The following is a 144,179-nucleotide window of genomic DNA, read 5'->3' as shown; positions in this document are numbered from 1 at the left end:
GTCGTCGGTGTCCTCCTAAACTCTACAACTTAAGAGAATCTGTCTCACCATTCAGACGCTGCCAAAATCCTCGGAATTCTTTTCGGGGATGTATCCTTATTGAATTGACTAACACTAAGAGATGTCAAAGTAGTCTAAGCCTTTGACTATTCCGTTCTCGAAGTTTCAACTTTGGAGTCGGAACAACTCGGTGTAGATGACGTGATACCTTAACTGGGGCAGCGTCAGCAGCACTGTGCCTGAGCCCGAGCGGTGTAGGTGATTAGCACTTAACCTAGGTGGTGTAAATATCATGGGATTCTCTCTGTTGTTCCTAGTTTTCTGTTTGAAACCTCGATCAGGCTTTAGACAAGGACTTAGAAAGTATTGATTTCCCAAAGTCTTGTTGATCCAAGGACTTTGAAATTTTGATAACGTGCACCATCGAGATGCACGACTCATCATCGGGCCATGACAGTGTCCTAATAAGCATAAGACAAACTCAACAAGAAACAACCTAGAGGTCGCCCTATCATGCTCCTACGCAAAATAGTATATATGTATAGTACATGCGATAAGGTAAATGGTAACACATAGACAGTATATGGGGATTAGATGCAAATAATCTTACCCTGCGGGTACCTGTCTTAGTTTGGAGAGTTCTAGAGCTTTGTACATGAAGTGGCCGGTTTTGGTTTGAGGGGGTTCCCTAGACTAGAGCCAAGATATACCTCTCGCTGCCCGCGTATTGCAGTGCAACGGTTGAATAGTAGTATGACTCATCATCGTCCAAGGTTGTTGGGCGTTTGAGGACCCCAAGCTCTAGTAAACTGTGTCGGTTACCCAAAACACCTCAACGGGGCTAGCCAACATCGATGCACATGAAGAACGCTAAAAATTGATTAATGGGAGAGAATCGCAACATTTGCAAAATGCCTTTTAAAATGTGGCTCACTTTATTAACCAATACTTGGGAAAAACTACTCAAGTGAACAATCGGAGAAGTCCCAGTTCGGATTGGTCGGATGCGGAGATCCTGTTAAGTCACCATTCCATTTTTCAGCAGCGCGGAATATATTGTTTTGACTGACTTTTACAGGATTGTTCTCAAGAGTATTAATTTTCAAGTATAGGTTAATGCAATAAGTTCCCAGTAGAGTCGCCACTATGGGCACACGCCCCTAAAAATCTTGGTATAAAATCGGGTGCGCCCTTTTTGGAAAGCGCAACGAAACTCTTCGATTCAGAGTCGCAACTCGGGTTTTGCAGTAAACCACCCAAGGAACCGAACTTGAAACGTTTGCTATGTTTTGATTGGAAAAGGTTTTGTAGACCGGTCCGTTGTCACCTTTTGAGATCTGAGGTGCGGGAGCCAGGTTACGAGAGGAGAAGGATTTTAAGGCACCCCTCTCGCCCAATCCGAAGATCGGTCTCTACTCGAACATTTTCAAAATGTTTGATTCTCTTATTTTATCAATTTTTAGCCAATTAGGGTGGAGGAACAGTTAAAGGGGATTAAAACTATAACATGTTTGGCAGGATGTGATAAATGGCATGCTCACATTATTGAAACAATTAGTATAGGATAAAAACAGACTCTTGTGAAAGTTTAAACAGACTCGAAAACACTATTCTCAACGGCAAGTCTAAACGGCGTGTGCCATGGTGACCATTTAGATGCAAATTGTTTACGTTGGGGATGCAATAGACACATTTTGTACAATGGGGACTACATTGAAAAAACGAAAATACTTTGGGAACCATCCATACAAAAAAAGCCGATGGAAAATGTAGAGAAAACGATTCGAAGATAGATAGACATTGACATAAAGAGGATAAATTCTCTATTTGGTAGTTTGGTTTCCCTGTCATTTTTCTTTCCTTTGTTAAAACCCCTCTGATAACCGGTCAGCTGAAAACAGCCATAATAAATAACTTCACTGAAATAATCAATCTGCGTTTTTTCATATTCATTCAAAGCATACAATGGTTACAGGAATAGTAATACAAAGATTTCTTCTAGTACCACCAATATAACTTCTTTTCTCCTGGTGAATGAGTGAGCACATAACGCAAAATTAGAGAAGGATATATACAAGTATACAGCTGACATGCCCCACTACGTACAATGACAGCCGGCCATCAAACGCTACCACCATTACGTCTGGCCTCTGGCCAAGAAGTGTTTCCACTAGGTAGTAAGGATTGGAAGGAGGTACTCAGATTTGGAGCCGAGGACCTTCGCTTTGGTGTCAGGAAAAAACTGAAAACCAGGCAATGTACTGATGTCTCCATTTTCTGAGATCGCAATCGGGTAACTCAGGAGGTGTCCTGGAAGGTCTTCGTCAAATGTGTCACTCGAATAGAGTTTCCAGTTTCTATCAGCCATTAAATTTACTTCTTGGACGCATTTGAGGGTTTCCGGATCAAGAAACAAGGAGTCTGGTTCACCGAGGTGCTCATACCACAATCCCATTCGGAAGCGAAAGATCTCCCCCCTGGCCCTGGGTGTCTGCAGTTGGCTTGTTGATGCCAAATGGTGTGGCTGACAGGCCCCCATTGCAATCTCAGTGTCCCTCCCACCATCCATCGATCTCTGATTTACGTTCGCAGACCCAACAATTATGTACTCATCATCAACTGAAAAGGAACGTGTACAGAGGAAGATTATGAGGTTAGAAAAGTACATTTTTTCAGTTTGACACAAAAAGCATAATCCCTGCCTTATTAGCAAGGTTGAATTTGGATCATAGATATGTGGAAGGAGATGAAAGAAATGACAAGAAGAGAAGCCAAATCTCATCACTACAACAAACATGCCAACGATTTCGTTGCCAAAAGTATTAGAGACGAAGTACTTCATCGCTAAAAGTATTAGAGACGAAGTACTTCATCGCTAAAAGTATTAGCGACAAAATATTTCCTCACCACGTTTCATCACCTATAGGTTGTCGCAAAAAGTGTACGACAGTTTTTTGCGACGAAGAAATAAAATTTCGTCGCCAAATGTACCATTTTGCTGACAAAATTATCATCCAACACAGTTTAAAAGAATTTGGCTTTGATCATCTAGCATATTGGTTGTCATAGAATTGAAACTTTACATATTTTGTACTAGAAACTATGAAGGTGTCAATGTTTATCATGAAAGGTTAGAGAAATTGAATCCTACAAGGGGACAAGGAGGGCCTGTACAAGATGATGAAAGAAGTATTTGGAAGAGAGGTGGATTAATGCAAAACCAGTTCAGACAAAAATGCGAAAGTCTAAAAACCAATGGATCTTGTGATTTCTTCCGTGCCTGAATGAGGATTGAGCTGCGTCTTGGAATAGGATTTCAAGAAGAAACTCGTAATTTCAACCAAAACTTCTATGGTGCTCCCTAGTGGTATGGGAGCACCATACTCCCAATAAACTTATCACAGAAACAGGAGTTATATATTATTGACAAAGGCAACACTTACTATCTTATAAGGCTAAACTTACTATAGAGTATGACAACACTTACTATCTTCAACAGGTAAATCACAGCCCTTGGATCAAAGCCATCAACAAAAAGTAAAGTGGTTTTGTTAAAAATGAAATGGTTTTTTGAACTTTTAACAAAAAAAATGTAGGATTACTTACTACAGAAACAGGAGTTATATATCATTGACTAAAGCAACACTTACTATCTTATAAGGCTAAACTTACCACAGAGTACGAAACCAATCAGATCCAACAGTTCAGGAACAAAGGGAGTATGGTGCTCCCAAACCGCTTGGGAGCACCACAGCCATTGCCAATTTCAACGTCTATGTGAAATTGTGAATAAAACACCATTATTTTCGTGGAAAACATTGAAAGAAATAAACCCTGCGGAAACTACCAGCTACCGAATATAAAATGTTTAGAAACAGTTTTTACCAAAATGACCGGTAATCATGTTGGTGTGACCCGTTGTTCTTAACGGCGAGGTTTGGGTCGTGGGTTCGGTTATGCCTAAGGGCGTGGGAAATTCGCGACTGGCGCATTGGCGAGGCCGTGAACCTGGGCTATTTGGTGCTCTACTTTATTGGAGAGGCTCCGTAGCTGTGGCGTTTGGGCTCGGTTTTGCTGGTTTCCAGGCCGTTTAGGAGGATCAAAGTGGCGGTGCTTGGTGGTCATTGACGGGATCCGGTTTGTGGGGCTCTTGGTGCTGTGGGTCTTCGTTTCTAGAGTCTGGTGGTATTAGGTTCTGGTCCAAATAGGTTGTGGTGGTTTGTTTTGCCGGAAGGTTGGTTGTCGGCGGCCTTTCAGGGCGGCGGAGTGGGTTGATCTGTGTAGATGGTAAGGGTTGGCTGTGGTGTTGGGCTGGGTTTGGCTCATTTTCGGACTGAGCTTGGCCCGTTTTAGCTTTTTGTCGTAGATCTGGGTTTGAGACCCATAGACTTTCTGGGCTTGGCCCAATGGGTGATATGAGCTGAATATAAAATATGGGTTTTTGAGACCCGTAGGGGTGATGGGTTTCGGCCTTTTTAGGTGGGCTTCGTCCCAAAGGGTGTCCTTGATTGGCTTCTTTCTAATTCTAGGTTTGGGTCTCGAATTAGGCAAAGGATTGCTCTTTGAGCATGATGCTGTTTTTTTACTCCTATTAGTCTTGTAACAATCGCAAGATTAATGAATTTTTATTTTTATTTTTTTGCCGTTCAAAATAAACATCAAGAAATACCAACATATAAGTAAAATTACAAGGAAAGAAAAGCAGTCAGTTTACCTATCATCATTTTCGCATGAACGTAGATCATGAAGCGTCGATTCAGCTGAGCTCTCATGTAATCAGTGTCAGCATCTGGCTTCTGAGGAGGAACATACTCTCCAGGTTTCATAGTCTCCCGATTCCCAAGGCAGAAAAATGTCAAATACTCTCTAAGGTTGGCTTTCAGCCCTTTAGCTCTTAGCGCATCGCCAATGTCTTTATACATCATCTCCATAGTCCTCCCTTGCCAATCCAGTATAGCCTGAACCGAACCGCTCTCGGGTACACCTTCTGGCCACATGGGAATCACTACATACACAGAAAACCTCTCTCCTGCTTCAATCTTACTGACAATCTTCAATGAGAGCTCCTTTGGAATTAGATGTAACGCACCAATATCTTCCACCTTGACATCCTTGTATTTCCATCCATACGAGCTTCCGAGGAAATACTGATTCTCAATGTAAATGAAATTCTTAGCTCGACGAATGGCATTGATATAGGCATCCTGAATGCTTCTCTCAATAATGTTGTCTTTTCCAGTGACAAGGCCTAATTCAGCTGTATCCTTGGGTAAAATGGGGAATCCAGAAGCAGCTCCACCGTCCATCGATCTGAATATTTGGACATTCCACGTGTTTGAGTCTTCTAGTGATGTAACTTGTGATGGACGAGTAATGATTCTGTTGAGCTCGTCAAATGTAAACAAAAAATCATCTCCAACTTGTTTTTTCCACCTCTGCTCAAAGTTGTACAGGACATCCCAAGCAACAGGCCCTTCGAGTTTACAATGAATGTCATGCCAGGGCTCCCTTGGACCACCTTTTGCTATTGAAGAGCCCATAAAATTGGGCTGATGGAAATCATCCTTGTGGATTGAGTTCAAAGTACTAAATAAAGAATGATACGGAGTGTCATACCGCCCGCCACAAAGATCAATTCCACCGACAAAACAAACAATCCTCCTTTTTTGTGAACTTTCCCCGGGTACTTCACTATCCACCACCACTGTCTTCTGATGATGAGTAAACATGTTAGAAGTCTCAAACCCCTGAATAATGCTCCTCCCAGCGTCAGGGTTACGTGGGCATAAAATGCACCGTACGCTTGTGGTGCGGAAGTAGTCTGCGGTTTCTTGATCGTGGGTCGCCATCAAACCATCCTTTTTCAATGGTTCGACAGAGGTCCTATCATCCCAAACCAGCATAAGCACTCTTATGCCTTCATTGGCCTTTTTTACAAGCAACTTGCCTAGATTCATGTCTCCTCCGGGCTTTGGCCTTCTCGGATCTCTTATCAAAGTGATTTTAGTATATACAGACCAGCCCGTAATGTAAATGAGGTGTTTTGCATTGGTGATCACATCAAAGATATCCTCCCAGCATCGATGAGGCTCGTAGGTTTCACCTCCAGAGCGATAAGAATCGGGGATAGTCATATCCGAGACATGGGCATCTTGGTACAATGAAACTCTACAGCCCTTCCTCTGCATAAAGAAGGTGCGAGGGACTTCTCCGAACAGATTCTTGATTCCCTGAGACCAATTACTATCTCGAGTGACATTAAGAAATTGGAGCCTCACATGGATTCTAGAACCTCCATGGACTGGAACACGGTTTTCATCTAGTATCTGAATCCATCTGTCCACAGCATATCCGCTGATGACGTCCGTCACAGGCAAATAAGCTCTTCCGATCAATGTTGCACCGATAGGATTATCGTCCTTGACTGTGAATACAACTTCAGAGACAGTATGAGCGCAGTTTATTAGAAAGGATTCGTTCCAACGTGGGTTCGAGGGCTCGTTTTCTCTCAGTCTAGTCCTCCCAACCCTGGCCTTGTCTAGATCAACAGTTGCATAGAGCTTGGTGGCCTGTCAATTTGTATAACATTAAGAGATGTGTTACATGGACTCTTCTGAATGTATAAAGTGTAACGGGATCAAACACTCAACACTTGGATACGATTAAAAAAAAAAAATCAACACCTGGAAATGATAAAAACAAATAATTGAGCACTTGGATAAAATGTAGGCTTAATTTCATGAACACCCCCTCAACTATCACGTTTTGTCAACATCACCCCCCAAACAAAAAAACCGATCATCACCCACTCGACTATCAAAGCAAATCAACATCACCCCCTCCGTCCAAATCTATTAACATTTTTGACGGAAAAATGGATTTTTTAGACTGGGAATGAATTCTAACCCCAAAATAACCTTACCTTTGGCGGGAAAATTAGGCTTGGGGTTTTCTTTTTTTTTTTTTGAGCAGCAAAGAAAATTTTTATTAATCAAAGTAAAATTACAATGATTAAAAGAAGAGAAAGAACAAGGCATCATAACAAACGAAACACATCCCAGTTGACCCAATCCACCTGCTAATCACACGCCGCTAACTACCCTAAGAGCCAACCACAACAACAAAACAACCTACACAAACCACAAGGAAGTGACAACAATCCAAGAAAACCATCTAAAACAACCCCATCCGCCACACAACTCAACCCCGCCGTGCCCAAAGCCACCGCTGCCGCCCACCCCACCATCGCCATACAACGCCACCCACAAAAAACCTTCGCACCAACAAAACTTGCAAAAGAACCCTCCAGAAGGTTTAGGTTGAATCACGAATCCAACAACGGTAGCAAAGAACCGACCAAGACGTCGAAGGGATGAGACGAATAAACCCGGAGACCCACCAACAAATGTGCGACTCCAAATTGCCGTTAAGCCGAATCTGGATACACCCAACAGTGTAAAAACCGGCGGGAGCCACACCTAGATTGTCAATGCTGTTAAGCCCAAAACCGAAAGCACCTAGTAGTGCTATGGGCAACAATCCAGGAGTTGGTAAAGGAGAAATCCCACCGGAACCAACCCGCTACCACCGAAACACCCCAACCCCTCCCACCAAAGCCACCCAAAACACCTTCAACGCCCAACCCACCTAAATCGCATCCAAGCCCCCAACCACCTCCGCCAGATCCACCAATACCGCAGCAGCCTTGGGGACACCCTAGTTTTGTTTGTCTGCTTCTTTTTTCTTTTTAGGGAGAGAAACTAAAGAGACGGGAGAGAGCATCTCCACCAGCCTCAAGCAAATTCTAGGCAAAATGCTTAGAAAAAGTGCAAATTTCTACTTTGACTAGTCATCAAATAAATAGAGTACCGCCTAAGCATTTAATCTATCTATAAACATTTAAAAAAAAAAAAACACAGGTGAGGCAGAAGAGGAAACAGCAGAGCCACAACACCGGAGCCAGATCATAGAAGAAGAAGAGAAGAGAGAAAGGGTAGATTTCATTGAAGAAACCCAGATGAATTTACAAACATTCGTTTTATTCAAAATTGCAAAGATTACAAATCGATACAAATTTACAAATCACTCATGAGAGGAATTTACCCAATGACACAGTAAAAGGAATTTACAATTTTCATATCCTACCAATAGATAATACCAACGAAGAAACCCAGACACCAGAGCAAACGACGGCAATGGTTGTAGATTTCAGATGAAGAATTTACCCAATGACGGCGACGACAACCACCACCAGAACGACGATTGGAGCTGAAATACTGGTGCTGATTACTCGTCGGACGAAGGGACCGAGGAATACATGCGAGCGAGAGAGAGAGAGAGAGAGAGAGAGAGAGAGGGGAGGGGCTGCCGAGGTGCTACAATTGGATTTTAGGGTCTGGGACTTATGGAAAGGAAAACAAAAGAAAGAAAAATAAAAGAGAAGAAAAATGAGAGGAAAATAGAAGAAAATATTTACTGTTTACAACACTTAAAATTTTTATTTTATTCTCTCTTTTTCTACGACCGAACAATAGAAGAGAAAATTTTTTAATTTTCCTTCATTCTCCTTTCTCTTTCCTAAGTTTCAAACAAAGCCTTTCATTTGGGTTTTCCTCTATATCGGCTATGGCGTGGGAGAGGGGGAGAGAGGAGAACGATGAAAAAAAAATTCCTTGGGTACAAAAACCTACTTTAACTTAACAGGGTTAGGGCTGTAAATGAACTGAGCCGTTCGCGAACAGTTCGAGGCTCGGCTCGGTAAAAGCTCATTTGCGACTCGTCTATTAAACGAACTGAACTTGAACCTCAATTTTAGGCTTGTTCCATAAATGAGCCGAACTTAAGCCTAATAGTATTCGGCTCGGTTAGGCTCGCGAACTTGAGGTCAAAATATAATTAATAATACTTTAGGGGTTTATCTATAAATATTATATATTTTAAGGGTGTATGTATAATTTAATTTTTACTTTTACAGTACTCATACGGTCATACCTTCGTTCCGTCAATATTTAGCCGGTTATATATATTAATTTTTACTTTTTTTACTCATCGATACAAACAATGAGTCCTGTTTAAAAATATTAGGGTTTCTTATCCACCCACTGCTCTCACCGCCGCTCTTTTACATCACCTGCCTCTGCCTGCTCCACAGGACCACAGCCTCTTCCCGCCTCCTCAACATTGTTTCTCTTTCTCTTTCTCGTACCAGGTATTCTTTTTGATCGATTTTTTTAAGGAGAATTTGAGAAGGGTTTGTATTTGTGTTTTTAGGGTGTCTTGATTTCTGTTCATGGATGGTTATTTGATTCTGTATGTACATTTTTGTACCTGTATTGGACAACTGCTAAAACTAATTCATGATATTGTATGGTATCTCGATGCTTATGTCCGAAACAGGGTCTATTGTACTGAAGGGGATCGGGAGCTATTTGTTCTCTCATTGATCACTCTACTGTGGTTAGTAATGTCCTCCTCCTCTCTTCATCTCATGTCTATTATTTTTTCCTTGCTCGTTTTGGTTATTACTGTACTTTTAATTTTTTTTTTCCTTTAGCTATGTCAAATGGACAAATTTATCCTACTTCACTAGAAGGAGATTCTGGTGTGGCATTTAGTTCGTTTGAAGAATCATCTACTAGTCCAGTCATGGAGAATCTTAATGAAGATGCAGATAATGCAAACAATGTGATTCCCGTGGAGGGTAATCCTCCAGATGAGGGTATTCTAAATCTGTGATGTAGTCTTTTGTGGGATGGTTTTGTTAGAGACTAGCTGAATTTTGGTTGTATTCTTGTGGTAGTTTTTCTTTCTTTAAGTTTGGTTATTTTATTGATAATATATTGTCATGATTTTATTGTTTTTTTCCCATTTTTTTTCATATATGCGTGAATTGTGATTTGAAAATGGGAAAAAAAAATCTCACGAGCCTGAATTCGAGCCTGAACTGTATTAGAAAAAAGAGCTGTATTCGAGCTTGGATTCGGCTCGGTTCGGCTCGTTTAAGCCTACCGAGCCCTAACGAGCCGAATCCGAGCTTTGAAAAATTCCAACGAGCCGAACTCGAACTCTTTTATTCAGGTTCGATTCGAGCCCGAGCCGAATTTGAGCCTTACTTGCACCTTAACGAACTGATCCCGAATATCACCAGGTTCGGCTCGGTTCGGCTCGTTTACAGCCCTAAACAGGGGTATCTGCGGATCGAAAAAAAACATAATAAGGGTATCTTAGTCTTTTCTCTGTTTCCATCCAAAGTTTTAACAGATTTGTACTGAGGGGGTGATGTTTATTGGTTTTGATAGTTGAGGGGGTGATGTTGATCAAATTTTTAGTTTAGGGGGTGATGTTGAAAACGTGATAGTTAAAGAGGTGTTTTTGAAATTAAGCCTAAAATATATGAGATACATAATTGACATTTAGGCCCCGTTCCGGAAACGGAAATAAGTACTTATTTTTTAAGAAGGCAATTTTAAGCTCAAAAATCATGTGTTTACGTAAATAATTTTTCTATCAATATGAATCTTGTTTGATAGATCTCATTGAGATCTTTTATACGGTGAAAAAAAAATTGAAAAATAATTTTTCATTTATATTATTTTTGAGTTTGAAAATATGAAATAAGTACTTATTTTTAAAAAAAAGTGTTCTGGAACGGAGCCTTAAGATAGAAATCTACCTGGCAAGCATATTTAGTAATTGAGATTAAATTCCTTCCGTCGGCAGCAAAATTAATGAGTTTATCACTACTGTCATTTTGGGCTTCACAGTGCATTAACTGTCAATCTAAATTGTTCATCTTGTAGGGCCTACACATCTGTAGTATTCTTATCCAAAAAATTAATTCCACCGGGCATCGATAGGTGTATCAAAATTTAAATTTTAGTTAGTAATTACAGAGTACGATAGAACTATGCATGAAACTCTCATTGCACATAGAATGCTCGATCACACTAGAAATCACCATTACTCCATACGGCAAATTAAATGAGCTAATAAATCTAAAAAAGAAAACAACAAGATCCATGTATCTTTCACCTGGGATTTAGATGAATTTGATAATAAGATAACAAACCACACGCGGCACTGGGGCCTGAATCTATGTAATATGGATCCAAAAGTGTATCTAGAGAGATAATATTGTGAAGCTAACAATTGAAGAAGGAGCCGACATTATATATATAGCACAATGAATATTACCTCGCGCCGGCGGAGCACTAATCTCTTGAGTTGGTATATAAATCTTCTGCCCATATCTTTCGGAGCAACGGTCTCCATATTCCCAGAGTAAGTACAACAAAGATTATAGATGCAAAGTTAATAATTATCAAAAGAAATACTAACAGTGCAAATCTGGGTACATGCTTGTTTACCATGGCTAAGTATATGAACATGTATTTTCAAGCTGATAAAGAGTGCCTATGGCAACAAGACTTTACTTGAAAAAAATATGAGGAATGCTAGGTATACAGATGCAGCTGGAACAGTTCGATGCACGTGAATTTGATAGTTTCGGATAGTAGGAAGGGTGGTTTACTATGAAGTAAGAATTTGAATAACAACTTTGTTCCCCCCAAAAATATTAGAACAAAACATGCCAACACTATTATTCTTTTAGACATTGCAATATCGATCAACTAGTATGCACATTTCACCTTATTGCGAACCGGCATGGGTTTTATTCCTAAAATACTAGTAGGTGACGATGAGAACTTGAATACAATTCATAGGATAGAAACTACGTGGGCATATCAAGGAGCTAAAAAAAACTAGAAGTAGACATATATAGAGCATTGCATGGTAATAATAATTGGTATTTGATGGAATAAATAGCTAGAGAGTATAGCACATAAATTACAACCAATAGAAATAGGAGCAAAAATTTAAGTTTCAGTGAATTAAATGGTAGCAGTGGAACCAGAATTCAAAATGGCGGGTTCAATAACAATTAGAATACAGACAGTTACAGGTCTTCTAAATTAACCACCAAATTACATGGAAAACTACCACTCCTCATCTTTCTAGAGTAATTATTCCATGCACCTCAGGCACTATGTGGCAGTGCCAAAAACTCTTCTCTACCACACATTTATATGGGCACCACACACTTTGTAATGAAAACCACTCAAATATGTGATAGAGAAAGAGTTTGAGATATCACGTGACAGTGCCTTATAAGGACTCTGGAGGAGCATTGAGGATTTTATTGAAACTGACTAACGAAGCACTTAAACGTCAGAAAGCTAGGGCATCCAAAGTTCTTGGGTGAGTTTTGTCATATTAAGGACCACATTTGTAAGTGACTGTAGTAACGATCCGAATTTTTGGCCAAATTTTTTTTCGAATAAAATTAAACATTCTATTGAATTAATTTTTTTTAAATTAAATTGTTTTGTTAATTATTAAACCTAACCTAGACTTTCTAACCTAAAATCCCTAACATTAGCTATTGAACCCAAATCCCTTGAATTGAGGAGAACCAAAAATCCTAGAGATGAGAGTGAGGTGTGTGCCGTGTGTGTGAGAGGATGAAGGAAAGGAAACTTCCTCTTGTACAACTCTACCTAGGGCCATTTAAAACCAAATCTAGTTCTAGATTTTAGTGTACAAAATTAGATATGAGCTGCATACGCCTATATCCTAATTATAATAAAACCTAGAGATTTACTAGGATTGTTCTTGAATAAAACTCCTAGATTTGGTGATACTATTTGATTCTTGCATTTACAACCCAAGACTAAGAAAAAAATAAACCTAAATACTAATATCAAATCCTAGATTTTAATTTCTTGAACCAATTAATTTTTTCATTTAGAAACCAAAACGTGTGTGTGTGACCGTACGCTGAATCTTGTGAAGAAAAAAGAAGATTTGATTTAGCTCCAAGTCTTGTACCAAATATTTACTTGTACCAAGTTGGTTGTTCATCTCTCTCCTCTAGTGGTGACCAAGGTTCAAGTCCCACGGGGGCGAAGCTTTGGGGGCCAGAGTTATGGATAGCCTCTGAACCCTCTATGCTAACTCTAACACCCCCCACTAACCCCCGTTGATGTATACAATGTTGACCCCAAAAAAAAATCTATTAAAAGCCCTAATAGATTTACCCTAAAAACCTAAGATTTCTACATAGATTTTTCTTGATTCTTAGTACCTAAAATCCCATGTTTTAAGGAATAGGGTAGATTTCCTCTTGATTCTCATGTTCAAATAATTAAAGCACATGCACCACCCTCACTCTAAAACTACTTAAAGCCTAGGATTTGCTAGGATTTGCCATGGATATGTAGAACATGTAATCCAGAGAGAGGGAGGGAGGGGCCGTGTGTAAGAGAGATGGGAAAGGTGTGAGTTGTAAGTTGTAAGTTTGTACTTCCTAGATTAATTTAGTCCTTGAACTCTAGGATTTTTCATGGATTCTTAATAGATTGTTCTCATAAAATGTTGTACTTTCCAAATCTTTTGGATTAGAAAAATAAATAAATGAAAGAGAGAAGAAGGAGCCGAGAGAGATGGGATAGGAATAGATTATATTCTACAAATCTTGTACTTCAAAGATTGTATACCTACAACCCTAATTAATACAAGTCATCCAAGACTTTAGTTTATTTAGCCATGCAACCTAAAGATTTTTGGTACTTCAAATCCATTAAAAGAGGAGAGATTAATGAGGGAGAGAGAGAAGAGTGTAGGGCCGCGAGAGAGGGAGAGATGCAGAGAGATTTATTTTGTAAATTTTTAGACCCAAAAATCTTGTACTACTTGTCCTTCTTGATTTTCCTAGCCCTAAAACCCTAATTGTTTGCCATAAAACCTAAGAGTTTTATGTACTTTGGATCCTTAAATCAAGGAAATCAATGGGAGAGAGAGGGAGAGAACCGGTTCCATGGCCTATAAATACCACCCTCCTCTCCACCATTTCTCACATCTTCAATTCATACTTCATTTGTGTTCCATTGATAGAGTTTGGGAGAGAGAGAAAGAGAGGGAGAGTTCGGCCTTGGGAGAGAGAGGAGGAGGAAATGTTAGTTTTCAAGTACCACCACTGAATCACAACCACATCTCCACCTCAAAACCACCATTTGATGATCCTAGTTCTCAAATTTCTTGGAGGTATTTGTGTTTCTGAAAATAGAAAGCTACTTTCTTTTTTTTATCTTGTTTGGACAGACGCAACACTACTCCACCCCATTTTTCCATCTAACGTATCCGTAGTTGTTCTACTCCAAGAAGCACGATAGAAACCTCCTATCTACTCACCTAAGTATAATGTTGATGTGTCATACGTTTAACTATTGATTTATAATTTTTATGATATCGCATGATTAAAACGTTTAAGTTGAAAAGTTGATATTATCGTTGTAATGTTTAATTAATTGCATGATTAGAAATGTTATGTTGTTTGATAAGTTGTGATGTTATAATTTTTATAGTTGTTGAAAGTAGAAATGCATGAAATTAGGAATTTACTATTATTGCATGATTTTAGTAAGCTTTGAAATATTTATGTGAACACGAGAAAATGATGCATGATTACGAGACACGAGAAATGAGAAGTGGAATACAAAAAGTAAAAAAAAAATGTGGAAAGATTAATAATTGTGTGAGTATGAGAACCCGATGGAATCTAAAACAATCATTAGCGGAATCATGGCTCAAATGCGCGCGTGTGAGCATGAGAGTCCGATGGAATCTAAAAGATGGTTAGCGAAAACATGGCTCGGGTGTGCGTGTGTGAGCATGAGAGTCCGATGGAATCTGAAAGATGGTTAGCGGAAATATGGCTCGGGTGTGCATTTGACCTAGGAGCCCAATGGAATCTAAAAGAATGGTTAGCGGAACTAGTGTCGTGTGAAAATGGTGAAAGAACCAATGAAATGAATAAGAATGAGAGTCCGATGGAATCTGAAAAATGATTAGCAGAATCAGTACTTTTGGGTGTAACAAATTAGCCTGGGAGCCCAATGGAATTTGAAAGATGGTTAGCGAAATCAATGCTCGAGGAAAGTTAATGGAAAGTGAAAATTGATACTTGATAAATGATGACATAAATTACGATACGTTGCTTTGACTGTGAAATAAATGCTATACATATGTTGAACTGTTAAATCTCTGGGTTTTACTTTGCAAAGTTATATATTATTTTTGCTAAAGTATGAAATATGGGGGTATGACTTAGCTATTATGCTTAATTGCTCATAGTGCTACTTTTTGTGGCCTTGACATATTATGTCAAAGTTTAGAGATGTACAGGTGAGTACTATCCATCAGAAGAGTACGGTGCTGATCAGAGGCTTGTTGAGGATGAAGAACGATGCAAGAAGAAGATTCACTTTAGTGCCCTCTCCTATTTAATCTCTCTTCATCCCCTTTTTAAAGTCCAGTATTTCATTTTGGGCTGTTTCTTAATAAGTGTCCATTTTGTAAAGTTAATGGATAAAAGTTGGTACATTTTCCATTTTGCCCCTAAAAGTAGATTCCATTTTGAAAAGTTAATGAGTAAAAGTGTAATGATGATGTTTTCTTAATAAGTTGAAGTTACGAAACGAGACACTTAAAAAGGGACAGAGGGAGTATATAATTGTAACTTGAGTTTAAAGAAAAATTAGTTTGTAATGACTTTATATTTAATAAATGTTAAAAATCTATTAAATTAATGTTCTCAAAAATCGGGGCATTACAACATCTACAAGATTTATGTAGAAAAAAAGGGACAATCCGGAGTCCTTTCTTTCTTTGTTTCTATCATAGAATGGGTTTATTTATTGTATTGGTTAAATTGTTGGACTTGGTTGTCTTGTTTACTCTCACAATTGATGTAGTATCTCGGGCTTGTATTTTGTACTTCATATCTGATGTAAAAATGATCTCTTCTATCGATTGAAAAAAAAAAAATGTGTTTAGGTGAAAATTACCGTTTTAATCTCTTTTCGTGGTGCCTCAATTTTTGTGAACTTCATTATATATATTAATAATAAAAACTTGTGAGATTCTTTGTTTTCATTTTTTTTTTGGATTATTTTGGCCGGCCTTAAAATGAAAAATTTATGCAGTGCTTCAGAAGTAAAGTTCATTCCCTCACATAAATATGTGAGCCATATCCTTAGGTGTGTAAAAAATTCTCGCATTTATTGGAGGGCAGGAGCATTGCTATTGGAGCAGCGACATAATCTCTCCTTTAGGTACTGTTCAATTGCACGAAAATGATAGGAAAATCAATTTTTCTATAACTTTCTGTATGTTCAGTTACCAGAAAAATTATAAGTCTCACAACTTCAATTTTTCCATTGGAAATCACTTTCTTGCAAAATAAGTACCTCACATAAATATGTGAGCCATATCCTTAGGTGTGTAAAAAATTCTCGCATTTATTGGAGGGCAGGAGCATTGCTATTGGAGCAGCGACATAATCTCTCCTTTAGGTACTGTTCAATTGCACGAAAATGATAGGAAAATCAATTTTTCTACTCCCTCCGTCCCTTTTTTTGTGTTCAGTATTCCATTTTGGGCTGTCCCTTAATAAGTGTCCATTTTGTAAAGTTAGGGGGGTAAAAGTTGGTGTATTGTCTATTTTGTCCCTAAAAGTAGATTTTATTTTTAAAAGTTAGTGAGTAAAAGTGTAATGATGATAGGTAAATAGGAAAAGTGGAGGAAAAAGTTGATGTAATGATGATGTCTTTTTAATAAGTTGGAGTTACGAAGCAGGACACTTAAAAAGGGACGGAGGGAGTATAACTTTCTGTATGTTCAGTTACCAGAAAAATTATAGGTCTCACAACTTCAATTTTTCCATTGGAAATCACTTTCTTGCAAAATAAGTATTGTCAAAAGGAAAGAATTCTTGTTTTCCTGCAAAAGGAAAGAATTCTTGTTTTCCTGCAAGATTTTTTGTCAAGAGAACACATACAGAAAAAAAAATTTATATTTTACGTACTTTAATTTGCTTCACTTCACTTTTTCTACAAACTAATTGCTCAAAAAATTCTTGAAAACTGAATGGAGCCTTAATTGATGGGCTATGTACAGTATAGTAGTACTACCGAATGGCTATGAATTTCAATTTGAGATTAAGGCTCTGTTTGTTCCGATGTAAAATATTTTTTCAAACAAATTTCAAACTTTTATTTTTCAGTGTTTGGTCGGCACATGAAAATATTTTCAGAGAGAGAGAGAGGATAAGATGGTGGAATTCGATTCCAGAGAGAGAGAGAGAGAGATGAGAATAAGGGAATTAAAAGTGGATCAGGATTGACGATCGAGGAAACTCATCAGTGAGAATTGCAGTAGAAGGTAGTGGGTTTATTTTGGAAAATAATTTACGAAAGATTTAAGGGTAAGTCATTTTTATCCAATTAATGAAAAATATTTTACTTTCTTATTTTGTATACAACTAAACACTGATAAATAGGTAAAACATTTTACCGGAAAACAATTTACGCCCAAACAAACAGAGCCTAAGTACATTATTAGCAAACAGCAATCGCAATAAATTTTTACTCCGTAAAGGAGTAACTAAACTTGGGCATCTCTAGTGAAAAATGTTAAGGGCCTAGTTTGCTTAGAATTAGCTGACTTTGGTCAGCTAGTAAACATTTTACAGATTTTTCCACTTTAATGGTATATACACATTTTTCCACTGTAATGGTATTGTTAAATGCTGAGTTGGCACTAGCCAACATTAACTGCTGCACTAACTGTAGCTGTGTCCTTAACCAACAAAAAGAGGAGAGAGAGAGAGAGAAAAGAAGAGAGAGAAGGAGCAAAAGTGCTCTGTCATACGAGGAGAGAGAGAGAGGAGAAGGGACGGACGAGGAAAGAGAGAAAGGGGAAGGGATGGGTCCACATGAATATATATATATATATATATATATATATATATATATATATTACACCTCTTAATTCATACTATCGCACATCTTAACTACAACATATATTCATTTCTTAAAGTTATACACTCTCAACAAACAAAATTTGGAACCCATTTTAAATATTTTATGTCATATAACACACAATTTTTAACACCACCACCAGAAATGCTCTTACCTTGGCACATAAATTAAAGCCAAATTTGCTGAGCCTAGCCTCATAAAAGGTAACTTGAAGCGTCCCATGGAGTAAGTGTTGTTCCATTCCTTACCCGAACAACTACCAAAATAGGTCAATCAGAACCACAAAAAAAAAGAAGGGTAAAAGCTAAAAAAAACAAAGAAAACAAAAAAAGAGCAAAGGAAAAAAAGAATGTAGTGTCTTAAGTTGCAAGCCTTAAAGCATTAGGCATTGTGAATGGTAACCCCAACGGGTTGGTATAGTGGTCAAGCCCTAAGACTTTGGAATTTACTTATTTCTAAAGTCTTATGTTCGAAATTTCGCAAGTGCCATCAACTTTTTTGGGGCCAGCCCATGCGAAGCATTTTGCTTCGGCTTTAAGTGGAGATTCCGCTAATGGACAATGGATTTATGATCTCAAGATTAGTCAAGGTGCGGGTAAGCTAGCCTGAACACCTGGTCATTAAAAAAACATTGAGAATGACCTTTTTACCCAGATAACATATTCCTCTGAGACACACTCTCTGATAAGATTTGAGGTTCAAATCCCCATTCCAATGACTATGTTTGAAATTAATTTTGGCACTCCACTTTTAACAATTGACACTCCACTTTTTATCTTTTTCCTATTTAAAATTATAACAGTACCCTTTAAAGTAGATGAACACCAACAAAATAAAGGATAATTTAGTCATTTCACATAGGAAAAAGACAAAAAGTATGGTGTCAATGGCTAAATGTAGAGTGCGAAAATCATTTTCCTTAATTTTACGGCTTTATTTTTGACTTACAAGTGTAAAATTTATTTCGGTATTTTTTATTTTTTGTAACTTTTTATTTAGTTTTTCGTTGTAATTTTTGAGACTAATCATTCGTCTCGAAAAGACAAATCGAAAAAGTATAAAAATATGGACCAGTGTTAAAAAAATTCATATAAGATGATTTACCCAAAAAAATTCAAATAAGATGGTATTTTAGTCAAATAAGACAACTTTTTGATACTTATTCCGTCTTCAGTGAACTTATTTTTTTACTTTCAGTCTTTGTACTTTTTAGATTATATATATAGCCCTTCTAATGAGGGTGCCCTTATTTTTGTTATTTGCGGGCTTCTGTTGTCAGTCGTTGGATCGTGATTTCAATGGTCTGGATCTGCTGATGGTGATAAACCATTTATGACGGGTCATAAATGAATGGTTTATCACCATCAGCAAATCCGGATCATTAAAATCACAATCCAACGGCTACCAGCGACGTCTACATTTAACAAAATCTCTGGGGGAGCTAGTGCGGCCACATGCACCAGCTTACTTCTCTGGAAAATTAGTTTATAGCTTTTGTCAAGATTTTAACCTATTACTCGAGAAATCTTATACTCCCTCTATTCTTAAATGAGAGCCCATCTTAGGAATTTCAACTTTTTTAGAGAACATGTAATCATTATACTACCTCCGTCCCAATTTAATTGTCACTTTTGAGAGTTCATGCCACTTTTCAATTGATTATATATTGTAATTTATAATGTTTTAGGTGATTTTGAAAACATTGTATTATAGAACAAATCGAGATCTATCAAACAAGATCCATATTGGATATAAAATTTATTACCAATTTAAAGATATAACTAGTTTTTTTATCTAGTTAGAATAGAGCTGAGACAAGTAAATTGTGACGGAAGGAGTACCTACTTTCTATCATTACCCCTATATTAGTATATTCTACTTATTTTACCCCATTTGCATTCACATATGAGGGACACTTTTGGAATTTTATCAAATTTTTCTACTTCTATATTTGGAAAGGAACAATCATTTTAGAATTAGAACATCCTAAAATGGAATAAGGGACTCTCAATTAGCTAGGAAAGGAGGGAGGATTACGCATGTCCTGCTCGTCCCCTATATTTATTTATTTCCAAAATTTCTCTACAAAATGGGAGCATTATGCATTCATTTTTTTGACATGATTAGTCAAAGTAACAAAAATCACCTTTCTATATATGAAGTTAAGGCATTTCAGAAAAACATTAAGAAGTACGAATTGAACGGCATTTCTATAGTTTCACCACGTGCAATGCATTTGCAGAAAAGTGAAGTGCCAACAACTTAAAGCAAAATGTTTGATGCAGGATACCAATATATATATCACAGCTATGTATTTATAAAAGGTTTCGCATGTTTGGGAAAATGAACGAACCTTATGGTGTGCTGTCCTTAAGGAAGAATTGCAATATGTAGAGAAACAGGACAGGGTTTTTGGAAAGGTGCTTTGCCTTTGTGGGAGAAGGCTAGGGTACTGTCCCTGCCCATATAAAGAGGAAGAGAATCTAAAAATCTTTGCTTCCAAGAAAGTGATGTCTCATGTTTAAGTTTCATGATAAACTTTATGAGATTCCCTTAGAAACATTCAACTTTCAGTCAGGGCAAATCCTAATATTTTGGAAGCCTAAAACAAATTTAAAAAATGAGGCCGTATGTTTTTGAAAAAAAATTCAATATAGGTGGCTAATATAAGATTAAAAAAATTAAATATGGTATTTTAATTTCGTACTTTAACCAAAATACGATTTTAAGATATATTTTATATCATTAGAAAAAAAATTTGAGTCAAACGAAACGTCATTTTCTCTGACTAATCATGTAATAATTTTAATTATAAGAATTCTATTTTTAGCAATAAGAGAATTATTTTATTTTAAACCTTCTTTTTATTATCAAAGTTTGGTTGAGTGAAAATAAATTACTTTGATTTTGTATAGTTAAAAGTGTTCTCTTTGTAAATTTGGTATTAAAAGTTAAAAATAGAATTAAAATAGATGTAAGAAATAAATGAATTTGCCAAAAGGATCTCGTGGGAGTTAAGCCTGGAAACCTTTTGTTTCCACACAAAGCCAAAACCACTGGCGCCATACTCCACATTTGCTAAAACAAGGAACATAATTATATATATTATATTAATGTCTTCTACGGAAAATGAGACCCCGATTTTTCTTAAATTTTAGAGGCATAAAGTCGCCACACCTCCGGCTTCACCTCAAGGCCGGAGCTGTTTTCAACATATATGTTTATCAACTCTAGTTGTTGGTCTGGTAGTCAAGATTTGAAACTTACGAGTTTAATATTTTATCTTACATCTAATTTCATAACTTTTTAATTGTTACGAACTCTTAAAGGATCAGCCTATATGAGACTTTGTCCCGACTTTAAATAGGTTCCTAGTAGTATGGACACTATATTTGGTCCCTTGTGGGATTGAGATCTTTCGTCCAAGGAATCAGTATTATTGAGCATGCTCCCATAGATTTTGAAACAAGGGGACTTTGGTACACCAAATGCCCAATGAGACAGGTAAAAAAATATACTTATATATGTCGAGTTTTCGAGAAAAAGTAAGAGCATCTTTGCCAGTACACATGCTAAGGTGTTCGGACAAATAAGCCAAAGTGACTTATTTTTTGTCCTTATTCAAATTTTTTTCGTATCATTTGGCTTATTGTCAATTTTTTGGGAATTATTGCATCCTCATGACAAGAGGAATCTAAAAAGTAAAAATTTTTGACCGAAATCCAATTTTTTTTGAATAAAGACGAAAATAAATCAATAAGCTAATTTTTTCGTCTTTATTCAAAAAAAATTGGATTTCGGTCAAAATTTTTTACTTTTTAGATTTCTCTTGTCGTGAGGATGCAATAATCCCAAAAAAAATGACAATAAGCCAAGTGATACGAAAAAAATTTGAATAAGGACAAAAAATAAGCCACTTTGGCTTATTTGTCCGAACATACAGGCATGCGGAAATCAAATAAGACTCCATCCAATCTTTCCTAAAATTTCGAAGACTTCTAATTCTTCTCTTTAACAATTTACAATTATGCTCCTAGTGAAATGCTTACCCAAATATATTCTCACATTTGAGTTTGCAATTGGAGTGAATGATATATATATATATATATCATACCAAAGGAATCTTTTGCTAAAATTTGAATGAACGGAGATGACCTAATAGGACATTTTTGTGAGTCGTACCACCAAGTTTACAATCATGATTTCTGCAAGTACAATTCACAAGAAGGCCGGACATGAGGCTGTATGCACCTAAAATAGTTCTCTTAAGTAAATTGTTGAAACAATAGTTTTGGGAAACATAACGTAAGCTAATGGTTTAAAGTAAAATTGAGTTATCAGTCGAGGAAACAAGTTGGGAGGAATTAATGCTGCACACAAAAATAAAAGAAAGAAACCCCGTATAAAACTACCACAGACATATCCTTCTGATACAATTCATCCATTAATATCTTGACATAAGAAATACTATAAAACAAATCTTGAAAGGAGCATCGACATTATCCAACTTATGTTGTAGTATAGAAATAGATCGAATACGTGCATATGGGTAACATACTAACATCCATACAGAGAGCTTCCTACCTTTGTGTAGAAATTTTGCAAGAAATCTGGAAATGAATGAGAGACAAAGAAAGGGATAAGCAAGTTCCATGGGACGGGTTATGTGCCTAGGGGGACTATCTTTGCCGGGGCATATGGGATCCAGATTCTTTTCGGGAATTTTAATGAAATCCTCGATTAATAGGATACTCAATTTCGTTATGGCAGCGAAGCGAACAACAAAATTCATAAAAAAATGAATTTTTATGAATTGATTTTTCCCTTGATGGCAATCACCGAGGGAGGGATTAGATTCCACCTTCTTCAATTTGTCCGACGAGTTCTCCGGACCCTTTCTTTTACCTCCTCCCAGCTTACAGTAAACTCCTACCAAATCATTACAAGCGTCATTGAGCTGAGGAGGCAGTTCAACCTAACCTTTGGCGTTGAGGAGCTCTTCGGAGTATACCTCTTAGGAGTCAACCGGGAGAGCAACCGATACTATCTCTCGTGCAGGACGGGATACGACACGTTCCTCGCCGATCGTCTCCCTGACTCCGAGGAGTGGGCCAATATTTACATCTCGATGACCGGCAATTTTATGTTCGGGCCTGGTGAAAATGCTGATACCACTACTAGGGTGCAATTTGGGACCGGGGCTCCTGGTCGGTAGAAATTTCTCTTCGGTAAAATACTTTGCTTTTGTTTTGCCCTGCGTACTTTGCATTGATCCCTTGTTTTAATTGTCTTGCAGCCGAGGGAATCGTTCAACAGCTTCGGGAGAAGGCTGACCGGGCCCGAATTACAGCGGCCTACGCCATCCCAATCACCAGTCGGTACGCTCCAAAGTTGCTCGGGTACGTCCCAACCTATACGAGCTTTCTGAAGAAGAAGCCAAGGCAACAGGGGGTGCTGCGGGCAGGACGAGGACGAGGCCGAGGAGGGAAAACCGGAAGAGGCGCAGGAAGGGGGGAAGGGAGGGCAGGAGAGAACGAAGCCGAGGGTAGCACATCCGCGCCTCGGGGAGTTATCCGAGAAGAAGTCGACCGGGAGACGCCATAAAGGACCGGCTTGAGCGCGGAGATGACGGGTCCTGGAACTCGGGAGGTGCTGAACCTCAGGCGCCGAAGACCTGCTGGTCGGGGCAGGGGAACAGTCCCCGGTACTCCTGGTGCCGGGACTTCAAGGGCGACCCCAGTCTCACCGTAGGAGCCCCCGGAGAAGAGGACTCGGCGGGAGGGAGGAGACGGAGAGGGAGGAAGTCAGGAGACAATCCTGATCGAGGAGGAACAGGGAGAGCCCCAGGGGGGGACCGAAGGAGCGGAGGAAGGCTCTTGGTTGAATCCGAGGGAACTCCCCTGGGCTCCGGAGTTCCTCCACTTTGCTGGCCGTCCGATCCACCACACTGACAGTGTGAAGAACCTCGGCGTGGCCTTCGGGATGCTCCAAGGAAGCATTCTTCCGAGGGACGCCCGGGCTGTAACCGACCTGACCGAGGACATCACGGCCGAGATAGCTCAGGCCCTTTTCAGTGTAAGTTAATGGTTTTCGTCCCCCTTTCTTCAATCTGAGTGTTTGCACTTCGTTGAATTTCTCGTATCTTTTATTTGCAGGCTGGAGCTCGGGCATTGGCTATCAATGACCGATGCAAAAAGCGGGAAGAGAAGACTGACAAGCTTGCTCGGGAGCTGGCTCGGAAGGAGGAAACCTCAAATTGGCTCGGGAGACTTGCGAGCTCTACCTGGCGGACTTTCGAAGGTGCGACAGGGAGAGGGTGGAGGCAGAGACCAGAGCCGCCAAGGCCGAGGAGGATGCCAACACACTGCGAGTCACCCGGACCACAGAGGTTGACTTCGCGAGGAAGAGGGGCTACGATGAAGGTTGGGATGCAGCCGGAGTAGAGTACAAAAAGCAGGTTCGGGAGATTGAGGCGGAGCTGCATCGGGACCGTTTCTTGGACGGCCTTCGGTATGGCCATGAAGCCTTGGTGAAGAGGCTCAACCTCCCTGAAGACTCTGATCTCCGAACCCTCCCCAAGGCGCCTCCCGAGGAGCTTGTCCTTCCAGAGGAAGAGGAGGAGGTGGTGGAGCCGGCGTCCGAGGACCAAGGTCCTGGGAACCAAGCCGATCCAAATGCCCCAGCGTCCGAGGACCAGCTCGACCACCCAGCTCGCTCTTAGGATAGTGTCTTCTTTTACTTTTGTCTTTGAATTCTGTAACTTTTGACTGAACGGCTCCGAACATTGGGAATTTGCTGTTCCAGAGTTTGTAAATATTTGATATTGAAGTAGTAACTTTTTGTTCATGGATTGTTGCTGAAACTTTATAATGCTTTGTTTTCTTGAATGTTAATCTTTGAAATGCTTGTATGATTGGTTTGCTCCTTGGGTTATGATGCCCCTGCTTCGGTGAGACTTGAAAAGTTTGTAGAAACAAGTATAAACCAAAGCATTAACCGAATCGCTTTGCCAAGCATAAAAAAAGATGTTTAATCAAGAAAAAGTGATTTGATCCGAAGCCCCTGCTAGTAGGAGGGTCGGTAGGGATCGAATCAGAAGCAACTGTTTAATGAATTTTGACTTGCACGCCCCTGCTTATTAATAGAAATGAGCCTATCGGGCAGACGCGAGATGGTATTACTGCTAGGGGACGTAGGTCGGGGTCACGAAGGGGTATGGCTTCTGCCATAGGTTCGTGACGCAGCGAGTCCGAGTAGTGGGAAACTTCTGGTGGGTCGGTATAAGGGGCTCGGAGAGAGGCCGAGTATCCTTAGAGCGAGTGACCAGAAATCCAGACGATCGAAGAGGCCTGGGCGACTTGGTGGGAATTTTGTCCGAGGGTATCACCTATGGGAGAACAATATCCTTGAAGTCGGTATAAAATGGTCCGGGCAAGAAAGGACCAAGTATAAGTAATTTAAACAATCAGTGTACGAATAGTGCCAAAGAGATAATTCTCATTAAAACTCGGTGGAGTGTTGTCAATACATAAGCAGATTGCCTTCAAAACTTTCTTAAAAGAAAATGCAACGTAATAAAGACCAAACGGGCTTCGGTAACCGAGCACTATCCATAGAACTTCTTCAAGTTGTTTGCATTCCATGACTTAGCAATGGGGGAACCATCCAGCTTCTCCAATTTGTAGTTACCCGATCCGAGGTGCTTGAGAACTCGGTAGGGACCCTCCCAATTGGGCATTAGCTTTCGCTTTTTGGACTTCTCCATAACCTTTTTCCAAACGAGATCGTCAGGCTTGAACGACCTAAGGCGCACGCTTCGGTTGTAACCCTTTGCAACCTCCTATTTGTATGAAGCGAGCTTGATTCTTGCGTTGTCCCGTTCTTCTTCGGCTAAATCGAGGTCCGAAGCAATGGTGTTGTTGTTGACCGACTCATCAAAATTTTCTGTTCTCATTGTTGGGAGTCCGACTTGGAGTGGGATGACCGCTTCCATTTCGAATGCCAAGGAGAAAGGAGTGCGACCGGTGGATCGCCGAGGCGTCGTACGGTAGCCCCAGAGTACCCTGGGTAGCTCTTCGGCCCACTTTCCTCGTCGTGACTCGAGTCATCGCTTAAGTCCAGATGAAATTGCCTTGTTTGCAGCCTCGGCCTGTCCATTGCCCTGGGGGTAAGCCGGAGTGGACGTGTCCCATTTGATACCGTATTCGTCAAGCAGGGCCCGGTACTTCTGCCCTGTAAACTGCCTTCCATTGTCAGTAATTATGGCAAACAGCACACCGAAGCGAGAGATGATGTTTCGCCATACGAAGCGGATGACGTCTGTTTCTTCAATGGTAACCAGGGGCTCGGCCTCGACCCATTTTGAGAAATAATCGGTTGCGGTTAGAAGGAACTTGAATCCACCCGGAGCGACTGGGAGCTTTCCAACGATATCCATACCCCATTGGGAGAAAGGCCAGGGGCTGGTGAGAGGGCTAAGGTCCCGGGCCGGCTGGTGGATAATGGGAGCAAACATCTGACACTTTTTGCAACGCTTGACGAACTCTTCAGAATCCTTCTTCATTGTCGGCCACCAATACCCCTGAGTGATGGCTCGGTGGGCGAGTGACCGTCCACCGGAGTGACAACCGCTGTCACCGGCATGAAGCTCCTCGATGATGCCCGGGACTTGGTGTGGGTGTGCAACCAGGAGATATGGACCGGTAAATGATCTTCGGTAGAGCTTCCCATTTGGATTGAGCCAAAAGAGAGCGGCCCTATTTCGGAGTCGGTGAGCTTCCTTTTTGTCGGTGGGAAGGGTGTCATCTCGCAAGTAGAGGATGATTTCATCCATCCAACTCGGGCCAAGCTCTATGTTGAGTACTTCCTTTTGTAGATCTTCGAGTTCAAAATTGGGCTTGTCGATAGAATTGAAGGAAATGGAACGGTGTCCAGTACATGAAAATGCCGAAGCGAGCCCTGCAAGGGCGTCGGCGTCGGCGTTTTGTTCCCTTGAGATATGCTCGACTCTGATTGCTTTAAAGCGTTGGATGAGCTAGACTGCGGCGCTGAGATAGGTACGCATGCGATCATCCCGAGCTTCATATTCTTCAGAGAGTTGGTTAACCACCAATTGGGAGTCGCTGTAAACGACGAGCTCTTCGATGCCAATGGCTTCGGCAGTCTTGAGTCCCGAGATAAGTGCTTCATATTCGGCCTCGTTGTTAGAGGCTGGGAAGTTGATGGAGAATGAGCTTTCGTGCAAAACACCGGAGGGTGAGAGAAGAACGACGCCTGCACCTGCGCCTCGGCTGTTGGAGGCGCCATCGACGTACATTTTCCAAACATCTCCGTGAAAAAGCTGCCATGCTGTGCTAGGGTTGGCCTGGAGTACTGCCTCGGTGCTCGGGGTGGGTGCCGAAGCGGATATGTTGGGCGGTGTAAGCTCGGCAATGAAGTCGGCCAGCACCTGAGCTTTTATTGTTGTCCGAGGTTGAAAGTGTATTTCAAAATTTGCAAGCTCGACGGCCCATTGTGAGATTCGGTTGGAGAGATCGGCCTTCCGGAGAAGAGATTTGAGGGGGAACTCGGTCAGGACGATGATGCGATGCGACTGGAAATACGGGGCAAGCTTTCGGGAGGCTGAGATGAGGGCGAGCATGAGCTTCTCCAGGGGGAGGTAACGCGTCTCGGCGGGAGTCATGGTTTTGCTGGAGTAATAAATTGGCTGGTGCTCCCGGCCCTCCTGTCGGACGTGCACCGAGCTTACAGCGTGCGGAGAGACAGCTAGGTAGAGGAACAAGTCCTCCTGGTTCTGAGGAGTGACGAGGAGTGGAGCCGCGGAAAGATACTCCTTTAGTCGTTGGAGGGCTCGGTCACAGTCTTCTGTCCAGTTGAAGCTTCGTCGGCTGCCCTTTAGAAGTGCGAAGAATGGCTGACATTTGTCCGAGGAACGACTTATAAACCGATTCAGTGCTGCTGCCATGCCTGTTAGACGCTGAACATCGCGCTTGTTGTGGGGAGCCGAGAGCTGATCAATAGCGCGAATCTGGGAAGGATCGGCCTCAATACTGCGTCGGGAGACGAGGTGGCCAAGAAATTTGCCGGAGCTAACCCCGAAGACACATTTCTCGGCATTGAGGCGGAGCTTGTGGCTCTTGAGTATCTCAAATACTTCGGCGAGGTGAGTTAGGTGATCACCGGAGCGCAAGCTTTTGACCACCATGTCGTCAATGTACGCCAGCATAATGTCGCCTAGTAATCGCTCAAACATCTTGGTTATCATTCGCTGGAAAGTTGCCCCGGCATTTTTTAAACCGAAGGGCATGACAAGGTAACCGAAGATCCCGTGGGGGGTAATGAAGGCGGTGTTCTCGATGTTGCCTTCGCTCATGGCAATCTGGTGATAGCCTCGGTACGCATCCAAGAAGCTGAGTCGCTCGTGTCCGGAGGTGGCGTCGACGAGCTGGTCGATACGGGGAAGAGGAAAGAAGTCCTTTGGGCGGCGTCGTTGAGGTTTGAGTAGTCGACGCAGACACGCCATTTGCCATTCTTTTTCTTGACTACGACGGTGTTGGCCAGCCACTTGGGGTACTGGACCTCTCTGATTGCCCCTGCGTTTAGGAGTCGGTTGACTTCTTCAATGACGGCCTCGGAGTGAATAGGAGAGGACCGTCGTGCCTTCTGTACGACCGGTCGTTTGGCTTTGTCGATGTTGAGCTCGTGGCAGATGAAAGAGGGGTCGAGCTCGGGCATCTCATATGGTGTCCAGGCGAACACTTCAATGTTTCGGTTGAGAAAAGCTACCGTCTCATTCCGATCAGTGTCACTAAGTGAGGAACTGACAAGGAAGAAACGGGAGCCGTCTTCGGTTATTGGGATGGTGGCCACGTCTTCAACGGTTTTGTCGTTGGGGAATCTACCGACATCCTCCAAAACTGGGGCTTCGGGGGCTTCAATGAGATTCACCCGGGAGGTCTGTTTGGTGCTTCGGACGGCGTTGACGTAGCACTGCTTGGCCGCGGTCTGGTCTCCGTACAAGTCTTCCTGGTGCCCGTGAGTGCCAATGAAACGTACCACTTGGTGATAAGTGGAGGCAATCACTTTAAGCTTATGCAGCCAGGTTCGACCGACAATGGTGTTGTAAGGGCCAGGGACGTCAACTACCACAAATTCCATTTCAAGAGTTACCGAGCTGGCACGGACAGGAAGAGTGATCATACCGATGGGCCAGGCAGGAGCTCCGTTGAAGCCGATAAGGGGAACTTCGGAGGGACGGAGGTTGGTCTTGGGAATCTTCAGATCCTTGAAAAGAGAGTAATACATGACTTCGGCCGAGCTACCCTGGTCTACGAGGACGCGACGAACGTTGAAATTTCTGATGCGTAGCGTGACCACAAGGGCGTCGTTGTGGGGAAGCTGGACGCGGTCGAGATCCTTCTCGGTAAACGTTATCGTCCATTTGGAACCGTCATCGGTTCTAGGGCGCTTTGGTTCGGGGCAGACTAACATGACCTGCTTGGAGGAGGAGGCTTCATTCAACTCGGCCCGGATGACACGAGGGCCTCGGGGTTCAATGGACCGTGTATGACGTGGATTGTTTGGACCTCTTCCTCCGTATTTGTTTCGGTCCGTTGCGCCCAAGCCGTCGTTTTTTCATGATCGATGAAGTTGCAGAGGTGGCCTCCCGCGACAAACTGCTCCAAGTAGGCTTTGAAGGGCTTGCAAGCTGTGGTGAAGTGACCTTGTTCGCTGTGGTAACTGCATCGGACGATGAGATTCTTGATTTTCCCATTCTCGATTCCTAGCTTTTGATTTGGGAAGGAGAAAAAGGGCTGGTCCTTCACTTGGTCGATGATCCGGTAGATGGGAATGGTGAAGACGATTTTCTCGGCGTTGAAGTCACTTGGCTTCGGTCCCCTCCTTGGCGACTGCTTGATGGTTTTGACCTGTTTCTTCGGTGTTTGGACAGGTGCGGGGGCCGGTACGGACACCGAGGTGCTTAACGTCTTTGAACTTGTAGGCTTCCCGATGCCTTTCTCCGCCTTGGATTCGATGAGCTGACACCAGCCCTCAATTCGAGTCATAAGGTCCTTCATAAAGTTTGGCTTATGGCGAGCGAGGTCGTCGTAGACTTGCTCATCCTGGGAGGTGAGACCGAGCTTGAATCCTCGGGCAGAGATGACGCCGTCGCAACCCTCTATCGCATTGAACAACTCCCAATAACGGCCGGCGTACTGCCGAAGTGTTTCGTCGTTCCTCTTGCGGAGGGCTAAGAGGGAGTCGATCTCCTTCTCGTGCTTGTTGCTCGTTACGAACCGGGCCATGAAGGCATCACAGAGGGAATCGAACGAGGAGATTGACCGAGCCGGGAGTTGATTGAACCAGGTGAGGCCTAGGTTGCCGAGGCTTGCAGGAAACACTTTGCACAAGAAGGCGTCGTCCGAGGGTTCATTCCGAAGAAACAGAGACATGACAGTTTTATACTGAACCAGATGAGTGTACGCCTCGGTCTTGCCGTCATATTTGGCAAACTTGGGTTGGGAGAATCCCTTGGGGGGGGTAACCGAGTCGATCTCTCTTGTGAAGGGAGAGGTCGTGAGTCGTGTAAGCCGCGCGTCGCGATGAGGTCGGATCGAACGGTCGGGGCCGTCTGGACACTCAGTCGCTGTACGCTTCTTGGGGACAAGTTTGTCCAATCGTTCATGTTCCTTTCTCTTTGGAACAATACTAACCGATCTTCTGGAAAAACGCTCTTAGCAATGATGGCGGTAGTTGTCCCGAGCAGAGGGCTCGAGGCGCTCGGTGATCGAGCTCCTGCTGTGTGCGCCGCTGGGGTGCGAGACGATGGGACTTCTAGGTCGGGGGCCCTTCAGGCGCTCGCGGTATCCCCGAGTCTGGATCTCGACAAGGCCGTCATCCCCCCTGGCTGCCCTTGTGAGGCTAGGGGTAGATTCCCGGCCTGTCCTGCCCACTAGGACCAAGTGGGTGGAGGAGGCAAAGACGCTCCCACCACCGAGCCTATCAAAGGCCGATGGCCTCCTTCGAAGTTGCACAGGGGAGCGGGAACGGTCCCTGTGTGATGCGTCTTTTGGGGCTCGAGTGTCCGCCGCCCTTGGTGACTCGAGACGATCCTTGGCTGAGGGGCGGGGTCTGTGCTCTAGCAGGTGATCGGCTTCCTGACTGCGTGGGGGGGGAGGGGGGGTGTGACGATTTTTCCTTCCGTCGCGACTCCCGGAGGAATGAGATGGGGAGATTTGGAGGAGGTGCTTGATCTCCGCCAACTCGTCTCGGACGTGTCTGTCGCGGTCCATGACCGTTGTGAGGTCGTCGATTTTCCGCTCGAGGTGGCGGATGTAGGAGTGGAGCTCGGAGGATGGGCTTGCGTCTGGAGCTGACGCTCCGGCGCCAACTCCGATGGATACGTGGGTCTTTCCAAGGGCGGCTGCCCCGCCGGAAGCCAGGCTGTGGTCCACGAGGGAACCGAGCCCGTGGGCGGCACCACCGTGATGGGCTTCGTCAATCTCAACCATGTTTGATTCTGGATGGTGAACGGAGCAGAAAGGGGGAGGTGAAAGTTGAAAGGGTGGCTAGGTCCCCAGCGGAGTCACCAATTGTAGGGGTTCAATTTAGGAGGACGGACCTTGGCCTGAACTAGTACTTCTCTTCCGCTGCTCTGTTCCTCCGCCGCTGAACCTGCAACAAGTCACTAAGGCTGGAATAGCCTAGTGACCCTCCGACAATCAAGTTTGATGTAAGGAGAGATGTGTTTAGGTCTAGGGTTAGGGAAAGATGGCATACCTCTCAAAGATGAATATCCCTTTGTATTTATAGACCTAGGTTAACTTGGGCTCCAAGCTAGTGCGTGGAGGTCACGCTTAGGTAACCGCCTCGGGTGACGTCATAGATGACGCACCGGATAAGACGGTTACGAAGCACATGGCCACACCTGGCCTAGATGATTCTTTCCGCCACGTGTCGCTCTTGGTCCCCTCTTGCTATGCAACATTCTTCCAAGAGGCTTTAACGGAATGCATACTTCGGTATTTAACCGAAGCGTAAACAGGAGACTCGATACCAACCGAGTAAAAAGAAGGATATACACAGGCCCGTGCTGATATGAGGCCTCGGTTAATGGTGGTCCGGTTAGATTACCGAGGTCATGACCGAAGCCTCCACAAAAAATTACGAATTTTTAGTATAAAAGTTACGATACGAAATAAAATGTTATGAATGACCGGTCCTACAAGTAATTTTTTATGAGGTGGCACAATATGAACCACACAATAGGTGCATATGGTACACACCTTAAGGGGGTGTGTATTGAAGACTTTCCCCTGATTTACAAAAACCCGGGAAAAAAATTTTCAAACCTTGTTTGCTTTGGGTTCCGTTCATCCATTAATATCTTGACATAAGAAATACTATAAAACAAATCTTGAAAGGAGCATCGACATTATCCAACTTATGTTGTAGTATAGAAATAGATCGAATACGTGCATATGGGTAACATACTAACATCCATACAGAGAGCTTCCTACCTTTGTGTAGAAATTTTGCAAGAAATCTGGAAATGAATGAGAGACAAAGAAAAGGATGTGCAAGTTCCATGGGACGGGTTATGTGCCTAGGGGGACTATCTTTGCCGGGGCATATGGGATCCAGATTCTTTTCGGGAATTTTAATGAAATCCTCGATTAATAGGATACTCAATTTCGTTATGGCAGCGAAGCGAACAACAAAATTCATAAAAAAATGACTTAGATAATCGAGTTAATACTCAATTTCACATGTGTATCCATGGTTGAGTTCAGATTTAACCCATTTAGTCTATGTTTGGTGCCCAAAAATAGGCATGATGTTCGATGATTGTGGGGCTCAGTTCGGGTTCCAAAAAAATGATTCAAAATTCGGCACGTTAATTTTGTAAAGAACAAATTCTTAGCTTTCCTTTTAAAAAAAATTAGTTCTATCGAACCCCGTTAAGTGTTTGATTATTCATTCATGTTTTGATTCAGAATTCGCAATCCTAAATTCTGAATTGAAAGTTGAAAGAATGGATAAAGTGTTTGGTGGTATTCGTTTGAGCTGATATTTTTTAGACAAGACTTAAATATTATTCTCTAAAAAATGAACAATTGCGATCATTTACATGAGACCTAAGGTGAATCTAAAAAATCTATATGTACAAAGACGGTGAAAAAGATTGGGGGCACGTGACCCCGACATGCCCCTCACGCGGTCTGCCTCTGCCTACGCACCAATCTATAGGCGCATAGCATCTCCGTTTATGATTCACAGTAATATAGAGAGATGGTTCATTATAGATTGTGGGAGCTTGATGTTGGCCATAATGTTGGTGGCTGTGTAGGGAGATGGAAAATATTTCGTTTTCCTCATAAGAATAGGGTTGCTACATCCCTCCGAAGGCAAAAATTCAATGAGAGTTCTGAGTTCTTTGTTACAGCAACTAATGGGGGCGTGCCTAATGAAGATAAGAACTGCTCCCATAAGATCACAAGAAATCCATCATGTTCCCAATTGTACTTCAGCAGTTGAAGAAGTTGAGCAGGGAAAAAAAGAAAAAACAATTCTTATCTTCATTTGGGTTTTGTTTAATCTGGTTGTTCATCCACCTTCCTTTGGGGTTTTGGGCTAGTAAAGCGATCAATCACCTCCGGGTATTTAGTTTTCCATGTACTCTTATTAAATTTCCCTTGGTTTCTTGCCAACCTTGATTCCTTTTGGGCTTGAGCTGAATATGCTTGTCGGGGGATAGGGTGCCAACCTCGTTGGAATGCTTCTCCCTTGTTGCAATGCATTTGTTCTTGTCCTTTTAATCTTTTTTATCCGTTACATTTTATTAATAAAATCTCTTTTTTCGCCGTTCAAATAAAAAAGCAAAATAATTGATACATCCATGTAACCTAGTGAATATTAGTATATTTCTTTTGTTTTGAACAGGCTGGGCAACTCATATGCCTAGGTTGAGCATATATGCTCAATTACCCTTCGGAAAGGGCTCAAGAAGCTAGTCAGAGTGTGGAGAATTTTGTTTTACCCAAACTGTAATGTCCATGTTTAATACTACAGTATGTAATTTTTTAGATGCAGGTAAACATACGAACATTAATAGTACTATGTATTTTTTGTTTTGAACAGGCTGGGTAGCTCATTTGCCAAGGCTGAGCACATGCTCAATTACCCTTCAGAAGAGGGTAAATATACTGGTCAGACTAGATTACATGGTTACTGCTATTGTTGTTGAAGATGTACGTATATTCATGTATTTTGTCTGTAGAGATCTTTGGGAGTGGAATCTTTCTACCCTCATCATCTCATTCTACTTGTGCGAACCACTATTACAAATTCCATCATTTAATTCGGTCCTAAATCAAACAACACACTTCCACTTCCAAAACTCCAAACCAGCCAATTAACGAGAATTCAATATTGCATTGCAATTCCGTCTAAAGAAGTCTCACAATAGCAGCCTTATCACAAGCCAAGCTGTAATTTTTGGTCTTACACACGTAATTTTGTCTGCCTTTCATAATTGCTTTTTGTTAGTTTTTGGTCCTTCATAAACTTTTATATTACCTTGATATACGAACTTGTGGCATTTTCTTTACCAAAAAGAATTTTCCACAATCCAATTTGCAATCCATGTTTTTTTTTTTTTTTTTCAACACAACAATGATGAAATCACGAGACCACAATACTCGAATCAATCTAGTTTTCTCCAAGGATGATGCACATACCTATCATAGGAGGCGAACGGATCAAATCATCAAAATGAAACAAAAGGCCAATCCACAAGCCTAAACAACCCGGTCCAAAACACTTGGTGGACAGAGATGAGAAGCCTAGCCTCTGTAACAGAGAATTAGAAAAGTAGTACCCGAGCCACTTTAAGAGGCACCGATCGCAGACTTGTTTCCACAAAAAATTTCAACTCTGTGTATATAGACGTGAATGCATACAAATATTCCTATTCTCTAAAAAATGGTAAACAATGGTAGGACCTCCAGAGGCATCTCTCTAAAAATTTCATGCTTCGTGTTCACTACTCTCAATGACAACAGGAACATTTTTAGTTTTCGACCTCTTTTTGGATCTGTTTCCACCATCTTGTCCTTCATCGACCAAATCATTAGGAAGCGGGTGCTGCAGTTCATAATTCTGAATTTCTTCGAGGATTTTACTCCCATATTTCTGTGCCTTCAACTTCCCGATTATCTTCTCCACCTGCGAAAGAAAAAGGAGAAACACATAGGAGTTGATGGTTATCGTGATCAGTCAGATGGCCAACAGCCAACTGGTAGGATATGTCATGCATGATGTGTCATCCCAACGATTTGGTCAACAAATTGAAGAACTCCAACATGAAATTTTGGCAACCACTGTTAAAGACACCATAGTAGTGTGAGTTTGTATTGGGTATGCATCAGGCACATCCTATGCACATCCAAGAAGCACATACATGGACACTAAAACGAAAGAGGTATGGATGAAGAAACAAAATAATTTTGAAAAAACAAAGTCTTGGTCATGATAGGGATACAACACAAAAAACAGTATAGCTACATACAAGACTGTGAACATTAAAACATACCAGAGGCATTGCCCATAACCCATCATGAGATGACGTCTTGGAGACTTGTCTCTAACATTCCAATAACAGCAATGACAGCAAATAGAAGATATGCCACATGGTGTATACCAATGCTTATCACAGCATATCCAACGAATGGCTAAGACAACCAAGGAACAGAATTTCTATTTGGTTCCATCAAAAGGACAAAAACGTTCTGTTCGCAGAAGACTGGAAGAAAGAAAGTGGAATCCCAAAAACTTTCATGCTTCTACCGACACATACAGCAATGCACTGAAACATGACAGAATTCTACGATACATAACAAACATTGAGTTGTTTCAACACTTGATAGAAATAACAGCAATGACAGCAAATAGAAGATATGCCACATGGTGTATACCAATGCTTATCACAGCATATCCAACGAATGGCTAAGACAACCAAGGAACAGAATTTCTATTTGGTTCCATCAAAAGGACAAAAACGTTCTGTTCGCAGAAGACTGGAAGAAAGAAAGTGGAATCCCAAAAACTTTCATGCTTCCACCGACACATGCAGCAATGCACTGAAACATGACAGAATTCTACGATACATAACAAACATTGAGTTGTTTCAACACTTGATAGAAATATCCAAAACAACATTATGACACATTCTCAAATTCTTTTGACATTCCGTTATGTTCTTGTACAAGAGAGTACCCACAAAATTGAAGATAAAATTTTATAGAACTGCCATAAGACCAGCAATGCTTTACGGGACAGAATGTTGGCCTATTAAGAAATAACACGTGTGCAAGATGAGTGTAGCGGAAATGAGAATGTTGAGGTGGATGTGTGGTAAGACTAGACAAGACAGGATTAGAAATGAAACAATTCATGAGATGGTAAGTATAGCACCTATAGAGGAGAAGTTGAAAGAAAATAGGCTAAGGTGGTTTGGGCATTGTAGGGGTTCGGTTTATCGGGATCTTGACCGTGGGTCGGTTCCAGTTCCTTCCTCCGCCGCTTGACCTGCAACAAGTCACTAGGGCTGTGGAGGCCTAGTGACCCTCCGACGATCAAGTTAGATGTAGGGAGAAGTGTCTAGGTCTAGGGTTAGGGTAGAATGACATACCTCTCTAGGTTAGAGTCCCTTTGTATTTATAGACCTTGCTTTGCTTGGCCTCCAAGTTAGCGTGTGGAGGGTACGCTTAGGTAACCGCCTCGGATGACGTCATATGTAACGTAGGGGATAAGGCGGTTACGGAGCACATGGCCAAGTCAGACCCCAATGATTATTCTCCTGGCATAACTGCATGGGGCCCTCCTGGAGTAATCTTCTTCCTTCAAGCGGCCTCGGGGAGTCGGAGTCGGGAACGCTCCGTGCCCCTAGATAGCAACACACCCCGTGTGGACTCCTTCAACCGAGTGACACTCTGAGGGGACATGGCAGGATCCCTGGACCCTATGTTGGATGAGGAGCGGGGGTCTTCTTGGTCTCGCTTGGTGCATTGTCTTGGTCTCGCTTGGTGCATTGTGGCTTGGTGAGCAGTCCGAGCCCCATTTCCGGAGCCACTACAGGCATGTCTACCGTAGACCTAGAGATGCAGTAGTTAAGAGAGAGGAAATGATAGCTTTGGGTTGTAACGCTATGGGGAGGGGAAGACCTAAATTGACATTAGATGCTGTTGTGCGCAAAGATATGAGTCTAATAGGTTTGAGTGAATAAGTGGCCTTTGACAGAACTCAATAGAGAAAAAAGATTCATGTAACCGACCTAAATTGATTGAGACTTAAGGCTCAGTTTGGTTTGGTTTGGTAATTCAGTTATGTTCTTGCAATGCTTTCGGAATGTTTTTGAAAGACTTTCAAACGTCTACGGAACGTTTCCTTTACCAAGCAAATCCCACAACAAAATATTGAACGAAAATTTGATACCGGAAGGCAACTAAAGTTAAGTTGTTGGTGGGAGAGAAACTACCAACAGTGTGCTTCATGGGGAAAAACTACAGGAATCAGCACAATAAGTGTTTAAAATGGTGAGTGAGGCACTGTTTGTGTTTGGCAAACCCAGACCACCAAAGTTTACACAGCTGGAGTTCGATAGCTGTGGATACCATATATATTCTTCACTTGCAGAATTCCTCGTTAAGAGTACATAACTGGGCGCACCAGTAGCTTGGAATAAATAAGAAGTGGATGGCTCATTAAAGGACGCTAGTCAGACAGGAGGATAATCGAAATCTTTAACTAGATGACCACAGTGAGTGTGTGTGTGTGTGTGTGGGGGGGGGGGGGCACCTGTTCCATTGTCTTTGGCCTCTCGGTGCTTAGTAAGGTGATCTGTTGAGTAGACAATACAGAATGAGGAAATATTCCTCCATGAGCAGAAGAAAGCTCTTTTCGCAGCTCGTCCAGCTTATACACCAATCCTGAAGATGCGAGGCTGCGTTTGGAACCCTTCATTACTCCACCCTTTTGTTTGCTAGAGACCTCAAGCATCACAATCTTCTTCCCTGCACACGTTTCAAGTGAAAAATGTTAAAACCATAAATCACAACACCCACACCTTCCATGTCCAAACCTTGTGATCCCAAAACTGAAAAACCAACTTCATCTCCCGCCCATAGAAGGCTACAATTGTAAATCTGTCCATCAAAACCACCCATTACTTTCAGACAACCACGATTTGAAACCTCTCTCTCTCTCTCTCTGGAAATTGAAACAAAGGTCTCTCCAATGGCGACCCAAGTGTTCAAACCCTGTACCAAGACCAGAAAAAGAAAAAGAAATCTGTTTGGGTTTCGCACCTTCCCAAATCAATCCTCGACCGTCGGATCCTCCAGCCCATTTCAAGACAATGTTCGGTTGTTTCTTTGGTGGGTTATGTTCATGACTTATTGGGTCATTTAAGTTAACCCAATTGAGACCCAATTAATAAATGGGTTAGATGGGTTGGGACTCATTCTAACCCAACTAATAAATGGGTTGGGTTGGGTTTATTTTTTAGTGGTTGGATCTATTTTTTAGTGGGTTTGGGTTTCAATTTGCCACCCCCAGATGAAACTTTTAAGGTAGAAGTATTGTCCTTGAAAGTTACTGCACATGATGCTTTTTGTACAGTCCCATATGTTGTTCTAAGTTCTATCACGCATGAAGACAGATCAACTAAGGTATTGTTACTTGATACAACGAGGAAACAACTATTTTAGGTCTCAACCTCCCATGCTTTGGCCCTTGTTCTTTCCATGTTATAGATCCCAAATCTCTCTCTCTCTCTCTCTCACACACACACACCAAATAGTAAATCATTTTTAGACATGGAACTATGTGCTGTGTTTGGATCTTGGATTTGTAGAGGGAAAAGATGGTGTTAGAATAAGAGTTTAGACTTAGTCCCACATTGGTTGGTTACGTTATGGAATTAGCTCTCACTTAATATAAATGAAGCTCTCTTGTCTTAGGGTTAATTAACACCCTATATACTTCTTTCTATCTCTTACAACATGGTATCAGAGCCCCGCCTTGACCCTAATCCCAAACCACCACAATCCTAGCCCACCACCATCACTGCCGTACGTCATCTGTTGAAACCCTAGCCCACCAGCACTGCCGTACATCATCCACCATCACCACTGTACATCCTCCTCACCGATAACCCTAATCCAGTCCCTAAAACCCTCAACCAGCCACCAATACCCTCACCCAGTCAACATCGACCTTCAACGCCAGCAACCCAGTCACCATTGACCCTCGTCGGCGCTGGAACAGCCCTCGTCGGCATCTCTCCAGTTACCGAAACCCTAAAACGACCTTATTCTGGTTCGCCAAACCCCCAATCGGTACTGGGTACTCTCGAAATCTTCACACCACCCATTGTCTGCCTCCGGTGACTCTTCATCTGACTCCGGCGACCATCACCGACCTCCAGCGAGTCACTTCCAGGCTTGGCGAACATCAGCAGGCCCTGTTTCTGTGATTTCCAGACGTGTATCTGTGATTTCTGCTTCGTGGATGTTCAGATTTGTTACTATCAATGCTTTCCAGTCGTGTTCGCACTCTCCTGTGATGTCTTCCTCGTCCTAGTAACTGTTTCTTTATGGCTTAAATACTTAAATGGTCCTTACAAAATAGAGTCGATTTCATTTTCGTCCTTGTAAAATTTTGCGTGTCAATTTCGTCCTTCCAGTTTGTGACTCAAGTCAATGTCACCCTTGCTGTCAATCAGTGGACGGAATTCGCCTACTTGGATAACAGAAGCTACCAGGCCCACGTCTCTTTCCCCCCAATATTACCCACATCGTTTTCTACCAAAAAAAAGGTGCACAAGATCAATCTGCCATTCAATTACATTACGAACGTGCAACAAAAAAATCACAAACGATATAGGTTTAGAGAAAATGCTCTCTAGACTCTTTTCATTCAATAATAATCAATCACTATCTTGCCCCGAAGGCTTACAACTTGTTAAATAGGTAGAAAAACCCTAGCTCTAATTGATTCGCCTCAAAACGGACACCGAATCAATTAATAACGGAAATTACAAAAAATGGAAAAATTTGGAATAATAGCAAAACTAGAAAATAGAGAAAATTCTAAGACTTCTTCCAAAAGAACGACTTAATTCGAATTTTCCTTGCCCAAGTTAGGTGAAAGGTATAGAAAACCACGCACACTTGTCCCCCACTGAAAAAATTAGTATATAAACTAATGATACAAATTAGTATAAACTAATGATGTTCCTGTAGTAAACATCTTTTGGGCGGAAAATCCTAAACCATTTGCATTAAAAACGTGGGTAACAATTGACTTACCTTAGCATCCACCAACGACGTCCTCGCGTTGATGATCTTCTCCAATATTGTAAAGACCACGCTAGCAAACCCTATTGAAGATCTTGATGAGACCTCGCCCAATCCCTCTTTTGATGAGAAATGTACTGTTAAGGGTTTGGGGGAAACCCTAGCGAAGATCTTGTGTGTATTATTTTTGGGAGAAAGCGATGTGGGTAATATTGGGGGGAAGAGATGTGGGTCAGATCCCAAATAAGGCTTCCGTTATCCACGTAGGCGAATTCCATCCACTGGTTGACGGCAAGGGTGACATTGAACTGAGTCACAAACTGGAAGGACGAAATTGACACAAAAAATTTTACAAGGATGAAAATGAAACCAACTCTATTTTGTGAGGACCATTTAAGTATTTAAGCCTTTCTCTATCAAGTAGCTCTCCATGTGGTATATTGGTAATTATGGTGCATCTAATATGTTGGGTTTGATTATTTGGTCGATTGTATATGGTTCTTGCTACTGATAGTGTCGGGAACCTACTATGTTTGGCCATTTGTTGGTAGTTGCGGTTGCTGTTAGTTGATTTCGTTGGTTCTTAGTAGTTGATTTGGTGCAATGGCTGAGACTGATAAGCCTATGTCTACTTCTAGTTCTACTATTGTTAGTAGTTCTGCTCGTTCTTCCCGGTTTCGAGAGAGGTTGTCTATTACCTCTACACTTTTGAATGGCAAAAATTATGCTATTTGGGCTAAAGCAATGGAGGTCTATTATCTGGGTGAGACATTGTATCATTTTTTGACTGATGACCCCCCGGCAGTGACTGCTGCCACATATGGGGCATGGGTGTCCGAGGATGCCCAGATTCGATCTGAGTTATGGAATAGTATGGAAGACCATATTTCTACACTGGTCTTCTTACCTACAGCCAAATAAGTATGGACACAGGCACATGAGATGTATTCTGGTGTTACCAATCGCTGTCGCACATATGATCTTCATTAGTCCTTTTCTATCTCACTGGGTGATTTATCCTTGGAGTCTTTTTATGCCAAGTTTCGTGGTATCTGTGAGGAGCTCAATGTCTGTGAACCTATTTATACTGATGTTCAGGTTATGCGGCGCCGACGCGAGTGTATACAGGTGGCTTGATTCATATCTGGTGTATCACCGACTACTTATGGTCTTGTCAGTAATCAGATTTTGGGGTCTCGAGATTTACCTTATCTCAACGAGGTTTTCAGTCGACTTCGTCAGCCTTTTGTATCTGTGCCTATGCTACCTCTTGATCGTTCAGCACTAGCTTTCGCTGTTTCTGGCATTTCTGGTACCTCATTCAACCGTGGCTATGGTTGCAGCCGTGATTCTGGATTTAGTGGTCATGGTCGTGATTCTGGGTTTAGTGGTCATGGTTTTGGTGGTCGTGACTTTGGTTTTGGTGCTCATGGAGGTCGCATGTCAGGGGGAGGTGGTCGTGGTCGCGGTCGCGGTCGTGGTTCCAAATTGTGTACTCATTGTTGGGGAACCAATCATACGAACGATACTTGTTATGATCTTCATGGATTTCCACAGGCTCATCAGGTTACTACATCTGAGGATGTTGGGTCGTTTTCTCAGTCTGCCGACACTGGGGTGACTATTTCTGCCGAGGAGTATCAACGCCTAGTGTCACATCAAGCTTCACCCTCTACTGCATCTTCTCATTCTTCAAACCCTTAGGGCACTGATTCTGTTGCTACTGATCATATGACTGGTACGTATACTATCTTTTTTAGTCATCTGTTGGTACACCATCTCATGTTACCTTAGCAGATGGTTCAACCACTGCAATTACTGGTTTGGGTTCTATTCCTGTTACTTCCTCTCTCACTTTGAACTCTATCTTCAATATTCCTTGTTTTCCATTTAATCTTATGTCTGTTAGTAAACTTACAAAGTCTTTAAACTGCTCCGTCACTTTTTCTCCTCATGGTTGTGTGTTTCAAGATCTAAAGACGGGGAGGAAGATTGGTGGGGGTACTTGCTTACGACGGAAAGATTCACTCCCAGATGTAATAGCCCGAAGCATAGGGCTTCTAGTCGTTTGCAGAATAACTCGGTAAGACCGACATTGATCCACAGGGAGCTCGAATATAGCTAGTTTGGATTATAGGCTTTATGTAAGGTTTTCGGCGTTTAGACGGCCAACTGTCGGTATTGCTTTGAAAAGTGGAAAACTATTGTAAAAAAACTAGAAATGAGGTTTGAACTTTAGATAAATCAATGTAGCAGAAATTGTACTTCTCTTTCTCTACCTACCCTTTTATAGGGGAAGATTCGAAGGGGCGCGCGGGAAACGAAGCGACGCTCCCCGAATCATCAGATCCTTAACACGTGGCGATCATCGAACGGCCCGTACCGAAAGGCCTGCACGAAAGTCGGGGCACTACTTACCGAGCCACTGAGCGGTTGACACGTGTCCCCGATGGGACGTTTCGTACCAATCAATTGATGCGGCACATGCCAAGGCGTTTTACACCACGAGATAGCCTGGCAAGGATCAACATGTGGCTCTTAGGGCTGGGGCTATACATCTGATGAATCCCGAGGCCGCCTTCTGCTTCGGTTATTTACAAACAAAGGACTCCAACAATGTGGCAGTTCGTGAGCATAATCAACTCCCCTGAGCTCGAAGATGATGCTCCAGCGAGTTAAGGGGCTATTGTAGTTGCTCCGGAAATTGGGGCTCGGACCACTCACCAAGTCACGGTGCACCGAGCGATATCAAGGAGATCCCCGCCCCTCGCTCCACGTAGGGCCCTAGGACCCTCGATGTTCCCTCGGAAGATCACTCGATAGGAGGAGTCCGGCTAAGCTTCGTCGCTATCTAAAGGTACCGAGCGTACTCGGCCCCTACACCCCAAGGCCGCTTGAGGAAAGAAGGTTTCGACAGGAGGGCCCCAGACGGTTATGCCAGGAGGATAATCAATGGGGGCTGGCCTGGCCCTGTGCTCCGTAACTGCCTTATCCCATTCGTCACGTATGACATCATTCAAGGTGGTTACCCGAGCGTACCCTTCACGCGCTAGCTTGGAGGCCAAGTAAACCAAGGTCTATAAATACAAAGGGACACTAGCCTAGAGGGTATGTCATTCTACCCTAACCCTAGACCTATACACTTCTCCCTACATCTAACTTGATCGTCGAAGGGTCACTGGGCTACCACAACCCTAGTGACTTGTTACAGGTCAGGCGGCGGGCACGCAGAGCGGCGAAGGAACCGAAATCGACCCACGATCAAGATCCCGATAAATCGAACCCCCACAATGCTCTTTCTCGTTTTATTGATGATCATGGGATACTTCACCAATCTTCTTGCGCTCGGACTCCACAACAAAATGGGGTTGCCGAACGTAAGATCAGAGACACATATATGAGGTTATGCGCACCATGTTAATATAGATGCAGGTCCCTAAATCTTACTGGAGTGATGCTGTTCTTACAGCCTGTTACTTGATTAACCGTATGCCCTCCACTGTTCTTGGTGGTCAGATACCTCACAAAGTTTTATTTCTTGGTCGTCCACTCATTACCCCCTCGAGTATTCAAGTGCACATGTTATGTTCATGCGCATGATCCTGACCGGAGCAAACTTGACCCCCGGTCGATCCGATGTGTCTTTCTTGGTTATTCGCGCACTCAGAAAGGGTATAAGTGTTACTCACCCTCTCTTCGTCGTCACTTTGTGTGTGCTGATGTCACCTTTAATGAGTCATTGTCTTTCTTCTCGAGTACACCTAAGTCTGAGTATATACTTTTTGAATCTGATTATGTTATTCCTAGAGATGTTCCTCCTGTTCTTGTGCCACCCATGCAAGTATATATTCGTCGGCAACATGTACTAACAGCCCCACCAGTGCCTACCACTGCACCTCCTCCGTCCCAAGATCCGGTTCCTCCATCACCACCACCACCGCCACCTCGTATTGCTCTTCGCAAAGGTATTCGGTCTTGCACTTCTCATCCTATTGCTCGGTTTGTTTTCTATGATCATCCATCTTCGTCCCTTCGTGCTTTTACTACTTCTGTTTCATCCATTTCTGTTTCTAACACTGTTCAGGAGACCTTATCTATTTCTAAGTGGCGAACAGCTATGGAGGCAGCGATGTCTGCTCTTCATGACAATAGCACTTGGGAGTTGGTTCCTCTTCCACTAGGGAAGTCCACCGACATGTCGGTGGGTATTTACAGTCAAGTATAATCCAGATGGCACAGTCGAACGGTACAAGGCCCGTCTTGTGGCCAAAGGCTATACCCAGACGTATGGAGTTGATTATGTGGAGACTCTCTCTGGTGGCCAAAATTACCTTTGTTTGTTTTCTTATTTCTGTGGCCGCCAATCTTGGTTGGCCCTTGTTCCAGTTGAATGTCAAGAATGCGTTTCTACATGGTGATCTGCTTGAGGAGGTATATATGGAGCAACCTCTTGGGTTTGTTGCTCAAAGGGAGCGTTCTCAGGTGTGTCGCCTTCGCAAAGCTCTCTATGGTTCTTAAACAGTCACCTCGAGCTTGGTTTGGCAGGTTTAGTGATGCTGTGTTGCAGTTTGGTATGCGTCGCTCTCATTCTGATCATTCTGTCTTCTTTAATCAGTCTGATCGGGAGATAGTAGTGTTGATTGTGTATGTGAATGATATCATTATTACTGGGAATGATCAGAAAGGTATTGAGCTAAAATATTTTCTACGACGTCAGTTTCACACCAAAGATTTGGATAAGCTACAATATTTGTTGGGTATTGAGGTAGCAAGATCCACGGAGGGGATTAGTCTATCCCAAAGAAAGTATACGCTGGATGTTCTAGAGGAGACTGGTTTATTTGGAGCAAAACCTGTGGAGACTCTTATGGATCCAAACTTCAAACTATGTGTTGATCAGGGGGGATATTTCCTCATCCAGACCGTTATCGTCGCTTGGTAGGCAAATTATCTCACCAATACACGACTTGATATTTCATTTGCTGTCAGTATGATAAGTCAGTTCATGTTAGCCCCTCGTCTTCCACATTGGGAAGCTTGTCTTCGTATTGTGAAGTATCTCAAGGCTAATCCTCGATGTGGTCTATTCTATCATTCAAATGGTCATTTGCGTGTTGAGGCCTTTACCGATGTTGATTGGGTTGGATCACCATCTGATAGACGATCAACAACTGGATACTATACTTTTGTTGGTGGAAATTTAGTTACCTGGAAGAGCAAGAAACAAATTGTTGTTGCTTGGTCCAGAAGCAGAATACCGTGCCATGGCTCATACTATATGCAAGGTTGTATGGTTGAAGCTTTGCTCAAGGAGTTGGGGTTTGGCGTACAGTTACATATTCCTATGTATTGTGATAATAAGGCATCAATACATATCGCTTCGAATCCAGTATTTCATGAGAGAACCAAACATATTGAAGTAGATTGTCATATTGTTCGGGAGAAGATAGATAGTGGCATGTTGGCTACCCATTTCGTGTCTACAGGAGCTCAGTTAGCAGATATCTTCACTAAACCGTTATTCAAACCACGTTTAGAATTACTATGTAACAAGCTAGGATTTTGTGATATTTACTCTCCAGCTTGAGGGAGAGTGTTAGGATAAGAGTTTAGACTTAGTCCCACATTGGTTGGTTACGTTATGTAATTAGCTCTTACAAAATATAAATGAAGCTCTCGTGTCAGGGTTAATTAACACCCTATACACTTCTTTCTATCTCTTACAACAGATGGGAAGCAAAAATAAGCACAAGTTTTTTAGCACGGTTACTGTGGAAAAGAATATACTTATTTACATCAGTTCTATTTCCCTTCTAAATTTCCTTCCCCTGGACAAATGCAAGATTTAGCCTTAGTGTAATTGTTCATTGGGGGTTATATATTCATAGATGATGACGACGACAAAACTGATAAATTGCTAGATGAGGGTATTTTGTTAGTTGCCGAGACTCTAATCAAAAGCTGTATGGTTCGTACAAAGATTGTTAGATCAAGGATCATCCATAGTAGTTTGGTAGTTAAATGGTCATTATTAATTTAATACTTGCATTAATATTCATCTAGATGTATTAAACACATGTTAGTAGGTTCAATGTATGCATTTATATCTAGGTTCATTCACACATCTTTTTGAATGTATTCATTAATTAGATTCATTTCATTTAGAGTTCTAGGAATTCGAAGAGTCTTTCCCATGGATTATAAATTGAGATGTAATCTTTCATTTGGAATAGAGTTGATTAATGAATTGAGTTTTACAAGGCTGAGGCCATTGTAATTGGGGTTTGGGCTGCGGTCCTTCCTTGCAGAAACCGCCTAACCCTTGCGAGGGTGATGCAGCTCTATCTCTCTTCTCTCTCTTCTTCTTTCCTTTCTCCTTCTAAGTGCACTTATCCAAATAATATTCTCATTCCCCACCCAAAACCACCATGATTCTAATTGTAGGCGGCAATATTCTTTGTGTCCTAAAACCGTCCTACATCAATAGACCCCTCCCTTGCAACTTTTACTTGGTACCAGACTTGCTCAACTAATGACACTGAAACCACCATAGTAAAAATTTATGGGTGCAATAGTTTATCAATTCATGTTCCGATACCTAAGTGTTCAATGGTACCATGAGCTTATGGTCATTTGGATTTGAATGGAAACCACCTAGTTGTGTTGTAAAACCACCTCTGGTGATTCAAAGTCTACGTGCGAGCCCAAAATCACATACAGATGTTCTTTTTTTCCCCAGTAATTTTCAATTTACCAAAAAGTAGTCTTTTATCTTTCTCCAACAATAAGCTAGCCAAATCAGAAAAAAGGTTGCCCTGCCATACAAAGGAAGCTGCTGAATGGCAATTTAAGGTAAACGACTTCCCTAACTAAAACTGGACCATCAAATCTGGAACCAACTCAAACAATTTGACAGCAGCTAAAGAAAACTACAAAATATAACGTGAAGGCCTTAAAGAAGATGAAGCAAAGTGGTGTGTCTACTTGCATGCACAGCTCTAGAAGTGAATGCATGTATTTGTTAGCGTTATCACAGTAAAGATCACACATCCACCCATCTGGAAGATGCAAGACATTGATTGTAACTAAGAATTTTCTTGCATTATTTTCCCCATCTAAATGCATTGGGTTACATTGGAGTATGAGGAAGAATGTGATGGCTCTTATATGAATTTTTAACCATGAGATTTGCATTGGTCATATGAAAATATAAGTGAGCCATCTTGATTGCATTATACAGAATTTAGCAGGACTGTATGACATCACCATCCACCACAAATGCATCATATTGTGACATAGCCAACCTTCAGTAATTATTACTTATTCCTTTAAACACAAATGAAAGTCATAAAACAGCAGTCATCAGTACCTTGCAACACTTGCTTTGCAAGAGGTCCAATTGTTACATAAGCATTGGTCGAATAAGCTGTGTGCTGAAATTCTTCTTTCTGCATAAAACAGAAGCATTTTAAATACCTAATATTGCAGAGCATATTGCCATATTTCATTTCGTTTGATCAACTAGTGATGAGATGAAACACGGTTATTTCGACGATGCTCCCCTCTTTGATGAATATCCTAATGACAAACTTGAAGGTGTTCTTGAAGATTGTGTCTTTGAGATTGAAGATGAGTTCGAAGATTTGCCCATCTTCGTTGAATCTCCAAATGAAGACTTTGGAGGTGAATTTGAAGATTTGCCCGTCTTTGATTAGTTTGGTGTTGATAATGAAGAGGGAATGCTTATTGATATGTTCAAGGAAAGTTTCCTTCGGCCTAGACAAGATGGTGAGGAACTTTTGGAGGAGTGTTATAGAGAAGAGGGAAGTCATGACCTTGAGATTGAAGATTGCTCTCAATAATTGAGTTTCAAGTTGCCTTTGGTACAAGACACTCAACTTGAAGAGTATGGGAATAATTTGGAAGCTCCACTTTTTTATGAAGGGTTGAACCGAAGGTCGAGGATTGCTTCCAAGTGTTGTTGCGGTACATTGGTCCCTAAATCAACAATTCTCTCCACACCCATCCCTGGACTTCACCAAAAGAAGCGGAAGCACTCGTGGGACAATTTGAAGACTCCTTGGGTATGGTGTTCCCTCGAGCGAGTCTTGGGTATGATGTGGTGCACGTTCTTAAATCTTTGAATGATGAGTGGTCAAAGTATATATTGGGAGTATATGTTCCGAGATCTTTTGATAGTGTTTTGCTATACCGAAGACATGCCAAATGGATTGCTTATTCACACCTAAGTATGGCTGTGGTGGATGTATACAAGAAGAAGCTCATACTGAAGATTGGTTGTGATGAGGGTGATGTTGATCAAGGAAATGCAGCCACATGTGTAATTCAGAGCTGCATAATAATCACTTCTATATTTTCTTTATTAAGTTGTCTTTTGTCTTGTGTCCAACTTGAGGACAAGTTGTTTTCTTTAGAGAGGGGGTGTATGATGCAGTAGCTTTGAGGGTACTTATGTCATTTGAGTGTCCTTAGTGTTAGGAGAGTCTTGAGTCTATAAATAGGTGAGTTAGTTTTTCATTTGTTAGCTTTTGATTATTAAGAATATTCAATATATTGATTGGGACGTAGTTTCTCTCTACCCTTTGGGGTTTATTCCCTTGAATGGGATTTTACTCATTTCTTTGAATCTTTAATTCCCTTTGCTATTTTGATTGCATCAACTAGACACAATAGGGTCATAAAAAGCTGATGCAATAGAAGTGAAAGGAAGGTGCTACATCATCTACAGATTTCCTTACCAACTTGACAGGTAATGTAACATCTGGCTTAGTTACATCATCTACAGATTTCCTTATTGTATATTCTCTAACTTTATTATGCTCTAATTTTATGCAGAAAACACACGAGAAGTTTCATTTCCGAAGTTTTCCTTCGGAATGACACTTGTAACCCCTGTGGTTGCAAACTTGCAATACTTGTATGGATTACCAGGTGTTTCCATAATGATACTGACCTACTCTCATGTTCAGATGCTTTTAAATAGCCTCCATGCCAGTGGAAATAGTTGCAACTGAAGTACTGAACTGACTCTAAAGAACAGTTTCCTGGTGCAACTTTTAAATCAAAATGGTTTTCTCAACTATAATGGCATAGTTCTTCATTACAATTTGTCCTAACTATTTTTTCTTTTCATGTGGTCAATTCTCCAAAGGTTTTCAGTTATTGAACTTACTCGAGGCTGGGAGAGTAACTTTTATCCAAGGCATATCATGGAATTTTTCTTTCCCTCGCACAAGTAGTAATAGCAAATGTTCACTAAACATGGCAAGATGTTCGATAATTCGGCAAATGTCAAAGGAGTTGAACTGTAATTTTTTGCATTCCCCTACAGTTTTATCAAAAGACTTGAGCATAATTTTCATCTTTTTTTTTTTTCTTTCTGCTTTCCCTTGTGCTTAATTATTCACAAGATTCTGCTTAGGATAAGAAATTTTGCACCAAATACTGACAGCAGTATTTCTTCCCTTGCGCATAACTCCTGAGCAAAACAGTATTACACAAGATTATTACGGCTACACCTTTGCATATATGTTCCTACAAACAGTATTTCTTCCCTTGCAATGCATAACTCCTGAGCAAAAAAGAATTACACAAGATTATTGCGGCTACACCTTTGCATATATGTTCCTACAAACAATCACAAGATGTGTCATTGCACAAGAAGTGGAGGAAACTGTTGGAGCTTGACCCACATTGGTTAAATATAACCTCCAAACCTAATATATGAGCCTGTGTGACCTCTCCACTTATTGCCAATTGGTTTTGAGTTGGATGCTTTAACATGGTATCAGAGCTAGGTTTTCGGAGGCTTTTGGACAAGACTCTATGTCGTTAATTGTTGGTTCCCCCTTTGTTTGTTGTTAATAATTGATTGTTGTCGTATGTGTTGAATCGTTTGTTTACCTCACCATGTGCGAGTCAGGGGTCGCACGTGCAAGAGAGTGTTGGAGCTTGTCCCACATTGGTTAAATTTAACCTCCAAACCTAGTATATGAACCTAAGCGGCCTCTCCACTCATTACCAATTGGTTTTGAGACAGATGCTTTAACTACTCCAGAAATTATTAATGGTAGAAGGTAGTAGGTACATGGAATCAGCTCCGCCCTATTGGCATAGTTGAGTAATTGCTAGGCTGAACTTCACCCAATGGCGTTCCGCCACATGGCTGCTCAGCAGCCCTTCAATGGAGGTCCACTAGCTCCAATGTTCTAAAAGTTGCTAAGCGCTAGTCAGGCAGTCGGCCACCTTCGAGCGATTAATCGGATTAATCGGTGCATATTAATTAGTAATCGGCAATTAATCGTTAGTCGGACCTAATCAGATAGGCCCCGCCAACGATTAATTTGCGATTAATTCCTTGTTTTAGAACATTGACTAGCTCCTGAGGTGGCTTGGGGCTATATGGTTATAACCCAATCTAAGAGACAAGTCCTCTTAAGGACTTAAGCTGCATAGCTAAGCTCCCAATTTATTGGCTAAGGAACCACCCTATCGGGGACTTTAGGATCATGGCCTTATGGTGGGACTTCCGGATCATGGTTGAAGATGATCTAAGCTCCTTGGCCAAGAGAACTCTCAGCATTAAGTGCTCTTAGCATTAAGAATTGCCATTCAGTTGCTAGACCTTGGTGGTTCTGTTGGCAGGAAACTCATCCCTAAAGTCATCGTCACCATGGGCTGGGGAGCAAGGCCCAAGTTGCTTGGGACCAAAGGAAGAGCATTGAATGGAGGCTTGAGCTCCATCTGAGGGCCTACACCCACTTCAGGGGTTAGAACTCAAACCAGTCGTAGAGAGAGAGGGAGACCCATTGACCAAAGGACAATTCGTCAGATTTCAAATCATACAAACCACCCCAACCTTTAGACAACCTTTGACCTCGTTTGACTTTCATAACTACCCTTGACACCGTTGCAGCCTCCGAGGTCCCATGATCCGAAACCCTATGTACCACTGACCTCTGGTGCGAAGACCTCATAGGCCTGCCAGTGGGGGGGGGGGGGGGCTACGACCAAAAATCAATCATATGACTCTAGAGAAAGAAAATCCCCAATTGGGATGCAAGAGTGCTTGGCTCACAAAATAACAATTCCAATTTATAACTAACCACAGACCAAGGCCTTAATGCCCTATTTTTCGGAGGGAGGAGGAGGCCGAGTATGTTATCTGAGAGCTTGCAAAGGAGGGAGAACAAGAAACAACGCACATTCTACTGCATGATCCAATTGATTACAAGAATAACATAACAAGCTAAGTTAAAAAGACAACGGAGAAACCCTAATTAATCGCTTATTAACGTTATGACTAAACTACCCTAGAAATAATATAACATTTACAAATATATACATTCAAAGTATCCTAGTCCACCCATATCCAGTGGTTGGTTGTTTGTTATGCGAGGCCGGAGAGCATCAAGAGCTTGCCAAGGAGGAAACGAAAGCGAGCAATGGTGTGCTTCTTAGTGAAGAAGTTGGCTAACTGAAGAGTGGAAGAGACAAATGGGAGAGCAATGGTGCCTGACTCAAGATGGTGGTGAACAAAATGACAATCAATTTCAATATGTTTGGTGCACTCATGAAAGACTGAATTATGGGCAATTTGAATGGCACTCTTTTATTATCACAATAAAGAGGCATAGGAGAAGAGAGAGCAACAACCATATCCGATAAAAGCCAACGCAGCCAAATAACCTCAGAAGTGGCATGAGCCATAGCACGATACTTAGCTTTGGCAGTAGAACGAGCAATAAAAGATTGTTTTTTGCTTTTCCATGAAATAAGAGAATCACCCAAAAAACGAAGCCATAGGTAGACTTTCTATCAGAGATATCCCCAGCCCAGTCGGCATCCGCATAAGCCTGAAGTGTCGAAGTCCAAAGAAGAAGAGAGAAGTAAACATTGGAACATAGTGCCGCGAACATAACACAGAATACGAAGCAAGACAGCCCAATGCATAGACCGAGGAGCACAAACTAACTAACAATATGCATAGCAATGGCAATATCTGGCTGAGTGACCGTGAGATAACAAGACAACCAACTAGCTCGCGATACTCAGTAGGATCAGCAAGTGGAACCCCATCTATACTAGAAAACTTAACATGAAGCTCAATAGGAGTATCGACAGTTTTGTCATCGGTAAGTTGAGCAGAATGAAGGATATCAGTTACATAGTTTGAGACAAAAGATAACCTTTAGTAGAGGAGGCAACCTCAATACCAAGAAAATAGCGAATGCCCCAAATCTTTCATTTTGAACTCCTGAAATAAATGACGTTTGACCTCATTGATGGCAGCAGAGTCAGAACCAGTAATAATCATGTCGTCAACACAAGAGCAAGATGAGAACTACACCATGAGGAGTGCGCTGAACAAAGAGAGCAGACTCATGAGTGCTAGGCTGAAAACCAATCTAAAGAACCACATCATGAAAACGTGCATACCAAGCACGAGGAGATTGTTTGAGACCATACAGAGCACGACGGAGACGACAAACCATGCCAGAATCATGAGAGAAACCCAAAGGGGGGTGCTTATAAACTTCCACAGACAAATAGCCATTAAAGAACGCATTTTTAACATCCAACTGATAGAGAGGCCATTGGTGCATAGCAGCAATAGCAATCAAAGTACAAACAGTGGTCATCATTTCAATAGGAGCAAAAGTCTCATACTGTAAAACGAGAGATTGAATTGGGAACCCAAAAAATTAGGGTTTATTTCTCATTACGTTATACTTATACAAATGTAATATGTAATTACACATTAGACTCTTATCTCCTAATCTACTTACATAAGAGATTAAATGTAAACTACAAATAATTACACATAAACCCATAACTTAACACTCCCTCTTAAGTTTGTGCGAAGATATCAATCTAGCCCAACTTGAACACAATGGGGTGGAAACTCTTGCTACCAAGCCCTTTTGTGAATTTGTCAGCCAATTGATCTTCAAATCTCACAAAAGGCATACATATCAAACCTGCACTCAGCTTCTCCTTGATGAAGTGCCTGTCAATCTCTATATGCTTCGTTCTGTCATGTTGAACAGGATTATGAGCAATGTTGATGGCAGCTTTATTGTCACAGTAGAGTTTCATAGGACCATTGTCAGTAATTCTCAAATCACGTAACACGGTTTGGAGCCACAAGAGCTCACAAACGCCATGAGCCATAGCTCTGTACTCAGCTTCTGCACTAGACCTGGCAATCACTGATTGCTTCTTACTTCGCCAAGTAACCAAATTTCCCCCAATGAAAATACAATAGTCAGAAGTAGAGCGTCTATCATCCACAGAACCAGCCTAATCAGCATCAGTAAATGTCTCCAATCGCAGGTGACCATGATTAGAGAACATAATTCCCTTTCCTAGAGCTGATTTGAGGTACCTCAAGATACAATAAACTGCATCCAGATGCGAAGCACGAGGATCATGCATAAACTGACTAACAACGCTCACAGCATAAGTAACATCTGGTCGAGTGTGAGCTAAGTATATCAGTCAACCCACAAGTCGCTGATATCTTTCCTTGTCAGTTTACTCCCCCACATTGCCACTAATATGATGATTCGCCTCACTAGGAGAATTTGCAGGTCTACAGCCCGACATACTTGTTTCTTCCAAAAGATCAAGTGTATACTTTTGTTAGGAGATAAAAATACCTCTATCAAATCTTGCCTCTTCCATGCCAAGAAAGTATCTTAGTGATCCCAAATCCTTAATCTCGAATTCTTGAGCCAAACTAAATTTGAGATTAAGAATTTCATTCACATCATTGCCTGTCATTATTATATCATCAACATACACAATAAGGACAGCAATCTTACCAGCGCCTCCCTTGATGAACATAGTATGATCTGCATGGCTCTGTTTGTATCCAAACCCCAACATAGCCTTGAAAAATTTGTCAAACCACGCTCTAAGTGATTGCTTCAGCCCATATAGGGCCTTCGTCAATCTACATACCTTCCTTTCAACCTCAGAGGAAAAGAAACCTAGTTGTACGTCTATATACACCTCCTCTTCTAACTCACTATGGAGGAATGCATTTTTCACATCAAACTGGTGAAGGGGCCAATTCAAATTGGCAGCACAAGAAAGCAGAGCTCGCACAGTGTTCATCTTTGCTACTGGTGCAAACATCGCCTCATAGTCAATACCATAGGTTTGAGTAAACCCCTTGGCAACAAGTCTCGCCTTGTATCTCTCAACTGTACCATCAGCATTCTGCTTAACAATGAAAACCCACTTGCATCCTACTGATTTCTTTCTTCCTAGAAGTGATACTAGCTCCCAAGTGCCATTCTTTTTCAAAGTTGCCATCTCTTCTACCATATCTCCTTTCCACTTAGGTATTATGAATGCATCCTGCCAATTCTGTGGAATACATATAGAAGAAAGAGACGAAACAAAGGCATGGTATGAAGGAGATAAACGATCATCAGAGACAAATTGAGAGATGGGATGTTAAGTACATGACCTAACACCTTTCCAAAGAGCAATACGAAGATTATCAGACTCAATAAAGGGAGGTTCAATAGGATAAGATTTATTACCAGATAATTTAGCTGAGGAATCCGGAACTGGAGTAAGTGATTGTAATTGACAATGTGGTATTACACATGAGGACTTTCCTTTATTCTGTCTAATGTAGGTCTTTAAGTTAGACCATTTTAGCCGCTGTGGTAGTTCCTCAATATTGTCACCAATGTCAAGAGTTGCTCCTTCAGCGGATATTGGTTCCTCTCTAAATTGTTTCATCTCCCCCTCACCATGATTATAAACAGAGGTAAACATCTCTTCCTCCCTCATCTTTTCCTGGCGATGCTCCCCCTAAAGAGATAGAGTGGAGGGGGAGTAAAAGAACACTGTTTTCCAAAAAGTAACATCCATAAATACATAAAACTTTCTAGAGTGAGGATCATAACATTTATAGCCCTTCTGGGTAGAAGAGTACCCAATAAAGACACACTTATGGGCTTTAGGACCTAAGGATGAGTGCATGAACAAAACGCACAACCAAACACCCGCGGTAGGAGAGTGGTGACACAAGAACTATGAGGAAGACACTCAATATGAGTTTTGAACCGGAAAACACTAGATGGCATACGGTTGATAAGATAAGTAGCAGTCAAAATCGCCTTTTCCCATAAAAATTTGGGAACATTCATGGTGAATAAAAGAGAGCGAGCTACCTCAGCAAGACAACGATTCTTGCGTTCAGCAACTCCATTTTGTTGTGGAGTGTCAACACAAGTCGTTTGATAAAGAATGCCATTTTCTTCTAGGAAAGCCCTAAAATTCCTATCTATATACTCAGTCTCATTGTCACTACATAGAATTTTAATATTCGTATCAAATTGAGTGCGAACCATGGCATAAAAAGATTTAAAACAAGAAAAAACGTCACTTTTTGATTTAAGTAAATACACCCAAGTAACACGAGAATAACAGTCAATAAAAGTGATAAACCACCGAAAACCTTTAAGAGAGGTAATAGAGGAAGGACCCCAAACATCAGAATGGATAACTGTAAAAGGAGACGCACTCCATTTATTAATAGGTTCATAAGATGAATATTTATGTTTTCCAAGCTCACAGCCTTCACAAAAAAAAAAAAAACTGACTCTTAGGACAATGCTTTATTAAATTAGGAAAAAGTTTCTCTAAAATTCCAAAGTAGAGATGACTCAATTGACGGTGCCACTGATGTAACATAGTAAGAGCTAGAGCTAGACCCGTATCTGCTTGTAGAGCAAGACCACATGACATGGGTAAACGAGGTGCAGACTCCAAAAAATAGAGGCCACCATGTGATTTACCACTGCCAATCACCTTTTCCGTATCCAGTTCCTGAAAGACACAATTAGGAAAAAAGGTCACAGAACAATTGGCAGAACGAGTAAGGATACTAACAGACATAAGATTAGTGGCAAAGTTGGGAATATGTAAAACTGAAGAGAGAGAGATAGAGGGAGATTAATGAACGGAACTCTTCCCAGAGATAGGAGAGAATGACCCATCTACTATTTGGACCTTTTCCTTATCAAAACAAGTAGAGTAAGAATCAAACACAGAGGAACATCCAGTCATGTGATCTAAGGCACCAGAATCGATAATCCAAGAAATAGCAGAAGAGGCAGAAATGCATTAGTCGAGATACCTGTCTGAGCAAAATAGGATGAAGTAGGAGCTACTCTGGAAGAGGAAGCTATAGTAGATGGAGAATCAGCCAGAGCCATAAGGCGCCTGAGAGTTTGTATCTCCCCCTGAGAGAAACCACCAACATGATCAGATGACGCCTAAATCCCAGAATCAGGCAAGGTGCCAATTGTAGACTCCGAAACATGGGCCTGGGCCCGAGAATGCACCGAACCACGACCATGGCCACCGCGTCCACCCCCGCGCCCACGAGAAGGCTTGTCATGTAGCTTCCAACAAAAATCTCTGGTATGAGCAGTGTTGTGGCAAAAATCACGCTGGAGTGACGCACCGGCAGGAGGCCCGCTGCTAGTAGACTAGGACTTGCCACCCTAAAGAATAGGCCCACTATCAAAACCAAAATGACCCTGAAGAGTAACAACCATGGCAGAATGATAAAAAATATGAGGGTGCAACATAGCACCCCTCCTACTCTCCTCCTGCTGAACAATAAAATAGGCCTCTCCCAAGGATGGAAACGAAACACGACCCAACACCTGCACTCTAATCGGATCAAGCTCCAAATCAAGACCAGTAAAAAAGTCATAAATATGCTCTTTCTCCATCCTTTTTAGCCAATTAGCAGCATCCACAGTACAAACAGCCTGAAAGCCTTGATAATAATCAAATTCCCCCCAAGCTCCACTCAAGTCAACAAAATACACAGCAACAGAACAATAATTTTGCTCCAATGTACGGAGCCTCTTCCCCAACTCAAAACATTGTGCATCATTTACCTTACTGAGAATAGGTCTAGGCTGCAGTAGTCTAAATCTGATGTGGAGTATCAAGCAGCAGGAAAGTATGGCAACTATCAGTTCTCATAGAGTTAAATAACCAGGTCATGACTAGTGATTTTTGAGATTTAAACTTCTTGAATTCGACCGTCCAATAGGTGGAGTAACAGCGCCCTCGATGAACACTGACATCCCTTTGGCCTCAATAGCCAAAGTAAAAGTACGAGACCAAATCAAATAGTTGGTACCATCCAACTTAATATGGCAAATATCCAGAGAAAAATTATCTAGAGTCCCTACACGACTCAACTCATCTTTTGTATCAGCGGAAGCCTTGTTTTTCTCCTCTGACATTTTAAGAGCAGACCAGCAACTCCAAATACAGAAGACCAAATCAACCCAGCGGTAAACAGCCTTAAGGCAACATAAATCGCAGCAACCAAGTCTAACCCAACTATATGAACTGAAATCTACAGACCCACCCAGTATCTGGAAGTTCCAAAAAACAAGCCTACACAACCTTAGGCAACACAAAAACTGACAAACACACCTATACAGGATCGAAAAGGACAACAGAAGATGGTGCAAAAGGCTGGATAGTTCCCGGCGAGAACAGGTGATGTCGGAAATAGATTATAACTCAAGATCTGAGTCGGAAAAGGGTCGGTGAGCCTCCGGCGAGTATGGGTGACATCTGAAAATGGTTGGCGAGTACTGATGTTCAAGAAACACGAGTGGATCTTCAAGAAACACCACTGGATCTTCAAGACGAGGGCTAATGAAGGTTGGGTGTTGATCACAAAAGGAGCCCCAGGTAACGTGGTGCTCTGATACCATGTAAAACAAGAGATAGAATTGGGAACCCAAAAAATTAGGGTTTATTTCTCATTACATTATACTTATACAAATGTAATCTGTAATTACACATTAGACTCTTATCTCCTAATCTACTTACATAAGAAATTAAATGTAAACTACAACTAATTACATATAAACCCATAACTTAACAAATACCATACTCCTGAGAGAAGCCCTGTGCAACTAAGCGGGCCTTATACCGCTCCAAAGAACCATCAGAATGAGTCTTAACTTTGAAACTCATTTGCAGCCAATAAAATTCTTATCCTTTGGGAGAGGAACCAATTCCAAGTTTGAGTATTAGCAAGAGCAGTGAGCTCGTCATTCATAGCTTTCACCCAATTAGGATCATTACAAGCTTCTTTATAGTTTTGAGTTTCAAAATAGGTATGTATACGAGATAAGAAAGGATAGGAAGAAGAAAAACAAGTATTAGTAAAACCAAGTCTTATCGGAGGGTGACAACCACGAGTAGGATAGCGGCGGTCATGGGATTAGAGTCTGTTGAAGCAGAAGTAGGGCGACGGGTATTGTAGTGGCCTCGGTTACCGTCTCGGTAACCTGGCCAAATGGTTTGAACCGATGTCCCGTGATGGTCTGACCCGCAACTTGGTAAAAGCTAAATGGTCCCGAGGATGATGTTCGATTTATCGCTCGATGACAAGACCTTTGTATCTACTTCGGTAATTATCAACAACACAGAGTGTATCCGTTCCTGCGCTCCCGAAACCTCCTAAGAAAAGTAGTTACGCCAGATGGGCCCATAAAGATTGTGCGGCAAGTGTAATCATTGGGATCAAATCTGGCCATGTGCTCCGTATCCGCTTTGCCCCATTTGTCACATATGACGTCATCCGAGGCGGTTACCCGAGCGTACTCTCCGCGCGCTAGCTTGGAGACCAAGTAAACCTAGATCTATAAATACAAAGGGATACTCACCTGGAGAGATATGCCATTCTACCCTAACCCTAGATTTATATTCTTCCCCTAAGATCTAACTTGATCATCGAAGGATCAATGGCTATCCCAGCCCTAGTGACTTGTTGCAGGTTCAGCATCAAGGGCACGGAGCCGCGGAGGAAGGAACCTAACCCGAACTACGGTCAAGGTCCCGTCAAATCGAACCCACACAATTGGCGACTCTGCTGGGGACCTAGCCATCCTCTCAACGTTCATCTCCTTCTCTCCAGAAAACTCCATTCATCGTTCCTACTTCAGATATGGTGGAGGTCGAAGAAACGCACCGCAGTGACACCACCCTAGGGCTTGGCCCCCTCGGGGACCATAACTTAGCCTCCGGCGGAGCCAACGCCCTGGGGAAAGCTCATATGTCCATCGGAGTCGGAGCCGGGACCTTAACACCGAACGAGGGCCCGTCCTTCGAACTCCACACAAACATCTGCCACCTAGAACGGAAAATCGACGACCTAACAACGGTCGTGGAATGAGACAAGCATGTTTGGGACGAGTTGGCAGAGATCAAGCATCCCCTACAGATCTCCCCATCTCATTCCTCCGGGAGCCATGGTGGAAGAAAAAGCCATCATAGCCCTCCCTGCAGTTGCGAAGGAGGCCACCTGGTGGAGCTCCGACCTCGGCCCTCAGTCAAAGACCGCCTCGAGCCACCAGGTGCAGAGGATGGTCGAACCGAAAGGGGTGCGTGGCATAGGGAACATTCCTGTTCCCCTAAGCAACCTCGTCGGAAATCATCCACCAGCGAGAGGCTCGGAGCATGAAACGTCTCTGCCTCTTCCACTCATTCAGTTCGGATCAGCAAGGGGCAGCATGAATCTACCCCAAGCTTTACAAGGGCTACCAAGGAAGACGACAGTCTCTTGGAGTTCCAGACGAAGGGATACCGTGAGCATCTAAAAAACGCCTGAACCAAAAGCCCTATTGTCTCACACCCTAAAGAAACCCGTAACAGAAGCCCAGTCATCGAGCGCCTCGAGCCTTCCCCTCGGGATAGCTACCGAAGAGACCGCCACGAGATCTCCCCCCATAAGTCGGCAAGCATCGTTCTGAAGAGAAAGGAGTATGAAAGGTTGGATAAGCTTGTCCCGAAGAAGCGTACAGCAACCAAGCGTCCAGATGGTTCCGACCGTTCGATTCGACATCATCGCGACGCCAGACTCGAAAGACTCACGACCTCTCCCATCACGAGAGAGATTGACTCAGTCCCCCCCCCCCCCCCCCCCCAAAAGGGATTTACCCAACTCAAATTTGCCAAGTATGATGGCAAGACCGAGGCGTACACTCATTTGGTTCCATACAAACTCGTTATGTCTCTCTTCCTCCGAAATGAACCTTCGGACGATGCCTCCTTGTGCAAGGTTTTCCCTACCAACCTCGGGAACCTAGGTCTCACATGGTTTAACTAGCTCCAAGCCTCGTTCGACTCCCTCTGTGATGCCTTCATGGCTCGGTTCGTCACGAGCAACAAGCACGAGGAGGAGATCGATTCTCTCCTCACTCTCCAAAAATGAAACGACGAAACGCTCTGCCAGTACGCCGGTCGCTACTGGGAGTAATTCAATGAAATAGAGGGTTGTGACAGTGTCATCTCGGCCTGAGGATTCAACCTTGGTCTTACTTCCCAGGACGAACAGGTCTACAACGATCTCGCCCGCCACAAGCCCAATTCCATGAAAGACCTCATGACTCGCATCAAGGGCTGGTGCTAGCTCATCGAATCCAAAGTTGAGAGGGCCATCGAGAAGCTCACGAGCTCAAAGACAGTGTCAGCCTCGGCGACTGCTCCGGCTCCCACACTTGTTTGAACCCCTAAGAAACAGGTCAACAACATCAAGCAGTCCCCGAGGAAGGTACCGAAGCCAAGCGATTTCAATGCAGAGAAAACAGTCTTTACCGTGCCTATCTACCGGATCATCGACCAAGAAAAAAAAATCAGCCTTTCTTCTCCTTCCCAAACCAAAAACTCGGCACCAAGAACGGGAAAATCAAGAACCCTATCATACGATGTAGTTACCACAACGAGCAAGGTCGCTTTACCACTGTCTGCAAGCCCTTCAAGGCCTACTTGGAGCAGCTTGTCGTAGGAGGCTATCTTGGTAACCTCATTGACCACGAGAAGACCAGGGCTCGAGCACAGCGTGCCGAGAACCATACTGAAGAAGAAGTTCAAATGATCCACGGCCCTCTAAACTCTGAGGTCGCTCGTATCATCCTTGCGGAGCTGAACGACGCTTCTTCTTCCAAACAAGTCATGTTGGTCAATCCCGAGCCAAAGCGCGCCAGAACCGACGATGGTTCCAAATGGACCATTACCTTTCCGAGGCCCCACTCCTCGTCACGCCTCGGGACCAGAAGGACTTGTTCCTATACCTGGCCGTCTCTCCGCACACTATAAGCTCAGTGCTTCATCCGTGCCGAGCTGAACAACGCTTCTTCTTCCAAACAAGTCATGTTGGTCAATCCCGAGCCAAAGCGCGCCAGAACCGACGATGGTTCCACATGGACCATAACCTTTCCGAGGCCCCACTCCTCGTCACGCCTCGGGACCAGGAGGACTTGTTCCTATACAGTCATCTCTCCCGCACGCTATAAGCTCGGTGCTCGTCCGATAGGAAGGACGGGAGCCCCAACCCATCTACTACTCCAGTAAGATAATGACCCCCGCCGAGACACGCTATCTACCACTGGAAAAACTTGTTATCGCCCGCATCTCAGCCTCAAGGAAGCTCGCTCACTACCAGTCACACCGAATCATCGTCCTCACCGAGTACCCTCTTAAGTCTCTCCTCCAGAAGGCGAACCTTTCTAACCGAATCTCTCAGTGGGTTGTCGAGCTTGCGAACTATGAAATCCATTTCTAACCTCGGACAGTAATCAAAGCTCAGGTCCTTGCCGACTTCATCGCCGAACTCACTCTGGCCGATTCTCCTGCTTCGGCTCCAGCTCCAAGCACCAAAGCCATACTCCAGGTGAACCCGAGCACTACCTGGAAGCTTTTCCACGGAGATGTATGGAAGATGTATGTCTACGGCGCCTCCAACAGCCGAGGCGCAGGAGCCGGAGTCGTCCTCCTCTCCCCTTCCGGCGTCTTACACGAAAGCTCCCTCTCTATCAACTTCCCAGCCTCCAACAACGAGGCTGAGTACGAAGCACTAATCTCCGGGCTTAAAACGGCCAAAGCCCTGGGCATCAAAGAACTTGTGGTTTACAGTGATTCCCAATTAGTGGTTAACCAGCTCTCGGAGGAATATGAAGCACGGGTCAACCGAATGCGTACTTACCTTAGCGCTGCCGTCCGACTCATTGAAAATTTCAAAGCTATCCGAGTCGAACATATCTCCAGGGAACAGAATGCCCACGTCGACGCCCTTGTAGGGCTTGCCTCGGCTTGCTCCTCCTCAGGACATCGCTCTATCTCTTTCAGCTCCATTGACAAGCCCAGTTTCGAACTTGAAATATTGAATCAAGAGGTACTCAGCATAGAGCTCGGCCCGAGCTGGATGGATGAAATCATTGGCTACCTGCGAAATGATGTCCTCCCCACCGACAAGAAGGACGCTCACCGACTCCGCAGTAAAGCCGCTCTCTTTTGGCTCAATCCGAACGGTAAACTTTACCGAAGATCATTTACCGACCCGTATCTGTTGGTCGCACACCCCCACCAAGTACCGGGCATCATCGAAGAGCTCCATGCCGGTGATAGTTGTTGTCACTCCGGTGGGCGGTCCCTCACTCACCGAGCCATCTCTCAAGGGTATTGGTGGCTAACAATGAAGAAGGATTCTGAAGAGTTTGTCAAGTGTTGTAGGAAATGCTAGATGTTCAGCCCCATTATCCACCAGCCGGCTCGAGACCTTAGCCCCCTCACCAGCCCTTGGCCTTTCTCTCAATGGGGCATAGATATCGTCGGTAAGCTCTCCATTGCTCCCCGTGGGTTCAAGTTCCTCATAACGCCACCGACTATTTCTCAAAATGGGTCGAAGCCGAGCCCTTGGTCACTATTGAAGAAACAGACGTCATTTGTTTCGTTTGGCGAAATATCATCTCTCGCTTCAGTGTTCCCTTCGCCATGATCACGGACAACGGACAGCAGTTTACCGGGCAGAAATACCGGTCCCTATTAGACGAACACGGCATCAAATGGGACACATCCACTCCGGCTTACCCCCAAGGTAATGGGCAGACCGAGGCTGCAAACAAGGCAATTTCATCCGGGCTTAAGCGCCGACTCGAGTCACGCCGGGGCAAATGGTCCGAAGAGCTACCCAGGGTACTCTGGGGCTATAGTACTACACCTCGGCGATCCATCGGTCGCACTCCCTTCTCTTTGGCATTTGGAATGGAGGCTGTCATTCCCCTCCAAGTCGGGCTCCCAACAATGCGTACCGAAAATTTCGACGAGTCGGTGAATAACGACAACATCGCTTCGGATCTCGACTTGGCCGAGAAGGAACGCGAAAACGCAAGGATCAAGCTCGCATCGTACCAACAAGAAGTTGCCAAGGGCTACAACCGTAGCGTCCGTCTTAGGTCGTTCAAACCTGAAGACCTCGTCTGTAAGAAAGTGGTGGAGAAGTCCAAGAAAAGGAAGCTAATGCCCAATTGGGAGGGCCCCTACCGAGTCCTTAAGCACCTTGATTCGGGAAATTCCAAGATGGAGAAGCTGGACGGTTCTCCTATTGCTAAGTCCTAGAACGCAAACAACCTAAAGAAGTTCTATGACTAGCAGCGCTTCAGCTCCGAGGACCCGCCGACTTCCTTTTTCTTATTTTCCAGTATTCATCTTCTAAGTAATTTTGTTTCGGGAACAACTTGCTGATGTAACGACGGTACCAAACAAGTATCAATGAGAATTTCCTTTTCTTGCCAATGCTTGTCCTTCCTGTTTCTGTTGCTTACTTTTCCCACTCGGTTCGTTGTCAATCGGACCGTTTTATATCGACTTCAGGGATTATGTCTTCTCCTGGGTAATACCCTCGGACAAAATTCCCTCAAAGTCTCCCCGGCCTTCGCGGTCGTCTGGACTTTCAGTCGTTTGCCACAAGGATACTCGACTTTTTCCCGAGCCCCTTATACCGATCCACCAATAGTCATTCACTGCTCGGTTTTCCTGCATCCCGAAGTCCTGGCCAACGCCAGCTCCCCTTCGAGACCCCAGCCCAAATCCCTTAGCAGCCCCACCCTATCATGAATGTGTCCACCACTCAACTAAATTCCTAACAATTAGCCGAGGCTCCATAGTCCGAAGCAGGCGCATAAAAACTCAAAGTTACTAAAATACTTGCTTCGGATTAGGTCGTTCGGCCCCTTCCGACCTTGCCTGAGGCAGGGGCTTTTCGGAAATCGACCCCTGCTCCTCGTTTCCTTCCTTTCATGTCTACATCGCAGCCCGAAGCAGAGGGCAACCGCAAACCATCTTTTTCTCAACTATCTTTGAATATGTTTGGCAAATGCTTCGGTTAAACTTGTTTTACAATTCCACAAGTCTCACCAAAGCAGGGTGAACAACACCCTAGCAGCAACCATAAATTCGTACAAGCATTTGATAAACATAACGTTCGGGAAAAGAAAACATTTGTTCACACAAGCATCTCAAGGATGAAAACACATATGAGAAAAAAAGCATTCATGTACCGAAAACCACGAAGCAAATATATGGTGCAAGTTTAAATCCTACCGAGGATCTGGCTTGGGCGAGTTGTTCGGCGCCATTCCTTCTCAACTATTACATAACTTGGGAACGGGAAACTCCAAATGTCCGGAGCCGTCCAATCAAAAACAAGTAAATCAAAAAGTTCAAAGTATTTTTCAGAGAAGAGGGGTGGAGTTCTCCCATGCATCAGCAGGAGCAAGGGCATTGGGATCAGCCTGGTTCTCGAGTGCCTGCAACTCCTCAGGCTTCGGGACCACTTCATCTTCTTCTTCGGGCAGCACGAGCTCTGCGGAAGGTGGCTGGTGCATGGCTCGGGGCTCTGAATCCTCAGGGAGATCAAGTTTGCTTAACAGGGCTTCGTGCCCGAAGCGTAACCCATCCAGGAAGCGATCCCTGTGCAGCTCAGCCTCAATCTCCCGAACTTGTTTCTTGTATTCCACTCCGACCGCGTCCTAGCATTCGTCGTAGCCCTTATTCCTCGCGAACTCGACCTCTTGGGCTTCGGTAACCCTCAGGGTGTTAGCGTCCTCCTCGGCCTCTGCCCTCGGCGAGTACCCGCTCCCTGTCGCATCTTTGAAAGTTGGCCAAGTAGAGATCACAGGTCTCCCTAGCCACCTTCAAATCATCCTCCCTTTGTGCAAGGGCCTTCTTCAACTCTTTGATTTCTTGCTCATGCGCCTTGCACCGGTCATTAACCACTAATGCCCAAGCGCCAGCCTGCCAACAAGAAAACCGAAGTATTACAAAGAGTAAAATTCCCAATTCAGGGGAAGAAATGAAATATTATTGCAAAGACTTACATTGAGGAGTGCCTGTGCGATCTCCCCGGTGAGGTACTCGGTGCAGCCTTGCACAGCTTTGGCATCCCTCGGCAGAATGCAAGCCCGGAGCACCCTAAACGCTGTACCGATATTAGAAACACTATCGGCACGGTGGATTTGGCGTCCGGCATAATGGCGGAACTCCGGAGCCCAAGGGAGATCCCTCGATGGGATCCTGGTCTCGGTGTCGGTTTCTCCACCAGTCTCCCCCTCGCGCTCTTCCTCCTCCTCCGCGATCAGAATGGTTTCCGGCTCCTTCCCCTAAGCACCGTCTCCCTTCTCATGCCGAGCCCTCTTCTCCAGGGGCCCTTTGGGAGAAACAGGAACCACACTTGAGGTCTCGGCACCAAGCATACCAGAGATTGAGTCTGCGCCTCGGCCCTTCAGCCTTTGGCGTCTCAGATTCAGCACTTCCCCACCTCGGCCGGCCATTTCTCCACTTAGCCTCGTCTTTTCAGGCATTTCTCGGTCAATCTCTTCGCGTACAGTTCCCCGAGGCCCGGAGATGCTCCCTTCTGCTTCGGTTGTCCCTTCTCTTCCTCTTCCTTGTCCCTGCCCTGCTCTCGGAACCCCCTGCTGTCTCGGTCTCTTCTTCAGATAGCTCGTGTAAGTCGGGACATAGCCAAGCAAGTCGGGGGCGTATCGGCTTGTGAGCGGGATGGCGAAAGCAGCTGTGATGCGAAATCGGACTGCCCTCTCCCGAAGCCCTTGCATGACACCATCAACTACAAGTAACCTACAAAAAAAGGGAGATAGCAAAGTCAGTATATACAAGGCATAACGAAATATGCAAAATATAAACTAAGGGAGAAGGTCCACAAACCGGGAGAGCCGGCCCCGAACTGGACCGTGGTTGCAATGTCAATACTCTCTCCGGGTCCGAACATGAAATTCCCAGTGACCGAGACGTATATGCTCGCCCACTCCTCAGAGCATATGGTCTATCAAAAACTCGTCGTATCCTATCCAGCAGGAGAGGTAATACCGGTTGTTCTCTCGGTTGACCCCTACCAAGTAAACCCCAAAAAGCTCATCCAGTCCGAACGTAAGGTTGTATTGTCTCCTCAGCTCAATATTGTATTGTCTCCTCAGCTCAATAATGCTCATGATAATAAGATAGGAGTTAATCGTGAGCTGGGAGGAGGTAAGAGATAGGGTCCGAAGTACCCGACACACGAACTGATGCAAAAGAAACCGGAACCCCCCCCCCCCCCCCCGTGATGGCCATTAGGGGAAAGATCAACTCCCCCGGTCGGTGTGGAAGCTCATGGGGATCGGTGTTCGGTAATAGCTGAACCTAGACGTCTGGGGGGACGCTATAAACCCTCTTGAATTCCGCGTAGGCCGGCGCTGTACCGTTTAAGTATTGATTCAAAAAAGGGCACGGCCTCATCGGTCTTTGTCGTCCTCGAACCTCTTCGGGAGCATTCGCGTAGGGTCCCGGCCTTTGGTCTGAAGTGCTGGGAGCCTCTGTCATCCTGGGGTCAAAGGTGGTCACCTAACACGGGGATCTCAAAGGCTCGATGGGCTCGATGTAATCCACTGGGGTTCGAAAGAAGGCTCGGATCCGAAGCGCTTCGTGGATGTCCTCGGGAATATCAACGGGTAAAGAAGCAGAGCTACTAGAATTGTCTGAGGAGAGTTTAATGACCATTCACCCCTACCTAACAGAGAAAGATATGCAAAAACCTGTTGCTATATGCCTAGGGGAAAGCAAGAATGTCTGATGCTCGGGACAGAATGGTCGTCACTCTTCGGAACCTTTAGATCTCGGTCTTTATCAAGAGCACTCTTCCCCGAGAAGAGTCCCTGTGGTCTGTAACTATTCCTATGGTCTCGGGATGAAGATAGGCCTCAGGAAGGATTTAGGCCTTGGGAAGAACATGAACAGCGCCGGAAAAATCCAGCGCCGCCATGAACCAGACGATGCGAGCGGTTGCTCAGCCGCAATGCATGCTAAAAACGACGAAAGGCTTGAAGAAAATGATCAAAACATGAAGTTTAATGTTTGAAGATCATAATACCTAAGTTTCGTGCAAAGATCCGTTGTCAAATCGCTCGAAATCTTGGTTAAGGGTAAGTTGCAGCGGTGGAAGAGTTTCAACACCGGAGAAGAGGAAAAAGTAACCGTCTCTCTTCATCTCTCCGATTTATAGAGGGGCGTTCGAAGGGCTGCGCGGGAAACGAAGCGTCATGCACCGAGCTGTCTGATCTCTGACACGTGTCCTCATCCGACAGTCAGTAGCGGAGGTTCTGCCCCGAGGTCAGAGCGTCGAATTAACGAACCATTGGCATGCTGACACAGTCCCCCGAAAGGACGTTTCGTACCAATCAACTAACACGGCGCGTGCCAAGACAGCTTTCAATCCCTGGTACCTCGGCGATGATCAACACGTGGCTCCGACAGCTGGGGCTGACGTCTGACAACTACCGAAGTCGCTCATCGCCTCAGTGACATAAATGTACAAGATTCGGGCATGGCGTTTCGTGAGAATGGTCAACTCCCTAGAGTCGAAAAGCAACGCTCCAGGAAGTTAAGGGGCTATTGTAGTGGACTCGGTTACCGTCTTGGTAACCTGGCCAAATGGTTTGAACTGATGTCCCGTGATGGTTTGACCCGCAACTTGGTAAAAGCTAAATGGTCCCGAGGATGCTGTTCGGTTTATCGCTCGATGACAAGACCTCTGTATCTGCTTCGGTAATTATCAACACCACAAAGTGTATCCGTTCCGGTGCTCCCGAAGCCTCCTAAGAAAAGTAGTTGCGCCAGATGGGCCCATGAAGATTATGCGGCAAGTGTAATCATTGGGATCAGATCTGGCCATGTGCTCCGTAACCGCTTTGCCCCATTCGTCACATATGATGTCATCCGAGGCGGTTACTCGAGCGTTCTCTCCACGCGCTAGCTTGGAGGCCAAGTAAACCTAGATCTATAAATACAAAGGGATACTCACCTGGAGAGGTATGCCATTCTAACCTAAACCTATATCTATATTCTTCCCCTGAGATCTAACTTGATCATCGGAGGGTCACTGGGCTATCCCAGCCCTAGTGACTTATTGCAAGTTCAGCAGCAGAGGCGCAGAGCTGCGGAGGAAGGAACCTAACCCGAACTACGGTCAAGGTCCTGTCAAATCAAACCCCCACGGGTATAGTACTTAGGGAAGGGAGGAATAAGGTGGGAATCAAAGAAGACAGGGGGCAGACACTTTGAGAGAACGAACATACTCCTTACCTCCGATGGGAATGTATCAATATGCAGAAGATCCTCTTTGGTGACTGTAGCAGGCGTGGATGGTAGAGAGAAGAAAGGTAGACGCTCAAGGAACGTGACATGCCTAGACACATACAATTTCTTGGACACAGGGTCATAACAACGATAGCCTTTTTGCAGGAGTCCATACCCCACAAAAACACAAAAAGCACAACGAGCACTGAGCTTAGTACGATCGCGTTTAGAAAGGAGAATAAAACAGGTAGAACCAAATACACAAAGGACAGAATTTAGGAACCTAACCATAAAGACGTTCATACCGGGATGAGCTAGATAGAGAAAAGGAGTAGGCATACGATTCAAGAGATAAGCTGCAGTAAGGAAAGCCTCGCCCCAAAATACAGCAGGCATATGGGTAGACAATAAGAGACTATGCAATGTTAAGAAAGTGACGATGCTTGCGTTTAGCATGCCCGTTTTGAGCGGGACTGTCAGTACAAGAAGATTGATGAATTGTCCCATGAGTGGCTAAAAAATCAGTGAATTCACCCAGGGAATATTCCCCACCCAAATCGGAGCAAAGGATTTTGATTTCTGTTGAAAATTGGGATTGAACCATTGCGTGGAAAGTGTGATAAACTGTGAAAAAATCAGATTTGCGTGTCAATAAATAGACCCATGTAAACCTGCTAAAATCATCCACAAACGAAACATAGTACTAAGAACCACCTTTTGTTACAACTGGGGAAGGTCCCCAAAAATCTGTATGAATAATTTGAAATGGAGAAGTAGAGACAGAAGTACTTTTATTACAGGTAACGCAGACATTTTGGCAAACTTGAAACCACTGCATTCTGAAATATCGCTCACTAAAATGTTTCCCAAACAACCAGACTTAAGCAAAAGTTTCAAACATTCACTAGATAAATGACCTAATCTAGAATGCCAAAGATAAAAAGAAGACTGCTGATCTAAACTAAAAGACAGCACGGCAATGGTAGTAGACTCAATGGGAACATGCAAAGTCTCTAAAACATAGAGATCTGCACCCCTACGCCCGGTCCCGATCTACTTCTTCGACGTCTGATCCTACACAACACAACCAGAAGAAGAAAATAAAACATCAAACCTAGAGTCAGACAATTGACTAATTGAAAGAAGACTATGAGGTCATTAGGGAACGTTAAACACATTTGAAATAGATTGTGAAGAAGATGAGGCAAGAAGAACAGAACCGATAGAAACCACATGTATAAGAGAGCCATTGGTAGTAGAAATACTAATTGGAGAGATGGGAGATACACAATTACTAAAAGACAAGGAAGGAGTCATATGGTGAGAAGAACCAGAATTGACTATCCATGTGGTAGATACGATACTTGCGGTATAAGAACCATGCAAACTGACTGGTGGTGGTTAGGACAAAAGCTTGTGAAGGACCCCCCTGAGTGGCAGCCACACAAAAGCACGATACTCTTGATACTGATCAAATAAGGGAAATGGTAGAGTGCCTGTACTAGTAGGAGCTACAAGGGCTGCAGGAGAGCGAGGATACTGCTGTGGGGGTCGAGAATACTGCTATGAGGATCGAGATGAGGAGGCCTGCATTGGAGAAGAGTTACGTCCGTTCGTCTGTAAAAGCTTAGGGCACACATTCTTCCAATGCCCCTTCTGACGGCAGAAGCTACACTCATCCATAGTAGTAACACGAGGCTTAGGCTTGCCTGTAACCTGCATCAAGTGTGAAGGTGGGGTGGGCAATAGTGATGTTGAAGGCACAACAGGCAGAGCAGGTGGAGTGGCAAGCACAGACTGAGAGGAAGATGCAATAGACATCACCTTAAATCGAGTTTTCTCAGCTATAAGTTCGCGAACTGCACCATTAATTGAAGGTAAGGGAGAACGATGAAGAATAGCCCCACGAAGAGCCATGAGAAACTGTACAAGGCACTCACTCTCACGATACTCCACCCAAGAAGGGAGACTAAAATTCAGCGGGTAGCATTTGAGCCAATTGATCCCAATATCGTGTCATCTCATTGTAAAACTCCTGAATAGATTTATCCAGTTGTGTGGCATGCCAAATGGACATCTCAAGGTCATACTACTTTGCAAAATTTGACTCAAGGTACAAATCCCTCAAGTAATCCCAAACTTCCTTAGCCGTATCATATTTGGAGAAGTACATACCAATGCTTGGTTCGACAAAATTATGAAAGCACGTGAGTACTTTTCTGGTTTCCAGTTGCCACTTGGCAAAAGCAGCTCAGAAGGCTTTACTGTAAATCCAGTAACATAGCCCCACATACCTTGCCAACTACAAAGTTCTATGCTTGGTTTGACAGAATTATGAAACCACGTGAGTACTTTTTTGGTTTCCAGTTGCCACTTGGCAAAAGCAGCTCAGAAGGCTTTACTGTAAATCCAGTAACATAGCCCCACATACCCTTGCCAACTACAAAGTTCTTCATAACAGTTGCCCAATACGAATAGCTATCCTCATTCAAATGAACACTTGTCAATCTATCCTCTGCCACAATAGAACAATAAAATATAAATACCCACAGAAAATCTGACTTCGTCACCAAATCAAAGAGTAATAGAGCTTCAACAGAGAACCAAACGCGGTGGTGCGGTGGTGATCGGCGAGAACCAGGACAAGTCGCCGGAGATTGGCAAGTTCAAGAAAGGAGTTGTTGTAGGTCGGCGAGTACAGGAGAAGAGTCGTCGAAGGTCGGAAAGTAGATGGGTGGTGGTTTTCTGCGACTAGAAGTCCTTCACGTTAGAGGAAACTAAGAGAACGTAGAGACAGCTGGAGAGTCACGTTAGGGTTTCTGGTAGATACGATTGAGAAAGCATAGAGAAGAGAGAAGAGGTGCAGAGAGAAGATATTGCAGCCTAGGTAGGCTCCAATATCATGAGAGCTTGCAAAGGAGGGAGAATGAGAAACAACGTATGTTCTATTGCATGATCCAATTGATTACAAGAATAACATAACAAGCTAAATTAAAAAGAAAACGGAGAAACCCTAATTAATTCCTAATTAACATTATGACTAAACTACCCTGGAAATAATATAACATTAACAAATATATACATTCACGGTATCCTAGTCCACCCATATCCAGTGGTTGTTTCTTAAGCTCCCGAATATGGTCTCATGGGTCCACCCATATCCCCTTGCAGCCGGATAAATCAACACCACCCCTTGGCACGATGTGGTAGAAGAGAGGGAGGCACCTGTTTTGCCTTTTTCCGGAGTCTCAGAACTCAGATCGGTGCCCTAAAATCTCGTCGATTATTGTCGTTGCCAGAGTCAGCGATGGCGCTTTGAAACTGGATAGTGGTGAAACTGAACGGTGGTGATTGGGATTGATGGTTTTTGAAGACAATGGGGGTGCGTTGGTTGTTGAGACCTCGGCGGTGGCCGTTGAAGACATTGGCGATGGTGGGCAACAGATGCGAGGACAGAAATGCACCACATTTATCTATTATCCCTCACTCATATCCACCCCAAAACAAACATGGGATATACTAATCCCCCTTTTGTAAACGTGGACCCCACCTTATATAACAATCCCCCCTCATATCATATCCACCTCTTATCGACCTTTCTTCCTTATCCACCCAAACCTTGAGTGTTTCAGGTGAAATCCTACTATCAAGCACTTTCCGGAAAGGGTAACTCTTCCTTTCCTTGGCAAGCAATTTGGAATGCTGTGGTGCCCTTGAAGGTGAGTTTCTTTGTTTGGTGTATGGCTCAAGGGAAGATTTTCACTATTAATAATCTAACACGAAAGCAAAGAGTTGTTGTCAATTGGTGTTGTGTAAAAGGGATGCAGAATCGGTCGATCACCTATTCATTCACTGCCCAGTGGCTTGGTAGATATGGACTATGGTGTTTGCCTGGTTTGGTTTGCAGTGGGCCATGTCTAGGTCCGTGATGGAACTCTTAATTGTTTGGAGAGGTGCTAGAGTAAAGAAGAGGAGGAAGCGAGTTTGGACAATGATTCCTTTTGGGTGATGTGGGTTATATGGCGAGAAAGAAACTCAAGATGTTTTGAAGGGGTCGAACAACCTTTGTTTAGAATCAAAAGTTTTTTGGTGATTAGGTTGTATAGTTGGGATAAGAGAGAGTGTAACTCTTCTCTTGATCTTTTCCTAGATTGGTTTGAGCTTTTCCATTCCCATGGGAGTGTATAAGGCCTTTTTGTCTTGTGGACTCTTTCTGTATACGGGTGGCATTCCCTTAATGCCTTATTTATAATATACTTATTTACTTATCAAAAACAAAAAATTCAGGATGTTCATGTAAGTTGCAAACTCTAACAAGCTCGATTATTAGCTCAAATCATGGAGATCAAGTTCGGAACTGTTGATTTAGGGTTTGAAACCTACTCAGTATGCTTGGAATCAAGTAAGAAATTCAAAGGCCTTAGTCGACCTTCAAAACAAGCAGATATAGATTATACAGTCGGTGAATCCCATTAGGGCTCAAAAGTCTTGAAATCGTGCCTCAGTCAAACAAGCCAGGCTTGCATTTGTGAGATCACGTGATTTCGTGCTTGTAACAAGTAGTCTATAGCTCAATTCAGGTGTATGGCACTCCAAATGTGCTGTAGGGTTTCGAAGTAGAATGTCGGGCTAGAGGTTCAAGATTTGCTGATTAAGGTTTCAAAATGGTGGTCTATTATAATTTCATCTCATACAACTTCCCAACCAACAATACTTTACGTCCAAGAACAAACGATGTAGAATAGCCTTGCATAGAAGGCCACCTACCCTAACAAAGCTCCTTTTCCTACTAGTAGAATGTTGTTTTGCATATAAAAAATCAATGATTGGCATTGGTGCATTTTCCTCATTAGTGCGTCCCAACGTGAACCCGATCAGTGAGTAGATCCTATCCCCCCTAATCTAACCAAGAATCAGCGATAATCATGATCAACTTTATTACAATGATCCAACTATGGTCTACAACTATGATGGCTAAAAAACCATGATCCTTACCAAAACTCGATCTAATATAAGCTGAATCACAAGTTGCTCTAATTCATCTTTCTTCATCTCAGGACCTGAAGAGAAAATAAAGCATTAGGGATGTTCAATATGGACCTCAATAACTACTAGAATAAGAACTAGTGAAGGAATATCACAGCAATTGTTTACAAGAAACTACCCAAAATTTCAATGACCTTAAGTGGACATTCATGCAAACATGATGCTTCAACTTCACCCATACCTCGTATTTGACATGAATGTTTGGTCTTTGGAAGTGTGTATGCAAAAACTGAAGGGATTTGTCTCCGTTATGGATAGCTCTGATTCTATAGCTCTTCGGTTATGAGTCAATCTCTCTCTCTCCGCTAGTTGTTAGCTGGTCTGGTCCAAGCGCGAATCTCTCTAGAAATAGATCTTCCAGTTGCTCTTCTCTCTCGTCCGCTTTGGCTATTGAACTAATCTTCTTCGAACCCCCAGGTTGAACTCGAAAAGTCCAAGCAATCTATGATAGACCCGACACTATAACAACAGAACTGAAAGCGCTTGTCCAGCCTATTTATATTAACTCATTGCGATTTTCCTACCACACCAGCTCCGATGAGAGGCAATGATACAAGCTGCAGTAGAGCAGACCAATACGGGAGGAAACTGAGATTCAAGGATTTTTTTCCGACATCCAGATGTAGCTCTGCTGGAAGGGTTCAAGAGACCGAAGTTTAGTAAATACAATGGAGTCGCCATGACTTGGGGAAAGAGCTCCTGAAGAAGTTAGCCTATGTCTTGTTTTCCAAGTTAGAACGTGGGGAATTTTCTTTACCAAGAAGGGAGTGATTGTCAGCTAAAGCAGAAGATGCAAGGGCATGCATATCCGTCTCATAAGAATCCTCCTGCACAGGTGGGTTGGTGCCTGGTGGCTATCCTAAGAAGTCCAATGGAAACTAATTCTATTTATGTCAATTGTTCTACAGGTTTCATCCATTGAAGCCAACGCTGATAAATGGACACACCCATCTTCCACATTTCTTCAAATCGGTGGTTGTAGTTGTTGCAGCAGGCTTACAGAAGCTATAAGAAGGAATATTTTGCCCTCTACCTCCGCAAGTCTAAGTCTTTTTCCCGTATTTCTTCATCTTAATCTCATTTTTATTTATTTTTCAACACTAATTAGTTGGACAAAATAATAAGCACCCAGTTATGTATTGTCTTGGAGCTTATGTCCTTCATTATGTTGTGTTTATGTACATATAATTGATAGTTTCAATGATATTGCGTGAAGGTATTTCTTGAGTGTTTACAGGTAATTTGCATTAATAAGGCGAATCCGAGAGCTGTGGATAACCCTCCGAGGTAGCCAAGGTCTTGAAGAACCAAGGAGGTCCCCTCCCGAGTCCTAAATGTTCATTTGGAGAAGTGTCAAAGTGTCCGAGGGAGGGCTAGAAGTCAAAAAGAAGAAAAAAATCAAAGTACATAAAAAAAGGTCTGTGGATTGCTATGGAAAAAAGTCTATACCAGTACATAGAAAATTTTCAAAACAAGACAAAATGTTTGTGGATTGATCCAGGCAAAATTCTGTACTAGTCCATAGTATGTGCGAACTCCAATTTGACTTAGTCCTCTAGGTTTTGCTTGGACTTATTGGGGGCCTATATAAGTGAACTCTGAGATATTTTGGAGGATTCCCAGCCTTCCACTCTCTCTACCCCTTTGGCTTTAGCAAATCATTTCCCCTTGTTCTTTAGCACATTTCTTCCTTAATCCTTGGAAGCTAGTTGTAAAACTCGAGTTGTAATAAGATTGTAGTTCTAAATTCTTTGTTTCGATTTCATCTCATAATCTTAGTTTGTTATATTCTTAGTTTCAATTCATAGAATCAATAGATTGAGGTTCGGTTGTGGGTTCTCGCAAACTAATCGGTTGTTTCTCACACCGAACTTGAATCTAACATTAGTCTTGGTTGTGGAATCCTTTGAGGTTGAAGATACAAAGGGTCTTTGGCTAGCTCTGCCGTATATATCTCCTCGGTACACTCTAAGACCAATCTTTTGTAATCACCTAAAGAATTAGCTACGTTTATACTTTTTAGTCCTCCTTTTAACCTTTCCGTAGCGAGTTCTTCGTTAATGGAGTAGTCGTTATAGGCTCGGCCTAGGGTGAGTATCACTCTATGGCCTAAGTGGGTTTACGATTCTCACTCGCAAATATCAAAGTTTGTTTCTGATCTAGGCTCATAGCTATCAATTATAAAACTCAAGGTTGTTATGTTTTTTATTATGTGTCGACAATCACTTTGGCACACATAATGCCTAAATCAATGTCATTTTAAGGGTTTAACAAACTTATATTCAAGCCTTGATCAAATCAAACACCAGAAAGAATAAAAGGGTTTTCCACTGCGAAATCTTCCAAGGGAGCAAAAAATTTCGTTGTGTCTCAATCGAGCAAAATCGTGAGAATCATGGATCTATTTGGGTTATGAGTGATGTAAACCCGTGGTTCCAGCTTTTTAGTTAACCACTTGCAAAGCATAGTTTTAAGTTTAATTTGGGGAAACCTAGTCTCAAAATCACCAAAATTTGGCAAAAAAAAGAATGTGAAAGTACACGAAGACCCCCTCAACTATAACTGTCAACTGTTAGAATATAGTATTGGTATTAGTCCCACATTGGTTAATGTAGTCTTATGTTATGATTTCCCATTATATAAATAAGAGTTGATTGTGTTAGGATTAGTTAACACAACACACTATACACTTTTCCTCATTTCTCTCACAACATGATATCAGAGCGTGATCCTAACCCACCCTAGACCCTAATCCTAACCCTAACAGCATCAGCCACCACTGTCGCAGGCGTGAACAGTAATCACGCGGTTGTGAACAGTGTTTTCTGGAAACCCTAGCCCCAAATACCTCATCTTTATGCCTCATAACCCTAACCCAGTCACCAGCAACTCCAAAACAGCCTTACCCAACCTCGAAACCCCTGAAATCGAACTTCGAATCCCCTGAAAATTGCTCGAATCTGCTTGAAACCCTATTATTCACCCTCAAAATCATCACCCAGTTACTGCAGATTGGATTTCGACCCTCAACGTTATCATATAATGCTCGAAATCATCACAGCAGCACTGTGTTATGTTCGGAACAGTTTGCATGTGTTCATTGGTTGCCGATTTGGTATATCCTCTGTACCTGATTTGTGCTTTGGTGGTCTACCAGTCAAGGTATTGTTGATTTTGCTATTCAGCTTGTCTTACTTCTCAAATCAGTATGGTATTGTTGACTTCCTTCGTTGCTTTCGGTGTTGGTTGTGCTGTTGGGTTTATTGTTAGTTGATGAGGTTTGGTGATTCGTTTCGTTGCTTATTTACTATTGGTTGTTGAATAGTGGCCACCAAGGTTTGATCGGTTGGTTGTTTAGTCAATTGATTAGTCGATTGAAACTGTGTGGCCATTCATTCTTTGGTTGCCTCTCCATTGTTTGGTAAAATGACTAAAGAGAAAACTGATTCTGCTTCCACTGTCTCTGGTGAGTTTGGTTCTTCATGCAGTCATGGTCATGGTCGCAGCCATGATTCTGGGTATCATGGTCGTGATTTTGACGAGCGTGGTAACATATCTTGTTTTGTCTTCTATTTCATTGAAATTGGGGGTGGTTGTTTGGTAATTGAAGTTGGTTGTTATTGGTCGTTGAAGTTGGTAGTTGAAATTGGTTTTGTTGGTCATTGAAATTATTATGTTGAATTCGTTCGTTGATTCGATGGTCGTTGAAATCGTTCATTGGTCGGGTGGTCGTTGAATTCGTTCGTTGTTCATTGGTCATTGAAATTATTTCGTTGAAGTCATTGAAATCGCTGAAGTTGAAGTCATTGAAGTTGGTTGGTTGTTGAAGTCGTTTTCTGCGTTGAAATCGTTGAAGTCGTTCATTGGTCGTTGCTATTGAAAGTTGTTCCATTGTTTTTAACAAATTGGTTGTTTTTCATTATTGCTAATAGTAGTTGAGATAATTGTTTCGTTGGTTGATATGTAACAAGCTGGAGTCTCCAGCTTGAGGGGGAGTGTTAGAATATAGGATTGGTATTAGTCCCACATTGGTTAATGTAGTCTTATATTATGATTTACTATTATATAAATAAGAATTGATTGTGTTAGGGTTAGTTAACACAACACCCTATACACTTTTCCTTATTTCTCTCACAACATCAACCACTCGACACCCTTCTGTCAAAAAGACCATTAAGATGAAGGGATCAACGTGGACAATTTCTATAGATGAGGGGGCCAGTGTGGGCAATTTTTTAGGGGCAAAATCGTCATTTTCCCTCATTCCGTTAACAGAGTTAGCCAATTTTTCATTTCATATAGTTAAGGGGGTCTGTATGGGCGGTTTTAAACGTTAAGGGGTCTCCGTGGAAAAAAGGCATAGTTGAGGGGGTCCTTGTGTATTTTCACCAAAAAGAAAATAAATTCACCAAAATTCCATCAAACTCAAGGGTTGGCTACCTATAGCTACAAACCACCATAAAGATCCATCGACAATCTCTCCAAAAAGCCATTCCCTGTGGATCGATCTCTGTCTTACCGAGTTATTTCGCAACCGATAACCAAAGCCTTACACTTCGGGCTAGTCAAAAGCACAAACCAAATGCATTGTACTCCATAAATCAAGATTGAATTTTGGGAACTTTTGAACAAGTGTCCATCTTTGCAATATTGAATCCAATTTATGCGGTATTTAAATCGATGGAAGCTGTCAAACCGCATTGTCTGTTATGCCAAAATTTTATTCCCATCCGAATGAAGCTTTCAAATCACAACATATTTTGTCTTATTTTGCATATATAATATGCAATTTGCCAACACAATCAGACTGCATGCCTAGATTCTCAAAGGGGAAGCAATACATGCCGAGATTCTCCTAGAGATGACAAAATAATTTGGATCCAGCTCAGAATTTTTAACTCCTTGTCATCCAAACACACACCAGAAGCAAACTCGGTTTACAATCGTTTGCCCATTTTATAAAACGCAGTATGGACAATGGAAACATGCTCCGACTCCGTCCAAATTGGGGCACTTGCAATTGCAGATATAGACCCCTGATAAGTGCCAGAACATATACAGGGAGGCCCCTAAATTTTTATTTTTCAAGTTCTTAATCCATGTTGTTGGACTCACTTTCGACTATTTTATAAGTTCAGGTCACTGGAGCCGTTTTTTGTACGAATTGGGCGTTAACTTGGTGGTTTTAAAGACACAAAGATGGACGGGGTTGCAATATGAGATACCCAAAGTGAGGAATAAAGAAAGAAACGCATTCCTAGAAGGTCTAGAGGACTTGGTTACTTGGAATCCTTCAAGAAAATCTATCGGATCCAATTTCGAAGGAAATACCAAGAGTTTGATACTTTGATTCTATGCTGAATTATGAATCAAGTTGCACAGCTCTCGGGATTTTGACCATGACTTCTTGGTCAATGGATTGGAAACCGAATTTAAAGGGCTTCACATATGAGTGAAAATACTAGTTCTACAAATCTAACGTTTCCTAGGTCAAACGGGCTCACCAGGGAGACTACCGGAGGCCTTATTACTTGATTAGGAACAATGACAGTCACTAGGTTGCTGGGTTTTGCCAAAATATTGGGTTCACCGCCAGCATTACTGCTTAACTTTGGGGATTCCATGACAGTTTACGACTTGCTTTGGATCTCGGCATTCAAAATTTGGAAGTGGAGATAGATGCACAGCTGGTTGTGCTGCTACTAAGTAATGAGATCTCTCCTTTGTACCAACTTAGTGCCTTGCTACATGATTGCAGATTTCTTATGCAGAAGATGCAAGTGGAATTGGTGAAGCACATCTACCAGAAGGCAATGCTTGTGCAGACAAGTTGGTGCAAAAGGATAATAGTCTATAGTTGGGCTTCATATTTTTGCTGTTAGGCCCTATGATACACGGACACGGGTACGAGAATTGGGTGCGGGTACATATCCAAGGGTCGGACACCTCAAAACTGAAAATAGAGGATTCGGGGATATGTATCCGAATTCGGACACGGGTGCGGGGATCTATTGAATATTTATATATATAGAATTTTTTATATTATTTATTGAAATATATAAAATTATTTTCCAAAATATAATCATTTAATTTGAAATTTTATTCATTCCAACAAATACAAAAAAGATGCATACTAAATAATAAAGGATAAACCCATGTTTTAATGGTCCATTAATAAATGAGATGTCTTATGGCCAACTCTGTGAGAAATACAAGTCTTAGTTGAGCCAGCCCACTTAGGCCCAACCCAAACAAAGAAAGACCCACTACATAGTAACAAAATTACAGAACCCTAAAACATATATCTACACGCAGCAGCAGCCCAACCATAGCAGCAGCTCTTTGACGTCCAGGTCTCTCTCTCTCTCTCTCTCTCTCTCTCTCTCGACGGTGACGATCTGCTCTTCCTTCGACGGCGATGATCTGCTCCGATGAACATGGTCGTTCAAAAAGAAAGCCAGAGCATCCATATCCTCACACAAGCACCACCAGAAAAGCCCATTTAGAGATTTGGAGGTAGAGTTCATCGAATCCTCAAGCTTTTTTTTATTCTGTCTTCACTCTTCAGTCTTCACTATCACCATAATCTTTGAACGTGTCCGATTATTTCCCACGAATCCGGCACGAGTACCCGTACCCGTGTCGTGTCGTGTCGACACGGGTACTTCGCCCAAAAACATGGATCCGTGTATCATAGGTTAGGCCAAATTGTACAAGTAATCTCCTATTTAATGATGCTCGAGGGGTTTTCTATCCCTGTTTTGTAAGAACTCTTATTTAGCCTTATCAGATCCACTGCAACCACACACACACACACACACAAAAGATCCTACCAACCATGTGCGGCTAAACTCCTCTATGGTGTTGATGAAACCCTTTCCATATATCTGGGCTAAACTCCTCTTGTATACATTTAGAGGTCAACTACTCAAGTCACAAGCATGTGATGTTGAAGTATTTCTTGCTTCATTTCTAAGAAAAGCTTTTATCTTCCCATATATCTCGGGATTTTGTTTTACGTGATTGCGAAATCATAGTAATACAATTTTTTTCTTTGATTCGTTTATTGTTCGGTTAAGATAGGCTATGCTAGGTAAGACGATTGTGTATTAAGACCATTCGTGCTACACTGATTAAGTCTTTGCTAGTATTCTCTTGCATGTGATAAACTCACATGATTCGAATGGTTCTCTTTACTTTATATTAAATCATCGTTACGTGGATAGGGTGGAATAGAATTCGTAGATCTTTACTCCACTGATTTACTTTAATATTTGTATTCTAAGCTTTTAATTTCAATTTTACAAAAAAGCAAATCAAATTACCTTTTTCGCCGACAGAATTTAGATTAGACATTAATTTGGAGGTAACGTATACTAAGCCTTTTCCATGCTCAGACCAAAGGAGTACCACTATAGTACTATACTGTGGATTACTAGTAATAGCTCATATTATTAACTATTTTCCGGCAAAGAAAAGTAATACCACTCCCAGATACACCCAATTCATTATACTTAGACAGATGTGAAAGGACGCAGCAAAGTAATAGAGCTAACCTACACCCTTGTTCTTAACCTTCATTTTGTCCACCAATTGCAACATCGTTAATCGCTGGTCATTCTCTTGCACATCGTGCACCACAGATAACAAAGATTTTGCATGTCCTGAAAATTGATAAGCATAAAAGTCACGCAAAGCATGAACTTATAATGACAAAGTGTTCTGAAAAGTGCCCCAAGAGTTCAACTAGATTTCAAACTGATAACATAATGCAACCTTCAAAAGACAAATAAATATCAGATGGATCATAAACAAGCTCAACAATTGTGTACCATAAAAAAATGGGAGTGGTGCAGAGGTGGAAGGAGGAGCGATGGCGGGGAAGTAAAGGCATATAGAAGAGTCTAAGATTTGAAGCACCTATGGGGGCTGTTAGATATCTATATCTATAAAGGGGCCGGTTCTGCTTACACAACATTTAACACTTCATCTCGGCCATTGATTTCAAAGGCTGAGATTAGAACTTAACAAAAACATCTCTCTCCCTAAACATTACCGCACCCTAAAATTACCCATCTTCTTCCCCAAAACATTCACACACCACTATCACCAAACCCTAACCCTAGCCGCCACCACTCATCTTTGGCGAGGCCCTCTCCGGCGAACCCATCTTTGGCTAAGAGAGAGAGAGATTCCAAAGACCCATCCACTGTCCCTTGTAATTTCTGATTCCACCCTCCGTAATGAAAAAGTAGAAGAGTCCCATGAACAGATGGGTAACTAGATCAATGAAAGCGATTGGAGTTTGGAAATCTCTATCTCTTCACTGGAAAGAATCAGTGCTTATCTTCTCTATAGACTGATTGAATGCCCCAAAGTAATGCTGACTTATTAGTTGAATAACAACTAATTTTCTCCTCTAATATTTAGTTCTTCTCTGGCGACAGATTGAGTATTGCTACAATTTTCGATATGGTGAGGAAAGGTAAAACAATGAGTTGATGGTTGGTTTTAACAGTGGCGGGAGCGATGGCAGGTGTGATTTTGCTTTGCGTGGGTACGATGGGGAGTGGATGGGGTCGAGAGGCGAAGTTGGGGCTCGCCGGAGTTGGGGCTCGCCAGAGATAGGGCTAGCCAGAGTTAGGGTCGGCCAGACATGGAAGTGCTAGAGAGGGGAGGGGAGGGGAGTCACAGGGTTGTGGTGAGGGACGAAGGGAGAGAGTTTAGCTGTGAGTGAGATAGAGGGGAGATAATACAATATCATCTCAGCCATTGATTTAAATGGTTGATATTGAGTGTCAAATTTTATGTCATAAACTGTGTGAGCGGAACCGGCCTCATATGTAAAACATACCTATATAACAAGTGATCTTTATCTATCCTATCTACGATACATATATATATTTGCTAAGACGTAGTATATATCTTGAACAATGAGACAATATACCAAGTTGCAAATAAAATCTGTGAAACTATCAATATAATGTTAACATATCAAGTACGAGATTATACTTTCTTATATTACTTATGTAAGCTTGGACCTACTAGTTTTCTTGCAAGTAGCTCGTCTTTTGTTTATTTGGATTCATCCCAATGGGGAGTGAGATTCAATATCAATGGAACCGGCATTCAAGAGTGAGGAGAGAGGGCCCTTGAAGGATCTTGTCACGAAGTTATGTACGCATATAGGTGCAGGTAGATAATAACCTATTAACATGATAACAATGGGTGGAGCATTCGAGTATCCACTTGGGGAAAATAAAACCGAAACTAAACTCTATACGCTCTCCACTCTTCCAGCCATAAATTGATGGGATTGAGTAATTGTCTGTCAACAATGTCATGCGCAAGATATTACAGTGATAGTTCCACGATCAATGCTACACCGGTAAAGTCCAGCTAGACCACTATGTCTCAAGGTAAAAAAGTTTGAAATTATTTACGAAATGTTATGGGAGTGTGCACCTGACAGGCTAGAGCCACTAGATGTTAACGAGACAACAACTCAAGGTCTATTGGTTCATCCTATATACCTTCGTTTTTCCTCTTCTGGTAAGTAGTATGTAGAAGATCATCAAAGGGGAAGTAACCTATATGCAGAAGTGAGATTAAGCCTGTACTAACCAAAACCACCACAGGGAAGGACTAGGCTAAATCAACAGTCAAAAAGATTAAAAGAAAATTACAACAAAAAAAAATTGATGATGGTCAACAAATTTAACAATTTGATCCAAACTAAATGAAAGATGGACCCTCACTCTACTCCGTATACAATAGACCAGAAATGGCGCAACTCATGTATCAAATCTGTGTCTCCATGGAAAGTCCTGCTTTTACGATCTCTCCAAAACAACCACAATAAACATAAAGGAGCGAGCAACCACACCTTTATTCTTTGTCTAGCTAACCTAACTCCCCACCACCAACCATAGAGAAGCCCCGCAGTGATGAGCGTAAAATATTGACATCTTGAAGCCCCAATGTCATATGTTTCCTAGTTCTTTATTGTGCTTAATTAGATATAGTTATCATCTTTTGATCATTTTACATGAAATTCTTTAATTATGCAGGAAAGAGGATAATTGCATTCAAATTAATGTAAATGGTGGGTCCAATTAAGTTGTGATTTGAAATCAAGAATAGGCTGCACCAGAATTGGTTCCGATAGCACACGCCATTATGTTCTGCATGTGGTTGGGACTTGGCTAAGGCAAGATTGGGTTTGAGAATCAAGGGAAAAAGGAAAGGCAATTTCTAAAGGAATTTTCTTCCTTACAAAAGGAAACTCTCGGCATTATTTAAAGGAGGCAGTGGAATCACTTTTGGAAATATCACTGCACCACGCACTCCACCATCACAGAGACGACCACGGTTGCTGCTGGAAAATGGAGAAAAAGCCTACATGAGAGGCTAGATTTTTAGGCTAGGGTTGAGGATGAAACCTCATGTTTTGTAGCAAGTATTTGCAAACTCTTTATTTATTTTCCGATCGTATGGTTTAATCAAATAATTGTTCTTACCTCATTTTAATTAAGTTAATACTTTTGGATATGGATTACCAAACCGAGCCTTATGTCCCAATCACTTTTGGATATGGATCCAATCATGTTTTTTCCATGATATGGGATTGCTAGCTAATTACTTAGCCCTGCTATGCAACTCTTGATTTCAAGGACTGGATATCTTTTGTGATTTGTTTTCAAATGGATACATATGAATTTTGGTCTTGAACATTAAGGCGAGGAAGAGCGTACATAAAGTTAGTTTTCTAAAAGGTTGCAACAATGATATTTTCTACGGTAATAGAGTTTAGCTACCAATTTACAGTGAAGAAGAGTAGGGAAATGAATAAGAGTTTGTTAGAAACTGCTATGAATACATGAGTGTGGATTTTGAAACCATAGACACTTTCTTTTCATCAAGTTCGTTCAACAGTCAACTTATTTATTTGTTTTTACTATTGCTTGTTTTATTTTTAGTTTACAAATCAATCGCAAATTTTGTCAACTAGGTTAGGGTTTAATCAGTTTTAGTTTATTTAGTTTTCCTATAAAAATGCACAAGTCCCTGTGGGTTCGACCTCACACTTGTATAACTATACTTCAATACGATTCGTGCGCTTGCGAGTACATTAAAATTTCACAACATGCAGCATCATCCTGGAAGACCCAACGCACTCCAAAATTAACTAGGTTGAAGCTGGCTTTAGTGAAGGTAACCCAATTAATCAAAACTGAGAAGAATGAACCTAAGCCAAGGTCAGTTTCTACCCACTACGCAGGATCTAAGCCAAACCAATCCTTGGGTGGCTTTGGCATTGGTTTCAATGCTTGTATTAGATCAACTCCACCCAACCACCTAAGCTACCCAACTAAACTCTAAACTCAAGAAGCCTTTTCCCCAATCTTTCCAACAACAAAAAAAATTATACAGTCTATATACCTTGCCAAGAAAAACTGCCTCCATGAATCCCAACCAAAGACTAATAATGGGGCTATATAGGCTAACCCTAATAACCTTAGGCAAACCCTAATAATATAAAAGGACTACACTACCCTTAACATAAAAGATAAATGACAATAACCGAAAATACTTCACAATCATTACCCCTAAACTAAGGCCACTGCTCTGCTTCCACCTTCAATTTTTCCAATACCACCACAACTAACACAACCACCAACATAATCACCTCCACTGGTGCTACCTCAATACCATCACTATCTAGTATTGTTATTGTAATTGCCACCTCCACTACTTCTTACTGTATGTCGCTGTGAACGTAGAGGATTTCAGTTATGTAATTTAACCTTTGTTGTTAGGGTAGCGTAGACTTTTTGTTATATTAGGGTTAACCTATATAGTCCTATCTTAGCCTCATATCATTTTACCCCTTTTGCAGTATAATTCTTCTCTGTCTTTTCGCTTTAGATTGTATCGTTGAATCAGAGCAGAGACAGTTGCAACTTCTCTGTTAGCTGTTGGATTTCCCTGTATCCGCATCTGTTTGCATAATTTGCATCTGTTGTAGATTCTCTGCTTCAGCATCTCCATCGTCTCATCTTTGGACTCAACTAGGATCTCCGACACACTACTAGAAATTTCAATGACCCTATTAGAAGCTCTGGCGACTTACATCTCAACAGATTCATATTTGTCTTCAACCTAAGACCATAAAAACCTTTCGATCTACAAACTGGAAATAACAATTTTTGTCTCCACAAAGCCTTGTCTGACTTGCCGGATCTTCAAGCCAAAGAAAAAACAGATAATGGAAAATGGAAATAACAATGTGTTCAGTTTAGTCTAGCGATGCACTTTGCAATTCGGCACAAACTACAATCAACCACACAAATAAAAGAGAATGCAAAGAGAAGCTTCATTTATATAGGTACTGTTATTGATTGTTTCTTTTCCTTCTTTTTTTTCGTACCAATAGAGAAGTGATCAGAGAATAATAGAATATCATAAATGTCATCCAGAGTCAAAAAGAAAGCTACCAGAGACATCCATTTCCTTTACTTCAGCTGAAAATGAACAGTTGTCACACATCCCTGAGACAATATGAAAACAGAGTCGATTCCACAAGCCCTCAACTTAATACAACAACAACATAACATAACCCATCTAGTCCCCAATCATTGGAGGTATGGGTGGGGATGATTGGAGACAGACCTAACCTTTGGCAATATATGCACAAAGTGGCCGCTCTCAGAATACTACTAAAACAGTGGCCCCCCTAAACCTCCAAGAACCGAGGAGCTACAGGGATGTTTTGTTGTAGAACCATGCCCCCAAATCAAAGCCAAATGGCATCAGAGAGGGCAGGCCTTGAGACCCAAATCAATTTATGTGCACATTACCATGCTTCCTTCATTGATAGTCCAGAGCATCGGTTTGCACAAAACAAGCCCTCAACTTAATACAAAAAATAAACTAAGAAACAAATATTGATGGTGGAAGCAGAAATATGGTACCATTGCAGTCTTGTAATGGCTCAGCAAAGTGTCTGAAGAAAGCACTTCTTCGGCATTCTCTTCTAGTCTGGAAACAAGGAGAGATTATACTTTTGAACCAACGACTATAGCAGATGTCAATTGCAAAATAATAGTTTACATGGCTGGATTTCATACCCACGGGAAATTTTGACTCTCAACTAGAACTACAGCCTGTAAGGTGAATAAAGGAGACCACTAATGCTGACAACCAATGTGTGCTTTCATAGTAGATATACTTGAAGAAATAGCGTTACTCAGTGGATTTAGTAATAGAACTCCGGTGTTGGTACCATCCAAGGAACGTTTGCATGTCAAATCTGGACAATCAGATGGAGCAGTTCTTCCTAGTCTGTTCATCCATGTTACAGGGATCCTCGATTTTGGAGAAAGTACCCGTTAGACACGACACGACAGGCATACTGGTGTGGGAATCTGGGATATACCCCGGATTTGCCCAAATAAATCTGGACACGGCACAACAAAGACGGAGGAGGGAGGAGGAAGCGGCAGCAGCAGCAGGAGCAGGAGAACAAGAACATATTAACAGGGTCCACTTACCAATTGGTCACACCAAACAACATATTACTAGGTTTAATACCAAATTATGTGTGTTCTTGCTCATTGGTACAAGATAAAATTTGGAAACACAGAAGAAGAATGAATAAACATAAACATAAACATAAAAAAGTCTAGGATATCAGCATCTTGAGTATTGCGTGAAGTCAATCTTTAATGCTTTTGTTTACTCTTACACATCTTGGTCTTTGTTGTATGTGACCACACCGTCTAAGTCTATTCCCTCTCGCTTATTTCACTTCGTGCTACCCTACATTAATTGGTGAGACTTACTTCTTCTACTCTACAAACATTTGACGCTTTGACAACGTAACGAACACAGTATGATATCATCCATAAGATTTGCTACATTACCTGACAATATCGTACTATGTCATACAGGTTTTGCAATCCGGAATTCTCATAGAACACCATCGAGCTCTGCTCAAAGAATAGCCAACTTCAAAACTGATTCTGGGTGAACAAATATCATAACGATCGATTCAAAACCAACTTTTACCTGCCTCGGAACATCACCCGGCCTAAAAAAAAGTAAGCATTCAGAAGGAAGTCCATCTCGCCCAGCACGGCCACTTTCCTGCAATGGGAGAAGTTAAAGAAAGAAAGCGAACAACAGTAAGCTCACAAGATAGGGTAAAAACCTGGTAGTACGTCTCCATTGACTTGCTGAGGCTGTGATGGATGACAAACCTGACTGCAGACAATAACTAGTAAAAAAAACGTACACAAATCTGTCAATCCAAAATAAAGCTGGCACTGATACCAAAATCATGAGCACAGTTGGAACTCATGAAAAGACTAGCTCATGAATTGCACAACACAAGAAACTGGATGACATGAGAGCCAATAAGAGAGTTCAAAAATCCTAAATAGTAAGGGCACAACTTTGTAGCGGATCACTTAGTTTCCAACCCATCACCAAACTGGTGGAAGGCATTGCAGCGGGCTTACTTTGGTGCCATTACTTATATGCAGCATTCATATCAATGGGAATTGCCAAAAGCTCTTTACACCTGATTAGCTAAGCTTAGAGGATTCAGGCTCGCTTGGCTAACTGCTCTGCCAACCATCTTCCCATTGGTCGGATACTCATTGTTTCAACTGTCTAGCTCTCCATACGGCATCATGGTTGCAGATGGCCTCCAAATACTTTGGTAGTTCATTTTCTGGGCCTTGGCAAATGTGCCAATGTTATCTTGTGTTTGACCGAAAGTCCAGAAGACTCCTGGCAGTAGTGCCATGTTCAGGGGCCTTTATCCTTGTATTTGTCATGAGTAGTTAATTAATTGATCCTGTATTTAGGTAATATTATAAGGATAATATCACATCCCACAGCATGTATACTGTTGCAAGACTGAACATTCACACAATCACATGTTAGTGCTTTTTTAGGCCCCGTTCCAGAACTAAAAAAAGGTCCTTATTTTTTAAGAAGGCAATTTCAAGTTCAAAAATTATGGGTTTATTGAAATCTAAAAATATGCAATATGAATCTTGTTTGAAAGATTTCGACGAGATCTTTTATACGATGCAAAAAAAATTAAAAATATATTTTTCACTTACATTATTTTTGAGTTTGAAAATGTGAAATAAGCTACTTATTTTTTAAGAAGGTTTTTGGAACGGAGCCTTAGTTTCATGGAGAGGCCAAGAGGCAATTCAAGGAGACGCATCCAGACATTAATTGGCAGCTTTAATTTGCAAGGCTAGAGAAGAAAAGTGGAAATCTGCGTTAAATGGTGAAGAAGCTCCATTTGCTAGTTTGACACTTTCATTGAAGCATTCTTGTCGTCTATGGTGATATTTTGGCTTTTGTTACAATTTCCAGACTAAATTTTAGCTTTTGTTACAATATTTTGCAAGTTTGTTTTTTCCCCTTCCTCCATTTTTTCCATTTTTCTGATTGGAAACGGGTTGTGTCATCCCAGTGTCATATAATACATTTTCCATTGTTGCTAACAAAAGTAAAAAATGCAAAAAGTCAATATGCTGAAGGGGAACTTAAATAGGGGTCCTGACCTCTATAGATACTCAAGTATCCATCCTAGGTGATTTGAATCATTAAGTTCGCATACTGACTTTTAAAAAATCCCCAAAGCACCCATCATTAATGTTTGACCCCCTTTTTTATTTTTTATTTTCCATGACTTATCCCATAAAAGACGGTTAGATTCCTTTTACCATGATCCCAAAAAAGATACCTCCTGTTATTTCACTTTTCGAAATAAATGCGTTAGAAAAAAAAACAAGAGAGAGAGAGAGAAGGCAACCATCATTTGATCAACCCCTGTTTGCGTCCATTGATTCTCCACCAGCCAGCGCAACATAGGTGCGGTGAGGTTCTCTACATATAGTGGTGTGTGACGGGACAATACTCCTTAACAGAGATGACGGAGAACCATATATATACTTGCACTTTCATAAATTTGTCGATTATGATAAAATTGTAATATATTTATTGTATCCAATAAAATTCACCATAAACGCAACATGATAAATTTATCCTATGTGACAAATTTATGGATTATGATTAACTTTCTAGTTATTATAAAATCATCACTTTTTCCCCCCCTACCATTTATTATCATGGAATTTTTATCGATTATTATGATAAATTTCCGGTTATGATAAAATCACCACGTATTCACCCCCTACCGCTTTTTATGATAAACCAATTTACCATGAAACTCAAAGAAAACTAACGGAATAAAACAATGCTGGAAGTTCCATCATTGAAACTCAATTAAAAAATTAAAAAAAACAAAACAAAACAAAACCAATCTATCATGAAACTCGAACAAACTCAAAAATCATGATATACTTCGAACAAACACAATAAATTTCGATAAAAACAAAACCAATTTACCGTGAAACTCAAACAAACCCAGAAATCATGAGATATTTTGAACACAATTAAACAAGGCAGAGTAGAGGAGAACAACAAGAGGCGGCAATGGAACGACATCTGTGGAGATGGTGGAGTAGAAGAGGCCAGATAAGAGCTGTAACTCTTACCAATTAAAGATGATTTCAAGGCACCACAGCAAGATCGTTTACTTCGTATTATTTTGTTTACTTAAGGCTGAAAGTGAATGGAATAAACAACAAAGTTATTAGATTTGAAGGAGAAGTTTCTCCTGACTTGCTCTCGAAACCACACACTAGTTGTCCTTCTAGGAAAGCATTCTATCAAAGCAGCACCACTCGAAAAGAAATTCGGAAAGGCATAAGGAAGCGAAAAAGAAGATGAATTGGTAGTGAGTTCTATCACTCGCATGAGGAAGGTCCCTGCACCCGAAAGAGAAACTGCACCTAAAGGAAGGGGTACAAGACAAGGAATAGAGAGAGAGACCATCCAGCATTGGCCGAACTCGACCTAGAGATCTAGAGAGAGAGAGTACCAGCGAAGCACTGGATCGTTCAATCGATGTCAGCCATCCATGACCCGACGGAGAACCAAGAGCGGCGGCGAGCGGACGGTAACGGTAATGGACTGTTGGTTTTGAGCATAGAGTTGTGAACCAAATTGGGTTTGAAGAAGTTGGAGCGTAGAAAGGAGCACGTGGGTCCATAAGCTCTAATAGTGTTGTCGGTGGTTAAGGAAGAGAGACAATGAACAGCGGAAAAGGTGAGGGATGGAGTTGGAAAATGGAGGAGAATTAGGGTTTGAGTTGGGGTCTTGGGGAGAAAACGTCTTTGTTCCTGAAAATGTGAAAATGCGCTACACCTAGGTTTGGTTTGTAAGAGGATCCGCAATCTGAAGCTCTGAGAAAATGCATGAACTAAACAAGGCCTGTTTTTCCTCGCACATTCAAATCCGTTGAACCAACAAACAATGAAGACCTTTTGTGCTAACAGAGAGAGAACTGATTGGTACTACACTGGCTTTTTTTTTGTTTTTTGTTTTTGATCCGATTGGTACTACTACACCTGTTGGCTTCTCTAAATTTTCTTCTTCTGTTTATGTTTTGTATTGTGGAATTTTTCAATTGTGAACAAGAGTAAAAGTTAACTGATCTATATTATCTACTCAATCAAATCCCACAAATTAAGGCTATATATATATATATATATATATTACACAACGGTTTTGCAAAATGTCCCTCTCACAACTCTCCTCTGTGGCAGTTTGCACGGCAGAGATTGAAGACCCAAAAATGATCCATATGTGATGACCGTTGGATCCTACATCCATTGACCCAAAAAAAATAATTAAATGTCATGATTTCATAATCTTACCATTTGAAAATTAAATTTTGAAACATTACCAACTATAAACCCTTTTTTTATTCGATTACCAAGTATAACCCCTTTCAAAAACTAAAGAGGTAAGCAATACGAAATTAAAGTGGCATTCCATTCGAAAAAATTCTTTTGACGTTGGAGTACTAAAATCCTGCCTTTTTTCGTTGGGCTATTCAAACCTCCACATTTTGCATTACCTAATTAGATAGATTTGGCAAAATCTTAAATGCCTATTTTGAATTCCATTCGGTTTCGTTATGCACTTGATCACAAAAGTCCATTCGGCCAAAGAAGACAAGGAGGCAGATGAGGAGACACTTGGGAGGAAGATACAAAACTTCAATTGCTCTAAATGGACTTTTAAGGTGTGTTTAGCCGAGTATTTTCAACTAATTATCTTAATTTGGTTGTTTTCATTTTTGTCTTATACTACTAAAAATTAGCGAGGTTGAGGGGCAAGTGAAGTTTTTGTGAGTAGCAGCAATATACTACTTTTCGAATATTCAGCTTCCGCGGTGGAGCGAGCAACAACAGATTGCTTTTTTCTTTTCCAGGAGATAAGAGAATCACCTAGAAAATCACAGAGGCCAGAGGTAGAACTGCAGTAACTGACATCACCTGCCCAGTCAACATCAACATAAGCATGGAGGGTTAAGCTTGATGTAGAAGAAATCAGAAGGCACTGATGGAGGGTACCACGAAGATAATGGAGAATACGTAGGAGGGCATCCCAATGTGTAGTCCAAGGAGCAGAGACAAACTGACTAACAATGTGAACTGCATAAAAAATATCTAGCCGAGTAAGAGTACGAAAACCAAGTAGCCCACCAATTCGCGATATTCCGTAGGATCCTAAAGGGGACACCATCAGAGGCAGAGAACTTTGCATGAAGTTCAAGGGGAGTATCAACAATCTTCGTATCCATGAGACAAGCACGATGAAGAATATCAGTAACATACTTAGACTGTCCCAAAAGATACCCCTGAGGAGAGGAAGCAACTTCAATACCAAGGAAATAACGTAGCGGGCCCAAGTCTTTCATTTTGAACTCACGAAAGAGATGACTTTTGACTTCAGAAATAGCAGCAGAATTAGAACCAATGATGATCATGTCATCAACATAAAGTAAGAAAAGTACCAAGCCATGAGAGGTGCAACGGAGAAATAAAGCAGAGTCATGCATGCTAGGGGTGAAGCCAATCTGAAGAACAACATCCCGGAAGCATGAATACTGAATACCAAGTACAAGGGGGCTGTTTTGGCAACAGGGGCAAAAGTTTCCTCATAACCAATCCCATACTCCTGAGAAAACCTTTTAGCAACTAAGCGGGCTTTATACCGTTCCAAAGAACCATCAGAATGAGTCCTAACCTTGTAGACCCATTTACAACCAATTAGATTCTTATCATCCTGAAGTGAAACCAACTCCCAAGTCTGATTGTGAGCAAGAGCAGTAAGTTCGACTTGCATGGCATCCACCCAATTGGGATCATTGCAAGCTTCTTTATAGGACCTAGGCTCAAAATAAGAGTGAATGCAGGAAATGAATGATTGATAAGAGGATGAGAAACAAGTATTAGTAAAGCCATATTTTACCGATGGTTGACGATTGTCGAGGAGGGGATACCGATAGGTAGGCGGATCAGGATCCGCAGAGGCAGATTGGGGAGCAGCTGTAGAAGTTGGACGATGGGAGTAGACCTGGGTGATCGGAGCACGGCAAGGTGATGCTGAGAGGGTGTAGAAATATCAGATACCTCAAGAGTCGAGGTGTACTCTTCGGGAGGCACATCCATATCCATAGGAGAGGGGCCAATATGGATCAAGTCTTCTTTGGCTACACAAGCAATGCGAGGAGGGAGAGTAAACTAGGGAAGAAGCTTTAAGAAGACAACATGCCTTGAAACATAAAGCTTTTTGGTCATAGGATCATAACACTGATACCTTTTAATTACTGTCATACCCCAAAAAAACACCTAAGACACAGCGGGCGCTGAGTTTAGTGCGGTCTCTTTTAGGGAGGAGAACAAAACAGGTAGAATCAAACACTCGAAGAAGAGAGTAATTAGGAACCTAACCATAAAGCCGCTCATAAGGAGAGCTACTAAAGAGACCGCACGGAAGGGTTCCGTCGATTCGTGGGCTCGGCTTCGGGAAACCTAGACCCGGAAGGGTTCCTTGGGTTCGCGGGCTCGGCTTCGGGAAACCAAGGCACGAAGGAGGCCCGGAATGGTTCCGTCGGTTCGTGGGCTTGACTTCGGGAAACCAAGGCACGAAGGAGGCACGGAAGGGTTCCGTCCGTTAGTGGGCTCGGCTTCGGTAAACCTAGGCACGAACTAGGCACGGAAGGGTTCCGTTGGTTCGTGGGCTCGGCTTCGGGAAACCTAGGCACGAAGTAGGCACAGAAGGGTTCCGTCGGTTCGTGGGCTCGGCTTCGGGAAACCAAGGCACGAAGGAGGCACGAAAGGGTTCCGTCGGTTCGTGGGCTCGACTTCGGGAAACCTAGGCACGAAGGAGGCAAGGAAGGGTATGGACGCTTCCGAGCCTGTCGAAAGCTAACTTCTGCCTTGAATCTTGGTTTGATTGTTGTTCGGGGCACGGTGAACGCCTTCTATGCTAGCCCGTTTTCTCCCAAAGAACCATTTCCCTGGAAGGGGCAAGGCGGTCTTTTTATGGACTGCCTAGGCCATGGATTCTTTTGGCAGATGCGTACGTTGTTGAGCAACGGATGGTCCTAGCCCCTGCCGGAGTAAGAGTTGGAGGACAGGTGGAAGAGCCGCTTGATCTTCGCCAAATCCTCCCGTTGCGTCGCCGCTTTTTGGTTCTCGGATCTCGACATTTCCGTCGTGAAGAACGCCTATAAGCGAGGTGAGAGTTGTTGAAGGGGAGGAGCGAACATCAGAGAGAACGACTAATCCCCAGCAGAGTCGCCAATTGTCGGGGTTCGGATTTGGATCAGTCGGCTTGGGCTCCACTCCTTGCTCCTTCCTTACAACTCTGTGCGTCCTCCGCTCAACCTTCAACAAGTCACTAGGGTTGGTGGCCATGACGGGAAGAGCATTAATGGCCTCAGGAAGGAGATAGGCCTCGGGAAGAATATAGACCTCGGGAAGAACATGAACAGTGCAATAAACAGTGTTATTTCATGCTTTAAACGAACAAGTCGGCGTTTTCCACCAATTGTCGGGGTCTTGATCGTGAGAGGATTCCGGTTCCTTCCTCCGTTTGCTCCATGCCTCCGCTGCTGGACCTGCAATAAATCACTAGGGCTGTGGAAGCCCAATGATCCTCCGACGATCAAGTTAGATGTAAGGAGAGAGATTTAGGTCTAGGGTTAGGGTAGAACGACCTACCTCTTTAGGTTAGAGTCCCTTTGTATTTATAGATCTTGGTTTGCTTGGCCTCCAAGCTAGCGCGTGAAGGTCACGCTCGGGTAACTGCTTTGGGTGACATCATAGATGACGCACCGAATAAGGCGGTTACGGAGCACATGGCCAGGTCAGCCCTTCGTGAGGATTCTTCTCGATGATGGGTCTCATTAGGCGCAGGAGGCTTGCTCGGGAGCCCTCGGTGCTGTGTTTCGGGGGTCGGTATGGAGCCTTCGGTGGTATGTCTCCGAGGTCGGTACGGAGCCTTAGGTGGTATATCTCCGGGGTTGGTACGAAGCCCTCGGTAATATGTCCTCGGGATCGGTACGGAGCCCTCGGTAATATGTCTCCCGGGTCGGTATGGAGCCCTCGGTGGTATGTCTTCGGGGTCGGTACGGAGCCTTAGGTGGTATGTCTCCGGGGTCGGTACGGAGCCTTAGGTGGTATGTTTCCCGGGTCTGTACGGAGCCCTCGGTAATATGTCTCCGGGGTCAGTACAGGGCCCCATTTATCCGGGCCACTACAGGTGATAGTATTATCAACCCTATCACTATTAGTTTAGTCCGATAATTCGCATCTTATGGGATTACATATGGATTGTTATTAGTTCCGTCAAACAAACAGTCTTATCCTTACTAGTTACCGTACAAAAAGATTATACATTTATATAATATATAGATATGTATGTTGATAGATAACATCATATTGACAAAAATATGCATACTCCCTCCCTCCTATTCTGCTTACTTGTTACGAAAAGTAATGTCATTTCGACCTTAAAAATAAGGTGCTTTCGAGATAAAATTTCCGACTTTTTCTGCACCATTGAAGAGTATTCATTGACATCTTATGAACGGTAAAATAAAAAAATAAAAAATTATTATTATTATTTCAGATTTTTTTTTTTTTTTTTTTTGCGCCAAAATGACATGGTCGCTCATGGACGGAGGTACGGGACAGAGGGAGTATGTCGGAAGAAACTAATCATATTAACAAATACATACATATACACATGTATATATATATAGTATATGTATGTATGTCGGTAGGTATAGAAAGAGAGAGAGAGAGAGAGAGAGCGAGAGAGAGAAGGAAAAGGTAGGGGGCATACCCTGGACGTCTTGAAGCTCGACCTCAACGTTGAGCAGCTCCTCCAGGATTTCTTCGGTAGTGGCCATCCCCTAACGCTAACGGCGAAAAACAAAGACAAAAATGATGTTTCTACGCAATTTGGAACCCTAGAAGATGTTGCTCTCGCGGTCCGAGAGAACAGAACTGGGTTTCCTTTGGATTAGAAACACACAAAAGAAAAAATAATTAAAAAAACTAAAAAGAAAAATCTGTTTCACCGGTCAAGCTGCAAAGGAATGAATGTGAACAGTACTGGGTTTCCTTCGGATTAGAAACACACAAAAGAAAAAAGATTTAAAAACACTAAAAAGAAAAAAAGAAAAGAAAAAACTGTTTCACTGGTCAAGCTGCAAAGGAATGAATGTGACATAATTTATTGGAAGAATTTTGCATTGATCCACTATAGCAGTTTCTAAATCCATCTAGTCCGCTTCTAAGTTTCATAACCCCTTAAGTCCACTAACTTACAAAAATATCAATATATCCCAATTTATGGAGCCCGAATAATTGTTTCTTTTCCATTCCCTTTATTCCATTCAAACGTAGAGAGAGAACGCGCCCAACCTCACCATCCCACCTCCCCGTAGCCAGCCTTGCATCGCCGTCATGTAGACCGTCGACCCAGTCTCGTAGTCCCAGCCTCGTGTCGCCGTCATCGTCATCGTCGTCCTAGCCTCGTGTCTAGCTTCACGGGAAAGTACACTGGTAAAATCTCCATCTAGCTATTTCTCTTTATTGACAGATCTTGCGTGTCTAATTTGGTAGATCTCATATAACTACGAAATTTTCTCAGATCTAGAATTTTTAGATTGATTTATACACCAGTAAAAATATACGAATCCTTATCTTCCTTTCTTTATCCTTCTCTGTGAAGGGTTATATGTTCAGATCTATTAGGGTTTTGTTTTTTGTACTTTTATTTAGCTGTTGATGTGAACATATATGGTTATATGTTCAGATCTGTTAGAGCATCCGCAATGTAATAATTAAAATTGGATAACCAAAAGTTATAACATCATCTTTTGATTGTCCCATCATCTTTTGATTATCCATTTAAGACATTGCTAAAGTTAGCAATATAAAGGTCCACAATGTAATAATCAAAATTAGATAACCAAAACTTGACACATTACCTTTTTAAACTACAAAATTCTAAAAACTAAATTTTTTGACAATAATTTGAATACTCTTCTTGAAAAAAAAACAGTTTTTTTTTAAAGAAAATAGTTTAGTGAAAAAAAATTTTGAAAATAGTTTTTTTTTTTTTTTGAAAAACTGTTAGAATTCGTTTTTTTTTTTGTAAAAACACTTATAATTTTTTTAAATTTTTTTTAAAAGTTTCTGAAAAAAAAACAGTTTTTAAAAATAATTTTCTGGAAACATTGTTGAGAGAGAAGGTTTTTATGTAATAATTAGTGTACTTGATTGAGAAAATGTGGGGACCATTAAATTTGATTATTGGCAAAAAAGTTGCTAGTTTTGATTATTCAAAGGCCAAAATTTGATGAGTTGCTAAGAGATTGCTAAGTTTGGTTATTACAATGTGAGCACTTTTTTGAGCAAACATTGCTAATTTTAGCAACCTTTTGGTTTTGATTATTACATTGTGGATGCTCTTAGGGTTTTATTTTTTTGTACTTTCTTTTTAGCTGCTGTTGGGTAATATATATGGTTATACGCTCAGATCTGTTAGGCCACTACGCAGACCAACTCATATATGTTCAAGTTTGAACATACTTTATTATTCTGTTAAAAAAAAACATACTTTATTATTCTTTTATAAGGTTATATGTCCAAATTTGATCATACTTTATTAGTGTATATAGAGTTATATGTCCGAGCTTCAACATGTTTTATTATTTTGATGGGAAAATTTCAAAAAAACACCTAACCTTTCAACTCAATGTCACATAAACACCTCGACTTCAAAAAATGTAAATCCCCCACCTGACCTTTGGACTCCGTCATCAAATAACCCCCTCCTCCCATTTCCCGTCTAATACCTATCAGAGAAGCGTACGTGGCACTGGCACAGACCCTTGTGGGACCTCTCATTACATGTTTTGGAGGGAAACCATACCCTTTTTGCCGCCCTCCCTCTCCCTCTCTATTTATACCCTTAAAACCCATTCCCCATTTCCCCTGAAACCCTAAACTGCACACCAAACACCCCATTGAAGCAAAAATGAGATCAACATCTAATGTTTTGAGCCAAGCATGGAGGAATGACATCTCCAACCGCATGGAGGACAACCCATGTGCTGTCTGCGGCAAACAAAGAGAGCTGCACACTTCTTGGACCTCTGTGAATCCTGGCAAGAGGTTCGTGACCTGTCCCAATAAAAAGTGCAATGATTTTGATTGGCTGGATCCACCCATGTGTGAGAGGTCTGTGCAGATAATTCCTGGGCTTCTGAGGATGAGAACCAAGATGGAGGAGGAGATCTCGAGGAGGAGGAATAATGAGAAGATGCTCTGGATTGGATTGGGAATCAGTTGGGTTCTGTTTGCAATTCTGTGGGTCTGGAAAATGTAGGTTTCTGGATGGGTTGTGGTGGTAGTAAGGGTTAAGGTATGTTTTGTGGTGGTGTGTAGGTATTTATTGTTGTAATGGATGTGGGAGCTATGGTGGTGTCTATCTTTGTGGTGGTAGTAAGTGTAGTTTTAGGGTATTTGTTTAAGCTATGTTGTGTTGGTATTAACTGTGTTTTAGCTGTGATGGTAATGAATGATGGTGATAACCATTTTGTAATCGTATTGTACTGTTATTATAATCAATGTAAAATCGGTTATGGTTTAGCATTATGTGTATCATGGCTTATTTGCAAATTGAAATGAATATTTCCAAAAGAGGGGAATTGAGAAATTATCCTGCCAAAACATGTCAATAACACAATGAAAAGCAAGAAGATAATGTGTGCCTGATAACCATAACACAATGTCAAAACATGTTCCAATGCCAAAACATATATCAATGATATTTCGCTGCCAAAACAAGTACCAATGCGAAAATAGTTCAAGCATTGAAGGACCAAGCATTACATTAAGTCTAGTTACCCCCACAGGTTTGTTAATCAATACTCAGACCACAAATTCAGTTCACCAAAATAAGTTAGTTTGTTCCTACATAGTAGGGCCCTACATATTACAACCTTTGATAAGCAACCCAAAACAGAGGGCAACAAAAAATAGAGAGCTACAAAAAAAAGTCATTATAGCAAATTCAGTTCACAAAAGAGCCCTGTGAAGAACTTCAGTCACTTCACTTTCCTTGAGTACCACTTCCACTTCTTTTGATCTACAGAAAATGGTGAAGGTTAATTAGCTATGACAGAGTACACCAAGTTTTTTTTTTTGGGTAAATAAGAGTACACCAAGTTGTATATGTTCAAACTAACAAGGCAATAAAAAGTAAGGTACTAACAATCAATTTTGGAATCCTTGCATGGGGCATTGAATGTCTCTCTTATACAGCAGGTTGGGCAGTTGAGGTGTCTGCTCTTGCATTGACTACACCAGCATTGACTGTTGCTTTGGCAGCACAAACTACACCAGCATTGACCCCTAGTCTTGCATTTGCATGAACCTGAATTGAAGGACAAATACTAACTTTTAATACCCTAATTCTAATCTAAGTTAGCAAGCCAGATGCACTACTTACAGACTAAGTACATACTTGGGTGTCTGTTGAGGACCATGCTCTTGCACTTGCTCTTGCATTTCTAGCACCTTGGGTATGATTTGCTCGAGCATTTGCACTTGCATTTACCTGAACCTGCATTGAAGAAATTATACAAGCCTTTAAAGCCATAAGTGAAGTCTAAGTTAGGCATATTTTATTGCAGTTTAATACAACTCACAGGTTGAGATGGTTCAACAAACTGAGTTTGAGATGGTTCAACAAACTCAATTTGAGATGGCAAAACAGACTCAACAGCTTGTTGGGTGTGAGTTGAGGAGCTTCCTTCACCAGCATTCACCCATTGGCCATTTTTCTTGCAGCCCATTTTGTTATGTCCTATGTTCCCACAACTTGAATAGGTCATCTTCATGCCCTTCCTGCCCAGTCTAATTGGATCCTTTGGTTCTTCAGGTTCCCTCCTCCTTGCCTTCTTGGGTCTGCTAGCCCTTTTCTTGATATCTGGTGGGAGCAACTTTACATTATCTGTGGATGGCCACATGTCCTTGCCATTTATTGGGCCCATCAGATTATCATATGTCCTCATATATGTGTCAACCCTATAGCAATCATGAACATAGTCAAGTGGCTCCAAATTATTGAACCCCAATGCTGCAATTGCATGTATGCACGGTATGCCAGAGATGTCCCACTTCCTACAACCACATTGTCTCTTATCAATATAAACTTTGTATTGCACCATATTTGGACCTATGACTTCAAATTCATCATTGCTACACCACCTAATAATCCACCCCTTATCATCTTCTTTCATCTTTTCTATCCTTTTCACTACCTTTGGCCAAACACCCCATTATACCTCATCATTGCAGTCCTCATTTTCTGTAAACTCTCCATTAATATGAATCTTATTCTCGCCAACATTGTCACTATAGGTTGGTCCCTAGTCCTCAAAATGCTTGAATTGAAGCTCTCACATAGGTTGTTCAATAGAATGTCACATTTTGTGTAAGTGCTGAAGTGTGATTTGCTCCAATGGACAACTGGCCTCTGTACCAACCAGTTGAATGTTGCAGTATCTGTCTCTTTCATCTCCACCATTGCTTTTGTAAAGCTCTGAACATTGCTTTTGTAAAGCTCTGAACAGTGCTTGCCCTTGCAGCCTCCACAATATCTCCTTGAGCACCAACCCTTTAACGTCTTGTTTGAAATTGTTATAAAGATGCCTAACACAAAATCTATGCTCAGCATTTGGATACAAATTCTTCACAGCTTCAATCAAGCCTTTCTGTTTGTCACTCATAAGGGTGTATGTCCTAGTGTTCTGAATATTTAAGTCTGTACCTAAAAGTTCCAAGAACCAATGCCAAGTTTTGTATTTCTCAATCTCCACCACTGCATATGAAAAAGGGTAAATCTGGTTATTAGCATCAATTCCCACAGCAGTTAGAAGAATCCCACCATATGGCCCTTTCAAGTGACAATCATCCAAACCAATTATAGGTCTACATCTCATTTGGAACCCTCTTTTAAGTGCACCCCAGCAAATATATAACCTTTTGAACTTGGCAATTGCCTCAAAACCAGCAACAGGTTTGACTTGGATCTTGATTGTAGTACCAGGATTAGAATTCTTAATCTCCTCCATATAACCCCACAATTGTCCATATTGCTTAGCTACTTTTCCCTGAACCACCTCCAGTGCCTTTTTCCTAGCTCTGTAAGCTTTCTAAGTGGATACTTTTACAATACATTCTTGTTGAATGGTCTCTGCTAGAGAAGAATTGGCCAAGTAGGGTTGGATCTTATCCTATTGCCATACTTGTTGACAATCCATTGAGTACTCACCCAAGGAACATCAAAACTTCTGGTGCAACTGCGTTCAGAGTTGTATGTCTTAACCCTGTACACAGCATCCGCATGAACATATGAAGCATAAATGTCCCAAGGGCAACCTGTCTTGCAAATTGCCCTAACTTTCTCCCTGTCACTCTTTGTGAAAGTTATATGCTTACCATGCTTGATGGCATACTCCTTGACTGCATCTCTGAATTGGGAATGGGTCTTAAACTCCATGCCTAACTTGAAAATTGGGTTTGCCATGTCAATTTTGTCATTAAATACAAGGTATTTTTTTCCTTCGCTCAATGGCTTCATCATCTGAGCCAACATCACTATCCAACTCATCTGATGAGACACAATCACCATCAATGTTTTCCAACGCTTCAATAATAGCTGCATAGTCTGCACCATGACTACCCCCAGTTGTTCCCAAGCCACACCATTCTACATCCCTGTCAATGTTATCCTTAAATATCTGGTCATCATTTGTAAACCCATAATCACTGTCATAGAAACACATCCTCATCACTGCCCTCAGAAGAAGAGTCAGGGTCATATTCGTCATTGGTATCCCCATCTACTTCAGCCTCCATATTCCTCACTAGTATCCCTACATGGGCCTTACCTTTATCTTTATTAGTACCCCTGTTGGGCATTAGGGTATTAACATGTTAGGCCTTAGATTTAGATGGTAGCATATGGGTTGTACTCCTCTTGGAAGGTTGGGTAAGGTCCAAACATGTGGTCTCAGAAATAGGTGGGCTATTGGATGTCACCAAAGGCCTCTTGGAAAGTGAACTACTAGTGTACCTCTTGGAAAATGGGTTTTTGGTGGACCTCTTGGCAATTGGACTTATGGTTTTGGTGGTCTTGGGTAGTGGGCAAGTGGTCCTGGTATCATTCAAACACTGACTGAACTGTGTGGCCACATACATGTCCACATCTACGTCAATTATAGAGTAAACTTTCACCACTCCAACACTACCAGCTAAAGATTTCAACCCCATGACCTCAACATCTGATTTTAGTACACTAATCTCACCACTCTGCTTAGTATAATAATCAACACTCTTAAAATTGTAACCCAGCTCACAAGTCATGTTGCATAATTCTATCGCTGAAATCTCATCCATATCACAATAATCAAAGAAATTAATAGACCCTCCAACGTATTCAGACCTAACACTACCACCCTAACAACCTCCATGGTGCATTTCGATCGTAAAGTGACCAGAACCTCTATTTGCAAATTATTTTTTAGTGTAGGTTTAGATTAACTGAAAATAATGTCAGTAAAATGACTTAAACAATGTCAACAAACAAATCTACAATTGCCGAGAAAAAAAAAACTAACAAATCAACAATGTTTAAACAAAACAAAAATTGATTAAACAAATACACTAGCAAACATGCATTGAACTCAGTAAACGACTTACTTAAATAAGGTCAACAAATCAACAATATTTAAAGGTAGTCCTATATTTACACACAAAAAAAAGGGAAAACAAAACCCATTTACCGTAGTGGGGTGGTCCCCCATGTCGATCTCGCAAAAGCCACACCATTACTGTTACAAACCACAATCGCACTCTCACGAACAAGCAGTGAAGAAGATGACGTCTCCGAACTCACGATTTCAGAGGCCCATCTTGGATACGATCGACTTTTGTGATAGAAATGAAGTTAGGGTTTGTGGGTCTGAGGATTTAGAGAGTTTTTGAGGAGGGCATGAGTATCACGTGATGTTTTTGGTGGTAATTCCTACTTCTATGTCCCACAAAGGTCCCACAAGGGTTTGTGCCAGTGCCACGTACGCTTCTCCGTTAGGTATTGGACGGGAAATGGGTGGAGGGGGTTATTTGATGACGGAGTCCAAAGGTCAGGTGGGGGATTTACATTTTTTGAAGTCTAGGTGTTTATGTGACATTGAGTTGAAAGGTCAGGTGTTTTTTTGAAATTTTCCTTATTTTGATAGATGTGATTTTCTTTCATTTATATAACCATGGTCGATGATTATATAATAATATTTGAATGCTAGTATTTAAGTTATACATGATTCTTGAATCTATGGTTATACATACATATTCAAGTTTGAACATGCTTTAATTTATTAGTCTTTTATAGGGTTATATGTCCAAGTTTGATAATGCTTTATTATTGTATATAGAGTTATGTGTTCAAGCTTCAACATGCTTTATTATTTTGATAGATGTGATTTTCTTTCATTTATATAACCATAGACGATTATTATATAATAATATTTGAATGCTAGTGTTTAGGTTATACATGATTCTTGAATCTATGGTTATAACCATGTTTTTTGCACTTTTTTTAGCTGCTGTTGAGTAATATATAAGGTTATTCGGGTCAGTTAGGTTACTGCGCGGACCAATTCATAAAGGTTGTCTGTGGTTGTGTGTGTGTATGTATACACACTCTTCCACTGCCACCGCCACCGCCGCCCACTCCCACCACCAGTAGCTCCCATATAATGTTATATGTTCTTTTTTTTTTTTTGGAATTTTTCAGCACAGAAACTCATATATAACGTTATATGTTTTATTTTATTGAACCAGTCCGCGCAACGGCCTCACTGAATTGCTTTTGTACAGAATTCAGTTCTTCACAGATAACCATATAATGATATATGTTTTGTATCTGTTTAACTCTGTGTATTTGGGTATAACCATGTTTTTTGTACTTTTTTTTAGCTGCTGTTGAGTAATGTATAAGGTTATATATTCAGGCCTATTAGGCTGCTGAGCGGCCCAATTCATATAAAGTTATATGTGGTTATATATATACAGTGCAGATCTGGTTCGGGAGTCTGGACCGTGGCTTCCATCCGCACCTCCCTTGCAAGCCGTTGGATTAAATCCAACGGCTTGGAAATAAAATGGTTTCCAAAGCCTCCCACGCGCTAACAAAACTCCCATTCTTAGTTCTTTCTGTCAGACGCGCAAAGAGAGAGAGAGGAGCGAACGACAAACGAACCAAAACGACGAACCAGAAAGCCCGACGACGACGACGATGACAAACACTCTGAGGTATCTTTCTCACTCTCTATCTCTCGTTCTTTCTCTCAGATTATCTTGAACCAAAAATCTGGCTCACTGAACAATTTAGGATTTTTCTTGCTTTTAACAGTTTGGGGTTTTTTTTGGCTACGATTTACTATGAAACTAATGGGGAAAATATAGGGTTTCACCTTAGTAATAGTCCATTTCGTTTGGTAATGGAGAAAAGATGCACATATCGAAGGCTTTTCAGGTATGATCCATTGGGAATCGCCGGAACCTTGAAACCCAAAATTAGGGCTTTTTTTTTTTGTTGTTGACTGATTGGGGTTTTTTTGATTGAATTCAAAATTAGGGCTTTTTTGGAAGCTCGAATTTAGGGCTCTTTTTTGGAAAATATTGTGTATATACTTTTCCTTCATCATTTTGATATGTTATTGTTATTGACCTAATTGCGTAAATTTGCTCCTAGTTGATAGATGTGAACTTCATGTGGTAGCTTCTTGGCTGATTGAGTAGTGCTGAAATTGTGTGTGCTAACCACCACGCATGAATAGGTAAAACTGGAACATGGTTTCTTGACCAATTTTTCAAATACAGAGACTAAGAACATTAATCAGGTCAAATGAGAATAATCATTTCAGCTGTGCTGGCATTGCTAAATGATCCCACTTTTTTATCAGTTGGATGTGTGCCCTCGACCATGTAGCCATCGGAATTGAACATTGCACACCTTATTCTCCAAAAGCTTACTAACTTTTCACACAACATATGGGGTTTGAAACTTCAGAAATATATGTAGTCTCTCAAGGTCCAAGTCAATTTAAATGATAATACTTCAGCTGACCCACAAACCAAAATGCATCAAATATTGTTGACTGAACAATGCAATAACACAGATGTAAGCTTGAACATGGTTTCTTGTTATGCTTTTGCACATTTTCATATTAATTTTCCCGGGGCAAATTTCATAGGAATGGTCTCTTTTCCCGTGTCCCTTGCTATATCCATGTATGGTAGAGATGTCTTCTTCTTCCTCCCATTTCAATAGCATAAATGAAGGCCATCCTTGTAAATGTGGGATACCGGCACCAATAAGAGCTTCAAAAAGAGAGGCTAATCGGGGGAGAAGATTCCTAGGTTGTATAAACTATAAGGTAATATGCTCTCTCTTTTTTGGTTATGGATTATTTATTCCATGCATTTCTAACTAATGTCATTATTTGAAAATTTATCCAGCTATCTAGTGCATGTAGCTTCTTCTATTGGATTGACCCCAAAAAAGACATGGAAAAAAATATGTTGGAAGCTGACAACAAGGATATGCGAAGGCAAATTTCAGTCTTGACCAAAGAGGTGGAAGAAATTACAAGAGAGAATAAAGTGTTGAGAAAAAAGAACTAGAAGCTGATAAAAAAATTACAGGAAGCTGAAGCTCAAGTGTTTGACTACAAAATGAAATGCTTGATCATATTTGTTGTATGCATTGTTGTGTGGTTTACGAAGAACGTAGTAGCTATTCTGAATATGAGGAACTTGAAATACCTGCCGTAGATGATATGAAATATGTTACAACTATCCCCTTGTTATTTTGTTGTATTACTAACTCAACTGTGTTGACATTATGTTCAATTGGTAATATATGTTGGCATTAACCTCATTTGAATCTTTGGCAATAACCTCCTAAACTGTCATGTTAGTAAGGAGTGAATTTGATTAGTTTAATGCTACAGAGAAAATGTAAGGTTCTAATGGTCCATTTCTGTAGCATCTAAACAGGTAACGTTAGAGTGCACCTTTTTGTGAATATAAAAGACAATCAACTTGATGACATGTCCAGAACAACCTTCAATGTTTTAAAAATTAAATAAGTAATAGAGTTTGAGTCTGGTGGTAGCTAGCATGCAGGATAAAATTCGATTAAGCTTTGGCATAATTAGAGTATAAAATCCGATTAAGCTTTGTTTCCCCACAGGTGATGCCGAGCCATCCAAGCTTCAAACCCATGAATAACTTCCTCAAATAAAATGAATAGCTGTATCATGCCAAACACTGCAAATCTACACAAATTACACACCTTACAATCACAAATATAGCTAATTTACATTTTTTTTTCTTTAGGGACACAATCAAACTGAGTTTCTAGTTTAGTAACTTTTTCAGAAGACAAAAAAAAAAATAAAGGACCCAACACCCTATCCAAATTCGTGATGATACAATCACCTTAAATAAAATGAAACTAGTTTGCTTTTCCAGCGAGTAACCCAAACCTAATACAATTATCTGTAAAAAATAAATTACAAATCACACCAAATGTATCAAATTACAATTCTTCGATCTTCCAAATGTTCAAATACAACCTCTCCGCATGTCACCATCTTGTCAACCTCGCCTTGCCATTTCCTCTATCTCTATCTCTGCACGTCGCCATCTTGTCAACCTCGCGTTTTCCCATCTTGAAACACAACTAACACATAATATAAACAAAGCTACAAAAATAAAGGCCACAAGTATATGAACACAACCCCCTTTTTTATAAACACTTACATTCATCATCATTGTTGGACATGTCGTCATCGTCGTTGTTCAACCTAACATCTTGCGAAGAGCTAACAAAAAAAGACAACAATTAAAACTTAAACAAGTAAACAAATAAATTGAAACTACAAATGAACAAAGTTAGATGCATAGATGTACATGTTAAGAAGCTTTGGACAATTTCTTTTATCGTGCGACTGCCCCGTTAACCCACAACCATGACATTTCCTGCTCTTCTTGATAGCCTTCTCTTTTCCTCCTTTTAATCACTTACCATAACCCTTTGCCCTAACTTGGAGTGGTTCTTTAAAACTATGCTGGCTTCCATGAGAAATACGCATTTCGATACCACTCGCTGGACGTGGTTCGCGAGAACTCCTCAATACTGCAAGTTCATCCTTCGCGAGTAATAGGTGCTTGGATACCACTTTAGTTCCTTCCTCATCTAGTACACCCACATCAATCACATTAGAAGCTAGTTGGAAGAGACCCTATTGCCTCACTAAAACCGAACGGTCGCATATTTCTTTCCCAACACTACCCAAGTCATCCATAACTCTACTCACTTTTGCTGATTTTGTCCACCTCTGCAAGATGTACTTCGTAGGCAATTCCATAATTTGCATTCTACTAAAGTAAGCCAACATGTGTCGACATGGGATTCCGTCAAAGTCAAACATCTTACAACTACAACTGACAAGGTTTGATGACTTCTCTACTGAAATCTCTCGACTTCTCGACCCTTCTATATTCGGCCTCCGAACATTCCACAAACACCGATGTTCATCCTCATGTTTTAACATTACCACATAGGCATTAATTTGAAAGATTTCCTTTTGAAACATATAAAATATTCTCTGCGTATATATTTCACTCATTCCCTTTTCCATGAACGACAAGATTTTCAAGACTGCCTTCTCATTGACATCTTTGTGATCCAAATTCAATTCATTATGTCGTATACATGACAATGCCCCTTTCGAACCGCAAAACAAAATCCAACATTGTATTTTCTTTAGACACGTATCTCTTAAAAAATGCATGAGAAATTTCAGCTCTTTGGCTACTTGTCATATGGGTAGAAAAAATGTGTTTCGTATATGCCGGAACCCATCTGTCATGAATTTTGTACATTAACGTAACCATTCATTGTCGAACAAGTTAGATTTTGTTACAATATCTTCCCATCTTCTATCAAACTCTTCAGGGCTCTTTGAATTCCATATACATCTTTTGAAATCATCATAATGCTCTTTATAAGATAAAACACTTATCTTTGAAGAAAATTTACTCACAATGTGCCAAATGCAATATCTATGGTGCGTATTTGGAAGAACATTAGCAAATGCTTTTGTCATTGCTAGATCCTGATCAGTTATGATCATTTTGGGCGGGCCTCCTGGCATTGCTTTCAGCCATTGTTTAAAAAGCCACTCAAAAGAATCACTCGATTCATTACACAAGAACCCACAACCAAAAAGCGTAGTCTGCCTATGGTGTTTAACTCCTAATATAAGAGCAAAGATCATAGAATATCAGTTTGTATTGTAGGTTGTATCAAATACCACAACAGCCCCAAAATATTGATACGACTTTCTACATGTGGCATCCGCCCAAAAACAATGACTCATCCTCCCTTCATCATCTTTCTCCATTGTAAAATAAAAACTGGGATTCTTTTGTTGTTCGGTCTCAAAATACTTGTACAACATGTCGGCGTCATATCCATCAACGCAATTCCTCTCATCCCTATTTTTGTCATAAAGATCTCGTGGTAAAAATCCAACATTTTTGACACCCCCCGCTTGCAACTCCAAAATACTCATTTGTTGATGGGGTGGCACATTTGCAGCAGTGAAATGTCATGTTAAGGATTTTTGTGCATCGGGAATGCGACGATGAGATCTCAACAAATGTGTCTTCCTCGGGGTCGTAAGAGAGTGGCTATGACTCTTGACAAAGTTAGAGACAACAAACCCTTCACCTGACCGGGGTCTCACGACAACTAATTTTGCACCACAATTCTCTTTAGTCAAACCCCGACGATGTGTAGTGGTGGCCCTATAAATTCTCCTCTCCCTTTCTTTGAAACAAACATAATCCTTCCAACTGGTTTCACCATTCTTATCCGTCTTGCTTGAATTTATTCACACACTAAATCCAGAATGAAATGCATAATTGTTGTAGAAGGAATACACATTGTCTAAGTTGCGAAATTGTTGGTTAATTCTCGGTATCAGTTCATTTTTAACTTGAGGAGTGTAAAGTTGACAAGAATTAGTAGACTCTTCACATAGTTGAGATGATGACGGTGAAACTAGTTATATTTCATCCAAAGTCTGCGTTTTAAAAACCAAAAGCAGAATCAATACCTACACCAATTCATTTCTTATGCCTATCCATATCTATATAAGTAGAGAGGCAGAGAGAGATACCTTGGTGGTGGTGGTTGAAACAAGGGGTTGGATTGATGCTCACACTATCTTCTTCTTCCATTTCTTTTCAATCTGCAACACAACCCCACTATCAGAACTGAAAAGCCAACCAGTGTAAAGCTCATGTAGAAATCTGAAACTTGAATTTCATGTCTCCACATCGGTATCTACCCCTGATTTTATGCTTCAAGCTTTCCATGGCATCCATATCAAAGATGATAACCTGCCTCGGCGAGCTAAATTTCTCCACCATTTTTCGTTTTACATGTTCAACATTGGTTTTGTTATTCCTCCAGGTTGCTATAATTATTTCGTACCAACCACAAACACTGCCATAACAAGCTAACTTTCTCCCGAATATGTAATAAAAAAAGTGTGTGTTCCACACTTAATAGTAACTTTTGTCATCAAATTTGTATTTATTTCGTCAATATGGTTTACAACATTAACTACCAGAACTGGTCCAGAAGAAATGAAGGCAAAATGCTACTCTCTGTCATCTTATAATATAGAACTGCATCCTTTATTAGTAAACCATAATAGAACAAAAGTTCTTTTTTTTTTTCCAATTACAGCCACATCCTCTATTAAAGGCAAATATATACCTAAGCTTTTTTTTCAAATTCTTTACTACTTCAATAGTCAAGTAACAAAGCAAAGAGTCCTAATTTTACTCTAACAGAACAAAAAGCCCTAATTTCTTTTACCCTAATCGAGCAAAAGCAAAAAAAAAACCCCTAATTTCGAGTCTCTGAAAAAACAGCTCTAATCGACATGGAAAAAGACCTAATCGACATGGGGAGAGAGAGAACGAGCCAGAGAGAGAGAGAGAGAGAGAGAGAGAGAGAGAGAGAGTCATATTTTTGGTTTGAAACAAAAAAAATCGAAATCTGTAGAGATAATCTGAGTTCAGATCGACAAAGAAATAACGAGAGATAGAGAGTGAGAGAGATACCTTGGTGTGTTCTTTGTCGTCAGTGTGTTCGTCGTCGTCGTGCGTCGGGCTCTTTGGTTCGTTGTTCGCTCCTCTCTCTCTCTTTACTCGTTTGAAAGAAGGAACTGAGAAAGGGAGTTTTTTTAGCGCGTGGGAGGCTTTGGAAACCATTTTATTTCCTAGCCGTTGGATTAAATCCAACAGCTTACAAGGGAGGTGCGGATGGAAGCCACGGTCCAGACTCCCGGACCAGATCTGCACTATATATATAATAAATAAATAAATATATATATATATATATATAGGGGAACATGGGTATTATCAGAGTAGGGGAGAGATACAGAGTGGGAGGTGATCCAAATGGAGGAGGTGACTGAGATATTTATAGAAAAGTGACTGAAGAAATCAATCAGTTAATCAACAATAGTAAAAGTTATCAGAGTAGGGGAGAGATACAGAGTGGGAGGTGATCCAAATGGAGGAGGTGACTGAGATATTTATAGAAAAGTGACTGAAGAAATCAATCAGTTAATCAACAATTTATAGAAAAGTGACTGAAGAAATCAATCAGTTAATCAACAAAAGTAAGCAAAAGTTAAACAAAAGTAAGAACAGAAGTAATTACTGGAACTGTAATTCAATTGCTGAATTAAAACAGTACATGAATGGTTTACCGGTTTTACAAAGGAAGCTGGAGTAGATTGATACTCAGCGATTAACTGGGATAGAAGAGTATATTCAGAACTCTAATAACTTTGTAGAAGAGTATCTAAAATATCTCTGAGTTAACTCTTGAGAGCAAGTATGCAATTAACTCTGTAATTGGCTCTAATTCCCCCTTTACTCTTGGATCCTTTTATAGACTAAGGTCCTGAGTATTACAAATAATTCAATCACGTGACTTTTCCCCTTTTGGTGGAGAAATAATGACTAAAGTGACTGACTAGTCCTGCTTTCGGTGCAGGTGGGACCAAAAGTAGAAATAATTGATGACTGTTGCTGCTTTCGGTGTAGATGACCAAAAGCAATTATTGACTGCTGACAGTTGGTGGAGAATGGCCAAAAGTAATAATTGGCTAATGACTTGTTGACTATATGGGATGCCACTATGCAAATGGGTCCTGAGCATCTTGAAAAGCGGACCCATATGGGTTTTTGCAGGATGTTGTTGTAGCTGACTCTTCAGATGAATTGTCATCTTCTTCTTGACTGGCTTGAGCAATTAATTGTTGAGCTAACATCAATAACTGTGAACACGTAGTTTTTGACTTGGATTTTGACTGTATGAGAGAACTTGGAGTTGGACTTCCAAGTCTGATGGTGGAAAATGTTGGTGAACTTGGTTCAGGAAGAACTGCTTTTTGTTTATTCGGGTGAACCTGTGTAATTGGAACTGGAGCTTTAACTGGAGTTGGAACTTTGACTGGGAATTCTTCTTTGACTTGTTCAATGATTCGTTGATGCTTGTATGCACTCCACCATTTTACCAAATACTGGCGAGTAGCTGTTTTGTTATTGATGCTGTATCGCCATTTGAAGATCCATGGTACCTTGTATTTTGCCATGAATAGTAGGAGAATAGGAAATTGACTAGTGTGATGGTTGATTGGGTATAAAGTGGAAAAATAGTTGACGTGATCCATGAGTTCAATTGGGAATAGTTCAGGAATAGCGCCATTTTGGTGCCACCATCTAGAGAACCAAGATGGAATTACTGATTTGAATTCGTGATCAAATGAGAAAAACCAGGAGTGGGTAAATGATTCATTTTCATGGAGGATGACTTTGAACCAAGAATCAATATAATCATAGTAATTATATTGAATTGGGTGACCAGGAAGATTTCTGAGCAAAGATGGGTGTCCCCATTCATCAAGACTGACTATATTGTGGATGTAGAGGGAATGGTAAATGACTTTATTTGGATTGACTTTATCAGTAATAGGTTTGATTACAATTCACTTGTGGTGGAGAAGAATGTCTTTGTAAAAAAGAAGGGTTTTATCTGGGTGGGCAGGAATGAAATGCCAACCCGGAGGAAAAAAGGCTTTGACTAATTCGAGGGGGCTGTGAATATTTTTGTGGACTAGTTCAATGGAAAATAAATTGGTTGCAACTGGTTTGAGAACATATTTAGTGGTGCTTGCTGGGTAAGTAAATTTTGGTTGACTTAGTTGGATGGACTGGTTTGAAGAAAAGGGATCCATTGTGGATGGTGTAATAGTGTGACTAGAGGAAGGAGTGTATGCAAGTGCAGAACTGTAACTGGTCTTGGGAATTTGCCCAAGAACTTGGTACCTGTTGCCGCAATTTGCTGGAGGAAGTGCAAGCTGGTTTTTTGTAGGTAAAGCTGGATTCTTGCTTTTGTCTGTCATTGTAAGACTAAAATTGGGTTGTTTGTAAGTATGATGAATAATGAATGCTGCTGGAAAATGGCTTTAAATAGCTGAGAATTACTTTTTGATGTTATGATTTGTTAAATAAAAATTCTCTGGTAAGAAAATCAGGGATAGAATTTTGGTCTCCCTTAATATATTCAATATCAAAATAAAAAATACTTAAAATTGACTGCCACCTGGCAAAGATCTGTTTACTAGCTATGTTCTTAACATCTTGTTCCAGAACATATTTTGCACTTTTACGATCAATTCTGACTAAAAACTTTTGGTTTAATATATCATCTTGAAATTTTGAAATACATAAAACTAGTGCTAAAATTTCCTTTTTAATGGTACTATAATTGTTTTGTACTTTATTCCAAAGACCAGAATGAAAACGAACAATTTGTTCAGGGGAACTAGAATTGACTTTTCGTAGGAGGATGCCACCATAACCAATATCTGAGGCATCAGTTTGGATAACTTTAAAAGAATTGACTATAGGAATACCTAGACATGGTAATGTCCTAACATATTTTTTGACTTGCTGGACTATGGAAGTGTGTAGAGATGACCAAGGAGGGGGTTTGTCTTTTAATCTTTCAAATAGTGGTTGACATGTCTTCCTAAGATCTTTATAGAATTCTGCTATGTAATTTAAAGATCCTAAAAATCTTTGTAATTGATTTTTGTCAGTAATTTCATTAGGAAATTTATCAGCAAATTGAATTGCTCTACTAATTGGTACTATGGTAGACTGATGAATGTCGTATCCTAAAAATCTTATTTTAGTTTGAAATAATTTAATTTTAGGGACAGAAATGACTAAACCATTATTTTTAATAGTATTGACAAATGTATTTAAGTGTTTTCAATGTTCATCAATAGAATTGGAAAAGATGAGAACATCATCAATGTAAACAATGATGAATTGACTGAATGTGTTAAATATTTCATTCATGATATTTTGGAATTCACTTGGTGCATTTTTTAATCCAAAAGGCATTACATTCCATTCGTAATGTCCAAAAGGTGTAGTAAATGCTGTTTTGTACCTATCATTGGGATGTAACTGGATCTGCCAGAATCCACTTTTTAAATCAAATTTTGAAAAGATGACTGCATTGCTTAATCGGTTGATTAAATCTTTTTTATTAGGTATTGGGTATCTGATCCATTCTAGTACTTCATTTAATGGTTTGTAATTAATAACTAGTCGTGGTACACCTCTTTCTTTTTCTGCATTTTTATTGACATAGAAAGCTGGACATGACCATGGTGATTTACTTTTTTGAATGATGTTATTACTTAGTAATTCATTAATTTCTTTCTTGCAGGTTTCCATTACTTCAGGGTTCATTTGAATAGGTCTAGATTTTGTAGGGATCTGATTTTCATTAAATTCTTTTATGTATGGGAGATTTACTATGTGCTTTTTCCGGTGCCAAAAGGCACTAGGAAGGTTAGAACAAACTTCTTTTACTAGTTTTTCTTTAAATTGTTCAATTTTTTGATTAAGATTTTTATCAGTAAGGTATTGTTCAACTAATTTATATCTGATTTCATTCTGTAGGAATTTTAGTTGATTTTCTTTCTGATTTAAAGAAGGTATAGGGTAGTTTTTAATTTGCTTTAATTCACGAAATTCTGGTTTTGTTAAAAATTTAAATATTACTTGTTGACCAAAAGGTTTAGTGGTAATTCCTTCGTGATTAGTTGTAAAAGGATAAAGTAAATAAATAAAAGGTGTTCCTAAAATCACCCTATCAGTTAGGTCTTGGACCAACACAAAAGAAGTTCTAAAGCAAACTTCATCTTGACAAATATGTACTTTGGGTAATTTATAGTTAATTTGCATTTTACTACCATTTGCAGAACTCAATTGTTCAGTTGTTTTGTGAAAATACATAGTAGGAACCAAACCTTCTTGAATGCAATTAAGGTTTGCTCCTGTGTCAATAAGAGCACTGACTTCAATTTTGAAATCATGTACTACTAATTTAACTTTAGCATACCATTTTTGGTAGCAATCCTGGTAATTAGTATCTTCTTCATTCTGAGTTTTTAACTGATTGTCGCATTCTTTTAATTTGGTAATTTCTTTTTTAATAAGATTAACCTCTTGCCTGAGATTTGGTACAGTAATTTGATGTGATTGTGATTTAGTTGGGGATTGACCGGATACTTTATGGGGACTAGAATTTATTTTTCTCTTTGTAACTGTTGTAATTGTATTAACTTTTTTGTAATATTTTTCTAAGTATTGGAAAAAACAGATTTCTGTTCTGGTATTTTCCATGAAACTTTTTCAATGGGAAATTATTTTTGCTTGTCTAGATTGTGAATACTTATTAGCGTAGTCTTTTCGTTTTTGTTTATTTTTGTTTGACTTAAATTCTTTGTATAATTGATCAAAATTAATTTCAAAATCTTTATGTAAGACTGTTAAACTTGGGTCAACTTCTTCAAAATCTGTTTGAGTTGGAGTCCCTTGGGAGGTGTTTTCATCTTCAAAGTTTGACTGTGTAGAATAACAGGGTTTACTAATTTGTGAGCTTGACTCAACACCTTTTAGTTTAATGTTAGGATCAAGCAAATTTTTGTCTTTCATAGGCTTGGTGACTGATCTGTCAATAGTAACTGAGCTATTTGACCTACTTAATTCTTTGATTCTTAGGGGAGGGTTTGTTCTTTGTTGATCAAAACTTATCTTGACTGTGCCATCTAGGTATTGTTGAATATAGTCGAGATCAATCGTGTCATTCTGGAGTTTCTATGGGAAACTCTCATTTTCACTAAGCCAACTAGCTGGTAACTGGATGCCATTCCAAGAAATGATTTTGGGTACTTGAATATTGGCATTTGTACTACTTTGAATAAGGACAGTTCTGTCTTTTGGGCTTTTGACTAATGCGTGAATATTTAAATTAGTTTTCATACATTTGTAATAAAGACGGTAGATTAATGCAATGGACTGACTTCCTTCGAGCATTTGAGTGATTGCCCCAGCAGTTTGGATAGTTAAAGTTAATGCTTTTAAAATATTTTTGTCATTTAAACTAAGGGGTAAATCGGGGTAACAGTTGAAGTAGACTGGACCATTATGTAGGCTTCACTCCATTAATCCTAACAAACTATCACTATAGACTGTGAATCTACTATCTCTTAGAGACAGTAATACCGAGGAATTTAATCATTTTCTTGTAAGTGGTTTAATAGCTACTTGTATTAATTCTACATGAATATATTTATATCCTCTTTGGAGGTGTCTTTTAATTGAATGTTGACTAAGAAGAGAACATCGTTCTTCTTGTTTAGTAATAGCATAAACATGTTCTGCAGTTTTTCCTACTTGATCCGTACGAAAAGTATCATCTAGGAAACTTGACTTGTAAATCTCTTTTACTGGGATTTTGGGAATATTCCAATTAGTTAATCCTATATCTAGATCCTGATATTCATGTTCCTCTTGGTTGACTATGTCCGACAACTCAGATAAATTAGCCATTAAAAAACTGGCTGAAGAACTACACTTAAATAATCTGTTCATTGTGTTTATTCCTACGGATTCTTCTTTTAATAATTTACTCCTAAAGTCTTCTTTTTTAGTGTTTTAATCCTAAATTATCCTGATAAAGACATACCTTACTAAATACATACCCATAGCCTACTGAACGCATACCCTAAGTTTTTTCCCAACCCCTAACTGCCCACCTGGGACTTATTCACGGGGACTTTTACGGATTACTACAGGGTGGTTCAAAGTGGGTGGTCAGTACAAGGTGCTCGACCGAAGATAACTAGAATTAATCTACTAATTGAAAATTCAGCAGGAATAAATAACTAAATGAAAGATCAGGAGGAACAAATCAACTTACAGTTTACTCAGTGTTTAATCCTTCAACAATTTCCCACTCTGTATCTCTCCCATACTCTGATAATACCCATGTTCCCCTACTGTGTCTGTGCTTCCGCCTCCTTTTGGTATCAGAGCCAAGTAGGAAATTGTTGAAGGATTAAACACTGAGTAAACTATAAGTTGATTTGTTCCTCCTGATCTTTCATTTAGTTATTTATTCCTGCTGAATTTTCATTTAGTAGATTAATTCTAGTTATCTTCGGTCGAGCACCTTGTACTGACCACCCACTTTGAGCCACCCTGTAGTAATCCGTAAAAGTCCTCGTGAGTAAGTCCCAGGTGGGCAGTTAGGGATTGGAAAAAAACTTAGGGTATGCGTTCAGTAGGCTATAGGTATGTGTTTAGTAGGGTATGTCTTTATCAGGATAATTTAGGATTAAAACACTAAAAGAGAAGACTTTAGGAGTAAATTACTAAAAGAAGAATCCCTAGGAATAAACACAATGAACAGATTATTTAAGTGTAGTTCTTTAGCCAGTTCTTCAATGGCTAATTTATCTGAGTTGTCGGACATAGTCAACCAAGAGGAACATGAATATCAGGATCTAGATACAGGATTAACTAATTGGAATATTCCCAAAATTCCAGTAAAAGAAGCTCACAAATTTAGCTCACAAGATAGTAAACCTAGTTACTCTACACAGTCAATTCTATTTGTTTTACATAAAGATTTTGAAATTAATTTTGATAAATTATACAAAGAATTTAAGTCAAAAAAGAATAAACAAAAAAGAAAAGACTATGCTAAAAAATACTCACAACCTAGATAAGCAAAAATAATTACCCAATGGGAAGATTTTATGACAGATACAAAAACTGAAATCTACTTTTTTAATTACTTTGAAAATTTTTATAAAAAAGTCAACACCATTACAAAAACAAGATGGAGAAAATCAGATAACACCATTACAAACTCTAGTCATCTTCCCTTAGAAACCCATTATTATTGATTACAAAAATACATCTATTACTGCATCTCCATTCAAATTACCCAGCGAAAGAATAGGATGCAAACAAATTGTTGAACAAATTAATTACACCAATCAATGTCTAAAAATCATAGGTAAGCAATTAGATAAAATAGAAACTAAAATTGATGAAAGATCTTTTTGCAGCTTCCCATCCTCTAGTAAACATATAGAAGCACCCCTTATACATCTTCCTGAAAAAAAGAGAGAAAATTAACATAAACCAGAATCAGAATATTCAAAAGATTGATGAAATACTGACAAAATTAACCATTAAATCTGAACAAGAATCACCTCAAATTTCTACGATCACAAAAAATTGTGACACTAGTACTTCCAGTCAAATAGAACAAATTTCTTCTGATGAAGAAATCACACAACTACAAAAACAATTCTCTGGTCAAGGAATTAACCGTCTTATCAATCCCTCAACAAACCCTACCACTCTTACCAAAAATTGGTATTCCAGACCAACCCCCTCCTGACCTACAATATGAAGAAAATAATTTGGCCAATCAATTTTCTGTTTCTTCTAATAAGTTATATGAATGGAATATTGATGGCTTGAGTGAACACCAAATACTAGAAAAATTAAACCACATGTCAATGGCAGTTAATAGTTACTTAAGTAATACGGACCTTAATCAACCACAAATAGTTGAATTATTAACTTCTGGTTTCACTGGAATGTTAAAAGCATGGTGGGATAAGTATCTCACCTGTGAGTCACGAGATGAAGTTAAACATGCTATTCAATTAGATGAAAATGGTCTCCCAATTTTTGACAATGAAATTGGAATGGGAACACCAGATGGAGTCAATACTTTAATTTATACCATCATTAAACATTTTATTGGACAACCCAGTAACATTACTTCTAGGATACATGATCAACTAAGCAATTTGCATTGTCCAACATTAAGTGATTTTAGATGGTACAAAGATGTTTTTACATCTAGAGTCATGCTCAGAGATGATTGTACAAAATCATTTTGGAAAGAAAAGTTTATTAATGGACTTCCTAATTTATTTGCTTACAAAATTAGGGATGTTCTTAGTCAACTAACAGGAGTCATTGAATATGATAAATTAACGTATGGTGAAATTATTAGTACCATTCAAAAAGAAGGTCTAAAAATGTGCATTGACATGAAAATTAGTAAACAAGCCCAGAAAGATAAAAATAAAGCCAAGTATGAGTTAGGAAACTTTTGTGAACAGTATGGTTTACCACCTGTAGCACCGTCACGAAGGAAACACAAATATCATACTAAACCAACCTACAATAGTAAGAATTATCGATACTCAAAAAATAGTAAACCCAAATTGCCCAAAGAAAAATATTATGAAAAACCCAAAAATCAAAAGAATAAAAAGAAGCACGATGACAAGAGTAACATTACGTGTTATAACTGTGGTAAAAAAGGACATTACAAAACTGAATGTAAAGTCCAAGCCAAAATCAATCAATTAAATATATCTGATACTGATAAACAGCATATCTTGGAGATTTTCAGAATTGCAAATCTAAACAATTCTGATGATGAAGAAGATATTAGTACATCCTCTGATTACCATTCCCTTAGTGAAAGTCCAAATGAAGATCAAATTAAAATTGGTTGTACTGATAATTGTTGTAAGAAATTAAATGTATTTACTAAAGAATTACCAGAAGAAGAATTATTGATTGATCTAATCAGCCGAATAGATGATTTAGAATTAAAACAACAATATATTAAAAAACTCAAACAACTCTTGTTACAACAAGGGAAACAACCCCATTACAATAAACCAACAGTAAGCCTTAATGCTACTATAGAACGTTTTAATAAAATCAATAAAGAAGTCACTTTACATGATTTACAGTATGAAATAAATCTTATTAAAATAGAAATTACAAAAATTAAAAACCAACTTCCAACATCATCACTAGCTAACAAATTCCTCAGGAAAAAGAAAGACAGTTCATCTTCTGAAGAAAACTTCGAAGATGATAGTCAAGACCAAAATCCTAGCCAAAATCGAGATATTGACAACCCAAATAGTGATCAAGATATTGACCATCCAAACATTAACCAAAATAGTCACAGATTAAATATAATCAATAAAATAAACATACAGAAATGGCATGCCCGTATTAAATTAATAATAGGCGATTATAAATTACAGGTCACTGCTCTCATTGATACAGGAGCAGATTTAAATTGTATTCAAGAAAGCATGGTACCTGTTAAATATTATCAAGAAACAACTGAAAGATTAAGTTCTGCAAATGGAAGTAAAATGATAATTAAATACAAATTACCCGAAATAAATATTTGCCAAAATAAAATTAGTTTCAAAACCTCTTTTGTTTTAGTCAAAAATTTAACTGACAAGGTAATTTTAGGAATGCCCTTCATTTATTTACTCTATCCATTCACAGTCACTAGTAACAACATCATGTCTCGCGATCAACAAGTCACTTTTGAATTTTTATCAACATCAGACAAAAATGAATTAAGTCAATTGCAAAATTATTCTATTTATCCTACTAATGATTCATTTGATTATTTTACAGATGGCTCAAAGTCAATACAAAACAATTCCCTTTGGGAAAATCCTTCTGCCAGTATTCCCTGAAGGAGCCAGCACAAAATTTAGAAAGCTAAATTATTTAGAAAGCATGGATGAAACCCAATAATGTCTTCTGGATAATCTCTGAAATACGAGAGGGGATCACCGTAGATTATTAGACAGCTTAAATTATTTAAGTATTTATTTTAATCAGCAAACTAGTGAAGTTGTTCTCCTTAGTTCTCTTGGTGGAGTTTCAATTAACCCATCTTTAGTCAGCACTAGTTCATCTACTAACCTCCCTTCTTGTAAGTATTGTGAATCCATGGCTTGCAAATATTTTGATTTAAACTGCAGGTATTACCAGCAGTCAACTGAAAATAATCAGCTCAAAGCAGAACTCACTGCATTGAAGAATCAGTCACTTGAAGCCAAGAAGACCTCTTTTATCCCACTGGTAAAAAAAGGTAAAAAACTATCATCCCCACTGGATGGTAGCAAAGGTGTACATGTGCAGTCATCCCTACTGGATGATGGTGACAGCGTAAGTGTATTTGAAACTTTTTAAGAAAAAACTTTCAAAACCCTAGCTTTACCACAATGCATATCCCTACTCCTCAAGTCACTACCATTAGATGTAGTCAGCCACATTCAACATCTAGCCAGACAAGATGGTCACCATTTTCAATAATTTCTATTCACAACTCTTGCTAACCTAGCCAGTCAACCAACCCCAGGGTTATCAATTACTTGGGAAACTCACTATAATGAAAACCAAGACCGAGTCACCTGCCTAAAAACTAATCCTCTATGTTTAGAAATACCTTTAGAAAGGTATGATTGTCCTTGCCAGTTAATATTCAGCATTCCCCGAGCCTGCATCCATATGCAACACTTCCAAGACCTTGTCTTTTCATACAAAGGCCAAAACATTCAAATCAGCCCAATGACCCTATTAGACCATGGTTTTCTTAAGCAACTCATTTTTACCGACCCAGACCAAACTGACCGAGTCACTAGAAAGTTAACCATATGTGTCAACAATGTTTTCAATAAACATAGGGCAATGAAATGCCAGGTTTTAATCTCTAGTAAAATGCCCGAATGGACAAACACAGGGAATGTGATACTAGCACAACATATCATGTATCTCTCTACTAATTGGCCCTTTAGCAGAGTACATGCACCTATTGATCTTATTGAAGATGAATGCCCATGGCCTTGTTCTGCACCCATTCGAGCACAGATCAGACATCACAGGGCAAAGTCAATTGCAAGTAATCTTGGAAATGAAGATTATTTCCAAGAAGGAAAGTATCACTTAATTTGTGAAGATATTATTCAAAAAATCAAGTCCACTGATCCTCTTCAAGACGTGCCATTTATTTTTTATACAAAATTCCAAAACTTAGTCAAAGACTACAAGTTCTACTGGGATCATAACATGAATCCCCTATTCGAAGATGACCAAGCATCCAGCCCAGATTGCCTAGAAATGAATGAAGACAACGGGCAAGATTATTGGGATAGTCTTCCAAATGAAGAATTGCAGAATTTGGACAACATGATGGAGTCCTAGTCAACAACCAATTATCACTTTTGGCCCAACAGTCAGCAGTCAGTTATTGCTTTTGACCGCCTGCACTGAAAGCAACAACAGTCATCAATTATTTCTACTTTTGGTCCTACCAGCACCGAAAGCAGAGCCAACTACCTACTTTAGTCATCATTTCTCCACCGAAAGGGGAAAAGTCACGAGGTTGAATTATTTGTAATACTCAGGACCTTAGTCTATAAAAGGATCCAAGAGTAATGTAGTAAAGGGGGGCAATTAGAGCCAATTACAGAGTTAATTGCATACTTGCTCTCAAGAGTTAACCTAGAGATATTTTAGATATTCTTCTACAAAGTTATTAGAGTTCTGAATATACTCTTCTATCCCAGTTAATCGCTGAGTATCAATCTACTCCAGCATCCTTTGTAAACCGGTAAACCATTCATGTACTGTTTTAATTCAGTAATTGAATTACAGTTCCAGTAATTACTTTTTGTTCATACTTTTGTTCATATTAAGTTTTTCTATACTCAATTACAAGTTCTAGTAATTGCACTATTCATCCGAATTACTTTTTGCACTATTCATTACTATTTATGGTACTATTCACCCACGGATTTAACTATTCATAATTGATTCCTTTTCAATTAAACGTATCATTCAACTTTAACTTTTGCTTTTACTATTGTTGATTAACTGATTGATTTCTTCAGTCACATTTCTATAAATATCTCAGTCACCTCCTCCATTTGGATCACCTCCCACTCTGTATCTCTCCCCTACTCTGATAATACCCATGTTCCCCTACTGTGTCTGTGCTTCCGCCCCCTTTTGGTATCAGAGCCAAGTAGGAAATTGTTGAAGGATTAAACACTGAGTAAACTGTAAGTTGATTTGTTCCTCCTGATCTTTCATTTAGTTATTTATTCATGCTGAATTTTCAATTAGTAGATTAATTCTAGTTATCTTCGGTCGAGCACCTTGTACTGACCACCCACTTTGAACCACCCTGTAGTAATCCGTAAAAGTCCCCGTGAGTAAGTCCCAGGTGGGCAGTTAGGGGTTGGGAAAAAACTTAGAGTATGCGTTCAGTAGGCTATGGGTATGTATTTAGTAGGGTATGTCTTTATCAGGATAATTTAGGATTAAAACACTAAAAGAGAAGACTTTAGGAGTAAATTACTAAAAGAAGAATCCCTAGGAATAAACACAATGAATAGATTATTTAAGTGTAGTTCTTCAGCCAGTTCTTCAATGGCTAATTTATCTGAGTTGTCGGACATAGTCAACCAAGAAGAACATGAGTATCAAGATTTAGATAAAGGATTAACTAATTGGAATATTCCTAAAATTCCAGTAAAAGAAATTTACAAATCAAGTTTTTTAAACAATACCTTTTGCACTGACCAAATAGCTAAAACAGCAGAATTTTTTTTTTTTTATTACTAAACATGAAGAGAGATGTTCTCTTCTTAGTCAACAATCAGTCAAACACCACCTCGATAGAGGATATAATTATATTCATGTAGGATTGATACAAGTAGCTATTAAACCATTGACAAGAAAAGGATTAAATTCCTCTGTACTTCTGTCTTTAAGAGATAGTAGATTCACTGTCTACAGTGACAGTCTGTTAGGATTAATGGAATCAAGTCTACATAATGGTCCAGTTTATTTTAACTGTTATCCTGATTTACCCCTTAGTTTAAAGGATAAAAATATTCTAAAAGCATTAACATTAAATATTCAAACTGCTGGCGCAATCACTCAAATGCTTGAAGGAAGTCAGTCAATTGCATTAATTTACCGTCTTTATTACAAATGTATGAAAACTAACTAAAACATTCATGCATTAGTCAAAAGTCCAAAAGACAAAACTGTCCTTATTCAAAGCAGTACAAATGCCAATATTCAAGTACCCAAAACCATATCTTGGAATGATATCCAGTTACCAGCCAGTTGGCTTAGTGAAAATGAGAGTTTCCCACAGAAACTCCAGAATGACACGATTGATCTAGATTATATTCAACAATACCTAGATGGTACAGTTAGGATAAGTTTTGATCAACAAAGAACAAACCCTCCTCTGAGAATCAGAGAATTAAGTAGGACAAATAGCTTAATTGCTATTGACAGATCAGTCACCATGCCTAGGAAAGACAAAAATTTACTTGATCCGAGCATTAAACTAAAAGGTGTCGAGTCAAGTTCACAAATTAGTAAACCCTGTTATTCTACACAGTCAAAATTTGAAGATGAAGACACCTCCCAAGGGTCTCCAACTCAAACAGACTTTGAAGAAATTGACCCAAGTTTAAAAGTTCTACATAAAGATTTTAAAATTAATTTTGATAAATTATACAAAGAATTTAAGTCAAAAGAAAATAAACAAAAAAGAAAAAACTATGCTAATAAATACTCACAATCTAGACAAGCAAAGATAATTACTCAATGGCAAGATTTCATGACAGAAATAAGAACTGAAATCTATTTTTTCCAATACCTAGAAAAATATTATAAAAAAACTACAACAGTTACAAAGAGAAAAACAAATTCTAGTCTCCATAAAGTATCAGGTCAATCACCTACTAAATCAGAATCAAATCAAATTACTAAACAAACTACTATACCAAATCTCAGACAAGAAGTTAATCTTATTAAAAAGGAAATTACCAAACTAAAAAAATCTGACAACCAGTTAAAGACTCAGAATGAAGAAGATATTAATTACCAGGATTGCTATCAAAAATGATATGCTAAAGTTAAATTAGTAGTACATGATTTCAAAATTGAAGTCAGTGCTCTTATTGACACAGGAGCAGACCTTAATTGCATTCAAGAAGGTTTGGTTCCTACTATGTATTTTCACAAAACAACTGAACAATTGAGTTCTGCAAATGGTAGTAAAATGCAAATTAACTATAAATTACCCAAAGTACATATTTGTCAAGATGAAGTTTGCTTTAGAACTTCTTTTGTGTTGGTCCAAGACCTAACTGATAGGGTGATTTTAGGAACACCTTTTATTTATTTACTTTATCCTTTTACAACTAATCACGAAGGAATTACCACTAAACCTTTTGGTCAACAAGTAATATTTAAATTTTTAACAAAACCAGAATTTCGTGAATTAAAGCAAATTAAAAACTACCCTATACCTTCTTTAAATCAGAAAGAAAATCAACTAAAATTCCTACAGAATGAAATCAGATATAAATTAGTTGAACAATACCTTACTGATAAAAATCTTAATCAAAAAATTGAACAATTTAAAGAAAAACTAGTAAAAGAAGTTTGTTCTAACCTTCCTAGTGCCTTTTGGCACCGGAAAAAGCACATAGTAAATCTCCCATACATAAAAGAATTTAATGAAAATCAGATCCCTACAAAATCTAGACCTATTCAAATGAACCCTGAAGTAATGGAAACCTGCAAGAAAGAAATTAATGAATTACTAAGTAATAACATCATTCAAAAAAGTAAATCACCATGGTCATGTCCAGCTTTCTATGTCAATAAAAATGCAGAAAAAGAAAGAGGTGTACCACGACTAGTTATTAATTACAAACCATTAAATGAAGTACTAGAATGGATCAGATACCCAATACCTAATAAAAAAGATTTAATCAACCGATTAAGCAATGCAGTCATCTTTTCAAAATTTGATTTAAAAAGTGGATTCTGGCAGATCCAGTTACATCCCAATGATAAGTACAAAACAGCATTTACTACACCTTTTGGACATTACGAATGGAATGTAATGCCTTTTGAATTAAAAAATGCACCAAGTGAATTCCAAAATATCATGAATGAAATATTTAACCCATTCAGTCAATTCATCATTGTTTACATTGATGATGTTCTCATCTTTTTCAATTCTATTGATGAACATTGAAAACACTTAAATACATTTGTCAATACTATTAAAAATAATGGTTTAGTCATTTCTGCCCCTAAAATTAAATTATTTCAAACTAAAATAAGATTTTTAGGATACGACATTCATCAGTCTACCATAGTACCAATTAGTAGAGCAATTCAATTTGCTGATAAATTTCCTGATGAAATTACTGACAAAAATCAATTACAAAGATTTTTAGGATCTTTAAATTACATAGCAGAATTCTATAAAGATCTTAGGAAGACATGTCAACCACTATTTGAAAGATTAAAAGACAAACCCCCTCCTTGGTCATCTCTACACACTTCCATAGTCCAGCAAGTCAAAAAATATGTTAGGACATTACCATGTCTAGGTATTCCTACAGTCAATTCTTTTAAAGTTATCCAAACTGATGTCTCAGATATTGGTTATGGTGGCATCCTCCTACGAAAAGTCAATTCTAGTTCCCCTGAACAAATTGTTCGTTTTCATTCTGGTCTTTGGAATAAAGCACAAAGCAATTATAGTACCATTAAAAAGGAAATTTTAGCACTAGTTTTATGTATTTCAAAATTTCAAGATGATATATTAAACCAAAAGTTTTTAGTCAGAATTGATTGTAAAAGTGCAAAATATGTTCTGGAACAAGATGTTAAGAACATAGCTAGTAAACAGATCTTTGCCAGGTGGCAGTCAATTTTAAGTATTTTTTATTTTGATATTGAATATATTAAGGGAGACCAAAATTCTATCCCTGATTTTCTTACCAGAGAATTTTTATTTAACAAATCATAACATCAAAAAGTAATTCTCAGCTATTTAAAGCCATTTTCCAGCAGCATTCATTATTCATCATACTTACAAACAACCCAATTTTAGTCTTACAATGACAGACAAAAGCAAGAATCCAGCTTTACCTACAAAAAACCAGCTTGCACTTCCTCCAGCAAATTGCGGCAACAGGTACCAAGTTCTTGGGCAAATTCCCAAGACCAGTTACAGTTCTGCACTTGCATACACTCCTTCCTCTAGTCACACTATTATACCATCCACAATGGATCCCTTTTCTTCAAACCAGTCCATCCAACTAAGTCAACCAAAATTTACTTACCCAGCAAGCACCACTGAATATGTTCTCAAACCAGTTGCAACCAATTTATTTTCCATTGAACTAGTCCACAAAAATATTCACAGCCCCCTCGAATTAGTCAAAGCCTTTTTTCCTTCGGGTTGGCATTTCATTCCTCCCCACCCAGATAAAACCCTTCTTTTTTACAAAGACATTCTTCTCCACCACAAGTCAATTGTAATCAAACCTATTACTGATAGAGTCAATCCAAATAAAGTCATTTACCATTCCCTCTACATCCACAATATAGTCAGTCTTAATGAATGGGGACACCCATCTTTGCTCAGAAATCTTCCTGGTCACCCAATTCAATATAATTACTATGATTATATTGATTCTTGGTTCAAAGTCATCCTCCATGAAAATGAATCATTTACCCACTCCTGGTTTTTCTCATTTGATCACGAATTCAAATCAGTAATTCCATCTTGGTTCTCTAGATGGTGGCAACAAAATGGCGCTATTCCTGAACTATTCCCAATTGAACTCATGGATCAAGTCAACTATTTTTCCACTTTATACCCAAGCAACCATCACACTAGTCAATTTCCTATTCTCTTACTATTCATGGCAAAATACAAGGTACCATGGATCTTCAAATGGCGATACAGCATCAATAACAAAACAGTTACTCGCCAGTATTTGGTAAAATGGTGGAGTGCATACAAGCATCAACGAATCATTGAACAAGTCAAAGAAGAATTCCCAGTCAAAGTTCCAACTCCAGTTAAAGCTCCAGTTCCAATTACACAGGTTCATCCGAATAAACAGAAAGCAGTTCTTCCTGAACCAAGTTCACCAACATTTTCCACCATCAGACTTGGAAGTCCAACTCCAAGTTCTCTCATACAGTTAAAATCCAAGTCAAAAACTAAGTGTTCATAGTTATTGATGTTAGCTCAAATATTTAATTGCTCAAGCCAGTCAAGAAGAAGATGACAATTCATCTGAAGAGTCAGTTACGGCAACATCCTGCAAAAACCCATATGGATCCGCTTTTCAAGATGCTCAGGACCCATTTGCATAGTGGCATCCCATATAGTCAACAAGTCATCAGCCAATTATTACTTTTGGCCATTCTCCACCAACTGTCAGCAGTCAATAATTGCTTTTGGTCATCTACACCGAAAGCAGCAACAGTCATCAATTATTTCTACTTTTGGTCCCACCTGCACCGAAAGCAGGACTAGTCAGTCACTTTCGTCATTATTTCTCCACCAAAAGGGGAAAAGTCACGTGATTGAATTATTTGTAATACTCAGGACCTTAGTCTATAAAAGGATCCAAGAGTAAGGGGGAATTAGAGCCAATTACAGAGTTAATTGCATACTTGCTCTCAAGAGTTAACTCAGAGATATTTAGATACTCTTCTACAAAGTTATTAGAGTTCTGAATATACTCTTCTATCCCAGTTAATCGCTGAGTATCAATCTACTACAGCTTCCTTTGTAAAACCGGTAAAACATTCATGTACTATTTTAATTCAGCAATTGAATTACAGTTCCAGTAATTACTTCTGTTCTTACTTTTGTTCAACTTTTGCTAACTTTTGTTCATATTAAGTTATTCTATACTCAACTATAGAGCTATCATATAATTGCACTATTCATCCGAATTACTATTCATTACTGTTCATGGTACTATTCACCCACGGATTTAACTATTCATAATTGATTCCTTTTCAATTAAACGTATTATTCAACTTTAACTTTTGCTTTTACTATTGTTGATTAACTGATTGATTTCTTCAGTCACCTTTCTATAAATATCTCAGTCACCTCCTCCATTTGGATCACCTCCCACTCTGTATCTCTCCCCTACTCTGATAATACCCATGTTCCCCTACTGTGTCTGTGCTTCCGCCCCCTTTTGGTATCAGAGCCAAGTAGGAAATTGTTGAAGGATTAAACACTGAGTAAACTGTAAGTTGATTTGTTCCCTCTGATCTTTCATTTAGTTATTTATTCCTGCTGAATTTTCAATTAGTAGATTAATTCTAGTTATCTTCGGTCGAGCACCTTGTACTGACCACCCACTTTGAACCACCCTGTAGTAATCCGTAAAAGTCCCCGTGAGTAAGTCCCAGGTGGGCAGTTAGGGGTTGGGAAAAAACTTAGGGTATGCGTTCAGTAGGCTATGGGTATGTGTTTAGTAGGGTATGTCTTTATCAGGATAATTTAGGATTAAAACACTAAAAGATAAGACTTTAGGAGTAAATTACTAAAAGAAGAATCCCAAGGAATAAACACAATGAACATATTATTTAAGTGTAGTTCTTCAGCCAGTTCTTCAATGGCTAATTTATCTGAGTTGTCGGACATAGTCAACCAAGAGGAACATGAATATCAGGATCTAGCTACAGGATTAACTAATTGTAATATTCCCAAAATCCCAGTAAAAGAAGCTTACGAATTTAGCTCACAAGTTAGTAAGCCTAGTTACTCTACACAGTCAATTCTACTTGTTTTACATAAAAATTTTGAAATTAATTTTGATAAATTATATAAAGAATTTAAGTCAAAGAAAAATAAACAAAAAAGAAAAGACTATGCTAATAAATACTCACAACCTAGACAAGCAAAAATAATTACTCAATGGGAAGATTTCATGACAGATACAAGAACCGAAATCTATTTTTTTCATTACTTAGAAAATTTTTATAAAAAAGTCAACACCATTACAAAAACAAGATGGAGAAAATCAGATAACACCATTACAAACTCTAGTCATCCTCCCTTAGAACCCATTATTATTGATTACAAAAATACATCTATTACTGCATCTCCATTCAAATTACCCAGCGAAAGAATAGAATGCAAACAAATTGTTGAACAAATTAATTACACCAATCAATGTCTAAAAATCATAGGTAACCAATTAGATATTTGAAATGAAGAAGAAGTTCTAGGGGACAGAATTCAGAGACTTGTTTGAATTGTCCTCCAAGGCCTCTCATTATGAAAAGTTTTTGGCAGAGGAGCAGGATAGGAAGACAGCATCCAAAGGAACATATTACTGTGACTCTAATTACGAGGTTGCTGCAGTGGAAGCAGAGGCCGACCCAGACGTGGCTGTGGCTGAAATCATCAACAAAAAGCCATACATTTGCAAGGCCTTTGTCAAGATGGAGCCCACAAAGCAGCCAATCCAAAACACCTTTAATAGGCCAACCAGGGCCTATACTTTTGACGTTGGTAAGGCTGAACCTATCTTTGATCAACTCTTGGCCGACAAGCTGCTCAAACTACCCTTTGGTCACAAGATTCCAACTCTAGAGGAACTGAAAGGCAAAGAGTATTGTAAGTACCACAACTCTTGGAGTCATACAACTAATAACTGCATAGCATTTAGAAATGATATCAGGATAAAATTGACAGGAGAGAATTCAAATTTCTCGAGAAGTACAAGCAGTTCATGGGGGTCGATGGCAATCCTTTTCCCTCAGGGCTAAGTACAAATATGGTCTCTGTAGACATGAGAGGCGTGCCTAGGACTGTTCCTAGGCAGAAGATAAGTTTGGGAGCCCATTCTAGAGCAGCTTACAAGTCCAGCCCGGGCAGGTACTGAGATCCTTATTATGATGAGGGGGATTTTAGGATTGAAAAACAGAATTCGTGGTGGTCTAGGCCTACAGGGGTAAAGAAACCAGAGAGGCTAACTTGTTCCATGATATGCACGGAGTGCGGCCATCATGCCAGTCCTACCAGGCCTAGCAAGCCAGCCCTAAAGAGTATTATAGTGGGAAGGACGAAACCAAGGTCTGAGGAGGCATACAGGTCTAAGGGAAGAAGGGTTGTACGTGAATCTGTGTTCAACCGAATTCAGCCAGGATTGGTCGAAATTGAAGATGACCTGGAGAACTTAAGGATATCTGCTCCTTCAAAGGACACACCAAGGGCTGTGAGACCTCCCGTTACTTCTCCAGATGAATGGCACATGGTTGAACATCCCAAGTTTCCTTCTGAACCTCCACCTTTGTCCAGACTCAGAAGAGGCGCCGCCAACGATTCAGGCAGGCAACAAGAAGGGCTGAGGAAGAAACAGATCTATTGGACAACCCAATGATTGAGGATGATCCCAAGGGGAAGACGAAGATGGAGATCCCTGTGGAAGAGCCTATGGTCGAAAAATCTAAGGCTAAACGAGTATACAAGCCTTTGGAAAGGACTATGGAAGAGGTTATCGTTGAGCCTCCTCCAAGGACTTTACCACAGAAGCAAGTCCAGTTCAAGAAGACGTACAAGGAGGCCATTACCAAACCACCTCCAAAGCAAGCAACTGTATCCAAGAAACAACCTCTCTTGGAAAGAACTCTTAAGGAGGCTAGGATTCAGCCTCCACCAAGACAAGTCACTTTGCTCCATAAGACAGCCCTTGAACCTAGAAAGCCAGACTCAAGGGGCAAGTCGAATCTGAATCCACAGGCCAAGGAGTTCAAGCCTGGACAGGATTTGATCCTACCAGCAGATCTGAAAGCCAAGGACAACACTCCAACAGCCATGGAAGAAGATGTTGTGGAGATGGGGCAGACTGCTGAAATTCTAAACGAGTCCTTCTCTGTAGGACTGAACAGGCCTTCAGTGATTGTGCTGAAGGATGAGACTAAAGGGAAGACTAAGGATCTGGCAGCTAGTGTGATCTTTGAGAGACCAAGTCTCAAGATGAATAAACACATCAAGCCCTTGTACATCACAGGTTGTTTTGATGGAATGCCAATCAATCGTCTTCTTATGAGCAATGGGTCAGCAGCCAATCTCATTCCTAGGTTTATGATGCAGAAGCTTGGGAAGACTGATCAAGACCTAGTCTCCTGCACTTCAACCTTGATTGATTTCAATGGAAAGGAAACAGCTTGTAAAGGTATTCTGATCATGGACCTAACAGTAGGGTCCAAGACCTTAACAACACGTTTCTTTGTTGTTAATTCACACTCTTCTTTCAACGTTCTATTGGGGAGAGATTGGATTCACTCCTGCCTAGCACTTCCCTTAACCCTTCACCAATGTCTTATTTTCTGGAATCAAGACGATGTGAAGGTGATATCGGCTGACCGCAGACCTTTCCAGGCCTCTACGAATCATGCTGAGGTCCATTTATACAATGAGGGGGTGGGTCCAATGAAAGTGGTAGGCCTTGACAAGTATGGCCGTCACAAGATAGCTCCTATACATGGCAACAAGTCAGCGGAAGAAGTAAAGGCACTTTTTCAAGAGTTAATCGGTCCAATGATCACAGAGTCAAGTAGGCCAATTACAACTTCATTCAAACGCCCTTCTCAATATCAGTAAACCCTTCAGAAGAAGAAAAGAATGTGGCTCTTCATGCCACACTGTCAAAGTTTGAAGCTTACTTGCTTGAAAGGAGGTTGATGAGTGATTAAGAACCAGAGGAAGATCATTCGGCCTGTGCGACCGAAGTAATCAATGAGGATGAAAACCTGATTGAAGATCTGGACGAAATCCGGTTAGAGGACCTTGAAGCAGCCCCAGCCAAGTTGGATGATCTAAAGGCCGATGTGTAAGATCCCTTGGAAGAAGTTAATCTGGGAGACTCAGAGAATCCCAGACTTGTATATATTAGCCAACTTCTCCCAGAAGATGTCAAGAAAAGGTTCATCCAGCTCTTAAGGGAGTTCAAGTCCTATTTCGCCTGGACTTACGAGGAGCTTCCAGGTCTATACAGAGACCCGGTAGAGCACAAGCTGCCTATTCAACTAGATTTCAGACCTTTCAAGCAACCGCCAAGGAGGATGTCCAATGAGGTCTATTTGCAGCTCAAAGATGAGATCGAACGACTCTTCAACGCTGGGTTCATACGCACAGCCAGGTATGTTACTTGGCTCTCTAATATTGTGCCAGTCCTTAAGAAGAACGGCAAGGTCAGAGTATGTGTGGACTTTAGAAATTTGAATTTGGCATCTCCAAAGGATGAGTACCCAATGCCAGTTGTAGATCAGTTAGTGGATGGAGCTTCTAGTCACAAGGTTTTGTCCTTCATGGATGGACATTCTGGCTACAATTAGATCTTCATCGACGAGGCCGATAAGGCTAAGACTGCTTTTAGGTGTCCTGGAGCCCTAGGGAACTTTGAGTGGGTCGTGATGCCCTTCGGCCTGAAAAATGTAGGTGCTTCGTTTCAACGAGCAATGAATACCATATTTCATGATTTCATTGGTCGTTTTATGGAGATCTACATCGACGATATTGTGGTCAAGTCTCAGTCCTATGATGAACATTTGGAACACTTAAGGAGGTCATTCTTAAGGATGCAACAGTTTGATCTAAAAGTAAACCCCTTAAAGTGTGCCTTCGGAGTCTCCGCAGTCAAGTTCTTTGGATTTTTAGTCCATAACAGATGGATTGAGATCGACAAAAATAAGGCCAAAACAATCATGGAAGCAAAGCCTCCTACCACCAAGAAGGAGTTGCAGAAGCTCTTGGGTTCATTCAACTTCTTGAGAAGGTTCATCTCAAACCTAGCTAGAAGGGTTCAGGTCTTTTCTCAACTCTTGAAGCTGAATGACCATGACACTTTTGTTTGGGAGGCAAGCCATCGGAAGGCCTTTGATGAGATCAAAAGCTACTTAGCAACGGCTCCAATCCTTATGCCCCCCATCAAGAACAAGTCGTTGAAACTCTACATCTCTGCAGCTGAAGCCTCTATTGGAGGCCTTTTAGCTCAAGACAACGCTCAAGGAAAGGAACAGGCGGTTTATTAGTTAAGTAGGTTGTTGACTCCTTATGAAAGGAGATACACTCCTATTAAAAAGATCTGTCTTGCCTTGTACTTTTCAGCAATAAAGTTGAGGCACTATATGCTCCCTGTTTTGGTTTACATTATGAGTAAAACAGACCTAGTTAAATACTTGCTTTCTCGACCAATCATGAGAGGCCGAACTGGCAAATGGTCTTTAGCTCTAATGGAATTCAGTTTTCAATACATTCCACAAAAAGCTGTGAAGGGCCAGGCCTTAGCAGATTTTCTTGCTGATCATCCATGCGTAGATATTGACGATGAATCTGAACAAGGGCTAAGCACTTTGAAATATCACTCACTCCTTAGACGCTGCTTTTTGATGGATCAAGGACTCATGAGGTCTCAAGCTGTGGAATAATCATCATCTCCCCTCAAGGCCTGAGGACTGAATTATCTTTTCAATTTGATTTTCCATGTACGAACAATCAAGCCGAATATGAAGCAGTTGTTATAGGCCTTGAAATTCTTAGGGATCTAGAGGCCAGAGAAGTGCAAGTTATTGAGGATTCAAACCTTGTTATCAATCACTTGGTAGGGTCATTCAAATGCTATAGTGAGGACTTAGCCCCTTATTATATGGCAGCCGTGCAATTAATTCAAGATTTTGATAATGTCACGGTCAAACACGTCTCAAGGAGTATGAACACTGAAGCCAACAGCTTGGCTCAGGCCTCTACAGGCCTAAGTTAGCTCTAGAAACTATTCACAAGATTATCACAGTCCAAAAGAGATTGTTACCTTCTATAAGGAGAAGAGGTCTAGGACTGGAAGTATTTACTACTGACTTCACTGGAGAAGAGTCAGACGACGAGCCTGAGAATGATTGCCATACAGCTATCATCTCTTTCCTCAAGAGGCCCTATCATAAAGCCTCTAGGAAGGTAAGGAGAAAGGCTATGAGCTATATCCTCGTGGGTGATGAATTATACAAGAAAAGCCCTGAAGATGACTTGCTGTTAAGGTGTTTAGGGCACCCTGAAGCCATGAGGGTCATGAGTGAAGTCCATGAAGGAGTCTGTGGAGCCCATCAATCAGGGATAAAGATGAGATGGTTAATCAAAAGGTATGGATACTATTGGCCAACCATTTTAGAAGATTGCATTCATTTTTCTAAAGGATGTCAGCCTTGCCAAGCCCATGGCCCAATTCAGCGTGTTCTTGCAGCTGATTATCATGCTGTGGTCAAACCTTGGCCATTTAGAGGCTGGGCCCTTGACGTAATCGAAAAAATTTATCTGCCCTCTTCTAGAAATCATACTTACATGTTGGTAGCCACGGACTATTTTACTAAATGGGTAGAAGCGGTGCCATTAAAGTCTGTGGATCAACAAGAAGTAATCAAGGTGATCAAGGAAAGAATCATCCATAGCTTTGGGCTGCCTGAACACTTGGTTGAAGATAGGGGTACAATATTCATGGGAGAACAAGTAGTCAATTTCGCTGCCCAGCAAAACATCATTACGTCCAACTCTACTCCTTACTATGCACAAGGGAATGGCCAGGCCGAGTCCACCAATAGAACTTTGGTCAATATTATAGAGAAAATGATGGAAAACAATCCAAGGGCTTGGCACGAATTGCTTTCTGAGGCCTTATGGGCCAACAGAATTTCAAAAAAGGAAGCTACCAATATAACCCCTGATATGTTGGTTTATGGACACGATCCAGTTCTACCAATGGAGGTAGCAGTGAAGTCAGCAAGGATAGCATATCAACATGGCCTCACTCCTACAGATTACACTCAGGCCATGCTGATAAAGCTTGAAGACTTGGATGAAGTTAGGCTCGCGGCCTAGGATCACATGTTGGTTCAGAAAAGAAAAGTTGCTAGATCTTATGACAAGTGTGTAAGAAGGAAGAGCTTTTCTGAAGGGGATTTGGTCTGGAAAGCTATCTTTCCCTTAGGAGAAAAGAATTCAAAATATGGCAAGTGGTCCCCGACCTGAGAAGGACCTTATCAAATTGTTCAAGTCCTTAAAGGTAACGTGTACCTTCTTATGGATTTAGATGGTGGTTTGTTCAAACATTTAACAAATGGAAAGTACCTAAAGCATCATTACCCTACTATGTAGGAAATAAGGGATTTTGGGGAAAATCAATCTAACTAACCATAAAAAATCTACTAGCAAGGCCTGAACGGAGGCCATGATACATGTTATGCAAAATTCATAAAGGCCTCAAGTTCAGGCCATATATCATCAAATAAAACTAATACTTTGGGCCATTTATAGGAAAGTTCCAGGCCAGACCCAAAAGGAACAAATTTAAAGTTATTACAGACCCAAATCAAAAGAGGGAGTAAGTTTTAGAGGTCAAAACCTACAGAAGGCCTTGAAGATTATTTTTAAGATTCTCCCAGGAGGTGTCGAGGCTAGCGAGCTGGGCTTCAAGTGTTTCTCGCTGCCCACGAAGATTTGGAACTTCTTCGACCAGGAGGTTCAACTTCATCTTCTGACTTTTTGATCCTACCTTCAACTCATCATGATATTTGGCCAACTTTTTGGATTCCATCCGAAGTCCTTCCAGACAACTTTCAGCCTGTGCCAGTTTAGTCTTGAGGTCCTGAATCTCATCGGAAGTTGCAGTGATGTTAGCCTCATTAGTTTTGATGTCCTTCTTCAGCTGATTCCATTCAGTGCTAAATCTAGTTAGCTCCATATCAACCATGTCTAGTTCGGCCAGTTTAGCATTTATCTTGCTGAGTTCATGGGTGGAAGAGTCATGGGACTTGATCATGTTAGGGAATTCCTTTTGAAAATATTGGAGGGAGGTCTCCTCTATTCCTAAGGCCTGGGCCTTTACCAGTACGTCCATGGCTTTCTTGATGTTGGAGGCTCTGGCAGGGTGAATGGCTGCCTTAAAATTTTGGAGGAGGGCCATTCTGAGGGTTGTTTTTGCCTCGGTAACCTCTTCTGGAGTAAACTCAGACTGAGAAGTTAAGCCAAAACCACTACCTGAGGTACCGGAGGTGGCTGCCTTTAACAAGTCCTGGGTAGATTTGAACAAAGAATCCAGATCCTCGTCTTTCTCCTCTTCCTGCACATTGACAAACTCAGGCTCGACGATAGGATCGGTTGGTGGAGTGGATTGTATGATTGGAGACCTAGGCTTCTCTGGAGTCCTCGAGGATGCTTCATGTTCAAGTTCCTGTTCAAGCATGTTTAGTCCTTCATCTGTTGCTTCTGCCTCTTTTTCAAAGTAATCGTCGAGCTCCTGAGGATTGAAAACAAGGGGAAGTTGATGATAATATGGAGCCATAAATGCTTGGAAATTCCTGTCACAATACATCTTTACGATAGGATTATGTTTTGTGGCAGACACGGTCTTTTCAGAGTCAACTGGGGCAGAAGTTTTCTTTCTCAGTTTTTTCTTTTTGGAGGGAGTAGATTCAGCTCGTCCTTCTTTGATCTTGGAGGTGGCCTGAAACAACTCCAATTTTTCATTCAATAAAAATCTTGTTGTTATTCGAAATTTCTTAATCTCTCTTAATTGCTCGATGGTTTTCTTATTAATTTCTAGCGGTTTGTCTTCAAGCAATTGAACGCCTTATCATCATATTCCTCGACTAGAAACCCTAATTGCCATGCCTAGTCGATTTTCAACCAACTAGTTGGTATAACCAAACTAGTTAACCATTTAGTTACCTTTCAACCATTAACCATTGGACAATAACCGTTAGGGTAATCTTTACCCATTGGACAATAGCTTTTCCAAATATTATATCTTGATAAGTATATATATATATATATATATATATATATATATATATATGCATATGTGTATTTGCCACATGCAAGGACATGTAGTCTTTTTATAAGGCTTAATTTATTATTTAAGGTACTCGTCCTTTATTACCCATTGGTTATTAACCATTAGGGGATTTATTATCCATTGGTCAATAGGTTAGTCTTGCCAACTAAGTACTAGGCCTATTAAACTAATCTTTTATTAAGATTCCCGAGAGTACAAAGTATACTATTATATTAATTAAGTCCTAGTACCTTTTGTATTAGTGTTATGAGAGAATCTTGACCTTTTCAACCCTAGAATCTTGTACTTAGGTACTTATATATTATTAGTATTAGTCTTCCTTAGTACATATATGTATACATATGTATGTGGGTGAGAGAGAGAGAGAGGAGAGAGAGGCCAAGAAAGAGGAGAGGAGAGAGGCCGAGAGAGAGAGGGATGAAGGGGGAGAGAGAGAGAGAGGGAAGGAGGAAGGAAGAAGAAGGAGATGGGACTTGTACCTAGTTGTTCTTTCACCTTTTCAACTTTTGGGTTGAATATCTTCCAAATCCATCACCTTTTGTCCTTCAATTATTCTTTAAACACCAAATCTTGTACCATTGTCTCCTTTCCTTTCAACAAATCTTCCAAAAATCTCATCCTTGGTGCTAAACTAGCCATGCAAGCCTAAAACTAGGTGATTAATGTGCAAGCAAGCCTTAACTTCACCCATCAACCTTTCAATCAACCATGACAAGTGAAAGAAAAGTGAGAGAGAGAGAGAGAGAATCGGTTAGAGAGAGAGAGAGGAGGGTCTTGGCCTATAAATAGAAGCCATTCCAAGCTTCAAATTCACACCTTCAAGCTTTGCTCTTCCTTCTCTCTAGAAATTTTAAGTGTTCTTGCTTCCAAAGTTCTAGTTTTCTTGAGTTCTTGAGCAATACCACCAAACCACCTCTTAAAACCACCCATAGATCTTTAAAGTAGTCCACATTAGTTAGTAAAGTTGTTTCTAGGAAAAGAAAGTACATCTCTTTTCCTTTCGAAGCAAACCGACGCCATTACGCCACCAAATTCCAAAATCGACGACCAAATCTTCGTAGCCGACCACCGCCAAGAAGAATGGTAGTTATCCTTATCTACTATCCAAGTATAAAGTAGTTTTGTACTCTACCTCTAAATATAAGTTCATTAGGAAGTAACTTTGATCATTTCAATTAAAGTAGATAAGGTTATCTTTTGTTAGGAACGTATGAAATGCATGATGTTCATTATTGGTGATTCAAGCAAGTTAAGTAGTCTAGAGTTGAATGATCTTGTTGGATTCATTTTGAGTTTTAGATAAATGCTTGTTTATGTGGAAAGTCCTACACCACGGAGTCTATGGATGATAACGTGACACGAGAACCAAGAAAGTAGAGACATGGCACCTAAGGTGTGTTAACGAAGATGAATATGTGTTTATCCGAGGGAGGAAATATTTTGAAACTACATAATGACCGGTTTTGGGTGGCATAATGTGAGTTGTGTGTGTATGCCAATGGGAACCCAGCGCGGCAGAACCATTGTGAGGATACTCGGGAGACCGGCGCGGCGGAACCGAGGTTGGGTGTGTGGCTTGGTTATCCGCGGTTCGGAGCCAATGCAAGTGTGTGCCAATGGGAACCCGGCGCGGCGGAACCATTGTGAGGATACTCGGGAGACCAGCGCGGCGGAACCGAGGTTGGGTGAGTTAGAAAGGTGTTTGGAAAAAGAAAGGTGAAAATAACTTCACGGTCAACGATGAGTCGGAAAAGTCAACGTTAACGTTAGTTTGAATAAGGAATGTGGATTTGATTAACTGTTGTCGTTACGCATGATTTATATCTTGTATTTTGTTTCTCTTGTTCATAAGTTAAGGGTTAGAGGGTTTGGATTATTCTATTGAGCGTTGTAGCTCACAGTGTTGCCTTTTTGGTGACCCTGGCATATTATATCGATGGCGACCCTGGTATAATATGTCAGATCTCATAGATGAGCAGGGTGGGCTTTATACTTTGGAGGCATTCGGAGCCGAAGAGCTAGCTGTGATGGAAGAACAAGCGGAGCAATAGTTAGGAACCTTAGTTCCCTGCCGTTTGTAATAAAAGTACTTCTTTTAAGTTTTGTTGTAATAAAGAGCCCGACTCAGTTTATTTTCAATAAAATTTCTTATTTAACGCACCCAAAATTCGGGGCGTTACAACTTGGTATCAAAGCTTTAGGTTCAAAACCTTGGCCATGGGTAGAATGGGTAGAACCACGAGATAAGTTTGACCGTTGCACAAACGTGAATTGAGTTTAAGTTTACCGTCCCAAATTGGGTGGAATTCTGTCAAAACAATCTTCGGATTGAAGCAAGGCACGAAAATTGGCAGTACGACCGAGCTGGGAATTTCCGAACAATTGGATGATGACTAAAATCAAGAATCAAATGTGGAACGTAGAAACCTGAAAAGTTTTCTCTAAGTTTTACTAAACCTTCCTTTCAAAACTTGACTAATAGAATTCTTTCCTTGTAGATGAATCACTTAAGTTCATACCAAGTCAACCTGCTAGCCGAAGCACACCATCTTGCAAGTACCTTAAGGTCAATGACGAACCAACTTATAGGAGATCTTTACTTTCCATATGCTTTTCCCTACACCAATGACTACTATCAAGAACATGGCACTATCATACTTCCCGAGGAAGAGGATGATGCCGAAGCAGCACCCGTCCTAGTCCAAATAGCACCTCCCATCGATGTGGAATTCTTAATTGAGAGAAATGGAGAGGACGATGCTGGAGCAGCCCTCGCCCAAATTCCAATGATCCCGCCCATCAACATGATTGCGGAAGAACCCGAAGAGGATCCCGAGGAAGATCCGGAAGAAGATCCTGAGGAAGAACCTATGGAAGAACCTGAAGAGGACCCCGAAGAGTTCAACGACCCCCCAATAAATGAAGCAAATTGGCAGCACTTGTGCAAGGACCTGATCTCGTTGCGCTGTCCGACGACGAAGACTTAGAGAATTGGGAAGATGAGGATGGAGAGTCTGACGAGGAGGAAATGGCATTCCTAGGAGCGGAGCCCAAAGTCATGGATATAATCGCTGACTCCGGAGATGTGCCACCACCACCTTTCGAGACCGACATAGGCGCAGATCGGGTGGAATTTCCTAGTATTTCCTAGAATAGTTAAGAAGGCATAAGTAGTAGTCGGACCCTTTTGATGTAATCAATTCTAGTAGGAAGCTGTGGCTAGTAAGCCTTCTTTGTTGTACTTGTTTATTAAGTAATGAAAGACTTGTGTTCTCTATTGATCACTGTTTATGTATAATTACGTGCGTGCGATTACCTCCTGCCATCTTAAGTCTAATATATAACTTTCCTTATTGTAGATATGGATTGCCGTACCCTTGCTACCTCAATCACCGTAGCAGACCTGCTGTACTACAAGACCTTGCTAGCACCCGAGAGCCCCATTTTCATCCCACACTTGGGAGTCTACGACCCCGAGACCGGTGAACAGTTATACGAGATAGTTGTGATGACACCCTTCACTAGTGAGGAGCAGTACTTGACACTCAATCCTCAGGACTCACCGCTTAGGGAGCTTGCTGAGAAGATTCGCCGAGAGGGAGAACGTTGACTCGAGATCAGAGAGAAGGAATGGATGGAGTAGCTGAGAGAGTTATTCGGACTCATTCCACCTCGTTAGTAGAATAGTAGTATTAGAATAAGATTCTGATAGCTTGAGTTGCCCTTAAAGCACTAAGGCTAGAAGGACCATGTAGTAGGATCGTCTCAACTTGTATTAGGAATCTTGTTTTCAGTCTACTTGTTTTATAGTAGAACTCTATGCTAATGATTGTAATTTCTTGCTTATCTATGAAAAGCTTGCTTTCATTTAAAAATACTGTTGCATATTATTTGATAAATTGCATTTACAAAAAGGAAAATTTTTAAGTAGACTAAACCGCCCCCTTACAATTTTTACTCGTAGATGGTGAACCGACGCAGTGGACTAGGATACGAGAATGGTGAATCCTCTAACACTAACACCGACCTAGCTCAAATCATGCAAGCACTTGTAACTGCCTTGAACGCTAATCGCCATAACCAAAACCGCGACGATGGACCAATGACCCGAATCCGGGCAATGAATGAATTTTGCAAGCGCCGACCCCCGACCTTCAACGGAGATCCTAACCCTACCATGGCAGAAGCCTGGCTGAAAGAAACCAAGGTGATCCTGGACACCTTGAAGATTACTCGGAACGGAGACCGTGTGGCCTTAGCCACTTATCAACTGAAGGGAGAAGCCCGTTACTGGTGGGAGTTAATGGAGGCCACCCATGCCATAGCCACCATGACCTTTGCCGAGTTTGAAACCCTATTCCTCGATAAATACTTCCTTACAGCCCTTCGCCTAGCCAAGGAGCAGGAATTTATGAACCTAAAACAAGGGACAATGACCGTGACCTAGTATGCGGCCAAATTTGAAGAGCTATCCCGTTACGCCCCAACCGCTGTGGCAACCGAAGACAAGAAGGCAAGAAGATTCGAGTGGGGGCTGACTACCGCTCGAAGGGCTGTAGTGGCACAAGCCTTTACCACCTATAATGGTGTGGTCTAGTGTGCTCTCCACCTAGAAAGCGAGGAGGCTGACTTCAAAACTCGATGGAGGAAGGCAACGGGCAGCACTAGCGGGCCGATCCGAACCCAGCCACCCAACAACAACCGCGGACCCTACCCGACCAAGCCTTTCACCCCAGCGCAAAACAACCAACCTTGGAGGACTGCTGCAACCTGGCGTGGTGAACAACAGAGAGGCGGTTAGAACAAAGCATCGGTGCAATGCTTCAACTGCCAGGCCATGGGCCACTACAAGCGTGACTGCCCTCAACCTCAGAGGGAAAGGAATGGAAACTTTGGGAATCAGAGAACCCAACAACCTGGATAGGCTGGCTTTGTGAAGCAAAACCCTAGAGGCCCACCGCAGCAGCAGAACGGGCAAAATAAGGGAAAGCAGCCCATTGGAACCCAACAAGGCACTGGAAGGCGTATCTTTGCCCTACAGACTGAGGAGCAGGAGCAGGATCCCTCTGTGATCCAAAGTACACTGTTATTGTATAGCACATGTGTACAAGCTTTATTTGATTTCGGAGCATCGCATTCGTTTATATCTACCACTTGCGTAACTGCCTTAGCACTAGAAACGGAACCCCTTAGCAAAAGTACGAAAGTAGTATCACCAATGGGAGATAGCATATCTGTTAATCTAGTGTGTAGAGGGTGCGAGTTAGAAGTAGCCAACCTGCGCCTGACTTGTGATCTCAGAATGATCGACATGGTGGATTTTGACGTAATTTTGGGCATGGACTGGCTATCGGCTCACCGAGCAGTTATAAACTGTCATCAGAAGATGGTGACGGCCTACACTCTAGAGGGAACTCGTTTCTGTTTTAAAGGGGATAGAGAAGCAGCGAGTTCGACAACGAAAAGATTTAGGTGGCAGAATCAACTATTTGGATGGCTAGCTAGTCTCCAAATGGAAGAAACTGACAGGATGAAGTTAGGATTACCTCACGTCGTGTGCGAATACGCTGATGTTTTTCCTGAGGAACTTCTTGGCTTACCACCTCCAAGGGAGATAGACTTCACCATAGAACTTCAACCAGGAACGGCACCAATCTCGATGGCGCCATACCGAATGGCCCCGGCCGAACTAAAGGAGCTCAAGACCCAGTTACAGGAGCTGTTGGATAAAGGATTTATCTGGCCGAGTACTTCACCGTGGGAAGCGCCTGCTCTGTTCTTGAAGAAGAAGGAAGGGACGCTGCGATTATGTATCGACTATAGGAAGTTGAATCAAGTCACAGTCAAGAATCGATATCCGTTGCCTAGGATCGATGACCTTTTTGATCAATTAAGGGGAGCAACCTGCTTCTCTAAAATCGATCTCCGATCAGGCTATCATTAATTACAGATTCAAGACGAGGATGTTGCCAAGACGGCTTTTCGTACCAGATACGGCCACTACGAGTTTGTAGTGATGCCATTCGGGCTGACCAATGCTCCGGCAGTATTCATGTGTCTCATGAACAAGATCTTCCAACCCTACTTAGACAAGTTTGTAGTGGTGTTCATTGATGATATACTGATATACTCTGCCAACAAGGAGGAGCACGAAGAGCACCTTCGGATAGCACTACAAGTACTTCGAGATAACCAACTCTATGCCAAGGCAAGTAAATGCGAGTTTTGGCTAGAAATGGTTAAGTTCTTGGGACATGTAGTATCCAAAGAAGGGATTGTAGTGGACAAAAGTAAGGTCGAAACAGTGCTGAACTGGAAACAACCGACCTCAGTGTTCGAAATCAGGAGTTTCCTAGGATTGGCTGGGTATTACCGAAGATTCATCCCAGACTTTTCAACCTTGGCCAAGCCAATGACCAATGACCAGGTTAACTCAGAAAGGAGTGAAGCTGGATTGGAATGAAGCCTGTGAGAAATCCTTCCAAGAATTGAAGAAGAGACTGACCAACGCACCGGTACTTATCATCCCTGAACGAGGAGTAGATTATACTGTCTATTGCGACACTTCGAGAGATGGATTGGGATGTGTGCTGATGCAAAATGGAAAGGTCATAGCCTATGGATCTCGACAACTCTGACCGCATGAGAAGAACTACCCCACTCACGACTTAGAATTGGCTGCAGTAGTATTCGCCCTCAAATCCTGGCGTTACTATCTGTGGGGAGAACAATTCGAAGTTTTTACCGACCACAAGAGTCTCAAGT

At 40.9% G+C, this 144,179-nt stretch overlaps 4 protein-coding genes, 2 long non-coding RNA genes and 1 other non-coding gene across 9 annotated transcripts; all 7 read right to left on the bottom strand.

Annotated features, from left to right (window-relative positions):
* Window positions 1-1,904: 1,904 nt before the first annotated feature.
* On the bottom strand, window positions 1,905-20,314 carry LOC131333296 (phospholipase D alpha 1-like). Of its 2 annotated transcripts, none has more exons than XM_058367751.1 (5): window positions 20,233-20,314; window positions 18,034-18,135; window positions 11,194-11,265; window positions 4,715-6,569; window positions 1,905-2,619 (listed from the first exon to the last, which is right to left on the bottom strand). In XM_058367751.1, the coding sequence occupies exons 2-5, from the start codon at window positions 18,118-18,120 to the stop codon at window positions 2,171-2,173; spliced, it is 2,463 nt and encodes an 820-aa protein (XP_058223734.1). In that variant the 5' UTR covers window positions 18,121-18,135; window positions 20,233-20,314; the 3' UTR covers window positions 1,905-2,170. The 2 variants fall into 2 exon arrangements, with proteins under 2 accessions (XP_058223734.1, XP_058223733.1); XM_058367750.1 differs by having other exon boundaries at window positions 18,034-18,122; window positions 20,233-20,279.
* Window positions 20,315-34,545: 14,231 nt separating this feature from the next.
* Window positions 34,546-88,702, bottom strand: LOC131334522 (ATP-dependent DNA helicase Q-like 2). 2 transcript variants are annotated; one of them, XM_058369566.1, is made up of 10 exons: window positions 87,990-88,690; window positions 87,848-87,925; window positions 87,703-87,768; window positions 86,752-86,818; window positions 86,275-86,328; window positions 81,334-81,441; window positions 73,727-73,791; window positions 47,607-47,685; window positions 37,737-37,951; window positions 34,555-35,105 (listed from the first exon to the last, which is right to left on the bottom strand). In XM_058369566.1, exons 1-10 carry the CDS (start codon window positions 88,005-88,007, stop codon window positions 34,908-34,910), a joined length of 948 nt encoding a protein of 315 aa, XP_058225549.1. In that variant the 5' UTR covers window positions 88,008-88,690; the 3' UTR covers window positions 34,555-34,907. The 2 variants fall into 2 exon arrangements, with proteins under 2 accessions (XP_058225550.1, XP_058225549.1); XM_058369567.1 differs by lacking the exon at window positions 81,334-81,441 and having other exon boundaries at window positions 34,546-35,105; window positions 87,990-88,702.
* Window positions 86,546-86,653, bottom strand: LOC131335012 (small nucleolar RNA snoR100). Its single transcript, XR_009202406.1, has one exon. It is a non-coding gene; the product is annotated as a small nucleolar RNA snoR100 (small nucleolar RNA).
* A 10,398-nt stretch (window positions 88,703-99,100) lies between the features above and the next one.
* Window positions 99,101-99,667, bottom strand: LOC131334521 (uncharacterized). The gene is made up of 2 exons (XR_009202201.1): window positions 99,518-99,667; window positions 99,101-99,391 (listed from the first exon to the last, which is right to left on the bottom strand). It is a non-coding gene; the product is annotated as an uncharacterized LOC131334521 (long non-coding RNA).
* A 90-nt stretch (window positions 99,668-99,757) lies between these two features.
* Window positions 99,758-100,817, bottom strand: LOC131332830 (uncharacterized). Its single transcript, XM_058367131.1, has 2 exons — window positions 99,954-100,817; window positions 99,758-99,868 (listed from the first exon to the last, which is right to left on the bottom strand). Exons 1-2 carry the CDS (start codon window positions 100,545-100,547, stop codon window positions 99,758-99,760), a joined length of 705 nt encoding a protein of 234 aa, XP_058223114.1. The 5' UTR covers window positions 100,548-100,817.
* Window positions 100,731-101,809, bottom strand: LOC131332829 (uncharacterized). The gene is made up of 2 exons (XM_058367130.1): window positions 101,582-101,809; window positions 100,731-101,462 (listed from the first exon to the last, which is right to left on the bottom strand). Exons 1-2 carry the CDS (start codon window positions 101,807-101,809, stop codon window positions 100,731-100,733), a joined length of 960 nt encoding a protein of 319 aa, XP_058223113.1.
* Window positions 101,810-106,790: 4,981 nt separating this feature from the next.
* Window positions 106,791-110,140, bottom strand: LOC131334519 (uncharacterized). The gene is made up of 3 exons (XR_009202200.1): window positions 107,290-110,140; window positions 107,140-107,201; window positions 106,791-106,995 (listed from the first exon to the last, which is right to left on the bottom strand). It is a non-coding gene; the product is annotated as an uncharacterized LOC131334519 (long non-coding RNA).
* Window positions 110,141-144,179: the final 34,039 nt, after the last annotated feature.

The sequence above is a fragment of the Rhododendron vialii genome, chromosome 7a (genome assembly GCF_030253575.1).
Source record: "Rhododendron vialii isolate Sample 1 chromosome 7a, ASM3025357v1".
Taxonomy (NCBI): domain Eukaryota; kingdom Viridiplantae; phylum Streptophyta; class Magnoliopsida; order Ericales; family Ericaceae; genus Rhododendron; species Rhododendron vialii.
This window is presented reverse-complemented; position numbering and strand designations above follow the sequence as displayed.

Coding starts and splice junctions, on each gene's coding strand:
- LOC131333296 (XM_058367751.1), bottom strand. CDS start 18,120: ATGGAACAACACTTACTCCATGGGACGCTTCAAGTTACCTTTTATGAG. Junction 11,266..18,033: donor GCTTTAATTTATGTGCCAAG/GTAAGAGCATTT, acceptor GGGAATATGGAG/ACCGTTGCTCCGAAAGATAT. Junction 2,620..4,714: donor TCATGCGAAAATGATGATAG/GTAAACTGACTG, acceptor GTTCCTTTTCAG/TTGATGATGAGTACATAATT.
- LOC131334522 (XM_058369566.1), bottom strand. Junction 37,952..47,606: donor TGCAAAGCAAGTGTTGCAAG/GTACTGATGACT, acceptor AAACGTGTGCAG/GGAAGAAGATTGTGATGCTT. Junction 35,106..37,736: donor GGCCAAAGACAATGGAACAG/GTGCCCCCCCCC, acceptor TTTCTTTCGCAG/GTGGAGAAGATAATCGGGAA.
- LOC131332830 (XM_058367131.1), bottom strand. CDS start 100,547: ATGAAAGAAGATGATAAGGGGTGGATTATTAGGTGGTGTAGCAATGAT. Junction 99,869..99,953: donor TTGTTGAACCATCTCAACCT/GTGAGTTGTATT, acceptor TCTTCAATGCAG/GTTCAGGTAAATGCAAGTGC.
- LOC131332829 (XM_058367130.1), bottom strand. CDS start 101,809: ATGGAGTTTAAGACCCATTCCCAATTCAGAGATGCAGTCAAGGAGTAT. Junction 101,463..101,581: donor GAAGTTTTGATGTTCCTTGG/GTGAGTACTCAA, acceptor GTATCCACTTAG/AAAGCTTACAGAGCTAGGAA.